The sequence below is a fragment of the Melanerpes formicivorus genome, unplaced genomic scaffold (genome assembly GCF_026170545.1).
Source record: "Melanerpes formicivorus ecotype bairdi unplaced genomic scaffold, bMelFor1.0.p_v2 SCAF_8, whole genome shotgun sequence".
Classification (NCBI taxonomy): Eukaryota; Metazoa; Chordata; class Aves; order Piciformes; family Picidae; genus Melanerpes; species Melanerpes formicivorus.
This window is the reverse complement of record NW_027142360.1, coordinates 12,515,748-12,659,926: the sequence shown is the minus strand read 5'-3', so window position 1 is coordinate 12,659,926 and position 144,179 is coordinate 12,515,748. Positions and strand designations below refer to the sequence as shown.

At 40.3% G+C, this 144,179-nt stretch overlaps 1 protein-coding gene and 1 long non-coding RNA gene across 4 annotated transcripts; one reads left to right on the top strand and one right to left on the bottom strand.

The window, feature by feature from the left end:
* Nucleotides 1-32,715: 32,715 nt before the first annotated feature.
* On the bottom strand, nt 32,716-126,557 carry CHRM2 (cholinergic receptor muscarinic 2). 3 transcript variants are annotated; one of them, XM_068142164.1, is made up of 3 exons: nt 55,060-55,107; nt 50,758-50,823; nt 32,716-41,414 (listed from the first exon to the last, which is right to left on the bottom strand). In XM_068142164.1, exon 3 carries the CDS (start codon nt 41,373-41,375, stop codon nt 39,975-39,977), a length of 1,401 nt encoding a protein of 466 aa, XP_067998265.1. In that variant the 5' UTR covers nt 41,376-41,414; nt 50,758-50,823; nt 55,060-55,107; the 3' UTR covers nt 32,716-39,974. The 3 variants fall into 3 exon arrangements, with proteins under 3 accessions (XP_067998265.1, XP_067998266.1, XP_067998264.1); XM_068142165.1 differs by lacking the exons at nt 50,758-50,823; nt 55,060-55,107 and adding an exon at nt 126,491-126,557; XM_068142163.1 differs by lacking the exons at nt 50,758-50,823; nt 55,060-55,107 and adding an exon at nt 55,343-55,405.
* Nucleotides 99,171-102,245, top strand: LOC137442722 (uncharacterized). Its single transcript, XR_010987754.1, has 3 exons — nt 99,171-99,348; nt 100,771-100,840; nt 101,677-102,245. It is a non-coding gene; the product is annotated as an uncharacterized lncRNA (long non-coding RNA).
* Nucleotides 126,558-144,179: the final 17,622 nt, after the last annotated feature.

The following is a 144,179-nucleotide window of genomic DNA, read 5'->3' as shown; positions in this document are numbered from 1 at the left end:
CATATGCTGTAATGGATGTGTGTACAAAACAGTTATTTGTGCCTTTTCCAAAGCTGTTCCATTGTCCTGTTTTCAGGCTGCTGGGCAATGTATGCAGCTTGGAGATGTGTGTTTTGAAAAAGAATCATTTGTCAAACAGCAAGTAAGTACTTTTAAAAAGCTCCCATTGAATGCTGCTGTTAATCTCTGTGGAGCTGAGGTCTGAAAAGAGTATATTTGACTTAATATAAAGCCATATGCATATAGAATTAGGAGACTTCTAGGTGAAACACACCCTTTTAAATATAATCACTTATTATAGACATGGATACATGATACTGAAGATACCATGTGTTGTGTGGCTAAACATAAGCAAGTATCTGTGATTTGGAAAGAGAGACTGGAAGTATGGTTGATATTCAGTTCTAGATTGAAGACACCTACATCAGGTATCTGAAAGAGCTAGCTCTGTGTGAGCTGGATGCATAAGCACCCATTGTAATCAGATGAAAATCAGTGTTTAATTCATCTAGTGTTTTACAAATATCTAACCAACAGAAATTCCTTTAAGCTACCTGAAGTATCATATTTTCTGTGGCAAACGGGACACAAGGGAATCCTGTGCTCTTCTGCACATAAATAAAAATTGGAAAAAATACCATAATATATCTAAAGAAGCCCTATGGACCTATGTGTAGATAAATTCATGAGCCCTAGAGCTCCAGTGAGCGTGTTAGCAGTTCAGACATCCAGACCACAATTGAGTATCTACAGGTAGTGATCCAGATTTCTGTATTTGAGTGGAATGATTAATCTAAGTGCATAGTCTTCACTGAAGCTTAGCAGAGTTACAAAGCCATTTTAAATATATGTCTAAAGATCCATTAACTATTTGTTCCTGCATTACTTATAGGTGAGGTTTTAATTAATAGCTGTAGTGATCCAAAATCTGAACTCACCATCCGGGCTAACAGCTGTGCAAAAGTAGCCCTTCTATGCAATGTCATATTTGGTGACTTCCTAGACTCTTCTGGCTTGTAGAGGAATAAACCTAAGTATTTCTAAGTATTCTTTGGTTTGGATAACTCATGGTATTCTCTTTGATGTTTCTTGTAAATGCTCTGAGTGTAGACTCCCTTTAGAGAGGCAAGCTCCTCAGATTCAATTATGTTCTACATGGATGTGGATAGAAAAGGTTCACTGCTTGTTTGCTGTTTCCCAGAGCACAATATCTCTAGGCAGTGTTGTTAAAAGTTTATTTTCCCAGACACTCTGACTGTAAGAAGATTCTTACATACTGACAGAGTTTTCACTTCCAACTGTGCAAGAGACTCATGAACCTAGAAAAACAATGAAATATCTGATTTTCTACCCCTGCACTGTGTTCTTTGGACTTAGGCCAGGCTCTTCAGGATAGCTATAATTTCTCCTATGCATGTCCTCTGCACAGCCCGTTTTTCTCCTCCCTAATTACTCCTTAGTGTATAAAACCAAATATCTTGTAAGCTGAACTTGTAGTGAATTGACTTCTGTGAGATGTCTTATCACATATTCCTAGCATTTTTAAAGGGGCTTCTGAAAGTGCTTCTTATCTGTTGGATCCCAAAGTAAATCAATCTGCAGTCAGAAGCAGTTACCCTAATCTTATTCCTATACAGTTTTGCAGAGGTCTGAACATCCTTGTCATTACCTCCTGAACTGTTCACCTTCTTTCTCACTTGGTGTGACTGTGACATTCCTGTGTTTGAATTCTTAGTCAACTGTCAGTTGTACTTAGAGTTAATGATTATGATAACACACACTGAGAAAGCATGCATGAGGCACCAGGTATAATTCAGCCTGATTCAGCCTGTCCCCTTTTCCTAATCTATATCTGTCCATTCAATAATACTGTGTTAAATCTCTGGTTTAGAGAAGCTTTCAGTTTTACACTTGATTCTGTCCAAGCAATAGCAGTTTACACTAGCTAAAGGCCTGGCTATGGCTGTATGTTTAAAAAACAGCCCAGCAGACAAGTGCAGTGAGTGTAAAGTCTTATCAAATAAGCCCTATTTGTGGTTCATTCTATTACCTATCTCACTGGTGTCCAAAATCCTTGTGTGGTTCACTTAGAGGGAATAAGTCATTTCAATTTTGGTTTCTTCATCCTACCTGCTGTGTTATGAGTTGTTTCCAGAAAATTACCTTGCAGCAGAACACCGTAGTATCTTGGGTGAAACAGTCAGCTGGCAGAAACCATAATCTGGGCATTTTCAAGGGGAGATCAAATTACACTGCTAGCTGTAGAAAGTTCAAACTGGTTGGTGCTTATCTATTTTTGCAAGTGCATCACTTTGGAAAGAAACTTGCTTAGCTAATCTATAGCTGTCATGGAAATGTAATTTTGCCTTCTTCCAAACCAATAACCGACACCTGGCAAGCTTGCTTGTGCACCCATGCATTCAAGTCTAGCAGTTTCCATGGAAACCCATCAAACTGTCACACCAGTTTTCTAACATGCTGTCACTTCACAAACACAGGACAAGCTGCTTTGCACAAAATTCCCATATAGTGTTTGTGGTATTTTCCTATCGGAAGACAATTCAGTAAGAGTAAATGTTTGCAAGACTGCAAGAATTGCTTCTTATTCCAAAGAAACCAACTCATTTATGTGAGAACATGCAGGCTAAGGCTTTCAGAACCTCATTGGAAAATAGAGTTTAGTCTACTGAACACGTTATCTTTAAATGATAAAACAGAAAAGTTCCTTTAAAAATACACTTACACTGTGGTTTCATTAATACACTACCTATGCCTTTGGTTCCTTTCTGGGAAGATATTTCAGTTCCAGACTCAAGATGTCAGACATAGCTATATCTTTTGAGACACTCCCATGCTAACTTTTAAGTTAGTTAGATAAATTTTGTCAAGTTTAAGAACATGATCTCTGTGAGAACAGAAGATGGGACTCAGAGATGAGAGAGGTTTTGTCCACTCTGGCTTAAAGCCCATCTGGTGACTGAAAACCACCCAGGCTTCTTGGATTATGAATAATTCATGTTTCAAGATATATGCTTGTATATACAACAAACAAGGTTTTAGAGGAGCTTCAGAATCCCAGAGCCACAGAGTCTGGACTATCAGGACTATCTAAACATGTAGATTTCAGATATGGGCCAACGCTTATATTCCTCTCAGGTTTTCCATTTGAATAAAACTCATGGCCTGTACTCGCCCCCCTCCCCGTGCAACTCAATATCTATTTATAATTCAGTTAGTAGCAAGGTTTTCCAATGAATACATATATATGACCAATGTTTTATTTACACAGTGCTAATTTTAACAAATTATACTTGACTCTAAGAACTTACAGCTCCTTGAATTGAGGAGTACATTATGGGATGGTTGTCTTTTTAACAATATCAAGCTTTTTTTCTGCATTTGTTTCTTCCCTTTGCTGTTTTATTGATACCAGTAGTTTGCCCTCTTTTATACTGGAGATGCATCAAACACTATGAATTCATCCTGTGGAAACCACAAAAAAATTGTTAACAGCATGTATGAGATGAAGCTCAAAGAAGAGTTGCAGAGAATAGGACAGTCATTTGGCAGGAGCCACAGAATTAAAGCAGAGCAGAATTTACAAGAATGTCTTATCCAGTGAGTATTTACAATGGGGATAGAATGGAGCTGGTCGCTAAAGACGCATAAATGAAATAAATGCCCATTAATTAAGAAGCATCTTTCAGCTGAGGAAACTTGAGACTAAATAGCACATGCTGTAAAAGACTGAATACACTTAATAGTGGTTTGCTTAATAGAAAAGTTTGTCTATGCTATTTAGAAGTAATTTAATGCTAATCTGCCCATTTAATAACAATTGATATTAAACAGTTTCCTATTTAATTTTAATTGGAAATCACTGGTGTCCTGTTCCAGTTAGTATTTAATGGTACTTGTTTTGGCAAGCAACAAAAAAATGCATCTTTATTTTGACCCCAAAACTCTACAGAAAGGCAAGAAGAACAGATCACTCAGTAGAGCTATAAAATTTAATTTAATTGTGCTATTGTTGAAAAAAAAAAAAAAGGCCATTAAAGCCCTAGAATTGTAATTAAATACTTCAAACCCACAAACCACGAGGGATACAGTGAGGGGACACTACAGTGGCTGTAAATTGAATAATTTTATTTTCCCCCTTACTTTACTTTTTTTTACTTGCTTTTTTAATTCTTTCTAGGTTCTGGTTGAGTGTGGGCAGAAAGTGGTGGTATCACAGTATCACAGTATCACAAAGGTTGGAAGAGACCTTGAGGATCATCGAGTCCAACCTCTCACCACAGACCTCATGACTAGACCATGGTACCAAGTGCCACGTCCAATCTCCTCTTGAACACCTCCAGGGTCAATGACTCCACCACCTCCCTGGGCAGCACATTCCAATGATGAATGACTCTCTCAGTGAAGAACTTTCTCCTCACCTTGAGCCTAAACTTCCCCTGGCGCAGCTTGAGACTGTGTCCCCTTGTTCTGGTGCTGGTTGCCTGGGAGAAGAGACCAACCCCCTCCTGGCTACAACCACCTTTCAGGTAGTTGTAGAGGGCAATGAGGTCACCCCTAAGCCTCCTCTTCTCCAGGCTAAACTATCCCAGATCACTCAGCCTCTCCTCATAGGGCTTGTGCTCAAGGCCTCTCACCAGCCTTGTTACCCTTCTCTGGTAGTTAGGAAAGGAATTCTTGTTTGATCACCATACTTCCCACATCAAAGTCAGTTTTTCCAGGGTATATGCCACTGGTCTGCCAACAAAAACTGATGGCATAACCTATTAATTTGTATTCCCTATTTGGCTACCTCTATGCATATATGCTCAAAATATACCTTGTGGTTTCCAGACTGTATGTGAACTATACAAAGATCCTCAGCACCTGAAAACTTCTCCTTATAGGTATCTATGATGCTTAGTACTCAGGTGCCTAAGCTTCTTTTCAGAGCCAGCATCTCTTTTTGGAAATTATATTCTATCTCCACAGCAGGTGTGTTGCTTGTATTACACAGACCATGTGTGCAGCCTACCCATAAATTATCTTTGTCCCTCCCCTCATGCATATACATGCACAAAGTAAAAAGCATATGTAACACCTGAGGGTAGCTTCAGCCTTGAGAAGAGAAGGCTTAGGGGAGACCTTATAGCCATGTACAAGTACATAAAAGAGTGGCTGTCATGATGAGAGACTCTTCCTTTTGACAAAGAGCCATGTGGTAAAGACAAGGGACAATAGGTACAAGTTGCTACTGGGGAGATTCGGACTGGATGCTAGAAAAAAAAAAAATCACCATTCTAACTATTAGACATTGGAATAAACTCCCAAGAGTGGTGGTAGATTTCCCCCCAGTTTCAAGGTCCAGCTTGACAGGGTGCTGGGCCAACTCATTTAAACTGCATTCTTACCCTGAAAAGTTGGACTAGATGACCCTTGATGGACTAGACGGTCCCTTCTACCTGATATTCTCTGAATCTATGAATCATGATTTGTAGGTGGTCTGCCAGCCTAGCTATCTAACCTGGTATTGAAGTTAGGGTCTCCTTACTGCCCTTAATATTTCCGTATTTCTTTGCTACTGTTTTGTTTCACAGGATTTGTGACTCCAGTTTGGCACAAGTTATCTATCATGGTTATGTTTTCTGTGCATGGTCTGACTGGTTTATTTTAAAAAGTACAAGCCAATTATACTATTGTCTGTTTTCCAAGCGCTGGGGAGAAGCTCTAATTGCTTTCTGTCAGTTGACTCAGGCTTTGCTACTTTCTAAGTCATTTCTTTTCAACAGCCATATAGTCTCCCACTCAGAATGCGCCCTCCTTATTGTGGAAACTTGAATTTTGGTGGGTCATAATTACTAACAGTTATGACATTAATCTTCACTGCATTTTATAACCTTTAAAGCAAAGCAAAGCATAATTTATAATGTTAAGCAATAAAAATATGGCCCACTCCTTCCCTGAGGGGAAGTAGGTTTTCTGCACAATTCCCAACTCTTTCCAGCAGTGAATACAGCCTGTAGCAGGCTTTTAAAGGAACAGCTAACTGTAGAGGAGTTGGAGGCAATGCAAATGGCATTACTTTACTGTTTGCCTCATTGCTTTAGCACACAGCAAGGGAAGGAGGAATTCAGGAATATGCTAATGGTAATGTGTCCATTTTGAACGGGAGCTTGACTCATCCATTGTGAGCACCACTGACGGGTCATCGTGTTTCTGATTCTGCTTTACACACAAACATTTGTATATCTGAATCAGTCTGAGGCACTGCACACATCAAACTGTTACTCTCCTGGTGCCTGCATTGAGAATTCATCTTTTGCAATAATATTTGACAAGCATACCATTTTGAAAAGGCCAAGTTTGGGGTCTCTTGAGATTATTTTTGACCTCAGCTTTGACAGAGAATGAAGGAAATCACTAGCTATATGCATTTTGTGAGTCCATTAAGCAGCTGAGGCCTGGCAAGTTGCTTTTATTGGTAGGATTAGTGACAGCAACCTTTCCTAGCTAATGAAAGCCATCATTGACATTAAAGGCTTAGCAAACTCAACAAGGATTACATCACTGCTGGGTCAGAATAAATAGATGCAGCCATCCTGTGTGGGTCAACAGGAGTATTCAAACTGGAAATTCTATCTTTTTGAAACCACAAGGCTATATTCTCATGGAGTCCCTGATCCTTGAAGTATTAGCATTTCAGGAGACTATAAATCTTACATAAGGTTTGGTGTATGTTCTTCTTCATTGTGACCTGAAATCTCTGAAAACTGCATTGCTGGTCTGATGACTGTGGTGTCTTATCCAGCTGGACAGGAAAGTAATGCCCACCTGAACATGACTTTGCACAGTCAAATTGGGAGATTCAAAGATATATTCCAGATCAACTTTTACTTGAAGAGTGCCATCTCTGAAGGCAATGATAGGAAGGGAGATACTGTTCCTAAAGGGAAATCTGTGGGCTAACCCAACCTGTATCTCTGCTGTTTGCAGAAGTGATGTAATGGCACCTTTTCTTAGGCCAACAGTTGTCTGCACTCCCATCTTTCTAATTTGATCTCTCTGTCACTCCAATTTCATTAAAAAAAGACAAATGATCCAAACATCTACAGTTTGCCATTTCTACCAGCAATAAATTACACCTGTGGTATTCTTATTTACACAAACAAGTAACTTACTCTGAGGGAAGCCAGTATTAGTGATTAAGTTCCTTCTGTAGTAAAGGTGTCAGAATTTAGTTATACACATGCACCAGAATAGGAAAGACCAGTAAATTGAAGCTTAGGAAAAGTATAAGAACTGTATGTTATGAAATAATTGTGTCTGGAAGAGTAACCATTCAGAAATTGCCAGTATAGATGTGTATTGGAGTCCCCTTTCCTAATTTTACCTTTTTGGTATCAACTTCTATGTGGCAGTTGCAGACAGAAAAGGAGGGATGAGTCTTATCAGGAATTCTGTGAACTTGGTATTAATGAAGAGATCTGTGCTCTCCCCTTTTGAGCGCAGTGAAAGTGCCTCCTTCTTTCCCCTATACATAACAGATGCTTTATGCTTTTGAATTCGTAGCTGCAAATGTAGATTTTGGCTGCATCAATGTAAACATTATTTGTTAAGACAGTCTCACAGAATATTATGTAGTGGCTTGGTTTGGTTTTATAAATCATATTGGTTTTACTAAGCCTTGCTTTTAGTGAATAGAACAGGGTTCACTTTCTCTAAGGTAACCTATTTCTTTCAGGGTTTGATTTATTCCATTTAGAAATGGAGAAAAACTTTTTGCAATGAAAAATAACATAATATGAGAAAAAAACAACAACTAAGCTGAAACCAAAACAGATGCAGGATCATAGGTTGCTCCACTTTATTGCCAGAAAGTCAGAAATTCTCTAGCCCCATTCCCATGCTGCCAGAAGTGTTTTTGTGCCCCAGATCTGCCCATTCACCTCATCAGTCAGCAGTGCTGGCTTCTGCCTATGTACCTGGCTCCAGTACAACACTTAAAATACAGGAAAATACCTCAGCTGCCTCTTGGCATTTGCTCTCTAGTACGACTTTGTATCACTGCCTGATAGCAAGGGATTTCCATGTTGTTGCACGACTAGGAAAACATTGGATGGGAAGAATCTAGTCAAATAAAACTGATTGTACTTCCAAAAGGGATGGAAAACAAAAAAAAAAAAAGAAGAGTGAATTGGTTTCTGTTAGAAAAAAATTCACCTCAAGGCAATTCAGAGAATTGCTGGAATTGCAGGCAATGTGGTCCTGTTTTGTTCCTCACTCAATTTCTGTTTTGGCTGTAGAGCATGTCAGTTTATTTTTTATTTATAATTATTTTTAAACTCACAGTCAGCTGAGCTGCATGAATTCATCCTTAGAAACAGGCTAGAATTCATCCTGAGTTGTTTTGTGTGTTGTGTAAGCTGTCACAGTCTTACACATTTGTGCCTGATAGCATTTTATGGCATACGTAGTGATAAACTTCTGTGCCTTAAAAGTTGTCCTAAAGTCTTCTAGGTTTAATCAGCCCTGTAGATGGCTTACAATTGGAAGAAAGGAATGAAGAAAGGAAGGCAGTAAAGGAGGACAGAGTTTAAGCTTCACAGTAGCAAGAGTCATGACACAAAGAAAATATCTCTTTTAGGGAAGAAAAAGAGACAACTAGATTTATGGAGAAACAACCAACCATCCCCAAACAACAAAACGAGCAATGAAGGAAGCAGTTTCTTAGGAGGTAAAATCAAACATTACTCAAGACTTGTGTTCTACAGCGCCTGTTTTATCTTTTGGAAGATTCCTTTGTTCAACTGTACAAGGAGCTTTAGCAGGTTAGCTAAAACAATGACTTGTGCTTGGAGATAACCATTTTCCCTCTTCTGTAAAGAAGAGTGCAGTGACTGCATCTTGTCTGTGGGCCTTATGCTGACATGGGCAAAGTTTTAGAGAAGCTTCAGCTGTCATTTTGCTCAAAGGAAGTGAATTGTTCTGGATCCCTCATGACACTGAACTTCTGCCCTCCCCAGGCAAAAATCTCAACACTCAGTTATATTTGAGTTAAAGACACTCTCACAGGATCTTCTGCCGAACCAGAGCTCAGCAACAACCAGTTAGTTCTCTTATCGCTTATCTCTTCGAAGTGAAGTGGTGTCAATGCCCTGCAGTTTGGATCACTGCAATATGGTCTATATTTTTAGTATTAGATGATGTTGGGAAAGATAAGTCTGTTCAGCGCCACTGTCTTGCAAAAGCTAAAGCTACTTAACATGGCTACAGCTGAAGCTATTTCTTTTATATTTAAAATATTTACAAAGCCTTTATTTTCCACATTATTTTCACGTTGAAAAAGACATTAATATTTTTTCGTAGTTGGTGTGTAAACAGGGCAAAACTTTCCATTAAAGGAACTTTAGAAGACAGACTTAAACAGGAAAAAGAACCACACATACACACACACAAACCCATCTTGCAATGGGAAATAAAAAAGTTAGATTTTCTCCATAGTGTGGTAAGTAAAATATGAAAACAAAACTTCTTTCTATATATTTCTTTTAATTTTATTTGAAATACATAAAGAATCATAGAATCATAGAATCAATAAGGTTGGAAAAGACCTCAGAGATCATCAAGTCAAACCTGCCACCCAGCACCTCATGGCTAACTAAACCATGGCTTCAAGTGTTCGAACACCTCCAGTGATGGTGACTCCACCACCTCCCTGGGCAGCACATCCCAATGGCAAATTACTCTTTCTGTGAAGAACTTTCTCCTCACCTTGAGCCTAAACTTCCCCTGGTGCAGCTTGAGATTGTGTCCTCTTGTTCTCTTGATGGTTGGAATGGAATGGAATGGAATGGAATGGAATGGAATGGAATGGAATGGAATGGAATAGAATAGAATAGAATAGAATAGAATAGGTTGGAAGAGACCTTCAAGATCATCGCGTCCAACCCATCATCCAACACCATCTAAGCAACTAGACCATGGCATCAAGCACCCCATCAAGTCTCCTTCTAAACACCTCCAGAGAATGCAGTAGTTGCCAATTCACATTTTTCAGTGAATAGAAAATTCCAGAGAAGGATTGTCATTGATTAAATTTGGCATACTCATTTGGCATACACATTTGGAATACTCATAGCAGAGGATGTCAGTGTATGATATGTAAATATCCCAGTTCCTTCTAAAACAGATTGATAGGGCTGATGTTATGTTGTTACATGAACTTATTACATGCAGAAGAAGTGCAAAATCATATGTCTGTGCCAGACAGTAGATTCAAGGGTCACATTAGAAATTGAAATCTCACCTTCTTTTTATTTATAAGTCATAAACCATTTTTTTTGTCACTAATTTTGTAGATATTTGCAGTTAAGTCTGATCTTGCCATCTCTGAACCCATCTCCTCTTTTGACTGCATTTGAGCTTCTAGTGAAAGAAAAATATGCTGAGCTTGTGACATCCTTAGCAACATATTATCTTGACATCAAATGCACAGTCAAACAAGGTTAGGTGCCTTATTGCAAGAAGAATAAGCTTTTACAGGAAGCCTGCCCATTGAGCTAAACATTCTCATCACTCCAGTTTCCTTCAGGAGTATTACCCAGTATATATATGTCCACGTGGTCAAAGACTAAAGGAAAAGCAAAGGCTTCAAATAGATTGAAGTTCAGGCAGATGTGTCAGCTTGAGAGTTATATTTTTCAGGCATTTAAGAAACAAAATGATAATTAAAGGTATTCTAGGAAAGCAATGAATTCTGCCCTGCAGAAAATTCATTTGGATTTTTTTTTTTCCTGAAATTGAAGCCATCAAGTTACCTGAACATTGCAAATTATATTCCAAAGAGACAATTGCTTATAACGTCAAGCACATTTTAAATCTTAGATATAGTTAATCCTGGAAGAATTTCTTCTGTATAGTGATTGATTCTGCATTCTGGAGAACTGCAATACTAAAAATGTCCCATGACCTGTGTTGTTAGGCCACACCTTGAGTACTGTGTCCAGTTCTGGGCCCTTCAGTTTAAGCAGGACATTGAGACACTTGAACATGTCCCGAGAAAGGCAACGAGGCTGGGGAGAGGCCTTGAGCACAAGCCCTATGAGGAGAGGCTGAGGGAGCTGGGATTGTTTAGCCTGGAGAAGAGGAGGCTCAGGGGAGACCTTATTGCTCTCTACAACTACCTGAAAGGTGGTTGTAGCCAGGAGGGGGTTGATCTCTTCTCCCAGGCAACCAGCACCATAACAAGAGGACACAGTCTCAGGCTGCACCAGGGGAAGTTGAGGCTCGAGGTGAGGAGAAAGTTCTTCACTGAGAGAGTCATTAGCCGTTAGAATGTGCTGCCCAGGGAGGTTGGTGGAGTCACCATCCCTGGAGGTGTTCAAGAGGGGATGGACATGGCACTTGGCGCCTTGGTGTAGTCATGAGGTGTTGGGTGACAGGTTGGACCTGAGGTCTCTTTGAGGTCTCTTCCAACCTTGGTGATTCTGTGATTCTGTGTTGTTGGCCACTTAAACTGTCACAGTGGTATGCTGGTATTATCGTATTATTTATAGGTGTATCTGTGAAGCAACACTTACTGAAGAATCAGTCACTTATTGTTGTTCATAGATTTTTCAGTGATTACTGCCTTTGTTTTACTTCCCCTCCACCCCCCTCCACCCAGTAATTGTACACTATAAAGAATTTATAACTACCAATCTGTGAGGGGAAAGTGGGAAAATATTTGTCTTTATTTCCTCATGCAGCTGTTTAGCTGCAAGCCAGAAGAATGGATGAGAGAGCCAGAGGGCTTTAGGCAAGGACTATCCCAGCCTATTAGGTCTATTGGGTGACGGATACCTCTTGAGGCTGGCTGTGCTAGAAGCCTTGGCAGCTCCCATTTGAACAAATCACAGGCACAGAAAACAGCAGTACACACATCTTATGTAAAGTATGAGGGAATACTTCTGCTGCTGTTTCACCTTTGAGGAAGTAGTTTGTTTCTCTGTTCTCCAGATAAAGTAACTGTTGAGGGAGATCAAGGGCTAGGGAGGAAAGTGCAGTGTTAAGTAGCTTCAAATTCTTTTCCTGACACCGGCAGTAGACTGAACTGCTGCAGCATCCACAATGCTGGTTCTGCTCCCACACCTGCTGAAGCTCACAAGAAAAAGGCCTTACCCTGCAACCAGCTTTTTCCTGCTTAGACTGCAGGCAAAGAGGCACGCAGCTCTTTTGTGGATACATGAATGCTTGTATAGACCGCAGAGAAATGTCTTGCTTTTAAAATTACTGCAAGATGCACCCAGGATGGTCTAACATTTGGCTTTTCATGATTGAGAGCTAATATAGATCCATGAAATCCTTCTGCACTTTCCTATACCTCAAAGTTTTACCTGGGCTAGCTCTCTTGAATGCTTGGAATATTTTTTGTTTGTGAAATGATCACAACGAAAGCACAACTTCTTCATTAGTGAATGCATAGGCTCTTATGGCTAGAGTAATCAAACTGTTGCTGTTAAAAGTGAATATACATGGCAGGAATTTATTTATGCATATTCAGAAAGAGCTTGAGGGTGAGGCCAGTGGAAAAATAACTACTGTCAGTGTTCTGAATTCTCAAAGTGAAAATACTATGACTAAACCAATGATGATGCTGCTTTATATAATGTCTCTTTCGGTGAAAAGAAAGCAGGACACATATTCACATTACATTGTTTTTGGCCTTTCTCAGGGAGCTGGAAAATTTACTGTTGCTAGAAATGATTGGTGGGTTTGTGTTTTGTTTTTATAATATTCAGCATTGTGGATATCTTCACTGTGAATATTTCCATCTCTGATGTGCTGCACCAGTAAATTAGTGGCCACATATATTAATTCTTTTTGTCTCACCCACTGCCAACTTTTTCCTCTCCCCTAAAAGATGAAGAACTTGAACAACCAAGAAATGTAAGAGAATATTTTGAAGATTTTGTTGAGCAAACACTTTTTTTTTTTTTCATTATTTGAACTGGATGTTAACTAAGACAAGAAAATGGAAGAGAAAAAGAGAGCAAAGCCTCTAGCTATCCATCATCTGTATCAGTTTAGCTTTTTAAATTAATACCTGCATTGACTCCAAATTTGTGATTTCATAGATTCTCTTACTTAGTCTTTGTGCAATTTTTGCAACCATATTTTGTGGTCTTTTACAAGTTGTTGTAGCATAGCATTACAACAAAAGTGCACTTAAAGTTACTGGGGGTTCTGCCACATCTTAAAAGATGTCTGTCTTTAGAAATCTACTTCCTGAAACAACTGGATTGTGAAATGTCATAGTAAGACAAGGATGTGTATTGAATGCCATCCTTCTTGTATCCTGATGGAGTGGTACCTGCTGATCTCTAGCTTCTGCATTGAGAAAATGAGGAAAGTGGCATAATTCAGAGGTGATGCAAAGAAACTGTGAAGTCAAAGATGAATTTGGGCACATTGTATGTTTTTTACCTGATAATATCCAAATAATTTCACCTCATTATTTTCTGCATCTCTCAAGAAAGTTGAAGTTCCCCGCAGCTCTAGCATTAGGCAGAGTGAACACAGATCATTTGTCAATGTGTCACTGACCTATTTCAGAATAATCTGTAGAGCAGCTACATGCTCCAGATTTATTTCTCTTGTGAAGCAGTGGAGGCAGTTTTATTGCAGATAAACTCACAGTAGAAACAAGATCTCCCTTTCCTTTGCAGCTTTTCTGGGGGCAGCAGTTTGCCTGCAAACATAAAACCCAGATAGGGCCATGGGGGAGCCTTTGAAGGGCTGCATATCACTGAAAGTTTTGGTACACAACAAATAAGCATATATAAACTATCAGATGCCACCAGATGTTCTGCTGGAAAAATAAGCCACAAAAAGATGCAGACTCACACACTTACACAGACACCAGCCTATGCCCACATTTATGCGTACAGACACTACATACAGACACTTATGCATGTGTCTCCAATTGCAATAAGATTGAGTTTTCTGCTCCACTGTAAACATAAATGTAAAAAGGCTTATTAACTCCTCACTTCAGAACTTAATATCCACACAGGGAAGAACAATTAGCCAAGTGTTTACCTTATGCATTTATCATGTCGGTATTAGGGGCAACTTATTAACCTTGACAGAGGATTAAAAAGGTGGCTATTGCATTGTATGGACTTGGCAATTCTCTAAAGAGAAGGAAAGTGAGGAGGTGCTTAGTAAGCCCTTTCCTGTTAGATTCCTGTAATTTATGATCTCCAGGAATGTAGAACAAAGGTGGGAATGAGTTGGGATGCTTGACCCTCTTTCTTTCCCCTGTGACACATGCCATTTCCAAGATAAGTGTAGCTGTAATTATCTCACTTGCTTGAGGACCAGGGCTGTTTATCAGGAAAAATCTATTTCCTATTCTTCCTGCATTTGAAGGAAATAAAACACTCCTACCACCTTCGTGACATGTAGTACATTCTATTTAGAAGAGATCGTTCAGTTTCTTTTCAAGTACCTTCTCTATTAGCCCATACTTCTGAGACTATTCACAGCATAACATCATGGTGATTGTTTTCTAGCATCTTGAAGTTTCATTAGATTTTGCTGAATCCATTAATAAGCAATGAACAGCTCTGTGAGACCCATGAGTATAAGTGCATCTATTTTGTTAAACTTTATTTTGCTCTCTTCTGTTGCCTAGGGCTAATATTTGTTTTGTTTTACACCTTGTGAATTTATTAGAAGGCCATGCCTACACACAGAAGAAAGTGACAGCAGCTAATTAGTGACTTGCCTTATGTAAAGAACAATATTCAATTTCTCCCTGAGATCACCAGTAAAGGAAAAAAGAAATGTAGGGAGGAGGTGATTGGTTTCAATCTTCCTCATTAAAACCTGCAAAGAAATAGTGAATTACCTCATCCTCAGTGCTGACACAGCAGATGAATCAAAGCATAAGTAGGCAGTCCAGCCCCTTGAGTGGTCTCTGGCTTGTTCCTAGGCAGCTGAAAATGGAAAGGGCTGAGCTGACCTGTGGAGCATAGACTGAGGAGCTTGCACCTGCATCATGCTTGGCTCACAATGCTTTCCCAATACCTGTGTGTGTTTCCAATGGAAAATAGTTCATACTTATAATCTCAGTTTCTCAATCTCCCTCTCACAGGTGTACAAAGAAAATGCAAGGTGAGGCAGAATTAAGCAAGTTCAAGTTTCTGTTCCTCTATGTTATAATTAAGTTCATTAGCTTGGAAAGATAGAGGTAGTTAATTTTCATCATAGTACCTTGTACTATGCTAAGTTTTCAATTTATGGTGAAAACAATGTTGAGAAGATAGGAATTAGTGTCAAGGCCTTTTCTGCTTCTCATGCTGCTCTGCCAGGGAGCAGAGTGGAGTGCACAACAAGTTAGGAAGAGGCACAACTGGTATAGGTGACAGCAATGGAGCAAAGGGATATGCCGTACCATATGATGTTGTGATCAACAGCAAAGGCTGGGGGAAGAAGAAAAGGGGACCAGTTGGAGTTATGATTGTCTTCTCAAGTAACTAGAGCCCTGGATGGAGCCTTACTTTCCTGGGGTGGATGAATATCTGCCTCCTGAAAGGAAGTATTGGATGAATTCCTTGTTTTGTTCTGCTTGTGCATTAAACTTTCACTTTAACAATTACAGTGTCTTTATCTCAACTCAGGAGTTTTCTTACTTTTACTCTGCTGGGGAGTGGCCAAGGATCTCTGCAGGGTTGGGCTGCCAACTATGGTCAACAGACAACAGGCATTTTTGATGCCCAACATTGGAAATGACCCAAACCAATGGGATTACTAATCCCATGCTCCCATGCCAGTAAAATCTGTCACTTTGGTTTTAAACGTTTTTGTCTTGAAGCAACATTTGTTTATAGCAGTTCAAAAGGACCCTGTTTGGACATAGCGGTAATTACAACTACCTAACATAGACTTAAGTGCAGGCTGAGTGTGAAACAGAAGAGAGTAACTCCTTTTATTTTCAGGGAAATGAGTCCTTGTTCTGTGTGCTTGGGGAAACCGAAACTTGGACCCTTCTCTGCCCTTGCACCAAATTAACTGGAGATATAGCCCATGACAATGTAAGGGCACATTCTCTTCAGAGGAATAACATGTACCATGGCAATTAGCTGTCAGTTCATTAATCAATAAAGAACTGACTAAGTTTTCATGATTGCATGATGGAAAGGACCAAAGAAAAGCCAGCCAAAGCCTGTTGACTATTTAGGATTCAAATATGCATAATTTTTTATTCACAATTAATGCAGCAGTGTACTCTGTGTGATGAGCTAAATCACAGGTTCTCCCTGAAATGATTTCTAAATGTCTTGGAGGCACACAGTTTTGTTCTCTGATTGTATCCTCATGACAATAAAAGCCCTGAGAGATCCTAGATGACACAGTCTCAAACTGTACCAGGGGAAGTTCAGGCTCAAGGTGAGGAGAAAGTTCTTCACAGAGAGAGTTGTTAGCCATTGGAATGTGCTGCCCAGGGAGGTGGTGGAGTCACCGTCAATGGAAGCGTTCAAGAGGGGATTGGACGTGGCACTTGCTGCTATGGTTTAGTAGTCATGAGGTGTTGGGTGACAGGTTGGACTTAATGATTGAGGTCTTTTCCAACCTTATTGATTCTATGTATTGGATCCTTTGTGCTAATTCGAAGTCCTAGCTGCTGGATTACAAGCATTCATTAAGTGAACAGTTTGTATTAATAAATTTGTACTATTTCTTTCTGTGGCCTTTTTTTTTTTTTTGTTTGCCTGTATGCTTTTGTGCTTACAAATTCAAAACCTCATTAGAGCAGAACAGAGACTGCTATTTTAATAATTTACAGATTTCTAGGAATGTTATTCAAGATGTTTCTTCCATGACAGAGATAACTTTATTTTATTATTTTTTTCCCCCAGAATGTTGTAGATTTGCTGAGATGACACATCAGACTGAATGGCCTTGTGGTTAAAGTGTACCTGTGCATTAGGAGACTGGGAAATTTCAGAGACGAAGGTTAGAAGAGCTCAATCTGATCACAAAGCAGCTGACAAACTATAAACTTATTGTATTAATTACTTGGATTAAGGTAAAGCAGTATAGTAATATTTTACCACCTTATATAAGGTATGAATGATAATATTACTTCAATATTTAAAATGAAAGAAAGACCACTATGGAGAAAAAGCTTTCCTTCTATTAAGCTTGGGCTCATGCAGAGGTTCTCATATATTGATACTTTAAAAATACCTCTGTGAATTTAGATAATGAATTAAGGTTCAATGGGTAAGATTTCCTGCCTTGTTAAATTACTTTTGGAATAAGCTTTACATTTGATTTCTGTAGGACTTCAGATCATATGTACTTTTCATTTTCTTTTACAGGTGTAATTAGTGGCTATGAAGCCACAGGAAGAAATGAAGCATGTCATGTTTGATCTGTCAAAAGTAGGGCACCCTCCCAGGGGCAATGCAGAACAGGTATCACAAAATATGTATGAAATTCTACTTACTTAGTCATTGCTTTGCAGTTTCAAACAGACAGTTGTTTTTATCCCTACTGTTACTTGGGGTCAGCTTCTTGAATTATCTTGGTTTTTTGTTAATGTCAAGATGTGAGAGAGGCAGAGTCTGTCTTGTTCACAGACTGTTAGGGGTTGGAAGTGACATCGAAAGATCATCCAGTCTAACCCCCCGCTGCCAGAGCAGGATCATCTAGAGTAGATCAAACAGAAATGCATCCAGGTGGGTTTTGAATATCTGCAGAGATGGAGACTCCACAATCCCCCTGGGCAATCTGTTTCAGTGTTCTGTCACCCTCACACTGAAAATTGTTTTCCTCATCATTACATGGAACTTCCTATGCCTCTACTTCCACCCATTGCTCCTAAATACCTACTAACCACATGGCATTGGCCCTTTTGGCCACAAGAGCACATTGCTGGCTCGTGGTCATCCTTCCATCCACTAGGACCCCCAGGTCTTTTTCCCCTTCACTGCTCTCCAACAAGTCAGTCCCCAACCTATACTAGCCCATGGGGTTGTTCCTTCCCAGGTGCAAGACTCTACAATTGCCCTAATTGAATTTCATTACATTTCTCCCTGCCACAGACATCATAACAATTGCAAACTGGTAGGTCTGTGTGACTTCTTCCACTGCTTTGTTGCCATCTTACCTTTCACAGGGTTGCCAGTATTTTACCCATATTTTCTATTCACCCTAACTCATGCACTTAATTTTCTGCAGCATCCTCAATACCAGTTTTGTGGTTGGTTTGTAAAGTGCTGTCCAATGAAGTGCAAAAGCTGTGCCTCAATGGAAAAAAATAATTAAGAAAGAACAAAACAAAAGAGCTTGTATTTAAGGCAAACACTTGGGGGGAACACACACTTTGCTTTCACCCATAATAGCCTTCATGCTACCCTCTGAAGATTTACTTCATTTGGGGATTGTCTTCCCCTCTTCCTCAACAGCACAGATCAGAGCTGTTTGCCCATGAAAGCTGCTTCTGGTTAACAGCAATTGTCCTCCCACACTCTTGGTAGCTGCTCCTGGTGAGGATGAGTGAATTAAAAAACTCAAAGCATTGGAAACATCAGAAATATGCTTTTCCTTGTGATATTTTAATGAGGCTGCAGCTTATGGTAATCAAGAAATTCCCCACTCTGGAAAAGAAAAGGGGTTTATGTTAATCTGCTGTGACATTGATTGTTTCCCTGGTGTGAAGTGATGCTGTGCCCATGTAATTGTGCAACAGCAGCCCATGCCACCTTGCTGCTGGGCCTGGAGGCTCAAAGGCATGTTCGGGAAGTGGGTGACAGGGAGCTACTCCTGTTTGACATGAGCTGTCTAGTTGTCTTACAGACATTGCATTAAAGGCCTTTCCTTTGACCACTCGGGGAAGGTCTGTGTTTCCTTTTTGCACATGCAGTGGTTTGTGAGACAGAACACCTTTAAAAACATGCAACTGCAGTTAGTGAGAATCTTCCTGTTGAAATATCATGTTATGGGTATGTTAGCTCTCTCCTTTAAACAATGATTTCAGAAAAGCTGTCTGTTTTCCCTGGGAATTTTATTGGCCTGTATTTAAAAGCTTTGAAAGTTGACATACTGGGCTTTCATTATAGTCAAAAAGTGAAAATATTGAGCAGTTTGGGACAGAAATTTTGTAACTGAGAAATTGTAGCACATTTTCTCAAAGATCATCACTTTGAAATTTGGGCTGTATAACTAATCTCATTGTATTTCAGTGAGAAGTGGAATTGTTTTACAAGTAGAACCTGGGAGAGCCTTGATTAACCTTTAGTTACAAGAGACATATATATTGAACATATTGGTTTGTTTTCCATACAGGGATATACTCTGCTCTATCAGACTGTGATCTCTGGGCCCTGAGAGTTCATTGGCTTTGTGGGGATGAATGAGAAGTAGAGAAGAAAAGAAAGTTTATTGCTAACTGAAAAAATAAATAAATGAATAAAGACAAGTGCCATGTAGGAGGCTGAATTTCCAAGAAAAAAATGTTTTGAGTGCCTAAAAATCACAAAAAGACAAAAAGTTATTGCCTTCTGAAATGGAGGGGCTAATTCAGGAGCCTCAGCAGTACACTAAGTGCTTCAGAGATTGCTCTCTTGGAAAGATGGAATTAGTTGTCTTGAGATAAAAGGCCAGGGTGAACAAATCCCTTGTGTTCATCCAGAGATAAACAGAAAGAGCAGACATTGATGAAAGGAGTTCATTCAAATGGAAGAATTACAATTTATCTACTATATGTGAGTATATTCAAAAGAAAAAATGCACTGGTAAATGCACATAAAATTGATCTAGTTCTACAGGATGTGTTCTTGCACATCTTTGAAAAGCTACACTTTAAAGAGGGAATTTGGAATAGAGTTTCCTAAAGATACAGGCCAAACAGGAAAGACTCATTTGTACACCTGTTTCCTAGGACAGAGATGGTCATGTCACTAGTTCCTACCATTCTTCTGGGAAAGTTGCTCTGCATTAGGAGACTGGAACAGGTACTAAAGTAAACATCACAAACTGGACAGCCATAAAAAATAATCCACATCTAACATTAAATGTCACCTTTTGCTTCTGAAAATCATAAGCCTTGCTGTCATATTTCTTGGGCATGCAACATTCATATAAACCTTTACCTGGAAGAGTTGTGCAGGACCTAGTTAAGTTGTGAAGCTGGATCCCTTTAGGCACATAATTCTCTCTCTCTGTGAATCGGGATCCTTTTAGGCACATAATTCTCTCTTCTCTTTTCCTGAGGCCCAGTAATTATATCTGTATTTGTGAAAAGACCCATACACAGATGTATAAAATCTATATGAACTGCTTTTTATTTCTTGTCACAGAGAGAAGGAGAATGGCATGGCTTGCTTTCAAAACTGCTTGTCTATATGAGGGACTGAATGGGGATAATGCCAATTTGCAGAGTGAGAGGGAAATCTAGAAGCTGGGGCATGCTCTGTGTTTCTCAGAAGCTTGGTTTTCCTGGATGGGAAAGATAGCTAGGAAGTGATTAAAAACCAGAAATCCTTTTGCTGCCGTTTTCAGAGTTGTCTTTACGCAAGTAAGGGCAAATCTCCCTAGCTTTTCTGTTTTTGTCCTTTTTTGTCCTGATCCCTTTCCCTTTGCTCAGTTCCCTCAGACACATCTGCTGTGGGAAACTTGTCTTCAGCTGGAAGGATGAGATGTATGGAAACTTTCCAAATCTGTATGTTGATGACAGCATAGGGGGTTCAGCTGAACAACAAACATCTTTTTTTCAATACAGCTAAATGCAAGGATTTTCCTCTAGGAATGAAAATTGTGGGCCACATTTGTGTAAGATGAAGGCCATATTTTAAAAAGCATGATTGAGATAAATGACTGAAGGATCAGAGTGGATAATCATTGATACATGAGTTCTGCAGATGACGGACTTAGAAGCAAGACAAGAATCTCTGCAGTCCTTGATTGCCTAAAAGTCAATCAGAAGCAGAGATGCTGTTGGCATCATATGTAGTGAGACTGCATTTAGCTTTTGTATTTACACAAGATTACCTGAAAACCAGGAATTCTGTTTTGCAGAGTGTTCTAAGGCATAGCCATTGTTTTTTCCCCTACAAACCAAAACTGGTTTCTGTTGTGTGAATGCTAGAGAGCACAAAGGAAGCCAAACTAGCCTGTGACAGTGGTACCACTCCCCTGGACTATCATGAACGTAAATTCATGTGGCTGGATTGAGAGCCTCACAGAGTGCCTTGAAGCCTAGATACATTTTGGTGCCTGGAACATCTGAGCTGTCTTGATGGTTCCCAGTGAGCAGCCATCTCTTTTCTTTGCCACCACAGAACTTCCATCCTTCAGGAGTGCTGCAGCAGGGCCTAGATATATTTAGCCTTTTAGACAATCCCTGAGAAGGACACCCAGGATGATCACCTACCAAGTCATGGCTTAAGCTTTGCAGGTGTCTGCTTTGTTGGGTTTGGATCAAGGATTTGAAACCAAGAATTTCATGTAAGGAGAAGTGCCAGAAGAGGTCATTGCAGCACATTATGAACTACTGGGTTGTTTTCAGTTTGGGTCCATTGAACTTTATTGAGTTTCAGAAACTACAATAACTCCAAATGGAGGAAATCGACATAGAACATAGCTGGCAGTGATTAGGTCAGTCCCTTGGATTATGGGAGTTAACAATTCAAGATCCCTACTGTGAACTGGATGACTTGAACATGTGTCAGCCACATCTCTGGAAAATATTTTCATTGTTGGTCTCATTCTGAGGCAGTTCAGAAATCTACTGTAAGTCAATATGGTTCTGTGGAAAGTTTTGTCTTTCCTTGAGAAAAAAACATATTTGCCTTTACTTGAGAAAAAAATGAAACAGTATTCACAATCAGCTCCATTTAATATTTTTAAAAGCATATTGGCAAACTTAAATGCTAAAAAAAGACTACAAGAAATATTGGTGTCCTGAGAAATCTTCTTTGCCTCAAAAACTCATGACATTCAGCCTTTTTAGTTTATCTTTAAAGGTAAATGGTGTCTGTTCACAGTAGATAAGTGTCTATAAGAGGAGCAGATTTTCTAGGAGACAACATTTTAACCTTCTGAAGGCATAAAAAAACTGCAAAAAGCCTCTCATGGCTGATTGCTGAAGCTACTCAAATTCAGAACAGAAATCTATAGCAAATATTTAAGATACAGATAATCAATCACTGAAGCATCTTTTACAGCAATGGATTTTACCTGCCAGCAATTGCTGTCATTAAACCAGGATTATTTTAAAGCTCTCAAGATTCAGCAGCAAGTTTTTCTGTAAAATAAGTTTCAATTCAAGTAGAATGTCTAAACTTGCTGTAAGAATCACTTAATGATATCCCATGGTCTGTCTTGTGGAGAAGGTCAGACTAGCTGATCATGCTGATCCTTTCTAGACAAAGTTTTGCAGTTTGTCTCTGTTACTGTGGAATATAATAATAGTAAAAAATACTAGTGCAAACAAAATTATTTCTTATTGGGCAATCTGCCAAAATCTATTTAAATGAAGCAATGGTTGATTTTTTCCATTACTTTCCCTAAATTTTCCACTTACTAAAATATAATCTTGTGTATTTTTCAAAATTCTTGATTTCTTTTGACATTTTCATGGGAAATGTTCTATTATTCATTCTCAAGCTTTGTCTTTCTTCTTCCCCAGATTTAATTTGAGAAGCTTTAGACAAATAGCTTTGCTTGACTTAAATTTGTATCTTTTCATTCCAGCACAGAAATGAGCTCAAATGACAGGATTTTGAGAAAAGAATCTGAACTCAGGCTGTGATACTTTTCCATGTACTGAAAGGTGCACAGGCCCTGGGCTTACATCCATGAAGGCCAGCTTTCTCCCTTGAAGATTTGCTACTAGACCTAGTTCTAGAGAGATTATGGAAAAAATGTGTGGATTCTTAATTATACAGATGTTCACTAATTATGCTTAATAAAGGGTAGCAAACTGCTGTGGTAAAGGCAGAGAAAAAATTGATGGAAGCAAATTAGCCTTAGGCCCCCTCACACTTGAATAGAGTTATAAGCTGCCCAGAACTGGACACAGTACTCAAAGTGTGGCCTAACCTGTGCTGAGTAAAGGGGCAGAATGACTTCCCTGCTCCTGCTGGCCACACTGTTCCTGATATAGGCCAGGATGCCATTGGCCTTCTTGGCCACCTGGTCATACTGTTGGCTCATGTTCAGCCTACTATCAACCAGCACCCCCAGGTCCCTCTCTGCCAGGCTGCTCTCCAGCCACTCTGACTCCAGCCCGTAGCACTGCATGGGGTTATTGTGGCCAATGTGTAGATATATATATGCATGAAACAAACAGCAATGTTGCCCCGGGTGGCGAGATGGACCACACTTGGGTTCATGATGGAGCTAACCAAGCTATAAACCTTAGAAATAACCTGGTAAATTTGTGTAAGTTACTCATGAACTGCCGAGCTGTCAACTACCAAAACCTTTGCTGAGTGAAGCAATGCTCTGAGTTTGTATTTGTAATCCAAAAGGCAGGATTAGTCCAAAAGGTAGTATCCAAAATTAGAGGAAGTGAGAGAGAGGGAGAGCATGCTGCTGTGGTGGAGATCTGTGACTCAAACACTATGCTGCTAGGACAAAAGAAGCTAATTGCCCTGAAGTCAAGAGCTCGAAGTAGGTGCTTGTCGCTGCCTCAAATCCCATGAACAAACAGGGTGGGGAGAAAGAGATAAGTGGGTGAGAGATGTGGGCTCTGAAATCATCCCCTATAAATTCCCTTTTTGAAAACCGGACAGCCCAATGGCACATTACCTATTCAAATCCTGCCAATGTATGTATGGCAAGCAAAACTGCACACGCCTTCTCAAATAGCCTGTAGTTGCCTCTCTGAAATGTGAGGCTCAGGGTCCATCTTCCATCCTTCCAGACAGCCTTAACAGTGCCTGCCTATTGGCTCCTTGACCTCAAACCTGGACCCTGAAATGGGGAGGGAGGAGAAAGGGCAGTGGCCAAAGAGGTTTAGCTGGCTCGTTAATGCCTCTTCCAGGACACTGGAAAACTGTAGTAATCACCTAATCTCATTCAGAAGCCACTTCCATTTGTTTTGGGTCCCCATTTCAGATAGTCCTAATGATGAACAAGAGTCTCATAAGCCCTGAAAGTTTTCAAGGAAGACTGATTGCCTATGAGTAAGTGAATTCGTGTTCATATGCAGCACCTTGTAGTGAGAGCGCCTCTACTGGCATCTCCACTACTCCAGAAGCCTGTGCCTCTCAGTACAAGGTGAAAGGTTGCCACCAGGTCTCCCTGAGGATAAAGATGGGGCCTAGGAGGAGAAGAAAGAGTGGCAGGGCTGGTAAGGATTGGGCAAAATCAAAAGTTTAATTTAAATTTTTCTGTGTGTCATTTTTATCAGCCTACTTTGTGCTTGTGGTTTGCTGGCAAATCAGGTTGCAGAGCTGCATATGAAATATTCCTCTTCTAGGTCTGGAGACAAGAAACTCTTCTGGATCCTGATTTGAAGATCTTTAAGCACTGGATAAGTGGCAGTGCACCCTGGGTCCCCAGCTGGGAGAGTCGCCCATGAAACCGCTCCACGGGAATGATTTATCATTGCAATGCATTTGCCTCTGATTAAACAGCAGGAAACAATCATCTTCAGCTGCAGACATTTGTAAGTATGAACATGTCATGAGGAATATGCTGCCTTCCCAAAGAAGAAAGTGCAACCTTTTTCTAGGCCACTGCTGTAGTTACTCTCTTGGGTTTGTATTGCTCCCAGTATATGTCATGGACCTTCTAGGATGTGTTTAGATGCAGATCTTCAAAGCATCCATTTACCTAACTAATAGACTCAGAGTCATGTAAGGACCTGGGCACTGCAAGGTATGCTTCCCTTCAGTGAGAGGTCCTGAAAAGATACTTTTGTAAGGAACTGGGTACCTTTGAGAGGAAGACTTGAAAGATGGCTGAAGACAGTGAGGAATAAAGGGGAGCTTAATAAAATTAAACACTTTCTTCTATTTTGTATTCCTAGTTGCAACTTTGCTCCAACGTGCTGTCTGTCATGTCTGAGAAGATTCAAGTGTCCATCTTGAAAGAGCAACTGATCCAACTAAAGCACTCCTGCTTATTGGGCTAACCACCAGATCTTGCAGTTAGAACACTGGCAAAAGAGGTGGAAAGTCAGTATTGAAAAGTCAGTGTGGTCTAATAACTAGCCCAGTTAATATCTATGCACCAATATGTGTCTGCAAATGAGTACCCTAACACCAGGAAGCCAGGAGATATGAAGGGACACTGCTGACAGTCCAGTGTTACTGCTGCTGTGGAGCATGGCTGGGAGACACTATCCTGCATCACTCCATGGGGAGCCCGGGGGCTGTCATGCTCTGCCCAAGATCTTATATCAAGTGTGGATATGCAGGGTATGTTTTGTTGTCTTCCTGTAGTATAATTCTATCTGAAACTTCTTGACTATTCATTTCTGATGCCAAAATTGTGGGCACGAGGAAAATGAATGTGTCTGGCATTGCTCACTTCTGCTGAAGGTGCTTGCTCACTTTTTCCCCTTGCTGTTGACTACTGACCTAAAATCAAGTACATTTCCTTTCTGTTTTTTTCCATTACAAGCTCAGTATGAGAAATGTGATAAAGACAGGATGGAATTTGCTTTACACCACAGAACATAGCTTGGACTACCTAAAATAACTTGTTTATCACTAAGAAAAACAGCCAGGAATGAAACTTTGTGTTGCTTTTCCCTCAACATAAAAGTGGTATCTATCTAGCTCTTTTGTCACATTAGCCTTAAAATCAGGTCAATTTTCTTTGTGTTGCAGTACCTTTGCCTTTTTCACATACACCAGCAGTAAGCTGCTAAATGAAGCCATGCAAACAGGGCACCACATGTTTCCTCATAACTCCCTTGGAAGGTGCAACAGTTTGGGGATTTTTGGCTAGCAAACAGGGTTTGCTCTTTACTGGAAGTTAGCTGTTAACAATTTCTGCACTTTTCAATGCTCCTTTCATCCTTTTTTTCTAGTTTTCTCTCTAACTCTTGAAGACCACACAGTACTCAATCCATATAATTAAACAAAGAAGGACCTGGGGAGAGGATGACTCTGCAACACTGCCACTCTGCACCAGACAATGTCCACAACCCACTTGAAAACTCCTGATTAAGACACAGCAGCATCTGATGTCTAATGGCTTTGTGTGGGAGTTTTCAGTGAAACATCCTGAGAGTATAATAACTTTTTGCAATTGATGGCACTTCTTAGAACCCTTCTTGTTATTTAATTGATTCCAGGCTGATGCTTACTAAGAAAAATGCTGTTTGTGGATGCTTGAGCTGTTTATTATCCATTAATAACCACGTGGGTGGACAGCTGTATTGTGCTGATCAATACAAAGAGCTGTGCTCCTGAAACAGAGGAGTGTGAAGAATTTGGCACTCAGGCTGCACAGAAAGAGGAGAGACCTTTTCTCACCTTACAGGGGTCCTTCTTGCCCTTTCTCAGATGGCATAAAAACTTACAGGGGTCCATTGCTCCCAGGTGTCTGGGGAGGCACGTTTGCACCAGGCACAAAGGGCAGACTATGTGTCAATGTTGAGCCACCACTTCCCAGCTGAGGAACAGAACAGAAACGGGAAGGTAAACATTTGTAATCTAGACTGGAGAAAAGCACTGCTTTGCAGTATTTCCCTGAAATTTAAAATAGCAGATTTCTTTATTTTTGGGCTGCTAAACCATACTCACTGCACAGTTATGTTGAATACAAATTTTATCAAATATTTGTGCTAAGGAGGTAGTTATTTATACTTCAGCTTCTGTGCCTGCTTTTGTATAATTTCCAGCATGTCAACATCCTGCTTTAAAGCTTTTTCTATGAGAATGAAAAATATATCCATGGAGGAGACGTGCAAACATTAGAGATGTTGAAATACAGCTTTCCATTTCATGGAAAAGTAAGAAATCATTGTTTTGTTTTGCTTAGGCTTGGAACAAAAAGCTGTTTCTACAATTTTCTGTGGAATGAGAAATCCTTTAAGAAGAAAAAAGTCTGTTTTGAAATTGCATGTCATAGGGTACATGGCTTCTACTGATTTGTCACAACATCACATGGAAATATATCGAAAAAGAATGCATAAATAACATTTTCACCTCTTACTGAATTTTTAATTTCTGCTTTTGAACTGTTTTTCCAATGTTTATATCACCACAGGTATGATACTTCAAAAAAGCAAACAAACAAAACCCAACCAAGCAGTTTCACCCTAACATAATTTCCTGATAAATAGATCAGTGGGATATATATTCACAAGTTGTTGCAGGGCTCATATTTGCTCTGAGTCGAAGGTTGACCTGATAGAAAACAGCAGAAATTAGGGATAAAGATCATATCCCTCCCCACCCAAATTCTGTATTTTCATCTGGGTTCTTTTAAATGCTTTGCTCTGGGGCAGCAGTAGCCACCACCATTAACATATTTTGTCATCAACAGATTGTGATCACTTTCAGCCACTGAGGAGCTAGAGATGATTTCAAGGCAGTGACCTAGAGATGAGAGGTACTTTATCTCATTAGAAGATAATCAGCAGTGTCTGGGCCCCTGCGGAATTACTGTTTCATAATTAGTCCCATAACCTAATGGAAAACAAGTGCCTTGGAGGAGGTAACTTTGAACAGCAGACAAAATGTAATAGAGCAGTAGATAGGCTGTGCAACTGGAAATAATTTAAACCAGAGACTTAGAGCTTCTGGCAAGTGAAAAACCAAGGGTAGATTTATTTCTATTTATTTTTTTAAATTCAGTATATTTATTGCTTATTCATCACAGTCACAACCTAAACAAATGTCCATCATAACAGGAAAAGCAGCAACTTGTGTGAAACTGAATCAAAATCTGATTTTTGTTGCCCTTTCTGCAGAAAATGCAAAGTAGGAAAGGAAGAGTGATATGGAAATGGAAATGGAAAAAATGCATGGAAACTACTGCCTGTCCCTTCTTCGCCCTTTGGGACTTTGTCACATAAAGACTTTGCAATCAGATTAGCAGTTTTCCTTGTATGGATCCTCTCATTTCAGGTTAGTATTCATATGTGGTAATGTTATTGCAAAGTGACTTTCCTAGCACCTTCTGTAAGATGCATGCTAATAGGGAGTGATGGAGGGGAGCTAATGTGATGGGGGTGTCAGACAGGGTTAGCAGAGCCATGCTGGTGTGCTCTTTGCAGCTTGTGCTGCACCAAGCCAGAGTTCTTTGCTATATTCCTTTGTTCACTTCACACAAGGTGCCTCTGTAAGGGAGGAGGAGAGCAGCTCCATGACTGTCATGACCACTGCAGTCACAGCAGGGAAAGAAGACTGTTCTCTTATCCCCCTGGGAAACTTATCTCAAAAGTGGTTTTGCTGCATTCAAGGACATGGCAAACTGGACATTATAACATCAGGAGTAGCCGTTAGAAGAATTTGATGTTCTTCCAGGGGGATGTAGGCTATAAACTCCTGGATGCAGAGCAAAGGCATAAAAACCAATGAATGCTGTTTTCTTCCTCCATGCAGTTTGCAACTTTGCATAATAGATTTCCCTCCTCCCATCTCTACTTTTTATATCTTCTTTTACACAACACATATTAGAAGTACATCTGAGGTTGTGACTCTGACTGTGAGCATAAACAAGTAATTAATCACTAAGCAGTATTTTTTTCCCCAGCATAATACTAGTTACTATAATTATTGTCACAGCTGCATCTATAAAGTGTACCAAAGACTGAAACCCTGTGGCTGTGCCCACCTGGGCTGGGAAGAATCTCGTTCAGCTGTAGGTGTTCAAAAGAAGGTCCTCTGAGCTAATCTCCCTGGCTCTCCCTATCATGTATAAGCAGGAACAACTCTATCCAGCGGCCGTCAAGTCACTTAAATAAGGATCCTTTTCCAGAGAAAATCATGTTTCTGCATTGCCCCTAGGAAGGTGCCCTCCTTTTGACATGTTTCATTTCTTCCTGTGGCTTCATAGCTCTTTGCTAACACCATTGACTTGAATTTCTCAACCTTTTCCACTCTGAACTCTGTCTGTCTAGGGATTAACACATATTTTAGCATTTATGTTTTACACTATATTTTTCTCCCTTTCATAAGTAATTCTCATTTGCACTCTGTGAAGTACTATGCAAATCTGCTTATGCTACTTTTAGTACGGTGCATCTCTTTGACATCCTCTGCTCAAGGCTATAGTCATACAGCCTCTCCCTGCCCTGTGCAAACTTACAATGAGGTGTTTGAGCAGCAGCTTTGTAACCAATACCAGCTTGTACCTGTGTGACATGTAGTTACTCCAGGGATTGCCTAAGCAGCAACCACTCTGTGCTTGGCCACCCAAAACATCCTCTCAGACAAGCTAGCAATATGGGAAAACACGGTTTGGAGAGGACTTTAGATCAATGCAAAGACAAATCTGTTGCAAGTACATACCTGAGAGGTATTTTCATTAGTAAATATCTTCCACACTGTGTACAAGCACTGTTATGCATTCAGTGGTGGCAGACCAGGGCCCTTGTGTGCACTGTGCAGGCGACAGTGGCAATGGGTTGTTGAACAAGAGAGAATTTTTTCCTGTTCCCTTCCAAAATCTTGTCAGACAGTCCAGCTCTGAAGATTTTCTTCTCTCCAAGTAAGACTGGATGATAATCAATATACATTTTTAAAAATGCCTTTTCATTTTTCATATTGAATGAAAAAGTGTAGCACCAAACAAACCAACCTTATTTTTAAAAGTGTTTCAATAGTCTCTTAAGAAAAGCATCAAATTTGCCTGTATCATTTCATAACCAGGAAATCCATTGAAATTTTCCCCTTCCCCTAAGAAAAAAAAAGCCTGAACAAAACCAAAACTGACCAACCTCCCCACCCCCCAAAAAAGAACAACAACAAAAAAAATCTAGTATTTTATGTCCATATTTTAAATGTCTCCTGTGTATTTTTCAAGAAAACATCCATTATTTTAAATACTAAACCTACAGACACCGGGTTCCACTCCAATCCAATTGGCTACTGGCCGGAAAGCTGAAGCCTAACCCTTCTGTTGTAACACATGCAATCACTGGCAGTAGCTAGCTTTTGTTACTCTTAATGACACCCTGGCCAGATGACACAGAAGTATCTTAATTCATGGCAAAGAATGTGACTTTTACAGAGGAAATTTTTTTCTCCTTTGGGCTACTGGCACTTCTTAGTTTTCCCATCTGTAAAGGGAGCTGAGCTGTATCTTCTGTGCTGGAGGGATTTAACAGCTTTGACCTTGCTCCCTATTCTTTTCTAGGCTGGAGCTTTAGCAGGAAGAATTTTACAATACCACAGTTCCCTTGTGCCCATACTCCCAGAAAATTATTTGGTGCAGCTGCCACCAGTAACACTTCCATTTGGGAATACTGCTCCTATGCCATGTGGATCCAATTAGCCCTTCTCCTGAGTGTTTTTCAACTGCAGGCAAAATCATAATAGCAGTTACAGTGGGAGTTAAGGAAAGCCTTTGGTCTCTATACTTAAAAGAATTAACTTAAGAGCTTTTTGAAGCATTCCTCCTTGCCTCCTACACTGCTTCACAGTTTTAAGCCAAAGGCTTTGCTTTCATAGTAATTTATTCAGCACCTTTAGTAAGCTGTAAATGAAAGAGTGAAACCTGGAAAGCTGGCTGAGACACTTCAGAGACAGGAAAGGAAGGGACAGGGGGAGGAAGGAAGGAGCAAGAGAGGGAAGGAGGTGGGAAAGATGGAACAGTGATTGAGGGTGGAAGAAAAAGGTTATTTTTGTCCCTCCATTCCTTTGGTATCATTCTCGGTGGTTTTATTATTCTCCCTGGTTCTGTGTGTTGGTAGAAATTAAAATGGCAAGCTCCATTAAGAAGAAGGTGGCAAAGTCAATATCCTAGCACTGCCAGGTAGGTTCCCATGTTTAGACAGGGTTGGCAAATGGCCAGAAACAGAGTTAATGGATTTACAAAACAGCAGTATTTCTCTGTATTGATTTTCTGAGGGTGTTTCCAGAATGCTGGGAGAAGGAGATAGCTATACTTTACAGTAGTTTTCTGCTAATAAAAGCCCTCAGAGGGAAGCCTCAGATCTGGAGGACATTGTCTAAAGATGCATCTCCAGAGGGGAGAGGATGAATGTTATTGTATATTACATTAACTGGTTGTATGTGGCAATATTTATTGTGCTTAAGAATGATTCTACTCTCTTAGAGAAAAATGTAACTGCAGCCTGGTGGTGAAACTAGTAGTCTGAGTGAACAGCTTAAGCACCATTTTGGCACCAGCTACATTTCTTCTCCCTGTGTGCAGTCAACTGGCAACACTTTTCAAAATATGTGTGGTCTTTGAAATGTGCCTAAATCTCCTCTGGAAAGACTGAAATGTTTAGTTTTAGTGCTCTGACTTTGCAGGTACCTTCAGTTGTAGGCTGCCTGTAATGCTAAGTGAACTTAAATATGTACAAATGAAAAAAGGTGTATGCTAGAAAAAGTTGGGGGTTTTGGACTCTGCAGAAACCTATTCCACTTGTTGAACAACATCTTGAAGCCCCCCTGAAGCCATGTTTTGGAAATTATAGGATGGCATAGCATCTGAGAGAGAATTATTTGGGCTGTAGCAGTATACTGACAATCTGCATTGCTTTACTGGGTTTTATTGTGGAAAGCTTATGAACAGGAAGGTGGTTGGATGGCTGAAGGTGAGCTTGAACTGAAGATACAACAGAGAAGATGGTAGTAGTAGGAAGTCTTAGAGGATCAAGATAGGTGTAAAGTCCTTAAAAGGCAGCAATAGTGAAAATCTTCAAATATTATCAAAGGGGAAATTTAGAAAGAAGAAGTCCATATAAACCACCTTATTAAAATTACATTGTTCCTTTCTGGAATGGCTAGGCTGAAGTGTCCTGCTCCTGGCATTGTTGATGTATCCACTGTGCCCAAGGGAGCCACTCTTCAATCACTTGCCAAATTGCTAGACTGACTGTGCATGAAAACCTGGGTTTACCTGGATGGGAATGGTCCCTATTCAAAATATCATTGGCCTCCTCTGCTCCATCTGAGCCCTGTCATCTCCTAAAGTGGGGGTGAGAGAGATGGTATCCTAAGACCCTGTGGAGCTGAAGTTATTCAACCTCTGCTCTTTATTCTTACTCCCAGATGCTTTCTAGACATACCACGAAGCTAAGTTTTCATTCATGAAGCAAAAGGAGCTCAAAATACGATTGGATGTTAGTGGTGCCATTTACCCCCATAGCTAATGAAAAACTTATTTTGTTTTGATATAATTGTATGGCTACAAAATAATCTTACCTATTTCCTTTTAACACTCAGATGACAGAAATATAGAGAAATGTCTTATTGGAGAGGCCCTCGTCAGATTGCTGAAGGGACATTGCAGTTAAAATATACTGAAGGAAGCAGAGTCACTGGAAGAGGTGAACTGAGGGAGGAATAGAGGCACAGACAAGACAAGGACAAGTAAAATGGCATCCAGATCTCTTTTGAACTTCACTCTTGACAAAAAGGCTGAGGGAAGAAAAAAATGTTAGTTTTTTTTTCTTTTCCTTATTTTCTACAGTCTTACAGCCCCTCGGCTACTGTAGGGAAACTATTGTTCTCCACTTATTATCCCAGTTTTACATTCCACAGTGTAGTTCATTCAGTAAAGTGGAAAAATAAACAGAGATGCCACATACAAAAACATTTTTATTGTTGTTATAATTGTCTGTTTAATGCAATGCTTTAGCTAGGAATACAACTCAACAGAAGTACATACACATATATTGCATGTAATTTAAGTTGTGTCATCAACATATTTCAAATTCTTATAATCTCAGTCCTTCAGAAGTTATTTTGGTGAAACACCTTCTTCCTTTAACCTCCATATCATATTTGAATGCTGTTGAATGACACAGACATTTTTCTTCCAGATGGAGCACAATATTACAGCCAAACTCCCAGTTAATATGACTTTATCAAACTTTGCTTTCACTGTATGAATGTTGTGTATAATATGTATATACCTATACAGCATATATAAATATATATCTATAATGTATACATAATCAAGTGGGTCAGCTTTACACAGCTAACCATAAACTTGTGCTTATCTTATTTATATGAGATCAAATGTACAGCATCAAGAATTTGACCAGCCCCCGGCTTGCGAGATCCTCAGTTCCCAGTTTTTAACATATGATGTTTGGATATCACATACATGTAATGCATTCCCTTCTTTCCTGCAGTAGTATTGTGTTTTGAAGGAAAGAATGCAGTTGGTTTTTAATATAAATGAATAACAGATTTTCCATACCTTTAAGTTAAAAAAAAAAGTCTCCAGAGGAGATGAGGTGCTACCTCATACATGGAGCTTGAAGAGTAATTGGACATTCATTGTAGATATATTTACATTATAAACTTGTCTGGATAGTATTACACTTAATGTATTTTTGTCAGGATTTTATTTTTTTCTACACAGTCAAGATATGGTGTTGGTCATGTTAAAACACACTATCTAAATGTATTTACAAATTACTAGTCTCTAACTTACCAACCACCTCTGCAAAGCTGGCACCAGAATTAAGGGATAAGATATAAGATCTGTTTGTTTGTGACTGTGGCACTCTCACCAGTGTTTTTATTGTTATTACTACCACTGCTACCATGATGTGCTTCAGCAAACGTCTGCCTTTGGGGTAAAGGTGTAGAGACAGAGCCGGTGGGGCAAAAATCCTCCTCATCCTCTCAGCCTACATAAGCCAGAGGGAATAGAAAAACAATGCAACTATGACTTGTCTGTCCCTCTGCAAGTTGGGGTATGTCATGCTTGTCCCCATGTGCTTTCTTCAGTGCTGTCAGGCAAATCAGTCCATATGTTAAACACAGCAAAATCCTTCCTTCCACAGGCCACTGTAACATGGACTGTGATTATACTGCCTCATGTACGCCCACAACCAGTTCTCTCAGAGTCAGAGCACTTTGGGGCATCACGAAGAAAACAGTTTCCATGTGATTCTTGGCAAGTGCAGCAAAAAAACCAAACCAAACCAAACCAAACCAAACCAAACCACAAGAAAACAACATAAAACTGAAACTCACTACAAAAGTTATGAAGAGCAGTTACCTCATGGCACTTTTGAGGTAATGTAGAACTTTGGAAGGTGAAAAGACACCAGAATTTGGTTCCCTTTATTTGTTTAATGCCAAAATAAAATACATAAAACAAATCTACCTAGTATGCTGAACTATGGCCTGGCAGGACTGACATGCTAGTGTAACCCACTAGTTCCACAATATAGCAAAAGAGGGCATAGCAAAAAGACAGAAATAGAAAAAGAAATAACTGTGTTGACTGTGGTAAATGATTCATATTCAACTCAGCCTTGCTATAGTTACATTCTTAGGTTTAGGTTGTCAGTGAATATAGTAAGCACATGAAATAAAAAGTATTTGAGAACATGAAATGAAAGGGACAGGGCAGCATGAAAGGACTTTCACTTTTTGCCCTTATTCACTGTTTCCTCTAATATGTAGATGACAAAACTGGGCAAGAGAAGAATTGGTTTGGCTCTGTTTCACATAAGAGTTATTCTTTTTTTTTACTTCCAGTTTAAAACCCATGTAGAAAAGATTTCTGGAACTTCTCATTCAACACAGTAGTCTGGGCTTCAGTGGAGACAGATTTGCATGCTAGGGAAGGTTGAATTTTGGTGCAATTAAAGATTTGGAATGCCAGCATTTATTTTTGCCTGAAAGGCAAGAGAAACTGCACACCTGTAGCTGTAATGCAGGTGTTAAAATGAAGAATAACCGAATGACAGAATGTTAGGGGTTGTTTTGGGTAACAGAAGTGTCAAGGACATGTGCTGCCAGCCAGGGTGAGAAATTCAGTGTGGCACCACAACACTACAGGAAAAACCAGGATCTGCATCCCCAGACAGCACTGGGGCAACCGGCACATCCATGGGAATAAAGAACATGGGTCAAAATTTGTCAAAACTGAGGAAGGGGCCAGTGAGTTCAGCAGCAAGCCCCACTGCAAAACTGACACAATGGACACATTTTAATTCTTTATGAGATTAAACATAAAAAACTGCCCATCACCTCCTGCCCCTTTCCCATCTGGGATGGCCAGGAGCAACTAGGCCATCATAAAGGTTTCCTCACTGTTTTGTGGGCTATTCTCACCGCAGCCACACTCATTAAATATGCTTCCTGTTGTCAGTATGTTTTCTTCCACCAGAAAAGTGTAAAACACTGAGCTGATAGATTTAGCCCTTGATTTTGTCTCCTTTATACTTTTTGTGGATGCCAAACAACAGATCCCTGGGGTCTGTTTCAGCACTTCCATCCCTAAGAACATTTGTGAGGCTAAAAAGAAAGAAAAAGCAGTCTGATCTATATAGATGTGCTTGTTGCCTTTAGACTATTTTTTCATCAAGCAATATTGAAACTATCTCTGAATGGATTTTCATGATTCCTAGTAAAACAAATCAAAATCCCAAACAGAAAGAAGGCTCACAGAATTTTTTCTTAGGTTTTGTTCACACTAGAAAAAAGATTTGTCAACCTCCCTTCAGTTTCTTTATTCCTTTCTTCCTTCCTCTCTTACTTGCTTTTTTTCTTGCTTGCTTGCTTTGCTTTGCTTTGTTTTCTTTTCTTGCCCACAGATGTTTTCAATACTCAGAAGAAGTGCCAGTTGGATTGACATATCCTCAAGTTGTTTTTCTCTCCCTGAACAGTGAAGGTAGGGATAGCCTATAACAGTACAAGTCGCTTTCCCATGGGCTGCTGAAATGACAGATTCTGCTGCAGCAGGTTTGCTGTCAGTGGTTGCATGGGACTTTTCAATTTGAATCTGTTTCTGGAAATAATTTGAAGGAAGAAAAGGAGAGTGCAAAAAGAGCTAGCAGCATTTTTTTCAGGGGTTGTGTCATTTTCTTTTTTTCTCTTGGGTCTCCTGCACTTTTTGCTCAATTTCTGTGTGAAGTGAAAGTGGCCAGTGCAGAACATGGTGTGAATGTACTGCTGGGGTCCTCTGGCCAAGCCCGAGATGAAGACACGGCAGCACCAAAAGCAGGACCACATGGGGCCTTGGGAACAGTGTGTCACATATGACAGCTGAAGAAGCTGGAGAAGGTACCCAGGGTGTGCTGCTCTTCAAGACTAACATACACATCTTGCAAAACTGTCACTCAGAAGGTAAGTGAAACCTGGTGAATGTGATTTGGAACACAAAGCAAAGACAGGGGAGCTCAAGAGATGTTCAAGAACAAATTGTTTTGTATCTCAGAAGGATTATTTCACTTTTTGTCTTGCTGAGGCACAACCAGCCGAAGACCTTAGAGGTTCTCAGGGCAAGCTCTGCCTCCTCTCTGCCTCCAGAAGAGGGTAGACAATGTTATGAATAAGTGTTGGCTCTGCCCCTCCCACCAGCTCCCAGTGAGCACAACATGGACAAAATCCCATGCAAAATCTTGAATGTTAGATGATTATTTTCCGTGTATAAAGCGTGCAGATGTCTGTTTGCACGCCTGTGTGTACCTGCGCTATGTCATCTATTGTTACACCGTTTCATTTTCTGCAAATGTGGAAGTACCATAGAATTATTATTTTTTAATTGAATTAGTACAAGGTGAAAAACACAAAATATCATGTGTTCTGCAAGCATAAAGAAAAACATATTCTACTTTAGGATCAAAACTGGGACTGGTGCTAGGGAGAATTGCTAGAAAACTTCAAACTGAGAGTTATTCTTTGTTTGTTTCATGAATGCCAGTCCCAAAATACCTTTTCTTTATTTTTTATTTCTGCATAGTATTCTGAGTGTCATCACATCAGATAAAAAAAAAAAGAATCATAATTGTAATCTATATCTTGCACTTCTTGATCTGTAAAATTCAGAACAAGAGGACACAGTCTCAAGCTGCGCCAGGGGAGGTTTAGGCTGGATGTTAGGAAGATGTTCTAGAAAGAGTGATTGGCCATTGGAATGTGCTGCCCAGGGAGGTGGTGGAGTCACCCTCACTGGAAGTGTTTAGGAAGAGACTGGATGGGGTGTTTGGTGCTATGGTTTAGTTGATTAGGTAGTGTTGGATGATAGGTTGGACTCGATGATCTCAAAGGTCTCTTCCAACCTGGTCTATTCTATTCTATTCTATTCTATTCTATTCTATTCTATTCTATTCTATTCTATTCTATTCTATTCTATTCTATTCTATTCCATTCCATTCCATTCCATTCCATTCCATTCCATTCCATTCCATTCCATTCCATTCCATCTCCTTAGTTCTCAGAGGAATTAATAATTTATGAACAAGCGACTGCTTCAAAGGTCAGAATAAAAGGTTTGCACATCTGATGGAAAAATGGGGTTAAAAGGTCAAATAAGATTATACAAACCATTATTTCCCAATTTGAGTACCTATGCTATTGATACCCACAGCACTTGCTGAAAGAATCAGGTGTGCTTCTTTTAGAAAAATTTTCTAAAGAAATATGATTTAGAAAATTAATATATTTCAGTTTATCTTTGGCTTTTGTCTGGATTCTTTAACACTGTAAGAAAATGAATGATCTAAAAATGATCATGTAAGTCTTTCCCCTGACCTGTCAAGATAAGCCTAGTGAGCATAGTTCTGAAAGACAAGCAGCACTCAGTTCTGCAAGCCTTATCATGGAGTAATTCTTCCTTACAAGCAGGAAGATAAAACAGTGTTAATAAATATGACTCAAGGCAAGTGAACATCACAAAAGTAGGTCCTTGGCTGCATGGAGACACTTAGATATATTAGGATGCAATCACTAGGGGTATAAAAATCAATGAATGCATATTACGACACATTAATCCTGAGTTTAATGTGGCTTTAAGTTACTGCATTTTAATCCTTCTCACTTTTCACTTTCTGCTAGGAACTTGTACTTCAAAACATGAAAATCGTCATACTGCCAAACAGCTTTGTCTCTGTGTTCCTATGAGCTTGTCAAACGTTAAAACTTAAGTCTGCAAGATTAATTTCCCTGTAATCTTGACAGCTGCTATGTTGAAGTGCCTTTTGGAAGACTCTAATATGGTAGCATGAAATAATAGAATAGTTTGGTAGGCGGCTTTCATTCCAGAAGGCAGTTTCTTAGGACATCTCCTATGAAGACAGGCAGAGAGAGTCAGGGTTGTTCAGTTTTGGAGAAGAGAAGGCTCCAAGGAGACCTAATTGTGACCTTCCAGTATTTGAAAGGGGCCTACAGGAAAGCTGGTGAGGGACTTTTTTAGGATGTCAGGTAGTGCTAGCACTAGGGGAAATGGATCCAAGCTAGAGAAGGGTAGATTTCAGTAATTCAATACACTTTATCCTATCCACACAATTCTCACCTGTGCTACAATAAATATCAATTGTTGAAGTAGTAAAGTCTTTGCCAGGCAGAAAGAATCTGAATTTGAACTGGTGTGGAGTAGCAGAAAAATATCTGAACACAATCCTTGCGAGCCCCCTATCTAGATCATTTCAGTATCTGGTTTTGTATAAGCTCCCTCTCTGCCTTTTTATTAGCATTATCCCTTGACTTACAATGAAAATATTGCTCCCAGCTGTTGCAAAAGACAATATAACCAATATCTTTTCCACTGAGTAAACAGTTTGTCCAGGATACACCTAGGAAGGACCTTGGTTTTATACTAAAGGCTTAGACAGAGATTGATCTATGTGGGCATGTCAGTCCATCTTACTCTTTCCCTCAATAAACGAGTGAGAATAATTTTTTGACTGGTCAAGAGCACGGTCATCTAATATTACCTCTTCATTCTGTGGAGCCTCAGCATACCTCTTCATCTGTACATCCAATCTAAAAATGATGTAACCTTCATTTTCCTTGTAATAAAATTGTTTCTATTCTTCAGCTGAGGCCCTTTGACCATCATGGTGGCTTACTGTGTGAGAGCTCTGAATTTAAAATTTCTTTTGATAGCCAACGCTGTGCCCGAAACAGGTAAGGTACAAAAAGGAAGAAACAGCTGATGGAGGTGACAAAGTGAACAAAATTGTCTCAAAAGCTTTGGTCTACATGGATGCTGAAATAGTCTTGGCATGTAGCGACCTGGAAAAGACCACCTTTTTTCACTTTTATCTAGACATGATGAAGGAATCACAGAACAAAAGCCCTGAGAAGGGGGCAAGTGGCAGACTTTGAATGATCTACAGCTGAGGCAATGGTTGTGTGCTGAACGTAAGTACACTTTCAGAGCTGATACAGTTTTGGAAATGGTAGTGTCATAAACAACATAAAATAACCTCACATTAAGTTTCTTACCTGACTAACAGAAAGCATTAGACAAACATTAGGAACCATCTATTGTAATTAATTTGGATTATGTAAGGATCTTCCTAACTCCTGTGCCTTTTCCACACAATTACTGTTGAAGTTTCCATTTTGTCGTTTTGTTTGGGTGTTGGGGTTTGGTTTTGTTTAGTTTTCCTAGATGATATATTAAACAGACACAGAAAACAAACAAACAAAAAAACCCAAACAAACCAAAATTAAAAAAAAAACCAAACAAACAAAAAAAAAGAGAAAAGAAAAAGGAAGGACACATATTTTACAGGCAATGACAAAAAAATCATAGACTCTAAAGCCCTTCTACAGAGTAGTCTCAGAAAGCAAGGAACTGTGCCTCCAGGCCATGTACTGGATAATTCCTCAAACATCCTCGTGGCCTCAAGATTCATTTTCAATAATTAAGAAAAAAAATGTTTTTGAAGTGTAGTTCTGAGGGTGGAGCTGGTGCCTCTTATCAGTATTTCCACTATCATCCTGGATTGCACATTCCATAGAAGAGCATAAAGTGCTATGGCATTGTTTGTGGGGATTTTGTGTGTGTGTGTTTGTTTGTTTTAATTTTGAACTTCTTCACCCTTTCCATTATTAATTCCATTATGAATATTATTCTCATTATTATTTTTACCTTGTAGCTCCTATATTCTTGTAATGACACATAAGAAGGTGTTTAAAAGTCTTCTTGAAAGTAGCATTGCAGAGCGCATAACAAGCAGGGTTGATGGTACTGTTGATGTAACAGAGCCAATAACCTATGGTCCATACAGTGCCAGGGATGCAGGATGTGCAGAAGCTGTTGATGAGCACCATGACGTTGTATGGGGTCCAGGTGATGATGAAGGCCAGGAGTATGGCCAAAATAGTCCTTGTCACCTTTCTTTCTCTAGAAGGAGGTGGTTTCTTTTTGGCTGGCTGCTTTGTCATCTTCACAATTTTCCGGGCTACGCTATTCTGCTTCTCCTCCCCGTTGGTGCCTACAATCTCTACAGTAGTGTTGGTGGGGGCACAGCAGTCACCTTTTTGTGACCTGGTGACTATCTTGATGCATGTCAGCTTGGAGTTCTCAACTTTGAGGTGGTCTTGGGAGTCAGAAGTTTGTCTGGCATCTTTGGTAGCTTCATCCTCTTTCACATTGGAAGCGACTACACTGACAGAGGTGGAATCATTGGAGCTCTCCTTCTCCTCCCCTGGAACACAATTTTCTGTCACAGTCTCGCTGGCGGTTTTTCCATTCTGAATTTTGCTGTGCTCCAACCCATCCCCACTGACTGGGATGTTATTATTATTTGGTTTCACTATTTTACCTTGGACAAGACTGGGGGAAACTGTGTCTTGGTTTTGGGCAGCTTCCTTTTTCCCTTTCTTTATCCGACTTTTACTGGCTCGAGAGATTTGCCAGTAAAGGACAGTCATGATGATAACAGGCAAATAGAAGGCTGCAATGGCAGTGCCAAAAGTGACAGCAGGGTTGGAAAAAAACTGGATGTAGCAATCTCCATCTGGGACAGTCCTTCCTCCCACAATGAACTGCCAGAAGAGAATTGCAGGGGCCCACAGGATGAAGGACAGCACCCATGCAGCTGCAATCATTATGCCTGCCATCTTTGTGGTCCTCTTTACAGGATAGGTCAGAGGCTTGGTGACACAAAAGTATCTGTCAAAGCTGATAATGAGGAGGTTCATTACAGAGGCATTGCTGACCACATAGTCCAGAGCCAGCCAGAGATCACAAACCACAGGCCCTAGGGGCCAGTAGCCTATCACAGTGTAGAGGGTGTATAGGTTCATTGAAAAGATGCCGATGATCAAGTCAGCACAGGCCAAGCTGAACAGGAAATAGTTGTTGACAGTCTGTAGGTGCCTGTTGACTTTGATTGACACCATCACCAGGATGTTCCCAATTATGGTGACTAGACTGAGAGACCCTGCTACCAGGACGATGAAGACCACCTCAACAGTTTTATAGGGACTCTCCAAAGCCATGACATTTTCAGCAGTAGAGTTTATGTATGTTGAATTATTCATTTCTGTTCTGCTAACAAGACACTCAATTATCACTTAAGCCTGCAGAGGAAAGAAAACAAAACAAATACCATGATGCAATTAGTCCCTTTGCCTTTAGGAAATGACTTCCTGGAAAGACTTGAAAGGTAGAAGATGTGTGCAGAAGGACCAGCTAACTTTGGTTAATGAAAACACTTTATAACATATAATAGCCTCTTATGAATTACATACCAATAGGATATCTCTAATATGTGACAAAGGCCCAGATTTTTAAGCTCTCAGATGCCTTTTTCTCTTTGTCCTCTTAAATATATTTTTTTTTAATTGAAAACAAATCTGCATAATTACTTCTTTCCTACCAGCAAAATAGTTCACTTTGCACATGTCAAATCCTTTTTTCAAACTAAAAAGCCCAGTCCTGAGGGTAAGCCATTCTTATAACAGGAAGTGAAGATGTGATTTACCAGGAGCCATGATGCTGACTTATGTTTCCATCTTTCCTTCATTTCCATCTGGGTACGTTTCTGTGAGGATTATGGAACAAGTCTGTGCCAGGTCTCCCTCTCAATTTCTTACACTGCAGTTACTTCTTTTGTCAACACTTGCAAATTTTTTTGACACTGCATTAAGCTAAAGCTATTAGTCTGCCAATAAACAACACCAAAAAAAAGAGAGTAGGTCTGTTGAAGGCAATGGAATTAGTAAACTCACTTCAGCTGAGCATCTGGCAATCTAATTAGGTGGGTACAATTTTGATTTATTTTTTTCCATTGTAGCAAGATTAAAGTGATTTTTTATATTCTTTTGACTATTTGTATCTTAAAAGGGAGTTGCTGTTTGTTTGGGGCCTTTTAACATGGTGAGGTTATCTCTTGATGCTTGGTTGCTCATACTTACAACATTAAAAAAAGAATAAAAATCACAGTATTTTTAATCTGTATCTTATAAAGCTATGACAAAAGGTCTGAAATGGATAGCAGGATAATGATGAAAAAGGAAACAGCTCTGTTTGTACACAACACACTTTTTGTGCTCCTCATAGCCCACCGGCAGTGCTCAATAAATAGTAATTAAACTACCAGCAATACGCATTTGATGGAAACCCAAGAAAACAGCACATGCCTTTACCTGCAGGGTATGTACTATCCTTTTGTGCATCCGTGGGAAGTCAATAGAATGCAATGGAATTGTCCAGCCAATCTCATTATTTATAAACTGTGCTCAAGCGATTACTGAGGCACAAAGGCCAGATGTTACAGAGAAGTTATGTTGTCTCTAATTGGAATATTCTCCTTTTATTCCCCACCCATAAAGCATTACTTCTTTAAGACAGAGCCTCTAAAAATTTTTGTGCAATCAAAGGAAGACAGAAATTCAGTTATCACCCAGAAACACAGAATGCTAGGGGCTGGAAGGGACCTCCAGAGATCAAGTCCAACCCCCATGCCAAAGCAGGATCACCTAGGGCATGCCACACAGGAACACATCCAGGCAGGTTTTGAAAGTCTCCAGAGTTATGTTTCTCTATTCTATACATCAGGGATTAAAGAATCCACCTCTAGCCCCTGCTACTAACCTACTGATGCACTGATGTATATAATCTATGTCACTGAAACAGAGCAATGTGTTTTCATTGCCATTGCAGCACTGCATTTTTCTTGCTCAGATGCAAAGGGAAGATGATGAAAAATGTCATCACAACAGCAAAAACCTTTCTGACCTCTAAGAAAAATAAGCAACTCTGTCTCTGTGGAAAAGTGAAAATGCTATGCCATGGTAAAGGTTTTCTGTCTGAGGCAATTTTGTAGTCTTGTAGTTTATACTTAAAGAAATATAATGAGCAGAAAGTGGGGCTCATGTGTTTGCTTTCCCTTTTAAAAAGAGCTATATTTTTTTTGCCCAAACAAAATCATTTTGTGATCAGGTTCAAGAGATTGATATTGTGAGGAGGAAAGCTTTAATTAAATATGCACTTTGTGCAGTAAGAATAGGCTGAGTAAATATAACAGAATTTATACTCTGTGACAAAAACAGGAAAATAGCCCAGATATCTTTAATATATAATACTGTCATTTCAGAAATTTGTTGTGTGCTCTTCACCCAAAGCCTAGCAACTGATTCAGTTAGATGTGTAAGATAGCAGTATTCGGGGACAAGTTAAGAGCTGCTTCCAAGCAGAGTTGTTTATGAACATTCTTAACAGAATGTACTTTTGATGGAAAGAGAAAATAATGCACAGCGATTTACTGATTTCAACCCAATTTCATCTGAGGAATGTTTGTGATCCAGAGCTCCACATCTGCCTGTGGTGACGGTGAGTGAGAAGGGAAGCAAATGGAAGAGAGTGAAAGAGGATCAGAACTGAAAAAAAAAAATGCTTTGTGATAAGAAAAGAAGTGTTTCTCTATAATTTCATGTTAACAACATTTTCAGAGGCTTTGTTTTCATCCCACAGAAGAACCAAAATTATTTTGAAAACATTGAATCTTGTGAAACAAAATGACCATCTCCTCCCAGCTAACTTCATTCCTAAATCTCTTTAGTTGAATTTTTCACCCCCTTCCAGTGGAAATATTGGTAATTCTGTATAAATTCTGCTGAAGTTATTCACTGAGACACGAGGACATGGATGAACACTAAAAGCTAACTTTACTTGTTAGGAGCTGGATTTCTCTTTGTTCTTTTGTATGGAAGAAAAGTAGATGAGTTTCTTTTCCAGTGATCTGTCTGCACACAAACTTCCTGCCATGTGGAGGCTGGTAATTTTGGACTGCAAATTAAATTGAGAGTTTTGGCTTTCTATGAAGAAATATACTTACTATCATTCAATCTAGTAAAATCTTCCTTTGCTTTTCATGATATGATTGTAAAGTGAACCAAGTTTTGCTCTGTGTGTTGATGAGAAGGTATAGTGCTGGGCACATATTATTGCTGCTGATAGCATTGCCATTATATGAGCAGAGACAGGGTGTGCATCCTTCCTATCCCAAGGCACCCTGAAATCTGCTGAACTTTTCCCTGCTGGATCCAGTAGAGTTTGAATTAGACCCATACTGAGGTTTCCATTTCTAATTGTGGCCACTTGCTCCTTTGGTACAGGACTGTGTGTGGACTGCTTATTGTTTTTGTCATGCCAGAAAGCCCATCTCTCATGCTGGAGTGGCAATTGTTATGGAACAGATGTTGTTCATCAGGCAGACCTACAAGGCAGAGGCATTTTAAGGTAATATGACCTCCCACTGTGAGAAGTACCAGATCTTATTCTTGCACAGAGCTCTCATCTGCAAACCCATGGGTGTTTCTGTGAGTTGCACAATAGGACACTGACTCCCAGGGGCTACCATAATTTATCTTTCTATACTAAGTGCATTCTTGGTAAACAGGATACCCAGAAAAGGCAAGAAATTTCTCTTGTGACCTAAACCCCAATCAAGTTCATTTTCTGAAATGTATTTTAAAATATGTATGATTTTGTGCAGTGAAAACACCATAATCACTGCATGGAAAATATCCAAAGCCAAGACATTCACATATAAAATAATTCATTGTTTGATACTTGATATGTAGCTTGGAAACATTTTCAGTATAGCAGTTTAACCCCTCTAAAGAACTTGTAGTGATGAAACCCCTCCAATTATTTTGACTAGATAAGTGTTTGGGGCAGAACTGGGGGATGTAGCACCTGCACTTTTAGCCTGGTGTTATGCCAGGTCTTTTTTCAGCGAGCAGTAGACAAGCAGAAGAAGGACATGAGTGGATTGACCTGGAGCTACATTATCATTCACAGAGAGAGACAGGCTGGCACAGCCCGGAATGAACTTTCACAGAGCATGCTGCTAGTCACAGTCTGCTTTGCTTGCCTTCATTTACCTCCCTAGCAGTTGCTTGGAACAGCAAACCAGAGGTCTAACAGATCAAGTCTGTAACATGGTCCATTATAAATGAATGTGACAAAGCAAAATAATGCCATTGAGAATATTCATCCTATTCTGTTGCAGACCTTGAGAAGGAGTCCTACTGAAGTGGAAAGGCAATTAGAATGGACAAGGGCTGCTTGTCACCCTTAGGATCATGGTCCTCAAACAGGAGGTACTTATTTTATTATATCCTGTTGACTATACTTTCCACTTACCCTGACAGGATCCCATCCTTTTGGTGCAGATGAATATTGTAGCAATCATAGTTTTGAATTGAGATTTTTATCTCCAGCATCTGTTGCAAAAGAGACTATAGCAATGTTGTGTATACTGGAAAAATGGCTGATATCCCATGCCTGTCAAAGCCTGTTAAACAAATCCTTCCTCTGTATTGTGCATATTGCCAAGTTAAATACCTAAGGATTTAATGGCTTCTTTGAATCCTCTGAAACCATTTAAAAGTCAACACATGAAAGAGGAAACAAATGATCTGTACCTGAAAGTTATATTTGTGATTTAGATGGGATTACTCAGGAACATATGTGCATTGCTACTCTGAGCACTTTTCAGCATTAAACTCTCAAACAAAAGTAAATTGCACTATTTTTTAAACTTCTCCTCTTTGATCCAATTCCTCTTTAGTCCAAACCTATGCAAAACAGATTTGGTTTTTGCTGTAGTAATAATAGAATATTTATTTTTTCCTTTCCTGAACTGATTGTGATCCTGAACTGCACTGATGTTGATACTAAATTTCTTCCTGGCACAATTTAAAGCTAGAGTATGTGGAGGGGGGGTAAGAAAAAAATAGGCAAACAAAACCTTTAAATCTGTAACAAATATACTAGGCACCTTAGTCATAATTTATTAGACCTTAAAATATGTGATAGATCTAATCTGGGCTTTTGGTAGAAACACATTTCAGAGAACTCCCAAATATCAGAAGACTTCACTACATGGGTTGCCTTCTGCAAGCCATTTGAAATTAGAAAATCTTGCAAAAAGTCTCTGCTTCAGTGTGGTCCATTCTTCTGATTTTCATACACTTTTGTTTTTCCTCAATAAAGACATGCCCTATGAACAAAAATATTCTGTGGACCTGTCTCAGTCTACTTTTCCCCATCTCATTGTGAAGAGTACCTAAGGGCAAAATAAACAATTTCTGCATGCATCTTGTAAGAAACAAGTAGATCTGAATCTTAGAGCATTAACAAAAGCAAATTAACGCTGTGCCACTAACAACAATTGAAATAAAGCAAAAATAAAAATGCTTCCCCCAAAGCAGCAGGGACCCGTACATGAATAAGTGGCAGTGCTGACATCAACATTGCTGCCTCAGTGCTATTGTTAGGTCTGAGGATTTGTGCAACTATTAATTGCAAATTACTCACTGCTGTTCTTCTGTTTCAAACGTGGTAAATATAGTGCCATGAACCCAAGTGGTTTGTACTCAAAATCACATAAGGAAAAAGTATAGAAAAAATATAAAAATACAATAATTGCTCTCATTTCAGGAAATAACAACAAATAATCACTTTTTCCTCAATGGTCTGGATAATGATGTAGTTCTACTATATTGGTACTGTTGTTGTTACTGTTACTACTGCACTGGTTAGGCCACACCTCGAGTACTGTGTCCAGTTCTAGGCTGCTCAGTTTAGGAAGGATGTTGTCTTGCTGGAACGAGTCCAGAGAAGGGCAACAAAGCTGGGGAGGGGTTTGGAACACAAGCCCTATGAGGAGAGAATGAGGGGGCTGGGGTTGCTTAGCCTGGAGAGGAGGAGACTCAGGGATGACTTTATTGTTCTCTACAACTGCCTGAGGGGAAGTTGTATCCAGGTGGATGTTGGTCTCTTCTCCCAGGCAGCCAGTACCAGAACAAGAGGACACAGTCTCAAGCTGCACCAGGGGAGGTTTAGGCTGGATGTTAGGAAGAAGTTCTATGCAGAGAGAGCGATTGCCCATTGGAATGGGCTGCCCGGGGAGGTGGTGGAGTCACCATCATTGGAGGTGTTCAGGAGGAGACTTGATGGGGTGCTTGGTGCCATGGGTTAGTTGTTTAGGTGGGTTGGATTGATTGATGGGTTGGACAAGATGATCTTGAAGGTCTCTTCCAATCTGTTTTTTTATTATTATTATTATTATTATTATTATTATTATTATTATTATTATTATTACTACTGCTATGCTGATAGTCACCCACTGATGATAGTGCACTTAATCCATTACTTTTCTGTACATATCATTTTGGCTGCAGATGTATCTGTATCCTCTTCAACATCCTTATTGATGATCTGGCTGAGGGGATTGAGCCCATCATCAGCAAGTTTGCAGATGACACCAAGCTAAGAGCAGCTGTTGATCTATTAGAGGGTAGGAGAGCTCTACAGAGGGACCTCGACAGGCTGGACAGATGGGCAGAGTCCAACGGCATGAGATTTAACACATCTAAGTGTTCACGATCTAAGACTTCATGATCTCAAAAGTCTTTTCCAACCTGGTTAATTCTGTATTTGTTTCTCAGGACCTGTGTAATCGAGATGATAGAATTTACATTCTGTCTTTGGGCAGCTGATGTATGCTCAAGTTAAAAGCGGTAAGTGACTGAATAAATACAATGGTCAACATTATATCTTCTGAGAATCCCACCTGTAATACTGCGCACCTAAACTTGTCAGGCATTAGGATAGGATAGGATAGGATAGGATAGGATAGGATAGGATAGGATAGGATAGGATAGGATAGGATAGGATAGGATAGGATAGGATAGGATAGAATAAACCAGGTTGGAAAAGACCTCTGAGATCATCCAGTCTAACCTATCACCAAACACCATCTTATCAACTAAACCATGGCACCAAGCGCCCCATCCAGTCTCTTCCTAAACACCTCCAGTGATGGTGACTCCACCACCAACCTTGGCAGCCCATTCTAATGGCCAATCACTCTTTCTATGAAGAACTTCTTCCTAACATCTAGCCTAAACCTCCCCTCACATGCTGGGGGGGCAACCAGAGAGACAGAGGTTTTCACCATGACATTTCAGGCAGTCAGGTCACTTGCCATGGAAAGAGAAACAAAAGAGTAATTTTTTTTTCCTCCTGTTTTCAGGTAAATTGTGAAGCGATGGGGGTCTGAAAATCCAGTTACTAAGATCAAAAGAAATTTCTAATTCAGAAATCAGAGAACAAAGTAATTTTTCATCTATGAAGTATAAAAATCAAAATGGAGCTCTTGAAGCATCTCATAGCTCTCTCTAAAGCATTTAGTTAAATGGACAGAGCCTCCCTCTAGAGGCAAAGAAAGGCATCTATCACACGAATGGCTTTAATGTGTTGATAATTTAGATATTTACTTCTCTCTCAGGTATAGGAGCCCCACATTTCATCACCATTTACTTTCTATTCTAATTAAGGAGCAGAGATATAATTTGATTAAATTCTGGCACCATTAAGGTAGATTTTCTTGTAGCAAACAGTGTGAATATTGAGGTATAATTAGACTGGGATAGCCACCTCATATAGACCCATACTGAAGCCTGAGCTTATCTACAAGAAGTATTTCTTAGTCATCAACTTGAGAATGACCCAGCTCAAAGTCTTGTTTCAGATTAGTTCATAAATGTATCAGAAGAGTGGCTGGATTCATCAAGAGGTGACAAAACTAGGACTAGCTCGTGCCACACATATTTCACCAGTGGACCTATGCTGATTTCCACTTGCAAAGGTTATAGGCTAGCTGGAAAAGGGAAATCAAACTGACACATTTCAGCAACCTACTTCTCTTTTCCTCCTTGCACTGCTGCACTGTTGTTGGAAATTGAATGAGGGTTCCCACACCAGTCAAACCCAGCAAACCAAATGTTATCTGACTAAAAACATTGTCTTCAAGCACTATTATAAAATACACCAGAACTGAGATGAAAAGTGAACCTATCCTCAGCCATGAGAAAGATTCCCTCAGTAGAAGAAATATTTAAGCTTCCATTAAGATTGAAGTTCATTAAATTCCTGGATATGTTCTTTGAAGGAACATTACCATGATAGGTAAAAACTCCCTCTGCAGGTTAGCACAAATTGGTGGCACAGTACTTCATTATCCTTGTACTGGCTATCATGCCTGTGCTATTAAATAGGAAAACATTATGTAAGCTACTCAAAGTCCCTGGGTGACAAGTGACAAAACTAGTGAAAGAGGGGAGGGTTCAGAAGGCTGATTGAAAGCAGATCACAACTTGGTTTGAATATGTGGAGCTAGTACGTAACAGCAATACATTTCCTACTTAAAACATGTACTGATTGATCTAAAATGAAAAGAATATAATAAAAAAACCCAAACCAAATCAACCCAACCAAACAAGCAAAAAATACAAACCTCCCCACCAAAACAAATAAAAAAGCCCAACCAACAAGTCAAACAAACAACCCCCCCCAAATCACACTATTCTCTTCAAATCACACTATTTCTGGGTTGTTTTTTTTGGTCAGTGTAAATAATATTTTTCTCCCAAAGGCAGATAGAATATTGGTGATGAAATAATAACTGAGAACTATAATATAGTACAAGGGCTTCTCTCAATTAATTGCTGATTAAATCCCTCAACCTGTCAGTGAGTTCAGCAAAGATGTTGTGATTTTCCAGTGAATCTCTGCAAATCCCTTCTAGTCATGGAGATCCGCTCTAAGCCATGGAGATTCTCACTGTTCTCCAGAGATTTTACAGCCTTCAATAGTATCTCTGACATGAATAATAACATACTGAGGACCCAAAAGTTATGAAGTTGAAGAAAATAATCTCTTTTCCCTAGGTTGGAAATGGTGTTAGTACATTTCTTTTATCAGTGATTTCCTTTTTCACTCACTTGTGATCTAGTACACTCATTCATGACACCTCTAGATGGTCCTTGAACTTGCTTTGGAAAGTAGCTAATATCTTTACTTGGCAAATGCTTTTAAAATTCCTGTTAGGTCCATCATGGTTATTCTTACACGAAGTTCTGAAGAGCTTGACAATCTAGTCTGTTCTGCTTCTATGCCCATTAATTTTGGGGATGATTACATTTCTTCCGTCTTACTTAACAGCTTGCTTAAGATTGGAAGCACTGAGAGGAAAGCTGACTCACCGTGGAAAAGTTTTGACTCAAATTCTTTGTAAGAATATACTGAACTCAAGTTCAAACTTGTTTCTGAGAGGCTAGCTGATTTTTTGTATTTTTTTATGCCTATATTTCTGCAGATCTCATTTAAGGCACTGATAGTGATGGAATGAAAGAACCTAATTATTTCTTTACCTTACCAGGAAGAAGCGGGTACCTAAATTTCCAGATCAGAATCCATGCTTCCAAGCCCATTCTGCAGTTTGGGAGAAGTTTGTGAAAGATGGAAAGATGATAACAATGTTTAAGGAAATGTTTGTAAAATGTTTTAATACCTGAAATTCCATAATTATGATGCAGATTACTCTTTCCCTTCCTTTTGCAGGCTTACCTGTTAGTGTTCACATGTTTGCCATCTGTTTCCTCATCTCAGATCACCCTTCCACAGAAAACATGTCTGAGGAAAAAAAGTGTGCTAAGTAATATATTTTCTTTCCAAAGGCTTGACTTTATCCTCATCCTCTGCAGGGTCACATCCACGGTCCAGTTCTCTTGATCTAATTTCAGGGGAGACCTTATTGCTCTCTACAACTACATGAAGGGAGGCTGTAGACAGGTGGGGGTTGGTCTCTTCTCCCAGGCAACCAGCACCAGAACAAGAGGACACAATCTCAAGCTGTGCAGGGGAGGTTTAGACTGGATGTTAGGAAGAAATTCTTCATAAAGAGAGAGATTGCCCAATGGAATGGGCTGCCCCGGGAGGTGGTGGTGGCGTTGCCATCACTGGAGGTCTTTAGGAGATTTGATGGGGTGCTTGGTGCCACGGTTTAGTTAATTAGATTGTGTTGGATGATGGGTTGGATGAGATGATCTCCAAGGTCTCTTCCAACCTGGTTTATTCTATTCTAATTCCATCTTTACTTAATTACTCTTTAAATTGAGACTTGGTGGTAAAGCAAATGTTTGTGGACTCTCCCCCATCAGATCTTTGCAGTGACTCTGCTTTAGAGGGAAGCAGGATCTGATCTGTAACCTGTGGTTCTGGGACAGACCCATATAACTATACTTGTTCATTCCCTGTTCTTTTTTCCTTGCTGCCTAGTGTAACATCTGGTTACCCTTCATCTTCTCTGATATTTCTCATCTTGTTCTCTACCCTTCTGATAATTAGATCAGTGTTTTGGCTGTCATTTTCTTTAAGCTGTGTTGTGTCGGTTTTCTCAGCTGGTCTAACAGTTACTTTGCTGGCAGTGCTCAGTTCACATTTCTCTGAGCACTTTAAAACTTCAGAAAAGCAAAAAAAAAGAAAGATTTATAGAGTGTCATAGAAACTTCATAGCAGGTCTAGCAGGAAGCAATGCTGTAATGAACCACTATGGTGGTGCCCTCCTCCTTAAGATGAATATTGTGTGAGGCTGATCAGTGGTTCTACCAGACAACTTGCAGAAATAATCCTAATCTTCATGAGCTTTACTCTAAAGTTGGTAGGAAACTGATACATCAGTACTGACTGTTCCAAGATCATGAGAGCCAGTTTTGCTCTGTGAGGAGGGTTACCCTTTATATAATATCCTTTATGTAAGGGAACCAATGAAATGCAGAAGACATGTGACTGGGGAGTCAGGGGGTATAACCAGTCAGGACTGAGGTCTTCCTTCAGTCTGTGTGTTTGATTACAAAATGAAACAGATCCATCTGAGAGGAATTTTTTTTAGTAAGTATGAAGGGTCATATATTGTGAAGGAAATTTGAAGGGACAACATCAGAGAAGCAGAAGGATATTTTTAAGAATGCAAAAGATTCCATTAGTAACAGAGCAATAGCAGTCCAGGGTAAAACACAAGCTGGTAATTATATTTAATTTATGAACATACAATAAACAATTATGGTATGTATAGAATGTATGTGCATGTTCAATTATTTCTTTACAAGAAAATTATGCCAACACAGTCACTACATACAGTAGTGGCAAGATCATCCAACTTGGAAGATATAATCAGGATGGAAGAAATTGTTTTCCCTTGCTGAAGTTTTAGGGTCTCTGCAGCACCCAGAGTTTGAGGCTGAAGAAAGCCTTGATAACACCATGCTGATTTGCAGATGTCATGCACCCCAGTAATATATGCATTGTGATACTCTTTGAAAAATCCATGGCTCAAGGGCACATTTCACAACTCCTTGCTCTCAGTCACTCACACTATAAGCCTCTGACTTCAAAGGGACAACTGAAAGGAAATGTTTGGAGGTTAAAAAAAAAAGCCGGGGGGGGGGGGGGGGGGGGGGGGAGGGGAATGTGTGCTTGTCCCTTTTTTTCCTCCTCATGATATAACAGGCTTAAGATATTTTGGTATAACTGCTTCTCCATAGGTTATTTTTTCCCTTATTTTACAAAGACCACAGAAAGAAATTAGCAGCGAGGAAGAAAACAGCTGTGTGATCCCAGTCCAGATGCTGTCATCTTAAAGTGGGCTTTTCAAAGAGCAAGCAAGCAAAGAACTTTCTATCTCTAAGTCAGATCTTTGGGTTGAGCTGATATAATGTCCAATATAGTGACTTTAAGACTTTCTCATATTAGGACTTACAGTAGTGGCATACTTAACAGCATATACTGCTCCATGCTGCAAATTCAGTTATAAAGTAAATAGAATAGAATAGAATAAACCAGGTTGGAAGAGACCTTCAAGATCATCGTGTCCAACCTATCAACTAATACAACCCATCTAATCAACATGGCACCAAGAACCCTATCAAGTCTCCTCCTGAACACCTTCAATGATGGTGACCCCACCACCTCCCCAGGCAGCCCATTCTAATAGGAAATCACCCTCTCTGTATAGAACTTCTTCCTAACATCCAGCCTAAATCTCCCCTGTCACAGCCTGAGACTGTGTCCTCTTGTTCTGGTGCTGGCTGCCTGGGAGAAGAGACCAACATCCACCTGGATACAACATCCTTTAAGGCAGTTCTAGAGAGCAATAAGGTCACCCCTGAGTCTCCTCTTCTCCAGGCTAAGCAACCCCAGCTCCCTCAGCCTCTCCTCATAGAGCTTGTGCTCCAAACCCCTCCCCAGCTTTGTTGCCCTTCTCTGGACACGTTCCAGCAAGTCAACCTCCTTCCTAAACTGAGCAGCCCAGAACTGGACATGGTACTCAAGGTGTGGCCTAACCAGTGCAGCGTACAGGGGAAGAATCACCTCCCTGCTCCTGCATAAAAACCTCTGAGGGCTGATAGTGCCATTTCAGGCTGTGGGTAGCATCACTTACAGTGACTCTTTCTCTTGTGTCTGATTGTAAATGAGGTTCAGCTCTAAATTCAGTCCTTTAAACATGTTATCTGCAACATTAATGTTCTTCAGATATATGAAGTCCTGAATGGTTTACATGAAGTTTTTGAAGTGTATCTTTTGTAGGGCTGTGTGTGTAACTATAAGTAAAGTTGATTTACATTTAATTACTTCTTTAATAACTTAATTTGGATTTATTTATGTCTGATCACATTGAATGCTTACTGCACTGAATGACACTGAATAGTTAAAATGCAGACATTTGTTTGTAGAAGGATATAATGGCGGGATTTACCGTCAGGTTAATGTTTAACCTCTTAATCTTTCTAATGTTATGGTTGGAAAATGCCCTTTAAATTTAATTACCTGCTTCTTTACATTTGCTACTTCACAAATGAGCATTTTAAAATGTCAGTCATTTCTTTTTACAGAGATCTATAATAATTTCGTAGGCACTCACAATCATGCTGGTGATCCTAAGCAAATGCCACCCAACCCACTGTGGCACTGACAGCATAATTTATTCTCCTCTTAACTGTCTGCGGTTTTCATACCTCAGATGGTGTAATTCAAGGGATGGTGTACTTTCTCCTTTACCCCACCATATATTAGAAGCCTGGCAAATCTTAATAGATTAAATTAAGACCCTTTTAGCAATGTAGATAGTAAAAAAATCTCAGTAACTAATTTGGAATGGGTGGCATTGTCCTGAGAAGTAACTTATTCCAGAAAAGAGTCTAAATTATTAATATAATTTGACAATTAGAAAAGAAATCTTAGGAAGTATCTTAGTAAGGATTCTACATAAGATGCAAACAATGTTAGTGCATTATCCATCCTTTGATATCAATTTCTCAAATGTTTAAAAGAGCAGGCAACAAGTTTTTGTTTTCACTGAGGGTACTGTGGGAGTCTGCTGGTTTTCCAAACTGTCCTTGTGCCAGTCAGGTGCCACAGAAAATTGAAAATAGTGGAGTTTTAACTATGTGATAATGATGGAGCCTGTAGAAACAGGTGGCATGGAAATATTTATCAACAGTGTCCAATTGCATCCAATGCTCTGCCTCATAATCTCAGCTACCACCATCTGGGCTCACCACTGTCTTCAGCTCGGTGGTCAATGGAGAACGACGGCACAATCAAGTAAATAAAAATAACTAACTGAATACCTTCCCACTTGGGGGATCAAGAACTCTACTGAGACAGAAAGGAAAGTGATGAGTTGCACAGCTTCATTTCCACCAGTGATATTGCTTATGTTTCTAATACACGACACAAGATATAACTCAATTATTCACACAGGCTGGAAACTGGCAAGGGACAAAATAAAGTGTGGAAGAACACAGGAAAATTCCTTACGTATATTTCACATGGAATATTAATTCTTGCTGTCATGCAAGAATTGCTTACCTTGCTCCAAGGTAGGTATTGCACCTGCATAATCCACTTAGATCAAAGGTAATACATTTGAATTGCATCATCTGTGCAAAGATGATCAAGCATCCAAAAGATGGCATTTCCAAACAACATAATTATCTCTGTAAATAAGACAAGTGTCTTTTCTAGCTACTCCTGCTGGGTCTTCTGGTTTACTTAATACATAGCCTATCCTTCTGCACAATTTGTTTATAACAACATAGTAACACACTTCATACTTATTTTCAACTACATACTAAAAGAGCTGAACTCTTACACTTTTTCGGGCAGAATCTCTTCTTACTGCCTTGTAGCCTTCATGGACAACGGTGGTTTGTTGCTTTACATCAATGGACTCGTTTAGCAATACAAATACTGAGAAACTGATGCAATTTACCTTGAACCAAACAGAGCCACTATGCCTTAAACTCATGTGCAAATACACATGGACTTCAAACACAAACAGAAATCTGAGTTTCAGGCATTCTAGAAAATTTGCCACGAACCTGCTGCATGTATTGATTAGGGAATAAGTGTGTTCATACCAGGCAAATCATAAAAGCATAACAAAGGTATATCAAGAGATGTCTTGTTCTCCACAAGAGCTGCAAGAATACTTTTTTTTTTTTTTCAAAGCAAAAGTAAGTTTAATCACAGCCGGAAAGCGTCCTTTACCTATATGTTGAGTACTTTCATTTGTACAGTTTCAGTTAATTATTACTAGTATTGGGTAACAGTTACTCTCCAAGATTTCCCTCACTTCTGATTTTCACTGCGGCAAACAGTGATCCATCTCAGTGTCAGGTATCTCTAGCATCTGATCTTTCACAGAGCAGGAAAATTCTCCTGTAAGTTGTATATCTGATCTTACTCAGGTCAGCTGATATCATCTTAATTCAGTATTGCTTTCTCCTGTTAAATGAAGGGAGTTGAACATTTTCCTTTATTCTTCCCTCTTACAGCCTGGATGCTGGTGCTTTATTTCTGTTGTAGTGTCTTGGTTGTTTTGTCCTATCTTCATTCAAGGACATGTTTTAGCAGCAGCAGCAACCGACAGCAACTCCAGAAAAGACAAAATGTGGTTAAGGCTCATTGCTATCCATGTAATTATTTTTTCCTGATTCCTTAAAAGGAATCTATTCTACAAGAGATAGAAAATCAAAATCCCATAATGCCTGAAAAGCATAATCTTTCTTTGTCTTTGTTTCTATGCACAGAGCACATATTTATGTCCTATTGTAATTTTGTTATTTCCCATCCTTTTTGTTCTTTACTGATATATTTCTTGATATAGTTGATTTGCATTACACATTTTCCTATTTATCTCTCTTCTTGTCATGGTGAACACAAGGGTTTTGAACAGAAGTGGGAACATTAGACAAAGAAATAACATAGGCTAGTCAACAAATGCACAGATAATATTTGCTTGTGTTGGCTTAGCTTCATGTGCTCTGCTAACGTGCTATTCTTGTGCAATTTTGTATTCTTAAGAATGAATGAAATATCAGCCTGCTCATGAAAACAGCAGCCACAGGGAGGATAATACAGAATTTTTATGAAGTGAGTTAAGAAGTTACACACATCAGCTTTGGCAGTAGAAGCTTGACTTGGAGAGCGCTGAGACCAGGAGTCTACAATATAGGCTACATTACTCATCCAAACTCCAATTTCAGAGTCTGAAATTCCATGGCAAATTGCTCTGAAAAAAATCAATAGCTCAAAAGCCCTGTGTATGCCAATGACAAAACTTCCATCACTTTTGGTAAACTCTAAAAATAACACAAACCCAAAACCAAAAAGACCAACAAAACAAATAAAAACCCCCAAACAAAACCAGCCAACCATCTAAAACCCAAAACAAAACCCAACCCAACCAACACCCCCCCCATAAAAAAAAAAAACACACCACACCCCCCAAAAAACCCAAACAAACAAACGACAAACCAAAACACCCAACAAAATACTCCCCCCATAAACCCCAAACAAACCCCCATACCAGAACTGGGGACTAGTCCCATTTCATTGTTTTATTAGATTCAGATTTATATTCCTCTGTTCCCTGCTGTAAACTGTCCTGGAATCATGCTTGCTATTCTTCTTTTAGGAAAGAAGACTGTCTTCAGTACCTGTTTATATACATTCAGACTGCCCGGAGAAGGAAAGAGACTGCTTTCTCTTTCCTCCCCTTAGCACAGGGTCGTGCAAAAGTACCTAGGGCTATAACTGTTGTCAAGCTGTTGGTGCACATTATTCTTTTGTGAAACAAATCTGCAAAGTACAACATTGGGTTCAGGACTGAAGTGTAATGGACTTCTAAGTATCACAGAACCATAGATTTAATTGTTTGCAGACTTCTTTTTCATTTGTGTTTACTGGACAGTGCTCTGCCCCTCCTCCGCCCACCTCCCCCCCCCCCCCCCTTTCAGACACCCACTGCATTTCACGCAACACATTTTGGTTATGACCAGATGAATCTCTACATATATAACCATCTACAGTTCACAAACTAATGTGGAATCCTTAACTGTTAAAAGCACTTTGCAAATGACAGAGACTAGTAATAGCATTGTAACACAGCACAGTAGTATTGCTCTGAACAGTAAGCAGTAAGTAGTAACAGTAAGTAGTATTGTTCTGAACAATAAGCAGCAGATTGAGTAATAAAATCCCATTTTTTGGCCATTCTTCTATTCTTTGGAGAAGATGTGGATAACAGACATTTCTTTATAAACTGGAAATTAGAAGTGGAAATAAATGCAGGGAGAAGAGCTTCAATGGTTCAATGAGATGGTGTGGGATGAGATGGGATGGGGGAAGTCCTGTTGAAGATGAGGTCTTTGTACTTAGAATCATAGAATTGTTTTGGTTGGAAAAGACATTTAAGACCATTAAGTCCGACTATTATGTAAGTACCAAGTCTGGTGCTAAACCACATTCAACATCTACATGTTTTTTAAACACCTCCAGGGATGGGGATTCAACCACCTCCATGGGGAGCCTATTTAAGTGTTTTAAGGACTTTCAGTGAAGATATTTCTTCTACTATCCAATCTAAGCCTCCCTTGGTGCACCTTGAGGCTATTTTCTCTCATCTTACCACTTGTTACTAAGGAGAAGAGACCAACAGCCACCTCACTTCATTTTTTCAGGTACTTCAAATGGAAGGATGGAAAATAAATTATATGACTGCCATGGACAAGGTTGTGTTGGTTTTTATTTTTTCTCTAAATAAAACAAAAGAGATCTAAATCATCACCATTTAAACTCAAGTCTTGTCATTGACTGAATAAGACAAAATAGTAAATAAATATCAGCAAACCAAATTGAATTCCCCTGCAGTGCACTCTCACCTCCTAAAAAATAAAAACTGTTCCCTGTAGTAGAAACATCAGCACTAGATTCAGACTTTTCTTTAGCTCCTCTATGCCACTCCTGTGGTGTAAGGTAATGGAAAAGATTCCAAGCTACTAAATATTTTTCCCCTGCTGGAAAATCTCTGGGTGGCTTAGACCCGACATTTAAAACCATTTCAAAATGCGAATAACTTCAAGATACCACAGGTGGCCCCATCTAATGGTTTAACACAAAAGGCACTAATTAAAGTGCTTTCCATGTGAAGGGAAAGGCAAAAGGCTATGCTATATATATGTTTCCCTCAACAAAAAGGATCAATGGAGACTACAGGAAACTTCTAAGAGAACAGTTGGATGGAAGATTGGTTCTTTCAGTTAAGTTGCTGAACTCATACAGAGTGACAGGCATGATTCACAATTGCCAGGGAAAAATGCACTCTGCCCGCAAGACTCAGACTAAGAATCACCCTTGAGAGAGAAGTAGTGTTTGCCTTCTGCCTTGATTCGCCACAGGACTCCACTATTACCACCGTGATTGTAGTGTCTGTCATCCAATGGGCAATGGTTTTGGTTATCTCATCACAACCACAACACTGTCTTCTCAAATGCATGCCTCAGCTCATATCAGTAAAAGGTCTTTAAAACACAGGTGAGTCAGGCCCCATGTTTGCTCTTCACCCTGATTTTTCTTGTCCTTCCACAAGGTCACACACATGTTGGAATTAAGAAAATGAGAAGATTCTTTACTCTTTACTGTCTTTCAAACAAGTGCTATCTTACACCAGCTAGAGAAATTACTGGGTTTGCAGTCCCTAGCAGACCCACAGAACACTAGGGAACAGGATCACACAGAGGTAAGCCTTTCCATCTCTATTACGTGTTGTGAATCTTTTCCCTCCCCTCTAAGTTTCTTTTGCCAGCAACAGACAGCTACCCATTTCTAGTCCAAAGCAAATAGGCCTTGAAGGAGCAGATGTTTCCTCTCTGAGTGTAGTAGTCTTGATGTGAATGTAGCCTACAATGATGATTTGGTTTAGATTAATTTTCCAGTGGTAAGGCTCAGCACAGAAACATCAAGATTAACCACATACAGTTCAACCACAAAGGCTTGCAGGAAAGTAACCAACCTCATTGTATTATCATTTCAGCTATTAACATGGTGGTGTTGATTTTTGCCCATCATTAAAGAGGATGAGGACATACAGATTCAGTCTATGTGAAGAATAGTCCAAAAATTGCATACCCATAATTAGTTCATCTCTAATTACAACACAGTCAGATTAACATTATCATGTTTGGCTGTCCTAATAACATCAGACATATACTTTACCAAATACTTCAAAATGAAAGAACTTGGTGGATGTGTCAAGGCAGGACCATTACAGTAGAAGTGATGGTGATACTGCATATAGTGACACATCACTTGGAAGAAATAAAGGTTTTGCTGTAATAAACAATCATTTATATTAAACTTGTCTGGAATCAGTGCCCATCTTTGAAAAATTATGGCACACATCCTTGACCTCAAAGGCACCTCAGGTACCCAAGTATTATGGGTTATAGCAGTCTGTTTCTTCATGTCAATCCTCTGTCTGTCCATTTTGTCTCTTTCCCCTGGTCCCAGTTTGTCTTACAACTCAGAGCTGAAAGATCCACAGGGCATGGGTGATCTCTTGTTCACATTTGAGCAATGCCAGGCACAACAGGTCTTCAAGGCAGAGCTAGTGTATAACTGACATACCACAGCTCAAGGTACAAGAGATACACACAGGTTTGTTCACTTCTTCGCTTGCTTGTTTGTTTTCAGGCGTGGCATGCAGTGAAATGGGCAAAGAGTGAGTTTATTTTTAGCTCTGTGCTTCTCTGTTTTTACACAGAGCCTGCACTTTCTGGGAAGTGGTGGGATTTTGGGGCACATCACTGTTGGCAGCATTTCCATGTACACACAGAGCTTTTGCTAAAGGAGAGCAAGAACAATACTTCAAGATAAAGGAGTAGGTAGAGTCTGAGAAAGGAGTAAGAGAAGATAAGAGGATTAGTTTAATGCAGAGTGAAAACCTGGATCAAAGCCTTGAAATGACACCATAAATTTTGTGTGAGCCTGGCAGAACTGGCCCAAGACTGATAATAACAGTAAGTGATTTGTGCTTATCATTCCCCTCGTCCTCCATCTTTATGTGCTGGAGGTAAGTTAGCCCTTATTCCATATTACTGTATTCAGTGAAATAGTAAATAATCAAGTGTTGAGCTCCAGCTGTAATAAAAAGAACTGGCAAGAACCTGACAGGTTTTCAGTATTTTCCCTAAAAACAGCAAGAAGTACTAGAACCCAAACACACTCAACTACCATCGCTTTCTTTATTAAACTACTCTGGAAACAGATAATCTCTTCAATCTTTATATATTATTGCCTCACTTGCCTTGAAATGGGAGCTATTGGCACTTTGATAAATGGACTGTAAAGCTGCTGTTATTCACTGTAGCTTCCTGTACACTCCTGTATCTTCAGCCAATATGCAGCTGTGTAACTGCAGCAATTTAATTCCCAGTGAACCATTGCAAGCAGAATTCAGCCTACTGCAGAGGGAGTCACTGGGAGGTGGTGTCTCTCCTCTTTTAGGGCAAAATTAGTCCAGTGGTGTTTGTGTCTAACACACTGGAGTGCTTGCTGCTAAATGCATTGTGTTGGGCACAAGGTGATCAATCTGCTGGAAGACAGAGACTTAGCAAGCCCTAATTTTAAGGATGAACTTCCATCATGTCCCAGAACCATAGTCTAACATCTCTTAGCTTTTCTATGTCTTAGGTTCTTGCCTGCTTTGGCATTTTTGTAAGTCCTTTTAAATTACTATCTATGTCTTGATTTGCATGAATAAGTTAATAATACTTGGCTTCAAGTGTGAAAATAATCCCAGTCAGCCCCATGGAATCTGTGTAAAGTATAGGATCTCTAAAAGCACAAGCTGGGAGTATTCTGGGACATTTTCACCTAGTCAAAAAGTAGTGGGGAATATTAGAGGAAAGATTCTATGGTGGGGGGAGTCCTCCTTTCCCTAACTGCATTCTGAGTGAGGAATATTGCCACATAAATGTTTCATTAACTGCAGTTTCTTTTTAGTGTCTTAATTCATATTTAAACTGTGGATCTAACACCCAATATTAGCATCTGCCTTTTTCTGAATAATGAGGAAAGATTACTTGTGTGTATTTGCAGACTTAGACTAGTTAATTATTAAAGTTTCATACTGAGGAGCTATTTGAATATTGTTGTAATGACAAAGAATGAAAAACCCAGGCAATGTTTTAATCCCTGTTGACAGCACATCTTAGGTGCTGTTTTAGGAGGTCAGGCCGTGAGTCATCCAGGAGATACTCTATCTCATTGCTTCCTGCAGTTTTCATGAGTGCTTCATAAGATATCTAAGGAGAACAAGGTTTTAAATATTTTCTGTGTTATTGTGTATTCACAGGTAATTCTGTATGGTATGTGGATGTTTTAAAACAGTTACTTAATGCTTTTACATTGTGTTTTCAGCCCTTGTCGAAATTGCTAACACAGTCTTACATTTTAGTGAAGAGTTTTGAGCAGCAAGGATCTGAGAATAGAACAGAGTGGAGAAGAGTAGAGTAGAGTAGAGTAGAGTAGAGTAGAGTAGAGTAGAGTAGAGTAGAGTGGAGTAGAGTAGAATAGAATAGAATAGAATAGAATAGAATAGAATAGAATAGAATAGAATAGAATAGAATAGAATAGAATAGAATAGACCAGACCAGGTTGGAAGAGACCTTTGAGATCATTGAGTCCAACCTATCATCCAGCACTATCTAATCAACTACACCATGGCACCAAGTGCCCCATCCAGACTCTTCCTAATCACCTCCAGTGATGGTGACTCCATCACCTCCCTGGGCAGCCCATTCCAATGGCCAATCACTCTTTCTATGAAGAACTTCTTCCTAACATCTAGCCTAAACCTCCCCTGACACAGCAAATGTTCACAGGAGGGGAGCACAGGTATGGTAAAGAGGTAAAGAGTAGTAATAGTAGGATGAAGATGAAAGAAAAGATGAGGAGAGATGTACTAGACAGTAAAATAACAAAAGTAGGAACCTCTCAGAAGATAAAGAAATAAAAGATTAAAAAAGCAGGAGGCCAAGGAAAACCAGAGCTGAAAGCTAGAAGAGGATTATAAGAAGCTTGGTAAGTAGCAGCTGCACAGGTGAACAAATTCTTAATTCCCTCTCTTTAAAAATTAAACAAAACAAAACACATTTATATCCCAAACTCTTACTTTGTGTTATTATTCTCAGGATGTAATGTCTACATAAAGCATGGCATCTTTTAAAACAGACACACAGATACTGGTTTATGCAAGTGTCCTATATATTTATGCTGAGAACCAGAGTAACCCTGGGAGGTCAAGACATAAGTGTGCAGAAACTGGTGTTGGGAGAGCATGTGGTACTCATGCAGCAAAGCTCTATCTTTATACCTAGGATGATGCTTGCAACACCTAAATTTTCATCACATTTGCTGTCCTTCAGGAAAGATATTGGAAATCATAATGCACAACGTTGAAGAATAAGATGAGAAACATTTCAAGGGATTACTACCTTTCTTGATCAACTATAATATGTTTTGACAGCACTGGTTTTTGTAGTCTTGAGCACGGACACCAGCTAGATTGTGCCATCTGTTTTGCTTTAAATGCTCTACCAGCGAATACAGTTCAAGAGAAGCTCCCATGAATGTCTCCCATTCTTAATCATTAATTCACCAGTTTCCATAACTGGACCTTGGATGCCATTTGAAATAAAACTGCGGAAAATATTCCAAACACACTTGCTTCCCTAAAGATTGTTTGATGCACGCTGCAGTGTGTTCCATCTTTTGTATCCACTTGAGCTGTGCACAGTGTCTCTCTCTCTCCTATCTTTTGTCATCCTCCCTGGAGATTAGTACAGATAAATTATTTAGGTTTTGATGACTCTACAGGGCTGCTTCAAAGCATTATGGGATTTTGTTTTGATTGTTTGTTTGGTTTAAATTTTATTTCATGGTCATTTTATTCTACTCAGACAAAGTATCTTTCCTCCTGGAAGAAACTTCTGAAATACATTTTGCCTGATATTTATTTTCGCTGGTAATCTTTAACTCTGATTTTGTCTTCAGAAAACCCAATGAGTGATAATACAGGTTCACTATTACTGTCAATGGCATGCTTTGGTTTATGAGAAATTTTCAGGATAAAACTGGGAATAGATTGATAATGGAAACATATCTAGTAGGGGAGCTGACTTTGAAAAACATCTGACAAGCATCTAAGACTTCTGAACCCTAGCTTGATCTGGTCAGCTTACCTAACTCTTCTGACTTCCTTTTTTATTTATCAGAACTGTGTACAAAGTCTTACAAACTGCAGTTAAAATTACTTTCCAACCTATTTAGAAATAAAAAGGAATGTAAAGGGCAGGATATTGCAAGTGATATGCTTGACAGACATCAGCTTAGAGGAGATTTCATGTCTTTTGGCAGGCAGGACTGAGCCTCCTCCTTCAAGCTTTAAAGTAAATTCTGTATTGATTGCAATGGTTATGATAATAACATTTACTGACATTTTCAGCCTTGTAAGTGGTGAGAAATGAGCAGCTCCCTTTTCTGAAGTTTTGTGAGCATACTCAGGGTTCTCCACTCCAAGATTATGCAAGTGAGTTGTAGGATGTGGAGAAAGAGAGTGAGAAAATGCAAAAGTGAAAGGGGTATAAATAAGAAAAAGTCCTTGTCCATGGTTAGGAATAAAATCCATGCAGGTGGGATTGTATCATGAGAAATGCATAACAGCCTCACTGTGCCAGTGTGCAGATCAATACCAGGCTGCTGGGAATGATGATTGGTTTACTGGTTAATTACTGTAGAGCAAAAGAAAGAGAGTTTTCATATCCATATCCATAGCTATTGATGCTTAATTGTGGTATCTAAATTAGCAGCCTTGTCTTCAGCTTTGCAATGAATGATCATAGATTCTTTCACAGTGATTTGGCTCTTCAGGACTCTGATTTAGCCTCCTGAAGACTCTTCCTCTATTCTCTCTTAAGCCTCTAACTCAAGCATCTCAGCTGGGTGCCTAGGGATGTAGAGCACAAATCCCTCTTATGCCAGAGAGTGACTTCAGAGCCATTCAGTTTCTGTTATCCACTTTAACATTAGGAAGTATTTCAATCTCTTTGTCTTGGTCTCCCTTCAAAACTTATTGTTGAACCTCATCTAGAGAAAAATGACAGTCATTCAAGTATGTTATGAACACCTTGAAATGAGTGGAGTAGACAGCATGGTAATAAAGCTGACCAGCCAGTCTCCCTTGCCAGATACTTTTTATTATATACAGCTGCAAGTGTCATTTCACTAATGCTGCCCATTCATCTTGTGCTAGGTTACAAGTCAAATCTGCATGCACTCATCCTCTCTTGGGACTGGAGATATCCATCAGTGGCCAGCTCATGGCAAATAAACTGGATCATAAAACTGCAAGGGTTCTCCCATAATTTTTTTCTCCTGCCTTTTTGTTTTATTGCTATGCAGTAGACAACTGCAAGTGGACATTCCTCAAATGCATTGTCTTGGTATGTCAGGTGGCTATGCATCATTTATTTGAGATGCCAGAGCAATAGCAGATGGATTCATGATGGGGAATAAAGGCTATGGTATAGTCTAAGCAGTATGCAGTGGTGACATAGTTGAAGGTAAATACAGCAAAACGAAGTTTATCTACCAGTAAACAGAGCATTGAGAATATTCAAGTACTCCACTAAGTGAGGTGACATTAATCAGGGAGGAAAAAGATACTTTGCCCCATCCCTCTCAAACAGGTATACTTCAGATAAATTTGGAACTCCACAGATATTGATCTAGTATAACAAGATGGTTGTTCAAAGAGTGTAGCTGCAGAGCTTACTGCCACAGCAGCACTTAGAAAGGACTCAAAGTGTGGGCTTACAAATGTTCATAATAGAACATCGCATGATGCAGGGGGAAATGACATGCTGGACTCCTAACTCATCTGTGTCTGAATTTTGGGCTAGGACAAATTCTAAGGCTGACTTATGCACAGGTTTGATTTTATATTTTTTTTGGTAACAGCTATTTATTCTGGCATTTGTTTAGGAGGTTCTGCAGTTCTGGGCCCCTCAGTTTAGGAAGGATGTTTTGTCACTGGAACATGTCCAGAGAAGGGGAACAAAGTTGGTGAGAGGTTTGGAGCACAAGCCCTATGAGGAGAGGCTGAGGGAACTGGGCTTGCTTAGCCTGGAGAAGAAGAGGCTCAGGGGAGACCTTATTGCTGTCTACAGCTACCTGAGGGGAGGTTGTAGCCAGGTGGGGGTTGGTCTCTTCTCCCAGGCAATCAGCACCAGAACAAGAAGACACAGTCTCAAGTTGTGCCAGGGGAGGTTTAGGCTGGATGTTAGGAAAAAGTTCTTCACAGAAAGTGTGACTGGCCATTTGAATGTGCTGCCCAGGGAGGTGGTGGAGTCACCATCCCTGGAGGTGTTTAGGAAGAGACTGGATGGGGCACTCAGTGCCATGATTTAGTTGATTAGATGGTGTTGGGTGATAGGGTGGACTTCATGATATCTAAGGTTTTTTTTCCAACCTGGTCTGGTCTATTCTATTCTATTCTATTCTATTCTATTCTATTCTATTCTATTCTATTCTATTCTGTTCTGTTCTGTTCTGTTCTGTTCTGTTCTGTTCTGTTCTGTGATAAGATTATTTGAAACACTATCTGGCAAAGAATTAGAAACTCAGTGGGCAAGTTCTGTGTTCCTGTGGTCCGACACTGATTGCATTAAGATTATCTCTGACCATGCACATCTTTCAGTGCTTGTTAAACAATTAGATTTCCCAAAGATGCTGTTTTCTTGGAAAAAAACACATCTCCTTCTCTGCGCACTTATGTGCTCTAGAGACCTGCTCTGAAAATGAGGCAGGAAGGCTTGGAGGGGATAGCATACTGTCTTTTGTTACTGAAGGTACTTGGACTGACACAAATGCAATAATTAATAGTGGTAAAAGGATGTACCCAATCTGTAATTTGAGGTAACGTCTGGCAGCTTGAGGAATATGAATCATTCATTATCTGAGTAATGCTTTTAATTAGTTTGAATTAATTTTAATATGTCCTCTGTTATTTTGTTGTGTAATTTAAGATCACCAACTTTCTACAAAAATTATTTTATAATTACATTGAAGCTTCAATGCAATTCCCATAAAGCACAAATATGTTATTTGCTCTTGTTAAAACTCTTTTTGTACTCAGGGAAAAGACTTTAGGAATAGTTGAGGGTCTGAAAGGCAAACTCTGTGGTATCTCCCTAGTTGTGTAAGTGCAATTTCTGGGCTACCAGGTCTTATAGCCATGCTGCTGAAACATCAGAGGTTGTAAAGAGAAGTTAATGGTACACCTGCTTATTTGATGTTTCAAATCCTCTTGGGCTGTAAGTAGGCTGAGGTGTATTGAAGCTGGCAGAGTCTTATCACATAAAAAAAACAAAGACAACATGGCTCTGAGCAGGGGTCCACCCAGCAGGTTTCCAGTGTGCCTATCACTCAAACACCACTGCATTCAAATTAATTACAGTTGGTTTTGGATACTCCAAGAAAAAAATCTCAAAGATTATATGACCACAGGATGTGGTCCCATTATACTGTGTCAGCCCAAAATGCAGGGACTTAGGCAGACATACCCATTTTTTCAGAGATGTAAGGAGGGCACCTTTTCCTGTACTGACATAGATTCCCTATTTTGTTGTAGTATATCCAAATCAATAACTGAGAAAATCCCTTCTCTTTGGCGCATCACAGTTGGCATTTTAGTTGTGCATGCTGTGTCTCTGGAGGCTGTCATCCCCACACTCCATCACCAGAGGAATGAAGACAAAATGCCAGCTTCCTGAAGGAGCATGAAGACATCTTCAACGGTATAATAATTGATATTTTTATGGAGTTCCAGATCATTTACTGATATTGAACACTTCACTAGCTTAATCCTCTCTCACACAACATGTAGACAAATAATAGCTTGATAGATTTCATAATTCATGAAAGGCAGACAGAGCAGGCAAGACAGCATGAAAATATTTTAATTATACTTTGTCAGAAGTGTATCACAGAAGATAAAAGTGTTCTTCCTTCACCAGTTTCATTTGGGAAATTTATCCAAGTCTAAATTTATTTGGTGCTAAAAATTGTATTAGAGTCCAAAGACTGGATTTCCAGAAGATAAGACAGAGAAACAAGACAAAATCAAGCATAAGAATGAAGAGTAGAACACCATAGACTTTTAGATCAATTTCTCAGTCCATGTCAGGCTTAGAATGAAAAAGCTTCCTAGAATACAGTAAGTATTATGAAAAAGAGGATAGCACAAATCTCATGTTTCATTAACTGTCTTTTATGAAAATTTATGAAAATGAGATGATACTATGTAGCACCACTGGACACATATCATCGGGGTTAACCCATTGCAGCAAAACTTCCCATCAGTAGATATTTTCCAGACTAGTATATGTTTTCCAAGCTTTTCTCCCTAGCTTCCTCCAACTCTATTTATAAAGTATAAGTATCTAGAAATACATGTGCACGGCATCTGGCATTAATGAAGAGCACAGAAAACTGCCTTTTTGATGAAATAAAAAGGCTATGTCATGAATTAAATTTATCTCTGGAGATGAATCCAAGCTTACTGAAATCAAAGAGATTTTCTCCACTCTGTTTCAATAGTTTTGGGACTGAGGTCTTGTGAAATTATGCAAGATAAAAGAGGGCATATTGCAAAATAGTGCTGTTAATCATTATACTGCTCAATTTCTGCTTCAGTGGGCATTAGCATTTTTGTACTGTATAAAACAGCCCTTGATAAGAGCTGTTAAAATTATTTTGTTTCCAGTACAAACCTTTTATGTGTGACTGTTGATTTGTTACTGGTGGCTTGTCTTCCAACAGTGTCACAGTGGGAGACGTGCCAGAGAATCAGCAGTAACAAACTGGGGTAAACCATATAAACAATTCTATTTTCTTTCTTGTCAGTGTTCTAGACTGCAGAGTCCTCATGCTGCTGAGGGGGATTGTACTGAAGGAATAGAAATGAGAAGTATTTGGTGTGTGTTAGAAAAGGTCAGTAGTTTGTCTGCCACCTGGGTTGCCGCTGAGTGTCGCAGAGTGGTACGAAGAAGAGGTTTCCACAAAGTGCTCAGAATTTTCTTTATCCTGTAATAATTTAAAGCCAATAACAAAGTACTCTAGACATTTCTACTGGTATGTTCATAGCAGGACAGAACTTGAAATTGTTCCTATCCTAAAAGCTCTACACATACTTTACTGATAATGGGATCAAGCCCCTGATTTCCAGCTGTGCAGCTTGTTCAGCAACAATGCATCTTCTGTAATCAGCCAGTTTCCAAAACATGAGAATGGATTAGGCTTGAGGTGAGGAGAAAGTTCTTCACTGAGAGAGTCATTAGCCATTGGAATGGGCTGCCCAGGGAGGTGGTGGAGTCACCAACCCTCGAGGTGTTCAAGAGGGGATTGGACGTGGCTCTTGGTGCCATGGTTTAGTCATGAGGTCTGTGGTGACAGGGTGGACTTGATGATCTTTGAGGTCTCTTCCAACCTTGGTGATTCTGTGATTATTCAGGTAAATCTTGCAAATCTTTCAGTGTCAGTAAAATTTTCCTGCTCCAATTTAATTAAATTGCATTTCTTTTCTCCTGTTCTGCATTTACTTCATAGTAATGCAACCTCTATTATTGAACTCAAGGCAAACAATAAAAATCTGTATTTGGCATTCTCTATGCAATTTGTTTGTTTTTATAACTTTGTCATGACAGGTATAGCTCTTTTCAGAGTAGACTCTCCCAGCCTCTTCTCTTCCTTCTTACACTGATGTGTTTTCTCAGTACCTTTACACCTTCCCAATTCTGTCTTTTCGTTCTGAAAGACAAAGCATCTAAAAGTAAAGAGGGCTGAAACCACTGCAGATGAGACACTTCATATCCTCCCTCTTTGGTGTTTTGTTTCTGTTTAATTATTGGTCCTTAACTGTTATTTTATTTCTGTAGAAATGTTACTTTGATTTTGTCATTTTCCCCCTTGCTTACATGTGTGGGTTCTGAGGAGAGCTGAAGAATGGAGGTCAAGAGCCTTTGCTTACACAGAACATAAACCAAATCTTAATAGGACAGGAGAATATTCAAGGACTTCAAAGCCTGCATGCTACAAAAACACACATTGGTCTGACTAGCTTTTCAGTCAGAAGAATGTGGAATATTAATTATTTTCCTGTAGGAAATATTAATAATTTGCTTTCAACCCAGACACTGATAAAATTTTGACATCTTAATGCTTTTTCACATAAAAGAGAGTGGAAAATAATCTCAATTTGGAAATATGGGACTGCAAAATGTTTATTCTCTTGATTAAAGAGAACATTATTAATCTTGAAAGGCTGATGCATTTGATATTCAAAGATTTCTACAGTACTTCTGACAAATGGAAATGTCAGTGTTGGGGGGTGTTTTAGATTAAAAAACAAGGATTCTTTAATGTTCTACTTGAAAATTCTGTAAGGCTGTTCTAGGAAAAGCACCTTTTTTATTTTCCTTTTCTTTATTTGCTGTTCTATAGCTCTAAGGAAAAGATTAAATTAGATTATTTTAGATTTCTTTCTTCTCTTGCACTCTCACTTGGTTCACTGAAGATGAGTAGAGTAGAGTAGAGTAGAGTAGAGTAGAGTAGAGTAGAGTAGAGTAGAGTAGAGTAGAGTAGAATAGAATAGACCAGACCAGGTTGGAAGAGACCTTCGAGATCATCACTTCCAACCCATCATCCAACACCATCTAATCAACTAACCCATGGCACCAAGCACCCCATCAAGTCTCCTATGCAGGCACATTCATACAAGAGCTCTTCCTGTAGTGTGCCAGGGAAGGGCTGTTTTGGTAAATGTGCATTTTAGAAAGATGTCACATCTTTCTGCATGAACTCAGAAATTCACTTGTTTTAACTTAAAAGTATTGGACTAGGGATTACTATTGACACCCTGATCAACATATTTTCTTTACTGTGCCTAGATTCCATTTTCTTTAAAGCACTTTGGATAAATTACAGCAGTGCTGTCTTTATTCACAGTTGTTAATTTAACACTGTGGGAAATAAAGGAAGGGAAAATCTTGTTTCAGTGTGGAAATGGAGCCTAATAGTCTGGTAATAGGAACTCAAATCTTGGGTTTGATTGCAGGTGAACATCTGTGGAACTGGAAATTCTTATTTTAGCAACAATGACAGAAAAGCTAAAATTGATGAAATTAAATGTTCCAGTTACTTGATTTATTTGAATCAGCTCAGTTTATTTGGATGAGAAAGTTCTGAAGCACAATAAATTCCACCTTTCAGATTTCAAGGAGGCTTCGTCTCACCTCTGCCACCGTGGGCAGGTAGCTCATGATGTGCTAACCCTCATTTCAGGCTACCTGGGGACGTGCAGCAAAGGTAAACGAAATTAGTTAATGGTGTGAATTAAAATGCATTAAAAATCCTGCGGGTGTTCTTTCAAGTGATAAGAGGCTGTGTGCCACTGCCGCTTAATCTTTCTCTGTGGAGGGCTTGTCCTCAGTGAAGCGTTAGCGTAATATGTAACGGCAGCACTGCTCCTGGCTGAACTCCTGCACGTACAGAGTGGTCACTAACTTGAATTAAACAATGATTTAGACACCTTTGCCGTGTTTTGCATTTGTGCTGGTGGATGAATTAAAGTGTTTGGGGTGTGGAGGCTTGCTAACATCTGGTGTGCATCCTGCGATACTGCAACAGATCTGATTAGCTGGTTTGTCTCAGGCCTAACCTGAAGGCTGAGTAATGTTTGTTTTCAAACCAGTGAGGGTGAATTGAACCTCTTGCTGCTAATCTCTGCATAGAGTGTACCACTATACAGCCTCTCCCTGTAGCTTCAGTGTTTGCAACTCAACCATGGCTTGCTCAAGGAAAGCTAGCTCCTGAGGCATCGAGCTAACTGTCAGGGTACATATACATAAGCAGAAGCAACTGAGTTACTGGGGCTTAAAGAATTACCACTAATCAGCTGGTGAGCTGCAACTTAATAAGACACTGAGATGTTTTTGGTTTCAATTGCATGTCTTCATCTTTTATAACCTGAGTGAACCCTGTACTAGTGACGTTCCCTGAGAAACTACTATTATATATGAGCAATAACAAGATAAATGGGAAAGAGGTGGAGTGGATTCATTATTCACACTTTCTGGCTTGTCTTTGTGGTCTTCTCTAGAGCTAAAGGAGAGAGGACCCTCTGCAAGATGGCTTTGAGCACATAAATTAGGCAATTCCTCAAAGTCTCTGAAGGCATTCCAGTATCTTAAGGAGATCTACAAGAAATCTGGTGAGGGACTTTTTAGGGTGTCAGGTAATGATAGGACTAGGGACAATGGGAAAAAAAATAGAAATGGATAGATTCAGATTGGATGCTAGACATTTTTCACCATGAGGGCGATGAGACACTGGAACAGGTTGCCCAGGAAGGTCATGGAAGCCCCATCCCTGGAGGTTTTTAAGGCCAGGTTGGATGTGGCTCTGGGCAACCTGATCTAGTGTGAGGTGTTCCTGCCCTCCATCAGAGCCTTCTGAGACAACATAAAGGAATTTCGCATTTTTCAGTGACAAAATATAAGGATGACAGTGAAGGAAACCAGATCAGATGTGACTGATGAATTTGACAAGAGTAAACTATAATTAGCATTTTGGGTTTTATTTCCCCCAGCTGCAGGCTACAGCTATTGTACTTTCAGACGTATTAAACTACACATTGAAATAACATCAAGAAGCGCTTTTAGTTTTTAAATTAGCACTGACCTTTCATTAACCCTCCCATCCCCCTGGGTTACCCAACCCCATTGGAACACAAGCCCTATGAGGAGAGGCTGAGGGAGCTGGGGCTGCTTAGCCTGGAGAGGAGGAGACTCAGGGGTGACCTTATTGCTCTCTACAACTACCTGAAGGGGGGTTGTAAACAGGCAGAGGTTGGTCTCTTCTCCCAGGCAGCCAGCACCAGAACAAGAGAACACAGTCTCAGGCTGCGCCAGGGGAAGTTCAGGCTGGAGGTCAGGAGGAAGTTTTACACAGAGAGAGTGATTGCCCATTGGAATGGACTGCCCGGGGAGGTGGTGGAATTGCCATCACTGGAGGTGTTCAGGAGGAGACTTGACAGGGTGCTTGGTTACATGGGTTAGTTGATTAGGTGGTGTTGGGTGATAGGTTGGATGCGATGATCTTGAAGGTCTCTTCCAACCTGGTCTGGTCTGGTCTGGTCTGGTCTGGTCTGGTCTATTCTATTCTATTCTATTCTATTCTATTCTATTCTATTCTAAAAGTGGTTGCCTGCCTTGTTTGTATCTCCCTTCATTGTTTGTGTGATTGGAATGAGCGAGTAGAACTGTATTTTCATGGTTTGGATTTAGTTGCTCTTACTGGCAACTGTGTAGAATATTGCAGTTATTGCAGAATATTACACTTTAGAAAGTATACAATGACCATTCACAAATATCAATTCTGAAAGCTCTTCTGTAACTACATGAAGGAGATAGGTTTAAATTCGCACATTTTGCAGCTAAGTTAATGGAACTGGTGAAGGTTATGGTAACCAGGAGCGGATAAGAGGAATTTTAACAACGGCAGCATGAGCGGTTCTTGGCAAAGCTCTACTCACACAGCATGCTTTTGATTTTATGCTTCATAACATATTCAAAGCCTGGTTCGTTCTTACCATCTCTCATACCTTGTTTTTGCAAATATGGAGCCTTTTTGAGATAAATTTGAATTCTGAGTAAAGGTTGGGTGAGATATAAGGTTCTGTTTTGATGTTATGGGACATTCGTTGCTTGCACTCAAAATAAATGTAATAGTAAAGAGAAATGGAGAAGTCTATCATAGTTAACAAGTGGGAAAACTCATATGCTCTCACAATTCAAGTTATGGTTCAAACTATGCTCTCACAATTCAAGTTATGGTTCAAACTCAAGCTGAATTGTCCTCCTTGGGAATTTGCTTGAGGAAAAACATTGTAAACTGACCATATGTTGGATTACACAAACACTTCATTCAAGATCCCAGGCCCCCCTACTCCTTCCTTCCTTCATACTCAAATCCCTGTGGTTTCACGCAGCACATTTCAAAGGCTAAAAAAGCAACACTGAAATTTCTTTACCCCCCCAAACTCAACAGTGTTCTCTGAAGGGGTGAATGTCTCTAGTCCTAATTCCTGTCCACACTTGTTTTTCCTCTTCTTCCATACTGGGACTAGATGCTGATGTTCATTGTTTCTTTCAACAGGTTATCTTTGCTCTACTTTTAAAACCTCTTGTCCTTTTCAGCAGATGTAAAAACCTTAGGTTCACTTGCCCACTGAGCCTCAGAGAAATCCTGATTATACAGAACTAGATATTATGTGTCAACTACAGGCATTGTAGTATAGAGCTGTACTTTCAACAATGATCTGCTAAACCTGTGAAGAATTCTAATTGAATTGCTATAATCCTGCAAGGGAGGGCTGGTCAATGCAACACAGTTCCCCCCAAGGCTGTTTTTCCACTCTTAGAGCTCTTATTTTTAAAACCTGTTTTCATTTTCCTGGCAGCAATTCTATTCTCTACTATTGCAGTTTCTCTTCTGCAGCTATTTGGGTTAAGGACTTCGATTAAAATTCTCTTCCACTAAACTCTGTAGTTTTCAGCTGTGTAAATTGTAGGGGATGTTGAGGGAAGGGAAAAGTCCTGTAGCCCCCAAGGAACAGCTTCCTTGCTCCAACTTGCTGATACAGAGAGCAATGCAGAATCCTTTTCCTGACCAACAGACTTTGACACCTGAATTATCTTTGGTCAGAGATGATAAGGAAAATTCATGTCTGATGCTCCCATGGTCTACAGCCTATGACTACGGTATTGCAGCATTAAGTTAGTGGTAAGAAGCAGAGCCTCTTCGCACTATTCTTTTGCTATGTGTTGCGAGTGCCTGTCAATGCCATGATTGTTCTCAGAAGAATCATGATACTGAATTCCTAGAAGAAACCTAGGACCAATAGAAAGATATTTGGACTCCAAAAGTGAACAGTACTACCACTGCGGCCTTCCCCGTACTGTGTATATAGATTTACCTAGATCCTTTAATCTACTTTTATATTGGTATGCCTACATGAAAATATATTATATTACACCAGCATAACACAAGAAAAGCAGTGATGAGTCAGGCTTCATAACTCATAACTCAATTCACTCACACCTGCCAATTATGTCTGTATGCACATATTTATGCATCTATACATGTATATAGTGCATGTTTGTGCATATGACTCTGCCTATAAACAATTATATGTTTTTCTAATTTGAATACTTTATCAGGAAAAAGTATACTGAAGTTAAAGGTAAGACAGCCTCATTACAAAATAGAAATATTTTGATTCTTCTATGTGTCCACTTGTTTAAGTGGGCCCATAATCCTTTCGCCTCCTTTTCCTCTGTCTTAAGATGAGAGGCATTTTGCTCATATATGACAGTTTGAAGGAACTCTTAAAACAAGAACTAAATAACAGTAGTAGTGGCTGTCAGGTGCAATAAAATTTATAGACACAAACTCCAGAAAATGTTTAACAGCATAGTTCAGGTAGATGTCATCTACATTATCCTCTGCAAATCATTGTTTCTCTGCAAATGCATTGTAATGAAGAATTCTTGCATGCTTGCTGATAATGCTTTGACTGCTGAAATATTTCTGCTTCTATGTTTCAATTAGTCACTGTTGATAGTTCTCTAACGGTGGAAAGGTGCACTGTCACAACTGGTCCTATTGTTCAAGAGAACTCAGACACATCTGCATGGAAATGAATGGAGCTAAATCTGGCTGGCATTCAGTCACTAGTGGTGTCCTCCAGGGGCCAGTGCTGGGGCCTCTTCTTTAATATCTTTCCAAATGATCTAGATGAGGGTTTTGAGTACACCCTCAGTAAGTTTGCAGATGACACCAAGCTCTGTGGCTGTGTCAATCTGCTTGAGGGTAGTGAAGCTTTACAAAGGGATCTGGACAGGTTAGACAGATGGGCCAAGGCTAATTGTATGAAGTTCAACAAGGCCAAGCATCAGATACTCCATGTGGGTCACAACAGTCCCATGGTAAGCTACAGACTTGGACATGTGTGGTTGGAAAGCTGTGGCTGGGAGAGAGACCTGGGGGTGTTGGTTGACAGTTGAGTAAATATGAGTCAGCAGTGTGCACAGGTGGTCAAGGAAGGCAATGGCATCCTGGCTTGTATGGTTTAGTGATGACCTTTCAGTTCTTCATTGAGAGTTGGACTGGACGATGTTTGAGGTCTCTTCCAATCAGATGTATTCTGTGATGTAGTGAATCACTGTAAATACTTTCAGGGCTATCTCTATGCTATTGCCACAAGCAGGAATGAGAATAGGGTAGGATGTGCTATTCTAATTTATATCTGTGGAGAAGAGCACTTAATATCTACATTCATTGCTCTGTTTGCCTATATCACAACAGTGAAGATTTTTTATATTCCACTTCAATGACATCCACTGCACTTTGTTTCGTGCCTGCTGAGACCCATCTAAGACACCTTTTGTCTATAGAGCCTGGGTTTTGAGATATGCAAAGACAAAGCAGTTGAAGAGTTTAAACTGTCAATAACTCCCAACTCAAGATGCAGGCATGGAATATTTAAGCCTATTCTGAGGGATATCATGAGCACAAGTCTTCAACAACCATTTCTGTGTTTGGGACATTTCCTCGGCTCTACTGGTGAATACAGCTGGACTCAAACTCACAGGGAGCCTAAATGACTAGTTGGCTTTTGCTCATACTTGAAAAGCATTTGTGATGTGTAGTTAGGAAGAGAGGTTTCTGGACCCAGAAATACCAGGGCTGTAGCCAAAAATGATTGAAAAGAGGAGACAGAAGTGTGTTGAAACACTTATTCCCTATTCATTATAGTTTTGGTCTCTGAAGTCCTTCTGAATTACCAATGACTGCCAAATACTGCCAGGGCTGGGATGGCAGCCCACACACTGCTTGTATAGCTGCATTATCTGGAAAGGCTGTTGGGAGAAGGGTGGCAGTAGAGCTTTCAAAACGTACATACTAACTTAACCTTCAAAATCACAAGACACATTGTATCACCAGTGAACATGCCACATAGATGGATTACAGTCTCTTTAATTTTCAGTGCCAATATCAGAATAAAAAATAGAAAATACTGTACTTTTTAAAAACATCAGGGTGATCTTAGGATACTAGAATCAAAAAGAATAATCACAGAATGGTTGAGGTTGTAAGAGACTTGTGGAGGTAATCTTGTCTACCCTTCCACTGAAATAAGATAACACAGAATGGGTGATCTATTTGACCTTTTCATCAACTTCATTTTCTTTCTTTCTTTCTTCCCCCCCCCCTCCCCCCTTTTGAGTTGAATTTGCAGTAGGTAACCTTTAAAGTGCTTAAGTGAATTTAGATAAGCATCCAAGAACTCAGAATTTTACCTGAAGAGAAATTGACTTTCTCTGAACCTTGCTAAACAAATCCTATTGAAAATCTCATGAACATCACTTATTTTGTCACAACAAATCAAAATACAGTAGAAATTATTTTCCTGCATAGTTCTCCACTTTCTTTACCAGAATTTGAAACATTGATGGCCTCATTTCTTGAAATTTTAATCACTTCTTTCCCTGGTGTTTCTAGGAGTTCTTGTTTCTTTTTCTCCGAACTAAATTGATGAGAACATTCTTTATTTTTCTCTGTTGGCATAATAATAACAAAAGGACAAATGTACACATGAACCACGTCTTTTCATAATTGAAAATGGATTTATTTTGAGTTGTAGGTTAATATTAAGGTCATTTCTCATTTTAGATAAACCATTTACTTCCACTAATCAAACACCAGTCTTAACTTGAAGCCAAAACCTAATCTGAATGTGAGCTTTTCCCTCAACAAGAACTACTTTTCTGGGAGCTTATGGATGGAGAAGGAGCTGGAGTTCATTAGCATTCTCATGTATTCACAACCACAGCTTTCTCCAAGTTTCAATTACTTTTGGGTAACACAGTTCATGGCCAAACAGTGATCGTAATAGAGAGATTAATCTAAGTCTCCAATGTATATAGACAGTGCACTTGCTCTAAAAGTAAAGCTGAGTAAGGCAAAGACATAGGAACTGACACTGTCTAGTAACTGCATGATTGTCTTGACAGTGTTATTAACTTCTCAGAATCTAATAGAAATCAACAAGGTGAGGAGGTGCAGGGTGAATGCAGAAGATAATATTAAACATATCAAAGGCCTGGAAGGTAAAGATTTTCAATGTGCTGCTTCTCAGAACTGATGCCATTAGTCATGTCTGTTTCAGTGCAGAACAGATTTCTTCCTCACTTTGGGATCACAGACTTTGCAGGGATAAGCCAAATTTTCAAGGCAAAACCCACTAGCTCAGATAAATCAACATAACTCCATTGTGGCTTTAATTCAATTATGTCAGTGCCTGAACATCTTGCCCTTTAATATTTGGGGAAGGAAACTCTTCCTTCTCAATGAGCTTATCAACTATATTGCTAAGACGGAAGAAAAGAAACCTTACTGTTTGTGATAAAACTTTCTTATTACAGGCAAATAATTAAGGGACAAAGTCATAGAGAGCTACATTTTCATCTTCGCCAAGAATTTTCTGCAGCAGATCTGGGGAAGACATCAGGAACACAGCACACTAATTCACATGGCCAGTCATAGATATCTTTGATATCTTAGAATATGAACTTTACATGTCTGGAAGTATGATATAAAAGAGTCTTCTTGTCTGTGGTTCCTCCTTGAAGTGAAGAAGGCAAGTGACATGTGCAGACTCCAGTTACAATTAATGTGCTCTGAGAAACTCCCTCTATGGGTCTGATCATCAAGGACACCAATCTTTTTCATAGACAGTGTGAATTAAGGTTAGTGCTCTGAATATTTTTCAAGAAAAAAACTCAGGAAATCAACGACAGAGTATGGTTTGGAACCCAGTTTTGATACTAAGAAAGATTGAGAAGAACAGCACATCATCTCCTACAAGAAGTTTGCATTTCAAGGTGCCCTAAGACATATCTTTACATGTAAGAGTCTTTGTAGAACCAAACTAAAAGGTGCTTTGTTAGTCAAATGTCTCTCTACTATGTACTGATCTTTACAGGTACAGAAAGCAGAGGTAGCCTTCTAGACTGTTTTCTTGAAGCCAATCTGACATCACAATTTATGGCTAGGGAAAATATGATTAATACCAGTGAAAAATCCTTGAATTGTAAATTCCAGTGCAATTCCAGACACTGCAGCTGGTCTAAAAGGAAAACACATTGTTTAGATTCTTGACAGTGTTAGAAAAAAGAAAGTTTCACAAAGACCATGTTAATCCCACTGTTTACAGCAATTGTCAAATTCAGTTCTGCTTTATGGAGGTTTAAGTGTTTGTAATTAATTAAGCAACTGTAACTAGTTAAAATGCATTTGGCAGACTATCTTGTCTTCAGGAAAATGAATTTTACTATTCACATTTCTGCATAAGTAATATTCATATTAGAATAACTGTTATCTTGCAATAAATGTCTGCCTTCAAAATATTCATTGAACTTGAGCAACCAAGGAAGAGAAGAATGTAAGGAGGGACAAAGACTTTGCATATTGCTATGAGAGGATTACCTTAAGCATTTAGAAAATATTTCAAAGTAACTTTAGGTTAGGAGTTGCTGAAGAGTTTAGGTTTATATAAGAATTTACAGGATTGTAGCGTACATTCCTTGTTTAAAAGGGTAAAAAATATTTTTTTGTTGTTTAAAAAAAAAATAATTGCTTTGTTTGAAAAAATAAATAATTTGATCATACAAAACAAAACTTTGGAGGAAAACTCCCCACTGAATTTGATGTATAGTGAAACCCCTTCTATTGCTGGTGCTGTTTAAATCTTCAACAATCTGCAGAATTTAGGATTTTGAGAATGCAGATGATGGTGTTTGTTTATTATGTTAGACCAAAGCATCCAAAGTCCCCTTCCAGACAATATCTGGATAATAGTGAATTGTGAGAAAATATCATGTTCCCTGTGGAATTTGTTTTTCCCACAGAAATAACTGCCAACTATCACATCTTAAATACACATGCGGTGGTCAGCCAGGAAGAAATTACAAGGAAGCACTTGAGACTGATTCATTCTTTCAGTCTTTTGCTACAGAGGGTGATAAAGCATAGATGAATCTGGGGATGTTTAACAGTCAAGGATCCTTGGCTATATAACATACAGAATGAGTCACATCTGAACCTTACTCAGTTTGCTTTTAATAGTGGAGGGCTGGTCCCATACACGTCAGTTTTGTCATTTCTCTTGGGTACTAAATTGTCCCTTAAATTATGGTGGGTGGTATGGTTGGCATACATCAAAGGAAGTTTCTTCTTGCACTTTCTAGCATAATTTGGACTTTTTCATTCTCATTGAGTTATGGAGAGGGGCATCATCCAGACCACAAAACCTTTCTACCTACATATGTGAGGCTGAAGGCCATCACTATCCAAAGCCCTAGGACTCAGAGAATTTGTACATCAGGGATCATAGTTTACATAAAGCTAAGGAATTGGTCTTAAGAAGATAATGCTTCATTATAAGCAAAAAATCAATTCCTTTGTCCCTTTATGTCTTTCCAAAAGTCATCAAAGGAAAAGTAGCTGCAATGAACACTAGCTCTACAGAAGGTTAAAAATGTTCTTTTCAATGAGCAGTGATGTCTGGAAGAGGCAGCCCTTAGCCCTGACATAAGAGGTGTGTGGTACTGCATCATAACTGAGGTTAGCCTTCCTAGTCTCAGACCCCTTTCTCAGGAAATCTGTGTGATTAAAGATCTAATTATATTGTTTTCTCTATACTTAGTCTGCATGGCCTGACCTGACATTAGAAGTCTAATTTATTTAATCAAATGAAAGATGTCTGTTCCGGCTAATTTATATTTGGAAACACTGCTGCAGAAAGTTTTAAGAGAAAACATCACTTCTCTCCTATTGCCAGAGGCAGGTAAATGTCATGTAAGTGACAACTGGATTGCTGGTTCTAGTTTAAGTCTGAGGTGGGTGATTCCTACTATGGAAGCACAGGGGACAAAACCTTATCCGTAACAAGCATGTTGCAAACTCTCTGCAGCATCAATGCCAATGTTTCAAGGCTACCTGAAATTCAAGGGAAAAGGTCACTATGAAGAGTCAGTTGTGGACTTTGAATGGTCTTTTTTCTGACCAGCTGAATCTCATTAAAAATAAGTTTATGTTTTTATCTGTGAGATTGTGAGTGAAATTAAATCAGATCATATAGCTGGCCATTTTCCTCCTCCCTTCTAACATTAAAATTCTGTTCAATGTCATTATGATTTCCTTCTAGTTGTGTCAACCTGACTCTTTGCCAAATCCCCTTTTGGCAAAATTCCACTACACAACTGGAGAAATCCATTGGTTATGTGATCAGAAAGATTGGCTCATAATCCCCAGGTGTAAACAAATATAATTGCAATTTCCAAGGTGTGCCCAACATGAGGGAGCTTATCAAAGTGCAGGACTAGAACTAATGCTGCCTTTCTAGATAGGAGTTTTAGTATCATTTGTCCATTCAAACATAATGGGAATAAAAAAGTATGGATAAGTAAATGTTTGAAAGCAAGGGCAAAACAAAACAACCAACCAAAACCCCCACCAAACAATCCTTTTAATGCACAAGACAATTCACAAGGACACTTTTCTGGAGGGAGAAGGAGGAAAATGTTAACTGTTGTTCATAGAATTAGACATTACCTCTCTTAAGAACAAAAATGCAACTTGCACAACCTTTTTCAGTCTTAAACATCAGTAAGCAATATGTTAAGCATCTGTAATTCTGAGGAGACAACAAAAAGCAAAATATGTTCCAGGTTCTTCTACTGTCCTTTTAATCTTTAATGTTGTCTGAAATGAGAGCTGTGGGAATGACAGTTTGCTTTTTTACTGTGTGTGCAAATCAAGGTTTTGTTGTATGGGGCTCTCAACTTCTATGCAAAGTTGCCTTGAAAGCTCCAGCAGCAGGACTACAATGGTCTACTTGTGTCACTAGATGGCACAGCAATTTGCACCACTCTGATGACTCCCAGTAAAAACATACTTGGAGAGACCATATATTTTTATTCTCCAGTTAAAAAAAAAACAAACAAATGACAACAAGAAGAGAAAAAAAACAACTGTGACAGGGGTTAGGCTGTGCCTTTAAGAAAAGGACAGCTGCAGAATTCTCTAGCTGAATGTTTAGGTGTAAAAAGGAAAACAAAGATTAATTCTAAACTAATTTCATTGGTCAGATGTGAGATCTACCATAGCAAATATTGCTAACATTCTTTCTCTCGTGCACTTCAGTTTCAGTCTGTTCTGACTTTCGTTCTTGGCCAGACTGCATGCATGTTGACCCTGAACTGCAAACTGATAAGATAAGAATAACTAACTTTATTAACAACTGCTTTGAGCTAGTGGATTTCCCTTAATATTCTTTTTTCTCTTTCTCCTTTTTCACCCTTTTTCCTTTTTCACCTAATTAACCACTAGGGGAAAGGGGAGAAGGGAGAGAGAGGTTTGGGGGGAACCCGAGGGAGGAATTCTCCTCGGGAGGATCTGTGTTTGTGTCCTTTCCTGTAAATTCTTGTATAATATTGCAAATACTGTATATTTTGTATTTATTCACTGCATTGCATTATTGCTTGTAAAATACATCTTTCCATTCACTTCTCCGACTGGGTTAGCTGTGCTTTTATTGTTGGTGCATGTGGGCTAAAGCATCATACCACTACAAAACCAAAAACAAACAAACAAACATGTTGTGTAAACAGTTGTCTATTATCATCCATCTTACAGGTTAGCATATGGATGTAAATGTCAAGACAATACAATATTAGGGAAGAAATAAAAACATCACAGAAGAATGAAAGGAAAATGATTCCATAGACCATCAAACTCTGGTTTGTTTCTTTTATTTGTACTAAGAGTGGTGGTGTGGTAAAATGCCTGTAGGTTTAGAAAGGTGTACTGAAATACTAAAATCAAGAGATTGACCAGTGAAGGTAAATGAGAGTTTAGGATTCCAGCATTGGAAATGAGAGAAAGTTGCAAATGAGAAGGAAGAAGCTGAAGCCAGATGAATGTCTATGTTTTGTGTAGTATCTGTGCCACTGTTATCTGAACACTTCACAACCTCACCACAAGATAAATTAGTTAAATTTTGACATTTAAAGTGTATGCACTGAATAAACAGCGGGATGAGGAGGACAAGTTGGGGCAAGTTGTGATTTATTTACACTTGATATTTTCTATTGGCCTGTATTTTACTGAATTCAGTCTTCTGTGGGGGCAGCATCAGAGAATTTGCCTCCTCTGCTTCCCAAATTTCTCTTCAAACTCTCTTTCATTTAGTTAGCTTCATCTCGTTATTTCTTAGAGCATGTCTTCATCTTGTAAAGGCAGTATGGAAGCATCCCTGTCTCTAATGAAAGCATGTGAGGACTCAGTGTCCTGGTCTTTCCTCCTGAGACCCATGATATGGGCAACATCCTCATGTTCCACGCTCATGCTCGATCCTATGATATCTTGATTGCATAGATAAACAACAACCAGGCAGGAGACTAGGGAGTCTACTTCTAGTCAGGTAGGGAGAAAGCTCAGTAAAAAGGAGATTCCCAGAAATAATTTAGATACCTCCTGTCTCACTTCACACTCACTTCTGAAATCTCTTAAGACTAAATTGTAAGCTGGGTTATCTACTCTGATGGTCATACCCTGCCTAATGGCTATATGGAGATCATGGACTGAAGCACATGCAGCAGCATAGCAGTGTTTTCTTGCAGTGTTTTCAGAAGAACTGAAAGACCTAATATCATCAACTTTTAGGATTGTCCCTGGATGAGGATTTGAACTCTGATGGTCATACAGTGCTGCTAAATATGCAACATTTTGTCGGACTGACAGTACCTATGCTGTTAGGCAGAGGACTTTGGTTCTCAGAGTCATCAGTTTAATAACTTTCATCAGCACTGAGCAACCTTGAAGGAGATGTGTCATTTGTTCAGTTTTTAAACAAAAGATTGTCACCTTAAGACTGTTAGAAGTCAGTCAGTGTCTGCCTATTGTAATCATCTTTTACAGGAGAAATGACATGTCCCAGTCAGACATCCTTGGGGGACATGACCTCTTTTATCAAAATGCTTATTAGAGTGAACCAGTGGTCCTAGAGGCTACCTAATGAATACAAATCTCCTTGCAATGTAAAAACATTCCTTTTGAAAGCCTTCTGCAGCCTCTGGTGCACTTGAAGACCGTTTTGCTCTCCTGTGATAAGTAGAATTTAATTCTGCTGTTATATCTCTGGAAGTTTCTGGCTATATTGATTAACAAAACCTCTCAGCAATTTCCTGTGGTCACTGGTTGCACCCTGCTGTGTCCCCACTCAGATGCAGGCACTGAAGTCACTAGCAATTTCTGGGGTCTCAGAAACTGAACTGCAATGTGCAGCCCCCCCAGTCTTAGGTGAATACTGGAATCAGAGACTTTCCTTTATGGCATGATGAATATCTCTGCCTGCTGTAAGAGCATCTGAAGGCTTCATATGAAAAAGTGAAGGCAAGGGGAAGTATATAATGATAAAGGAGTGAAAAGAGGGAGGGAGGAAGGAAGATCAAGGAATAAAAGGAAAAAAAATGGGGGGGATAAAAGGCATGAATATGGGCAGAGAAAAAATGAAAACAAGGAAGAAAGAAAAATGAGATGTTCTAAAGCTTTTACAGACACGGTATAGGTTTTTCCTTTCAGGTTTTGTCCAGTAGTTGTAGTGGGTGAATTATTCCCTGTTTAAAGCTTCAAAATTTACATTGGGTTATTGGACATGCAATAGCTGGAGCAGCCTAAGATTAGTGAAGATGCTTGCTTGCTTTTTCTAGGTATAGGAAGAAAGGCTCAAGCCTGTTGACAGAGGAAGATTGGTGTGCTTTTTCCCTTTGCCATTTTTTCAAGCTAACGAGAATTAAAGACAAAAATTGCTGTTGCAAGCACATCATTAAATAACAGAATTCAGTCACACTCTCTACTTTTATCAGATCACTATAGATTATACCTTAGACAAGATGACTTTTGAGGGTTGCTTCCAACCCAATGCAATCTGTGAATCTGTGAAAGGTATACAGTAAATCTTGATAGAGGATATTGATGGAAGAATGAAATATCATTAAAAACCTGCTTTCTCACTGTGCTTCAGGATATTTCTGCTCATCCTGATGCTTTTAAGTACAATTTAGTGTAGTACCATAATAATGTCAGACAGGAACTCTAAGCGGAGGCTGCATCTTTCCCCCAGAGCACTTAGTGGTATTGTGCTTTCTATCTGTAAGTGATATGAGCCACTATATGACATGAGAACACTGCATTATACCATGCCACTGTGACAATGTGTTGCACCAACACCACATGGAGATGCAGCCCCATAGTGTTACCCTGTTGTTGAGCTCAGTCCTGATTACAAACTCTCTAAAGGTTACAATTATAAATAGACCTGGTACACTGTCTTATCACCTCCACAGCCACAGCTGAAGGGTAGCATTTTGTGCTCACAATAAAATGAGACTGATTGCATGTTCCCAGCCTGCTAGAGCACATCAGAGCAGTGCCACTGGTGCTCTGACAGCTGGTTGTTTCATGTGCTGGAATCTGTGATAGACCCTGTCTGTACTAGAGAGCAGTATTGTTTTAACCAGCTCTGTTAGGCATGGATCTCGTAATGGGCAGAACCACCTACGGTGTGCAGTACAACATAACCAGAGCAGTAACACAGATCATGACTACCTGACTGCTTTGCAAATGCCGCAACTCTGGAAATCACTGTTTGCTGCTGCTGCTGAAGAGTAGAAAGCACCTAAAGGCAGATACTGCTGCAGTGATGGCACCTCACAGTGTCCATAACTGCTAACCATATCCCCAAGGCTTTCACACTCTGGATCCTTCTCCTAGTTACATCTTTTTTCTTTTCTTGGTCCTGGTCTCTGTGCGAAAGGAAGCAAGTTTTGGTCTTCATTGTGAAGCTGTAAGTCAGCTCTGAACTAAGTGCATCAATCCAACACGGTTTCACTGAAAGTACATGGTGTGTTTCATGAGTACCAGAACCCTTAGTTCAATATCTATAAGTACTAAAAGAAAAATGAGGAATGGATTTTTCACTTTGCATTCATACCATATGCCCTATCTGTGTATTAATTTTGCACATAATGCTCTGGGAGACAGAGTATCAAATAGTTTTCCAAAATGAAAATATATTATATTAAAATAGCTACTGTAGATTTCCATGAAATGTTGCTCGCCTCAGAAACCCCACCTGATTTAAATTGGAACACAACTGCCCATGAACTAAGGAAAACCAAAAGACTGAAAATAAAGATGACTGCAAATAAAGATAACTGCTCTGTGATATTTCTCATCTGGGGAGTGATATCCTCTAATCTGGCTACTGAGAGAGCTGTTTGGTTTACTTTTATTTAACATATTCATTTATGCAAGAACATACACAGCTTAGAAATGAAGTAATGTGAGCATATTTTGAGAAAATAAACAGAAAAAAATAATGCAAATTGACTTGAGCTTTGATTAGAGAAAACATTTAAGCAGTTACTTATTCAGGAAAATGCTTAAAATTACACCTCAAATTTTAGGAATATATCTCTAGAGCTGGCAGTGGCCTGGATATTGATTGAATATATGGCATGATGATGCCTCTTTTTGTTGTATGAGAGTGAACTTTGGCACAGGAATGAGAGGAGGAGAGAAGATACTTTCCCCCTTAGCTGTAAAATCTGATGCTACAATTATGACTTAAAACTCAGGATTAGTACTAAACATCTTTTAAACTGTTTTCTTCAAGGAGATATTTTCATTAATTGGGTTCTCAAAAGATTTGGAACCAGGGGAAGAAGAAAAGTTCTATCAGTTGTCAAGTTTGTAGTATAATAGCCAGAATACACATATGTAATGAAACAAGAAAAACATATATACTGATAGGCCTGAGCAAGAGGAAATGTTACTGAGATGATAGCATATTGCACTGCAGTATAGATGCCAAGGCACAGTGTGATTTACCACTTTCCTTGGAAAAGTCATTTACCAAGTGAAAAGCAACAGTGGAGACAAACTAAAAAGGGCTCCACAAAGATGACAAACACTCTTCCCTAAAATTCTGGGCACATTAATGAGAACTGATCACTCATAAACTTTGCCAATGTGACTATGCAAATAAGAATGACAATCACCTAGCATAAGAATCAGAATTTCAGCTTATCCAGTACACTGTTGGGGGAGGGGAATAAAATAAAAGCAAAAATGAAGTCTTACATAAAGTACTTGAAAAATTAGGTGAGCAAACACAGCATGGAGAATGAAGTGCTTGTAGAGAAAATATGGCTATGGATATTGCTAGCTAAGATGCAATGTCACTATGAAAGGATAAATTTGATTACAGAATACACAAATCTGCAAGTTGAGGGAAATAATTATTACAGTACCTTGTAGTAAAGAGTACTTGGTTGCAATACTGCATTTTATTTAGTACATCACTTGATGGAACACTGGTAATAGGCTGTCCAGGGGAATTGTGAAGTCTCCCTCTCAGGAGATATTTAAAACTCACCTGGGTGTGTTCCTGGATGGTATAGGTGATCCTGCTCTGGCAAGGGGGGTGGGACTAGGTGATCTTTCAAGGTTCCTTCCAGCCTATAACATTCTGTGATACTATGTGATCACTTTCTGAAATACACTGGTGGTGTATTATCAGGCATCCAGGACAGTAGAATTAAACTGATCAGAGGTCAAGAAATCACACAATAGAGGGAAAGTGGGGAGAACTGCATTTTTTAATTCTAGAGAAGTTTGAATTTCAAAAGACTGTTTGAAAGGGTGAGAAACTTTTCTCTAGATCATAAGTAATAGTACAAAAAATTAATTACTTTGACCTGCAGCAAAAGAGTTTTTGCTTCCTAACCAGGAAAATGTTCTAAGAAAAAGAAGAATTAAGCACTAGATCAGTGTACTAAGAGTTCTGTAGCACCTCCATCCATGGAGATATTTAATACTAGGCTGTACAAACATCCATCAAGGGTAAACAAGATATCCTTGATACTGCTTCCAGGGAGAAAGAAAACCCTGAAAGAGAAGAGGCATATATCGGTGAGTGCCTGAATGTCAATTTTCCATTTTCACTCACAGTGATTTTCAGTTTTACCTTATTGAGTTTGTCTGCAATTATTAAGGACAACTAGCAAATTTATACATGATTTTAGCATAATGTAGGGTCTATAAGTGCACAAAGCAACAACACGGTCCTACATCAGGGTGGTCGAAAGGATATGAAATATGGTAATTCTTCTATATGAAGAAGGGGATTCTCTCACATAACTTGAACATGGGAAGAAGCAAAGAGACCTTTCTCACAATGTCAGTGCAGCTATGTAACACCATCTGCATGCACCTCTCTTCCTAGAAAATCTTGGAATGAGCTCAGGAAAGATAAAATTGAGCAATCGGGGGTAGAAGACCTATAGATGTGGTGATGATGGCAGGAAAAGTGAGGAGAACACAACCAAGAAAAAATATTTCTGATAGAAGTATGATCAAGTTTCTTATTCATATTGACTTAACTTGAGGAATGTATTTGTATGCATCTTCTATAAGGTAACTTAAATGACTTGCAGTCATTGGAAGAAGAATTCTCTGCACAGGGCTCCCTGAGCTGCTGGAAATATTATAGGATAGTTTCCTGGCTACAGCAAATTGTCCTAATGGCTGTAATGGAGCTGTATCATGTAGCAATTGCTGAGAGTAACATTAGGACTGCATAAAGATACAATCCCTTCTGACTTAATGTGATTTTGACTCGAAGCCATTTATCTTTAGATGCCATCTAAAAATACAAGTATTTATCTATTTCTGTTTTCTAAATCAGTCACATTGTACTTCCACTGAGGTCCTTTAATACTTTTGCCAAGATTGAATAAAGAATTAAATGGGTCAAGGATTAAAAGTAAATAATGTAAAACTTCCTGCACAGCTCTTTGGTATCTGAAACCTAATGCCAGTTCTAATAATCATACAGTGTGACAGGGCATGACAAAAAATGGGAGTGACCTCAGAGTGAAACAAGACCCCCTAGTACATTCAGTTGTTAGCTGACATAACAGCTAAAAACTTACTCAGTTGGGCATTACATGCAAACATATATCAAGTTTGGAAAGGCTATCAGAAGAATTAGGACTTGAAGGCAGGAGAAAAACTGTACACTCCAGAAACTGTCAGTATGCATAAAGATACTGCAAGGAACTTAACTATACTGTACATTTGAATCTGTCTGACTCTGTAACATGCAACTCATCTATTGTGGAGGATACAGAATAAGGTATTTTTCAGGTTTTAGTAATTCTTCAGTAATTTATATTAAAGCAATTTAATTTGGGGATAAACTAGTTCTGGGTCCCTCAGTTTAAGAAGGATGTTGACATGCTGGAAAGAGTCCAGAGAAGGGCAACAAAGCTGGGGAGGGGTTTGGAACACAAGCCCTATGAGGAGAGGCTGAGGGAGTTGGGGTTGCTTAGCCTGGAGAAGAGGAGGCTCAGGGGTGACCTTATTGCTGTCTACAACTACCTGAAGGGAAGTTGTAGACAGGCAGATGTTGGTCTCTTCTCCCAGGCAGCCAGCACCAGAACAAGAAGACAGTCTCAGGCTGCACCAGGGGAGGTTTAGGTTGGATGTTAGGAAGAAGTTCTATACAGAGAGGATGAATGCCCATTGGAATGGGCTGCCTGGAGAGGTGGTGGAGTCACCATCATTGGAGGTGTTCAGGAGACTTGACAGGGTGCTTGGTGCCATGGTTTAGTTGTTTAGGTGGGTTGGATTGGTTGATGAGTTGGACACGATGATCTTGAAGGTGTCTTCCAACCTGGTTTATTCTATTCTGTTCTAAAACCACATGGACAAAAAGCAGCCTGAGGCACTGAGGCAGACTTTAGCTAATTCAAGAGAGAGTACAGATAGAAATGGAACTGCACAGACTGCTGGTCCAATTCAAAGTCATTTTTTTGAGAAGTGTATGTTACAAAAAAGTGAAAATTACTCACTAATTTTGTACCTGACACGAAAAATTAAGTTAGAAATACAAACATCTTTGCCCCAATTCTTGCCTGGATGGTTTTAGTGTATAATTAATATGCAACCAAACTACAATTCTCATATGACATTTTGTAATTTGAAACCTTGTTTCTGTGCTGGAAAAATAAATCCTTTGACACATCAATGAGATTTACATATAGGTAAATACAAGTGTAATTGATAAACAGGGCAAATCTAACCACAGCATGTCTTAGTTTTATAAAATTAGGAATAAAAAGTGAAAAAAAAACAACCATTAAACATCTCAGAGACACAGAGAACACTGTTAGACAAAGGGACTAAGATCATTAACAGCAGTATCTTAGTGCGACATTGGTTATCTGTTTAGTTTATGAAAATATTTGTGGAGCTGTCAGGATCTTAGCTGGAACCAACTGTTAATCCAGAGTCTAGTACAAGGGACATTAATTAAACAGGAATTGGGTTTGGCAATTTGGGGCATAGCTTTAATTTTTAGTGAAAACCTGTAATAGAGAAATAGTTTGTTCCATATCTCACATCTAAATTATGCTGAGGGTTAGGATATGCTCCAGCCTCAGGGTTCCAGAACATTTTCATTTTCAAAAGCCAAGGCTACTGAAATTCTTGACACAGTACAAATGCATAACAAGTTCTTCACAGGCACACTTTGCTCTGTCAGTAAAACTCCTGTGGAAATAAATGATTCAGCTCCCAATAACTTTCACAGAACAATCTAAAGTTTCAACAAGCCATGTGGCAAGGGAGAACAAACAACCTCTTCTTTCAAATACCAAGAGAAAGATGCACATCCTGTACACTGCCACAACATATCTGTCTCCTTGACAATATCCTATGGGAGCATTCAAATCTATTTGAAGATAGAGTAGCTTCAGCTAACCATCCTCAGCTTCTGCCTACCCAGTTCCTGCTCAGCATCTAAGCAATTAGAAAAGACAAGACTTCCTCAGGCATCACACTTGCCATCTAAAAGGATATGCCTTCATGTTAATACCCAGACAAAAATAATTCCTCACAGCTGCTTGTGAAGAGCACCCTTATAATCCATATTTCAGTCCTAGCAAAGCAGTTTGCTATGTCCTTTGAGTAGGCAAGTTGTAATTTCTCAGTGCACAAGTAGAAAGACAATCTGAGTGTCTACAAACCCTGCAAACCCAGACTTATGTCTAAAATCTCCTATAATAAGAGTGCAGTGACTAAGACATAGCTGACAATTTTGCTGATCCTACATATATTGAAACAGGACAGAGTTCATTCTTTCAGATTGTAATAGCTCTGCATTGCTAACAACAGAGAGCCTTAGTTTGGTCAGTAAATCTGTATTAAAAGTGTGGACTTGTGTTCTGCTATTTTTTTCATGGCATTGGTAACAGTATGGCTCCACCACACTGCACCATAAGTGTCTACTGAGGAGTGCCAACAATGAAGATCCTTGATGCAGAGGAGCATGAAAGCTCCTCCTGTACATCTTCAGGAAGGTAGCAAGAAATACAAGCATGAGTTGCCTGATATTAACCTAGGCTACAAATTTAATGCCAGATCTTTCCTGCCACTTAGCCCTCAAAGAAGCAATCTTCATCACAGATGGTGCAATAAGGATGAGGAAGGAACATACACAATGCCCATTTTCTAATCTGAGTAGAAAACACAGCAATGAGATGGCTACATCCCTCATGCAACTGCAGAAAGAAAGGGTGAGCAATAATCCAACTTATGAATAGATTCTGTTCCTATTTAAAACTGTCTTTCATCTTCATGCAGTCCTTCAAAAGAGTGTTAATTTCCTTATCCAATAAAGTAATATTGAACAACAAACAGAATTTTAATCTCAGCAGCTCCAGCTGGGGGAAGTCGTTGCTGAGAACTCATCTTTATTTATGTGTTTGGTTGTTTGGTGTGGTTTTGTTCTGTTGTTACTTTTTTTTCTTAAAAGGAGGATAATAACCCAGTAGGGGGAAAAAAAAAATCTCTACAGATCAGATGCAAAATCTAGTACTACCAGATCCTGTAATTTTACCATGAGTCATATGTTTGTTCTTTTTGCTGCTGTTGTTCTATCCCCCGCCCTGTCCTTAACATCCCAGTTCTATGAATCAGGTAATGACAGCATCTAATATGTTGAAAGAAAGTGAGTTTCCACTCCTCATTCTGCTCTATCAAAGCATTCCTACATCTGCAAGGAATCAAGAACAACCAAAAAATTTTCTTTTGAAAAAGATATTTGGTGAGGGACTATCTACAGCAAGGCTGATCTGGGGATGGGTGTTAGGCTGGATGTTAGGAAGAAGTTCTTCATAGAAAGAGTTACTGGCAATTGGAATGGAATTCCCAGGGAGGTGGTGGAATCACCATCCCTGGAGGTGTTTAGGAGGAGACTTGATGGGGTGCTTGGTGCCATGGTTTAGTTGATTAGATGGTGTTGGATGATAGGTTGGACGTGATGATCTCGAAGGTCTCTTCCAACCTGGTTAATTCTATCCTATCCTATCCTATCCTATCCTATCCTATCCTATCCTATCCTATCCTATCCTATCCTATCCTATCCTATCCTATCCTATCCTATCCTATCCTATCCTATCCTATCCTATCCTATCATATCCTATCCTATCCTAATTCCCAAGGCTTGTATAGTTAAGAGGATATGTGATTCTCTATATATGACTCCTGGGGCTCAGGTGAGGCTGAGTCCAAATTGGATGTTTGCAGAAAGGTATCACAAAGGAGCCATCTAACGCTAGCTGAAACCTTAACACTGTGCAAAGTTTCTGTGTTGCTGTCTAGTATCTTATATACTAAGTGGTTTGTGCTTCCAGTGAGGAAAACCAGCAACCCTTACCGTGGTGATGAAGGCATAACTTAAAACCTATACTCTATTACCTTACATGTTAGAGTGTGAGAATTCCTTCACTTGTCTCTACTCCTTCTCCTTTCATATGTGTGTGATAAAAGGAGGGAAGGGGAAAAGCAAATCCCCCTTGCTGTAATAAACCAGATTAGTCTGATGGATCAGTTTTGCAGTCAGTTGTACTCAGTTTTATATACACCAGTTTCAAACAGCTGCAACAGTGTTTATCCAGCCATACCAGAATAGAACAGTAGGATTTATAACCCTTTTAAAATTAGCAGGTTGAAACAGGCAACTTGATTAACCAGTCTGCAGTAAGCCTTACACTTTGCAAAATAAACACACCAACTGGAACTATTCAGCCTGCTAACAAATATCCATACACCATAACATTTCATAAACAAGGAAAACGGTCATTTTTTTTTCTCCTTTGGCTCAAAAAGTAATCCACTTTTAAAGTGTGTTTACATTTTGAAGAGGTTCTTACAATGAGGCAGAGAGTGACTGGAGTTAAAGCTATAGCTAGAATGTGAATAATCAGCTGTCAATGATGTATTGTAATTCAGCACTAATCACAGCCTAAAACAAACAAACAAACAAACAAGCCATAAATAAGAGTAAACATTTCTAATACCATAAAAATTAGTGTAGGAATACATTTTCTTCTTCAGAAGTCAAGGGGAAAACAGGGACAATGATTACATCCTGCTCTTTCGAGGCATGTCTAGACAGATGGGCACAGAGATCTGAACTCCCTGCCCCTGCAAAGTCCCACTCTGTTCCAGGAGTCGTTAATGAAAGACTCACAGCTTGAGTGAACATTAGTTTTAGAAATGTTAGGGATATGCTTGAGCACAAGCCACTCACACATCCACAATTTAACACATTACACCACAAAGCTCTTTTGAATAACGTGGAACATTCATTTGTTCCTGATTATAAATACTTTTGCTTAGTAACAATGATTTGATGACTTCTGGCTGCTTTGGAATACAAAAAGTTTATTTTATGATGCTAGATCACCAGCAAAAAATATTAAAATAAATAAACGTGGCATCCTGTGTGCTTTCTTGCTCTCTGTCTGCTGGCAAGTGGCTCTACTGCAGATTGCTTTGGAGGGGGTTGTTACCTCTGTGTCAGCTCAGCAGTACTCTAACAGATCACTTGAAAGTCGGTGATACACAGTGTCCACCCATCCCGGGTTATCAACTCCCCTTTCTTCCCAGATTTAAGGGCTTGGGCAAAAGAAAAATGGTCACTTAGCTAGGGGCCCAATGTCAGTTCATAACACATAGAATGGCCCTAGTGAAACAGAGAGTAAAGAACCTTGTAATTCCTTGTATGTACCTCACAGCTATGTCACAATCAATACTGTATAATACAGATTCATTGTTCATCTCCAAAATTCATTTTGTCCCCCAAAGAATTATTTCATTCTCTTCATCTTTTTATCTTTTTTTTTTTTTCTTTAACTTTTTTTTTTTTTTCCTGACCTAAAGAACAAATAGAAGCCTTATGAAAAGCAAAAGAGGTCTATGAAAATTCCATCGCTTTTAAATTGCTCATCAGTGGCAGCCTGGATATATTTAAATTACAGTTCAGTGCATCAGGAATAAGGATACATAGTGTTTGTAGAGTTCTTGATCATGTCTATTCTCTTCCAACCTCCTACTCAATCTTCAAATAGAAATCCTGTATAGTAAATACAAACTGTATGAAAATCCAGTAAACAATGGCTTAAGCTTTACTACTGGTGATTCCCAAGAGCAAAATTGATTTGAAATATTTCATTTTCACCATGCTTAAAGCGCCTTAGCGCTCTCAGGAGCAACAAGTGATTGATCCGACATCACCAAGGTCTTTGGCCAGAGCAGCTGTCTTCTGCTCTGAAATGATTCCCTCTTCCCATTATGACAAGAGTGCCTTTACCCAAATGAACAACAGAGGACTCAATATGGAATTACACCAAAGATATATTTACTATTATGCAGACAACATGATCCTGCAGAGGTATGTCTACACTTGGAGATGAAAAGAAGGCTCAGAAGTGTGTGTAGGGCTTTCATTCTCCATGACCTCATAGCTCTCCATCCACACTAATATTTAGAGCTCAAATATCCACACTATACATAGAAAAAGCCATACTTCGCATATCCACTGATGCTGTTGGAGCATACCATGTTTTGCCCCACCACAGCCTTTCACTTAAACAAGTGTTTGGGTTTACACAGAGGCTGAGACTGAGCTCAGGCTCTCCTCTCTCAGAAAAAAAATCAGAGAATAACCTAAAATCAGAGCTGCTAACACCCCTGCAGGTAATCACTGTGGATGAAAGGAAGGTTTGAGAATGGCCTCATCCCCATAAATTTTTGATAGTGTAGGCATACCCTTTCAGAACATGTCTGATTTCTTTGCTTTAGATAGCTATCCACTTGGTATTTAAAGTGTTTCACAGAAGGTATAATTTTCCCATTCAGCCTCTCCCTTTGACAATGAATGGAAATCTATAGCATTCACAGAAAGGTTTAAGAAAATCCACTGCAGAGGTAGGTATACACAAGTGCACACACTTAGTAACAACCTGGAAATCTCCTTAGCTATATAACAGTAGTTCTTGTGCTTTAGTTCCCAAAGGAGAGATGATTTTCTCTTCAGTTGTGGAAGGTTTTTGGTTTTCTCCATGGGTAACTTCCTCCAAAGTGAGTGCAAACAATGCAGTCAGAAGAGCTCCAGAGGCAGACAGGGAAAATAACCTGGTAGCTGAGAAGAGTTTATTGGCTTCCGCTGCTTATGAACAGCTCAACAGCATGGAGTCCTCCAGGTTGGTGTATCTCTATAATCTTGACCCACCTGGAGATCCATGGTGTCGAACCATGAACTTATGAAGACAACATTGCCTCCAGTGGGTAGGGGAGCTCCTCTTCATCCTTATAGCGTTGAACAGTCCAGGAACTTCTGAATCTTTTACCCTTTCTTCTATGTCAGACAAGTGTACTTGTTTCTACCCCTTTTCCACCATTGTACAGGTTAATACACAAGGATGAGAAGTGACGCACACCTTTCATATCAGCATTTGATAGGTGGCAGTCACTCTATACCTTCCATGCTCAGTAGCTTCTGCATTGATTAGAATATTAAGGTGGAGAGTCTCAGCAGGAACTGCAAAGTTTCTGATTCCTTTCTTGTCCTAACCATGATTGAATGAGTTTGTTGGGCAACTGCTCTGTTTTGCAGGGATGGTGAAGGAAGAAATTATTACAACAGGCAGTTTTGGTAGGCCAAGAAAGTTTTATAAAATCAGATTTCCCAGTATTTCTCAAAAATGGACAGATTCTGGACTGTGTTTCCACATGGTAAACAATTCTCTCCAAGCCCAAGCTTAATACTTATGCCTAAGGAAGATTAGCTGCTATAGCAGAATGATGATGATATTCTGGTATCATTTCCTACCATTGCAAGTACAATGCCATGAACTGTTCTTTGTTTCCTTTTACTCTATACTTCACTTTTAGGCCTCTAATGAAATGTCTCTTACAACCTATGGCTATTATTTTCAAGCTTTCTGGCTCATCCATTTCTCTCCTATGGTTTGGTTTTGATGTATAAATAATAAATGGTCAGCATGAAGGATATAGGAGCTTTATGAAAAAAGATGTTTTAGGAAACCTTCTTCCTGTGAAGGTTTAGATAAATTGATTTAACTTAAAGAACAAATTTCAGCCGACTGCTTGACATTAATTAGTTCAGCTTTACAAAATGCCTGGAAGCTATTATATAAATTTTACAACAAAGTGTGCATTTTACAGCTGGGTGTGCTGAGGTCCATAGAAAGACTAAATGTCACATTACTATTTTATGCAAACACCTGACCAGTGTAATGACTAAGTTGTGTGGTGATACATCTTTTGCAAGAGCCTTTATCTTGCTCCACTGGGGAGTGATAGCAGGATACTTCGGACAAATAGGCATTTATTTTGGAACTCCTCTTCCCTACTGATTTGCAGCCTAGGTTTCTTAATTTTTCAGCAGCTCTTGCTTGCTTGTTGTTTCATTTTTAATTTATTTGTTTTGTTTTTAATAAGAGGAAGTAATGCACAAACAAAGCAACCCACAAAAACACAGTACCCCAAGGGATGATTGCTGGAGACTTCATGCCTTATAGCTATCTTTTGACATTATGGATACATGGGTGGAGAGGCAAACCTTGAGAGGTAGATTTAGGATAAATTGTGCAGCTGTACACAAACAAGTCAACTACACATAGAAAAGTAGTCTGTAGAAAGTCTTGCTGCCTGTAAGTTGGCAGGTAGGTTGGTCACTCATTTTTATGTGGCCCAAATAATCTTTTGAATTTTGGGGTTTTGTTGTTGTTGTTGTTGTTTTGTTTTGTTTATTGTGGGAAGAAAGCAGTAGTTATTCAATACTGATATATAATGACAATGCATGACAGCATTTCCTGGTGGGCAGGGACAAGATGGTGTTGGGTGATAGGTTGGACTCGATGATCTCGAAGGTCTTTTCCAACCTGGTTAATTCTGTATTCTGTACAAAATTCCTCATGCATGCCCTACCAAGCTGTCACAGGGAAGAAGCCACACTGCTTCAGCTCACTCTAATTTCAAGAAAAAAAGAAAATAAAAAGGAAAAGAAAAAGGAAAAAGGATCTGATAGATTTACTAAATTACAAAACCTTGTGTATCTGAAAGCTTCTTACAAGCCATCAGCAGCCCTTTGATTACTTTATTGTGTAATAGCACTGCAGATTCATTTTCTGCTTCAATTCCAAGCATGAATCTCAACAAAATGTTGCTAATGTCATAGGTATGAGAAGCTCTTCAAAGAATGAGGATAGGTAGCTACCATAAAGTACTAAGGAAAGTGAAAGACAGATCAAGAGTAAATGTTTTATCTCATCCTCCTGTGCTCTTTTCATTTTCCCTTAACTCTTCTGCCACTTTCATTGCTCTTGTAGGATGGTAAACCTATGCATCAAATATGCTGCAGTGCTGATTGACAGCAAGATACCAGAGTTCTGTGGAAAGGTAATTGATGTCGCATTTAGTTACTGTCCCTCATTATATTATCACTACAATAAAAAATTCCAGTGCACCACAAGGGATTGTTTCTTAAGAACTTCCTGACTGTCAGCCACAGAGCAGACTGATAAATGTATCAATAAAAATCTTGAAGTGTTCTTTCTTGAGAATGGAATACAGAAAATATTTAGACTTTGTTTGTTTGTATCAAACATTGGGACTGGGGATCTGCTCCAAGTTTTCTTTTGCATGCTTAATTATACATAGTTACTGCTGTCTGACTGAGTACTGTCCACTGTTAAGCAGAATTTGCTGCTATGGAGAAGGGTACAAAGATCTTTTGCAGATCTCAAATGGTAATCTAGTCTCTGCACTGTTCTCTCTCTTCATAAGGCAAAGAGAAATTTTAAGAGTCTAGTCCTTCCAAACCCTATGAATTCTGTTAGTGGTTTTTGGCTGAGAGAATTCAGATTTACTGTTATAATGATGCAAATTATTATTGCCTTCAAAGTATTAGACCTCAGCTGTATGTTACTGCAACCTATTTCATCGATTGGTTTGAAGTTACATGAAAGACTTTCCTCAAAGTAGATGTTCTTTTACTCCTCAGTTGTTCCTTTAAATGGCTCTGATTTGGGGTTTTTGTCTTTTAACATTACAATGTCTGGCTAAATCCGCCTCCAGAGACCACTGGTATCACCAACAGTTAATTACCAGTAATTGTGCTTGACTCAGGAGCCTCTTCTCTCAAATGCTAATGAGCTGGATTAAAGGAGATAGCGGACTGCTACACTCATATGACTTGGGTAATTAAATTCCAATATTTAAAATTCTACCTGGCATTGCAATGAATACCATACTCTAGTTTCTATCCATTGATAACATGTAACTCTGCTAAATACTCTGAACCAGATGGCATGTTTCAGCCCAGGAGCGTACTGGGCGCAGTGGAGTGGGGAGTGTTCAGTGCACCAAAGTTGATTCAATTGGTGATATATTTTATTACTCCCTTAATATGATAAATAATATGAAGATTTAAACCATTTCTAGTAGCAGTAGTAGCATATGACTAAACATAATGGAGAATCTAAGATGGTTTTTGCAAGTGTTGAGCCTTTACAGATCCAACTGAACGATATAAAATCTCAGAAAACCAGCCTCAAAGGCTTCCCCAAAATGCTACTGAAGACTCTTCTGTAATTATTACTAGTAACAGGAGGGAATTCAGCACAGACAAGATGAAAGTTCTGGTTAGGTGGCAATTTGTATAATCACTGTAAAAGTGAAAGTTCCTGGGTGGAAGTTATGCATATAAGATGAAAATCCTGCCCAGACAAGGCTTTCCTGCCTACAGAAAGTTACTAGTTAAAGGAACACGCCAGAGAAACTCATTAGTATTTGTTTAAAATTTTTATCAAGGTTGAACCTTAGCTTAAAGAACTTGAGTAAAAAATTTGCACTCATTTCTACGTAGCACTTGATCAGCTTGACAAAGGCTTGTTTTGTAGATCCAGCCTTCACACAAGACTAAAAAATTCCCTTGTCTCTAAGGAGCTCTGGAGATGTGACTCTGCTGGTTTGTTTTAATTTGGAGCAAGATGTTGTCTAATACTACCTGTCCACAAAGGCATAAGATAAAGGTTGCGACAACCAGAGGTGAAAGTGGATCTGCTCTGACCTCTGTGGAAACAAGATTTCACCCATGACAGCTGCTTGTGACTTGAGATTCCCACCTAAAGGGTAAAGCTAGGCAGAATTTATTTGATGTGAACTGTGTACTGTATACTATTGAACTAATGAATAGCTGCTGATGGATATTGTATCTAGAGGGCATTGCACTATGCTGAGTCATATAGTTTTTTGCAGTATGTCAAAAATGAAATGATTCTTCTAAGGGCCAGAAATTTCTGAGGACAAATAAAGACCAACATGCAGCTAAAATCTTTCTAAGGGACAGCACAATCCATCAATTCTTACATGATTTTGACATTATCCAATATCTTTGCAACTGACCATGCAAACTGCCTGTCCCCAAATATTGCCAAGCACCCTTTTCCATCAAACAGTTATAACCCATACTGAAATGATGAATGGTTTTCTGCAATTGCTTTAATTGTCTTATGAAACCAAGCAGCTATGTGGCAACATTGTGACAGAAACCAAGAGAAAAGAGAGGTCTGAAATAATTCGGTCCACACTGGGATGTGTAGTTGAAGACATCATCATCATGAAACAAAGCTGCATTAGACATATCCATGAAACGAGACAAGAGAATTTAGATCCTGAAAAGTTTTACACAGGACAGTATTCTAAAGCATTACTACCCTGATAGTTATCCACAGAAAATTCAAAGGATTCAGCCATTAGAGGAATATGTTTGCAAAATAGGAGACTACCTGCTTGTGCCTAAGAGACAATCCTACCCCAGCCCATGAGCAGTCAGTTCCTTTAAGGACATAAATCAGTCAACTCTTTGAAAAGAGCTCCTACCACAGGTATCATTATGTATTGAAAACAAAACCCTGCTGGAGGTCAGGTATAAAAACTGGCCTCTTTGATGACTTTACCTTTTTCTGTGAGACATGTGGGATGTTTAAACCTGGTCAAGTGGGACAAGGAACACCCTGCTGTCCCTTGCATTTTCAAGAAATTATCTTTCACATTAAGATTTTTAACTCCTTGTCAGCTCACTCCTCAGTGTTAGTAGTTTGCTTAATGCCAGAGAAGCAACCATATACGTAGGGGAAAATGTCCAGCAGAGTACAAGCCATTTTTTGCACTAAAAGGCTGAACTTCAGATTCCAGGTAGTCACATGATATTTTGACAAACTGTGTTCTATCCTCTACACTATCTAAAGCTGGTAGAATCATAACTGTGTTTTAGGTAGGGCATTGTTCTTCGCATGTAGAGGACACATTTTCAAAGGAACGTTAGAGTGGTCCCAGAACATCCAGGGTTTTCACAAGGGTCCTGACCTATTAAGACTCTATTTATAATCTTGTATTGTCTGTTAAGACTCTTTTGTAGAACAATATGATCTTGCCTGAAGAGCAATAGCTTAAACAGGAGGGTTTTGATTAATGGCTTTGAAGTTTTGTTTCTTATGCCACTTTTAATGTTAGTTTTTTTTGCTCCTTTTTTTTTGTTTTGTTTTGTTTTAGTTTGGTTTTGCTTATTTGTTTAACTAGGCACACAGTCATGATGGCAGAAAGAAACAAGTAATGGAAGAAGGTAAGCGAACACATACCACTCTCTTATCTCACAGCCTTGTGATTCTGCTGTAATGCAAAGTTCAGGAAACTAGGTTGATTTTCAGGGAGGTGTGCTGCTTTCCTAGTGTATGAAGTTTCCCATTTTCTCTAAGTCTGGTACACATAAGCAACAATCCCAGAAAGACCAATCCAAGGGGCAGCAGCCCTACCCAGTAAAAGCCATATGCTGCTTACTGCAGAATGCATTGAGTTAAAAATGGATGCGTAGAGTACAATGATCTTTTTTTCTCATTAATGTTTTTCTTTTGTTTTTCTTCATTCATAACAATTTTGTCTAAAAGGAAAAGACAGACAGCTAGACAAATGTCATAGTTAAAAGATAAACTGATTAAAATAGAAAAGATGGATAAAACAATTACATTTAAGGGCTGTGATGTGTTACAGGACAAAAGAAAAAAAAATACAATAGAATGAAATCTTGGAAGATGAGTTGTTTATTACTTTCTTCTTTCAGTAAGTAATGATTGTTCTTCCTACCAGATGAAACATTGTTTTCAAAGAACTGATTTTTACCAGTTAAATGGGTGGAAATCTGATTTCTTCTCTTAACAATGAAGCTCCCAAGAAATACTGCTTTGGAACGGGCAGCTGTGCATATCGGAGGAAACTGAGTAGAACAGCCTGGTAGAATACAGGATAACACCATGACATTCAGAATGCAACTTAGCTCAGTCTGTACCAGCATAGAAAACAGAGCAGATGTTCATTGCTTCTGCCACTGTCATGTTAATTCCTAGAAGAACTGCATTGCAGAGTTAGTTAATCAGTACTATGAAATATTTTGTGTTTTGTCAGAAAGCATCTTGGACAGCATGTGATCTCATGGTAATATCCTGCAACACGAGACTCCTTAAAGGTATTTTGATCAGCCTGGCTCTTGTGGGACTTTTTCTATCCCAGGCTTTGAGTAATTTTCTAGATTTATTTTTTTCTTTTCTAAAAAGCAGGATAACATGTTACACAGAAGTGCCATTTACCAGCTGCCAGGCACTTTCCCAGCATACTAAAACATCATTCTCCTTGGTAGAGAGCTCTCTGTAAATCTATGTAGGTATTTATATTGCCTGCAGACTTCAATTATCTTGTGAACTATTTTCCTTCTCCAATCAAGAGACCAAACTAATTCCTCAGTAGTTTCTGGCAAACTGGAAGACGTGTTTCAACTGTTCTTGGATGAAACGATTCTAGCTGCAAGCAGCCATGGGTGACACAAAGATTTTTATTCAAACATTACCATTAACAAGGAAAATTCTCCTTCTGAAGAACACCACTGAGTGAACAGCAAGCAGTGCATTAAGATTTATCTTATTACTTCCAAGTCTTCCAGGAGCTTCTTACTGAAGAACTTGAAGAGAATTCATACACATATGAAGAATAAAAATGAGAATAGAAAAGAATGAAACATGGGTTTCATGGTGTATTTTTTTTCCTTTGTTTTGCTTTTAAATCTGCTTATAAATACATAGGAAAAAAAATCTTTTGATGTAGAGAACCTTAAGATTACAACAGATAACAATGTAAAGAATATAAGCTGTGTTCTATTTTATTTCCAGTGAATCCTGAGTTTTGAGAATTTTTTTCTCCCTTTTGTGCATCTGTAAGATGCTTCTGTTCATCCTCAGGGGACCATGACTGGGGAGAAATCACCCAATGCCAGCTCTACTGCAGCACAGTCTGAGCAGTCAAGTCATTGATCTAAAGAGGTTAACACAGAAACACTCACAGTGACAACATCAGGTAAATATAATACATCTGTGCAGTCCAGAGAAATACCACAGACCCAAAAAGCTCTTCTGTAGTGGCTTAAATGAAACAGACACATGTATGCTCCCACTTCTGCTCTCAGCACTGGCTGCTCTTCAGGTTTCATGTTGAAGTGCTTATTATATGAGAACTTTGAAATCCCTCTGGCCTGCAAATGCCAGTTTGTCTAATTTAGTGTTCATTATAGTATTGCAATTGTGGCTACTGCTGGTAGGTTCTTCTCCTAGGCGTAAGGGTGCTGGGAGCAGACAGGAAAAGGTTGTCTGTCTGGCATCTGGTGCCCCTGAAATAATTGCTGTTGCAGGTAGATGACAATGTGACAGAGACAGATTGTTTTTATTTTCTTCTTACATCCAGATATTTCTGAGAGAAATACAAGTGCAAGTACTTGGACAGAAGCTGCAACAGCAGCACAACTTCTATTGTACAAACAGTGGAATGAGTCTGCTCCAAGTACTGTGGAGGTTAGTAATGTCAATGGTTTTGAGGCTGGATTCTCTTTAGCATTGTCAGCCTGTGGGTATGACATAAAGGCATGGTACAAAATGTACAGAGCTAGTGCAGCTTTGCCGGAAACAAAGATATAGATCATCCTGGGAAAGGTCTGTTTCAGTCACCCTGTGTGACAGGAGTTGGATTACTGAAACTCTCAGTGCTGGTAGAAAAATGGGAGAGCCAGAAAATGAAAATGAAGTTTCTATTGTACTTTCAGGAACATACACTAAAAGTAAAATAAACAACAAGTCCTAGATTTGTATAACAAATTCTTGCTACTTCACTTGGTTGTAGGATTCCCTCTGACACTCACTGCAAAGAATCAGAGGACAGAAATATGCCACTTCATTCACTCTGCAAAATCACTACAGATGAATGTACATTTATAGGCAAGCTCTGGTAAATTTCTTGAAGAAGCAGATTTGATTGTGTTAGGGTTTCTCCCCTCCATCTCCCTCTTACCTAATATTCCAGAGCCAGTGAGACAGCAGAAACCCTAAACCAGTAACATTATGGGGATGGCTGTGGTTTTCATGCAGCCAAAAAAAAGTGTTGTCTCAACATTATTCTCTCCACCTCTGTTGCCTATCCTGTCTTTTGCAATGGACTGGATAATATTTCTAATATCTGCTAATATTTCTTGTAAGCCAGCATTTTGTTTCATGATGTCTTATTTCTCACTGACCAAATGAAAAATCCCCCCAGACATTTCAATCCCATTATCTCCTGAGGTATCTATGTCCTTATTATCTTATTTTTGCCTCCAGTAATTTGGTTTGGCATTGTATTTGGTTTCTTCACATATACCTTGCTCATACACCTGCTGAGCTGGCATTGTCCTCTCTCAAAACAATATTAAACTTCAATGAATTGGCCAAAAATGCATTGTTGTGAATTTCTAATGAAGCAATTAGTTGCAGTTTTGTTTCACAGTATCACAGTATCACCAAGTTTGGAAGGGACCTCAAAGATCATCAAGTCCAACCCATCACCACAGACCTCATGACTGGTTTGGTTTGTTTTTCCCAATCCAGGCAGATATATTCTGATAGAATTTTCAGCTAATAGGAAATAAAATATTTTACTGAAGGGAAATCTTTAATAAGTATATTAAAGTAATAACTTTTTTTGAGCTCCTGTATTTCTTTGGCATTCACTTTTTGAAATACAAATAAATGGCACTTTGAGCTGTTTAATTTTTATCTTCCTCTCCTATTAGGAGTGTTTTAGTGCTTACACATTGCAAATTACTATATCTGAAAAGCAGTGTAGCCCCACTGCTCTAAAATACTTCCTTTCATTAGCGACAGCAATAATTCTGTAACACACATACTAATAAGGAAGTTCAATGCATAAAGAAACATAATGAAAAATGAAAGAAGCAAACTGTTTAAAAAAAGGCTGAGTCTGAAATGGAAAGTTCCACTGTGGTGCCAGCTCTGTCTTAAAAATTATTTAGGAGGTATCAACAGAAAGGGTTAAAAGGTTACTTAAAATGGTAATATTCAGTCCTAAATCTGAACATTCAGTAGGGGTAAACAGAGATGAAACATTATTCTTTCATTCCATGTAGAAAGTGAAAACATATCTTGGGTGAGAAACAGGTAAATGAAACAAATTTGATTAGTTTTTGGTTTTTTTTACTCCCATTGTTGCCATGAGCTTCCAATTTAGCCTGGTCCAGCACAATCAGTGACTTTTTAGCCTAGAACAACACCGTGGCATTTCATTATACTAGGAAAATAAGATTATTTTGGTCTCCAACAGCCTTTTGTAAAACAAAGTGAACGTTTCATCTCCCAAGACTAGCTATGCACTAAAACTGTTATGATTAATGGGACCAGTAGTGATGCAGTGACACCAATGCCTAACTAAAACTAACCAGTTTGTTCACTACCAGCTTTTACAGTGAGCCAATATTGGATACTAGTACATTTTCTTAAACTTTGCTTGTATATGTACACTTAGGTTATGCATATTCTAAAAATACTAATTCCTGTGCCATGCCATTAGTAGCTGTCCTCTGCAGAGTTACAACACAGGTAGGAAGTCAGAGATGGATCACTCCCTCACTGTTTGGTGACAGTCACTATTCATGCAAAGAAAGCTGCTCCTTCCCAGTTAAAGAATCCAATTCTGCAGTACTCAGTTAAACAAACCACTGTTAGTCATGCAGATCTCCTACCCAGGGACCGCTTGTCAGAGTGACGGTTCCAAAACTCTGTCAACAGGAGAAAAACACCCACTCTACCTCAGGCTAAGGACACTGAGGCTGCTTTAAAGACTGCAGGACTCAAAAAGAATAACCTGAAGCACTTTGCTATTTCCAGAGCACAGGGAGAATAAGTCTTCCCACTACTTCGTGAGTTATCTTGCAAATATTGCTACAGTTACCACCAATTGCAACTTCCAAAGAACATGCCCAGGTATACCATACTGGCTCTATAGATAGTAGGTCTAACAATTACAGCTATTGTTAATATAAAGATCAGGTATTATTTTATACAAAGAGATTTTTTTTCCCCCCAGAGCAAAAATTAGTATGCTGCTCCCAGTGAAGGCTCTTACCAGAAAAAGAGACAGCATTCAGGCATCACTCCCCTTTACCAATTTTTGGTCCAGGTATTTTTCTACAACTCTCTTGAAATCTGAAACTCCCAACAACATGGTGTTGAAACCCTTTCGTTCTTAAAAACTTGATATTATGGAATTCCTGGGAAGAAATCTGCATGGGCTTGGGTTTGTTTGTTTCTTTGTTTTCTAAACTGCTGAGTGAATTCCTTAAAGGTATCTTTAAACATTCAGTGCTGGAGTATTTTGACCAGTTATGTGATTTATTGTTGATGTTTGAACCTGACACATATCAAGGAAGCAGTTTACATTGAGAGTGCACCCCATGGAAGTCCCACCAGTCTGCCTTTTGACATGGTAGAGTTAATTCCCTCTCAGTCGCAGCTCAGCGTGGACCAGTAAGAGCTCCTGTGTAGCCCTCAACCTCTTTCCTGCTGCTTTACAATAAAGATATCACAAGTACAAAATTATATTTCACTTGAAAAATGTGAAGACCTGTAAACATTAAATGTGAGTACAGTGAGGAGATTTACAAAGTAAGTGGATAGATGGCATTTATTTCAGATAAAGCTCTGCATCAGTCAGGAGCTGGAAAATAAAACCAGCTTGTGACAGGCAATAACCTGTTCCGATGGTACAATGGCCCTCACAGTGAAGCTGCAATCACTCTTCTGATCTCCTGTGGTCTTGTTTCTTTCTTTTTCCTTCTTGAAGAACTGGCACTTCCAATCTATTCTAATTTTCCTGATTCTAGGCTTTGATTTATACTGCTCTGGCTATTGTGCACCCTGTCAGAGGAAGGAGAAGTTCAGGTTTCGAGGTGGAGGGAGAGGTGGCACTGACATGAGAGTGAGTAAGAACAGAGAACAATACCAGGAATTAAATGATTCTGATGGATGTTTTAGCCAGTCTCACTCTGTAATTGCACACAGTATTTCCATTCAGTCCTGGCTGATGTGAACAAATACCCTACCTTCTCCAAAATAAATAAAAATTAAAATAAAAAAAAAGCTCCATGTGAAAATGGTGCTGAACTCAGAGTCAGGACATCTGGACTCCGGTCCCACTGGCATTAAGATGATACTAGACAGAAACCACTTACACTTTCTTCTGCCTTTGTTTACTCTGATGCAGAGAAATGGATTTTTATAAGCTCTGCTTTGCTAACAAAGTGTGCCCGATGAAGAATAGACACTTTAAATGTCAAATCTCAAAGAGGTTTTCTCTAGCTGTGTTAGTTAAGAAACTTCTGTGTCCATTTACAGGTCCCTGGTGTCCTTCACATATTCCATAGTCTTTTTCATCATTGCTTTTTGTGTCTGTGACATTTTCATAATGTAGGACATCACTGATACCACTACCTAAGAGTACAGTAATCATACATGCTGACATACAGTAACCATTGATATTTCATTCTTCATGGGAAAATCATACACTTCGATCATCAATCAACAACCTTTCTTAAATGAAGGATACTTCTTAGAACTCTGACTTGGTAATCAGCATAAAACCAATCAAATAAGAACTAATACCACTAATAATTTTAATTGTAGGTGGCATAACTATTAGTTCACCTGGAGGTGGTGCTTATGTCCAAGTGTCTGACCAATACTTCTTAAAAACGCATTGATCAGACACATTGATTAGCTCAGTAACTGTCCAGAGTCTGCCGCCTAATAGCATGAAAATCACGGAGTAAAATATCACTTCCAAACAGAACAAGAGGACACAGCCTCAAGCTGCACCAGGGGAGGTTTAGGCTGGATGTTAGGAAGAAGTTTTTCATAGAAAAAGTGATTGGCCATTGGAATGGGCTGCCCAGGGAGGTGGTGGAGTCACCATCACTGGAGGTGTTTAGGAAGAGACTGGATGGGGTGCTTAGTGCCATGGTTTAGTTGACTAGATAGTGTTGGATGATGGGTTGGACACGATGATCTTGAAGGTCTCTTTCAACCTGGTCTGGTCTGGTCTATTCTATTCTATTCTATCTTAAATGTGCTGTCCCTCTATTTTCAGCATGCATGAGGAAGTTGCAAGTGTGGAAGAAGAGATGCTAGGAAATGTGAATGAGACATTATGCAAGATTTTGCAGTCTTTACTCAGACTAGATACTGTATAATTCTATTAGTATTTTGTGCCAGACCTGGGGACTGTCACTAACAGTATGTGGCATTTTATATGACAAATATTTGGGGGGCATTTCAACAGTGATGTATTACTCAAAGTGGACTGCAGAGCAGTAGCATCTGTCCTATAGTGAACAAGAGACAAGAAGTGGTATAAAAAAAGGCAGTATTAAACCAATAAAAGTCACTTAATTCTGGAACATCTTAGCTTGCTTTGTAGGTCCAAAGAATCCAAGAAAGATGATGATGTTAAAGTGAAGGAAATTACAAGACAAAAATTAACTTTCCAGGGAAGCCAGACCTGTCTTGGGATCATAGAGTTTCCCATGGGAAACACACAGGCTTATAGTTTTTCAGTGGATTGAACTCTGTGATGCTGCCAGGTGGAGGAAACGCAATGCAATTTCTATCCCACGTGGCAGCAGTCCTAGTGTAAGCAATGTAAATGTCCCAAAGGTACTTTCTAGTACTGACCACCATTGTCCCAAGGATAGCTACACCATGTACCCACACTTGGCCTTGATGCTTCTTTAAAGGTACTTGCCTTTCCCTTTAAAAAGACAAGTGAACGATGCAAAATAATGTCTGGTCTAGTCTTAAACTGTAACATAGCAGCATTATGTTCAGAGGTATTGAACCAAAAGATCCTGCTGCAATCCATCACTGAGAACTAGCTGAGGCATGGAGTCAGCCACCAGAGATTCACAATAGTTGTCTGATGTGGGAAAAGGGGCAATAAATACAGCCCCTGCTGAATGGCCCACCCCTCTGGTATTGTCTTTTCTGCAATATCTTTCTGGTTTGGCATCTGTCCCCTTAGCTATGCTGTTCTTAGCCCTTCTTAAAGCAAAAATGAATGGCTGCTGGCTAGTCTGTCCCACCATCTAGAGCACCTTCAGCTTTTCCTTACAAGCATCAGATCATTAAATTAAAGGTAGAAAGCTATGTCACACGACTTAAGTAAAAAGTCACATGCAAAAATACCCCACAAATTCTCAATGCGGAACAGGAAAACCTTAGAAGAATCTTTTGGCCTTGACATGATCACTGAAACTATTAATCAAGCTGCTAAGCTTAGCCAGCACACTTGCAGACAGACAATTCAAAATACAGGGGGAAAATATCCAGTGGACAAATTAATGACAATTTGCAGATTGTTCAGCGTAGGTCATTTTATGTTCAGTGCTTATGAAAGCAAAAGAGAGCATCAGCTGTTTCACAAGACCAGTGTCCAGTCCCTCAGGACTAAGGGAATGTCTGTTCTCAGAAAAAAACCCATCTTCACACAACTTTCTTTATGGCTATTGGAACGCCAAAAAATTGTATCATGTTTCAGGTTAATGACAGTCTGTCATTTACAGCCATTTTCCTGCATTGAAGCCTACAATTACATCCCTATAATAACCGTTTGCATTGGCATTTCTCTCCAGCACACCAGCCGGATCAGATGGCTTGCTTGCAAACAAATGTGTTCACCATTAGCCTGGGGAATGGCAGGAGCATGTCACAAACACATGAGCAAGGCTGAGCAGGGAGGGCAGCTGTCCAGAGTGTAAGAGAATTGTGAGGGTTTGTCCCACATCTATTCTTTAACTATAGCTTGACAACTTTTTGTGCCTTGTGGTCAGAGATAACACCCACAAAAGAAAAAGACTGCAAGCTGTTCAGAACAGTAATGCTGTCCAGCAGTGGCTTTTCAATACCTATCAAAACAGTAGCTCTGTGTGTGACTGGGACTTCTTAGGTCATCATGTAACCCATTCACTCAGAGACTTAAATAGCAGATGTTGCCATTTGATCACTGGTCTGTCACTTTTGAAGAATGATGAGAAGTGTGTGGTAGAAGAGAGAGCTGTATGAAAGAGATAGTAGTAAGAAAGAAACTGTATGGGAGGGTCCTCTGTTTTCAGTGTGCTGGATGTAGACTGAAGAGGGAAATTTTCCTCTATTCTCTTCCCATCTCTTACTCACTGTCTCCTATCAGCTCTGGTTACCAGACTGCCATTTTCAATAAAACAGTAAATCTTATACTTGTTTTCAGAAAAAAATATTGGTCCCTTCAGGCAACCAGCACCAGAAGAGGACACAGTCTCAAGCTGCACCAGGGGAGGTTCAGGCTGGATGTTAGGAAGAAATTCTTCATAGAGAGAGTGATTGCCCATTGGAATGGGCTGCCTGGGTAGGTGGTGGAGTAGCCATCACTGGAGGTGTTTAGGAAGAGACTGGATGGGGTGCTTGGTGCCGTAGTTTAGTTGATTAGATGGTGTTGGATGATGGGTTGGACTTGATGATCTTGAAGGTCTCTTCCAACCTGGTCTCTCCTATCCTATCCTATCCTATCCTATCCTATCCTATCCTATCCTATCCTATCCTATCCTATCCTATCCTATCCTACCCTACCCTATCCTATCCTACCCTACCCTATCCTACCCTATCCTACTCTATTCTAGATGTTTAATTACAGTATCTATAGCCTATATATTTCTTCTTTCAAATGTGGAGCACTATTGGTAAAATCTACTCTTTTCAAAGAAACACCAAGAAAATAATTATTTGATTTTCACTTTCTTTTTCCAATGAAGGCCTTCATTCCTTACTGTCTGGCAGATAGCATAATCATCCTAAGGGCATTTGTAAGACATGATCTGCTCTGTTGCAGAAAATGTGAAGATTTTAAGGGCAATAGACACTAATACAGCAAGCAGTATAGGAACAAAAATATATGCGTAAATATGGGTATTTTATCAAATCCCTACTATTTATGAGCTGAGCTAGCTAGCTACAGAGGGTCTGATCCTGCACTGTTCAGCATGCAGAACTTCAGGACTGAGCCTGAGATGGCATAATTTCCTATAGGAATGCAAAAAGCTAGGTCATTATTTTGTAAATTTGCTTGGAGAATGCTTATCTAAGCAAAGACCAGCTCTCATTTTCCTTGCTGTGCAATTCACAAGAGACTTCAAGGAAGAGTGGGAGAGCAAACAGCATGCAGCCTTTCTCCCTTTTTGCCATTGGCACATACCCATCAGTTTAAAGCAAAAGCAGTGACTTTCCAGCTAAGCAATTCTCCCCCAAAATGGGGCCAACAGTCAGGTTAAGACCCTAGGAGCAGCAGTACTGAGTGGTGACTAGAAAAATGTCTTTGCTACTAGCAGAGAAAATAAATGCATCTAGATTGTTTGTAGGATGTTATTTCATTTTAACACCTCTCTCCCTCCCTTCATGCATCTCTCCTAAACTCCTATCAAGCCCCAGCTTGCCAAGCCCTGGTATCAGTAGAAACTCACTGCCAGCTGACAAGGACTGGATTAGGCTCCTTCTGAGACTGTACTTTAGGCACCCAGAGGCATTTACTCTAGAGCAGCAAGAGGTCTGGCACTCAGGATACATATTAATCCCCTCAGATCACGGTAGAGAGGCTCGGGCTAACCAAGAGATAACTAAAATCCCTGTGCCTGTACACACAAGATGAGACCATGTGCTCTTTTAGTATCTGGGATGCAGTGTAATCACTATGGGGTGTGCACAGCCTGTATGCCCCCACCCACACATACCCTCATGGTTGATTATTGCAGCAGTGTAGTGTGGGTTAAACCAGGAGAGAGGAGAGAGTTGGCATGACGACTGCACAACTCTTCTACGTGACCTGTGCAATAAATAATCATCACACAGTAAAGGGTAATAATTACTTTGTAATGTTGTAGAGTAGGAGCTGACTTCATGGCAGAGCACAGAAGGCTTAAGAGATGGGGTGCCTGGCAGTGCAGAATAAATAAATAAATTGGTGTGATTCCCATCAAAGAGGTCTCCATAGACCTTCAAAACAAGTAAATGATTGCTTTTTGTTTAGTTATTATCTTTCTCTATATATATTGCTCAGCCACAAAAAGTTTCTTCTCTCCTGGCTGTTGCACTTTTAAATTTCTTCCTGGGTTTATGAACACATAAGGGTATAACAAATTAAATATTGGTACAGAACTTTTCCTGTAAATTAAATAAGCTTTATAAAAACAAAATGAAACAACCAAAACCAGACCAAAGCACAAAAAACCCCACCCCAAACCCAACAAAAAACCAAACCAACAAAACCAACCAATGCCCCCAAACCAAACCAAAAAAAATTAAAACAACAACCCCCTGACCAAGACAGAAAAGAGAACACTCCTGGGCTTTTCTCCTTGATTTCACTGCTGTGTTGCATTAACAATACTGTCACAAGGTTAAGAAACAAGCTCAACCACAGCCTCCTCCTGCCTTGAAGTAAAGGGCTGAAGACCTTTCTTGTCTCATCTATTCTTTCTGGAATAAAAGTTAAATTGAGAGGTTTTCACTTGCTAAGACACACAATATGGAGTCTCTGCTACTCCCTCTTGAGTTAAACACAACATAGAATCTACAGTCTATCAGCAAATGAAATGCAGAGGATGCATTTCTTCTTTGCTATTGTGCTGCAGGTGTTGGTTACATTGTCATCCTCAGCACAGAAACACCGTATAGTCAGTAAGTCTTGTCTGCTGTTCTGCAGTGGGGAAACTTCATGGTTCAACTATTGCTTAAACAGGTGAAAAAGAAGGTGAGGAGAAGGAGCTGGTTTTCATTCAAGTCATCAGCAGGAAGATCCCCTTTGAGAGTGGAAGTGGCCAGCTAGCCTATGCCCCAGACCATGCAAGGCAAGGTGATTCAGTCTCCTGTGGGAGACTCCTGGGAGTCTTTGGAAACTTAATCTTTTATCCTACGCGGTCAGAGGCAATGCCTCTTGCTGAACAGAGGCATATTTGACTTCTAGCCTGCAACTATGTCATGCTGTCAAATCTTTCCAAACTTGGAAAATAGGTCTGTTGGTGATTGTGTGGCTAAGGGCCTTTTCTCTGCAACTTGCAGCCTGCTTTACCCTCACAGCTCTGTATCCTTCCATCCAGGCTGCTGGAGAAAGGTTTTCAGATCCCTAGGAGCACTATTTTCCCCTCACTCATTCCACCTTTTAGTTCTTATGCTGCAACCCTTATAGCTTTTCATCAGCACACTGCAACAGTCTTTTTGTATTTCTGTGGTGAATTTTCATGGACATTGATTGCAACCAGTGAGAGAATCAGTCCATTTTTCTGTATTTTCACTAAGTTTTGGTTATCATTGTTGGTTTATACAAGGGACACAATAATGTTCATGTGCACACAAGCAATTGGCCAGGTAGCCACTGCCCCACTCAATGCATGCTCCAACCAATGCTAACAGTAAGCAGTGACAACCAGCTGAGGGGTTGAGCAAGTCCTGGTGGAAATTAGAGTTACTGTGACAAGGTATTGTGGGGGGAACCAGCTGCTGCAACAGCAAAGGATGCCCAGGAGAGGTCTGGAAACCCTGGTTGCTTATCTTTCCTGCTGAATGCCACAAAGAGAGCTTTTCTTTTTTGCTTCTGACTGTCTTCTTGTATTTTTCCCTGGCTTACTTGTCCCCCACTTTTTCACAGTGCGAGACAATGCAGGCCATCAAAGATGGATTCCACTAATAAATCTTTATGCATGTGAACCTGTCCCAATAATGCCTGTGCAGATATGGCATAGGTGGGAGGGAATGCCTATTACACTAGCGTATACAACTTATATAATATATTGGTTTATGTTGCTGATTTGGTTTGCATATGTGCCACCAAATGTGGAGAAAATCACCAAATTACTGACATGGGTTGAGAAATGTAAGAAAAAACAAAACAAGACAACAAACCACAGATCAGATCTGTTAATAGATCATGGGAACTGATAACTTACAGGTGAAGGGCAGTGCTAAGCTTCTAAGCAGCCTAGCCAAGAGCAAGGAAATGTATTCCCAGAGTTGGTTTCTTTCCTTTGTCCTCTTCTCAGAATAAATTGGAGAATTCCATTGACAGATTTGTCAAGAGAAAAACTCTGGTTCACTGGGACCTGCCATAACATTATATCACCTACCTGCAAAATTGCCCACTAGTTTCTAAACTCCACAAACACTGCCTCCAGAAAAAACAATGTATTGCTAATTTGTGTGCTATGGACCTGGCTTTCCTGTGCCTCTGGTATCTTGCAGTCATCTCTATATATATAAAATAGCTTTGAAGTGTAGCCCAATCAGAGCTACAGCTTTTTACAGCCTTGTGGGTAGCAAGAAAGGAAATTAGGTTCAAGATAGAATAAAACTAAGCCCACACTTTCCTTGAGAATTATTTTGCTTTGCTTATTAAAGATTTTGGCTTACAGCTCACCATATTGTACCTAAACTTGGATTTCTAAAGTCACAGTCAAGAACACACACTAACAGCTTGATTTTTAAGCAAACAAAACATCCAGAAATCATTTTAACAGTTATTCAGTAGACAATGTGGGAGCCTCAGCTATTATGAGCTTGGAAATGTAATTTTAACACTGCTGTTTTGTGGGTTTCTTAATAAACAGAAAGCTTGGCCTCAGCTTGTTTCAATGCTTTACAAGTCACCCCTAAGTTCATGCTTTTAAATTGGCATGTAGTTGCAGTACAGGGCAAACCTACTTAAGTGAAAGGATGATGCAGTGATTCCATAGTCATAACAGGAAAACTCTGGACCTGGAGAATTTCATATGAAACCATGTCCCACCACTTACAGACATAATACACACCATCAAAACAGTGATCAGCTTTAGGAAGTATCTCCATTGTAAGTTCCACTTTAGTTTTCTATTCTGTAAAGTTGTGGGACTTTTTCACTAGGACTCACTCATTAAACATGCTGTTGTCCAAATTATGATACAGCACACAAAATGATACAGAACTTTAAGGCGGCTGTGATTTTGGAACGTTCAGGTGAAAAAAAGAAAGAAGGAATTACCTCTTTTCTGGCATTTGAGAGGGGCAGGCCTGCTCTCATGAGGTAAGAAATCATATATACATGCAACTTCAGAGGAAGGGTTTCTACTGTCACAGTTGCAGGGATGTAAAGGTCTCTCAATGTCTGTGACACCCTTCCTCACTTTTGCTTTCATAGGACATTTGTTCCCATTTACTTGTTGGAAGTAGTAGACAGGATGAGAATAGAGGCTAAAGACAGAGCTGTGAACACATTTTCCCTCTCTCAACTCACTGTTTCCCTGTAACAGGAGCACCTACAAGAGCATTAAGTTAAGAGAAATGTGTCTGCAAAGAGGTTACGTATCAGAGTCACAGACAGTTGGGTAGGAAAGCACACTCTGTGGCTGACATGGAGATCTGCCTGGAAACCATGTTTATATTCAAATTCTTTAACTATTACAATATACAAATTTATTTTTATATATATATATATATATTAATTTATTTGTATGAGATTTTTCTGGGGAGTCAGAGGTTAATTAAGCAGCTTCCTAAAATGTCTTATGGCTGTTTTGATAAGCATCTAGCTAAGAAGGACAACAAACTTCTGGTGAGCCAGACAAGTAAAACAGACTGAGCATTGTCTAAAGAAGATGGCTACCCTGATGACTCCAAGTGAGTCTGTGAGTGCAAAAGCAACTCTCCTTAAGCCAGTTCGCTCATTGCCATCTCTCAAGAGTGGCTGATAGCAAAGAGCAAGCAAAGTGAACCAGGTAGCAGTGATACTACCCAGCATACACTTCATAGGTTGAAGATGTCAACAGTGTGAGGATTTCCTTGTGACTTTATTTGTATCACAAAGATTTGGTGAGGTTGTTTTTTTTTGCAGTATTCTGTTAGTTTGATAAACTTTTGCACATTTATATCTATATATCAAATGGCACTATGTGCCACAACTCAGGCATGCAGTGATTTTTTTAAGTTTATGCCTGTTAATATCCATGTGATATATCTGGGTCTGATGTTGTGAAGAAATAAAAAAGTAAAAATAAATGAAATGGCCTTCTGCTGACCTTCTCCCTCTCTTTAAGTCTGCTTAGACCTAAATGTACTCATCACAAGGTGTATCATTCCTGGGATGATGAGTCCTAATCTATTGAACATCTGATTTCTGGAAAGCAGGTAATTCTCACCATCTTTGTCACCTTCTTGAGTTTCTTTCCCAGTTCCTCTGTACCCTTGCAGCATTAGGATGGGCAGAACTGCTCTCAAGGTTTAGAGATCTATCACAGACCCACTTGAGATAGAGGCTACTGAGAATTACAGAAGTATCCCATTTATAGCTGACTGTAACAGCAACACCCAAGGGTGAATGGAAAGCTTGTTATTCTCTAAAGATGAGAAAGATCAGATCCAGTTATCCCTATGTAATGAAAGCAACCACATCATCATTTTTTTCCTATGGATGCCCAATTTTTGGTAAGGTTCCTCTGTGCAAACTCTTACAGAAGTGCTGCCAAAAATCTAATGAGGAAGGACAGACAAAGCATGTGAGAGTGCAAGTGCTACTTAATACGACTTCCCTCTTATAAGCTGAGGTACAGGAAGTTGCTAAGTTTGACCTAGATCACATTGGCAGCCTGTGGTGAAACTAGGAATTCAGCCCCTTTTATTATTTTCCAGAAAATGTAATAAGAAAATTGATCTTCATCTTTTTTAGTCATGTGTCATTTCCACGTCTCACTCTGATTTTTAAGAAGCATTAAATGTGAAATATTGTCAAATTTGTCATTCAAAAGAATGGAAACACCAAACCCAAGTATTTTATGTTCCTCTGTGCTTCAAAGTAGAAGATATAGTCTCAGTCTTTGCTAAAGAAAGGGAGATAGTTACAAGCATTTGGGAGATAAAACAAACCAAGTGGTTTTCTTCATGTTTTTCCCTTTTTCCTTCTTTACTTTTTTGCAGTTGTATACTTTCTGAGATTTTTTCCCTTTACTGATTCATATCACAAAAAGATTAATAACAGTGGAATATTTCTCACTGGGAACTGTTTCAGATGTTAAAAAATTCCAGTATGGATTCCTACAGTTACTCCTAGTGGATAAGATTGTGGAAAAAGAAAGACTTGAAAATATCAAGCAAACATTTTTAATGAAAATTTAATGGTGACCCCTTTATGTATGCTTTCCTTCCAGTGGCCAATAAGTGTGCTGGCTACCACAAATTTCAAAAGCAGAAGGGTAACTTGCATTACCTTCTCTTTTCCCTGCTTTTCCTTCTATTTAAGAGCCTTCTGTGTTTGGCTAAAGCAAGAAACTTTACAAACAAAATGCCCCAATTATATTCTCACTGATAGGGCTCAAGGTCAGACCTGAGAAGGCATGACATTGCCAGGCTAAATATAGCACTTTGTCTGGTGATGGCCTCTCCTTTCATGCCACTCATGTTCTGACAGATTTTGTCAGCTGAGAATACACTGCTAGAAAAGTGCAATTAGTGAGGGTGAAAGATGCCAGCTTAACCTAAGCATGGAAAAGCAATATTAGTGAAGACATCTCCCTGGCTAGTCCCATTCCCCAAAAAGCCAGTTTCCCCCCCACCCACACTGAGCAATAGTTCTGAAGTTCAGGGAGGAGCAAATCATATGCTTCATACCAAGCCCCTCCCCAAGGTTCCCACCACCAGTCATCATCTGACTTCATTTCCCATCTATACATTAACAAAATGTCATTCAATATGACATAGAAAATGGAGCAAACTGAATTTCCCACCATGGCACAATGCTTCTGGACATATTGGAATGTAAATCCCAGACAACTATTTTTAGTACATCACCTGAGCTTGGTATTAAGTGTAAACCACTACACTTAATCTACCACAGTAATGATAATGCAAGTCTTTGTGGATCCTAGGTAATGGTGGAGGAGAGAAGTGTACCACCTCTGTCCACACATGGACATTGCTCCACCCATGTGACTTACTCCCAGAGTCCACCCTGTTTTACAGCAGAAATTAATGCTGAGGCAGGGCAAAGGAGGACCAGCAGGTACTTAAATTTTTTTGTGAACAGCTCTGACACAGGATACGATCTGAGTAAGGGTGTGGCATTGCAAATGCTCTTTTGGCAATGTTGCCCCTACTTAACATGGGCTAAGCATAAAAGACAGAGCACTAAGTCCCAGACCTAGATTCAGTCACTAAACCTTACAGTTAATTTATTTCTCTCTTCTTTCATTCTTTTAAATAAAACCAGGTTATATGATCTTCAATCCCAAACTGGCCTCCTCAATATTAATTTTTTTTTTGACTCCTCACCAAGATCTGTAGCAGTTAGGAGCTTTGGCATCTTTTTGTTCAAGGAACGCCAAACATTTTAGATTAACCTCTGCTCTGAACAGAAACTTTCTTGATGATTAGCTTCTAAAGGCTCAATTTTACAATACACCAGTGCAAAGAAGAATCCATCCACAGGGATTTATCTCCTCCTGTTTTCACATGGCAGCACCACAGCTGAACTTCAATACCTGACAAAATGCATCAAGTGAATCCTCACAACACTGTCATGAGACTAGGAGCAGTTACCCTTGCCATCTCAGGATGCTGAGCCAAAGCCTACCCGAAGTTAACAAGTTTGTCTCTGACCTCAGCAGGCTTTGTGTCAGGCCATAGGAATGTGTCAGATACCAGAGAGGATGTTGGTGGCATGGTAGGAACTTATCTGTGCTCTCAGTCCATCATGTTATGCATAAAAATATCCTTCTCTAATTAAATCCTGATGCTTGTATAAAGCATTAACAGGCTTAGTCCAGGAAATGTCCGGGATATTTAATGGGTTATAAGGGAAGAGATCAAAGAGAAACATAAATCTAATAAATAGTAATCATGGGTGACTTCAACCACCTGGTCAACTAGTGTAAATGGATTAAACCCCTCAGTTTCTAGGTGATTTCTAGAATAACTGAGGAACATAATAGCATGTGTTCTTAACTTAAGTATCTGAATAAATTATACAGTCAAGCCACTCAATACTAATGAATTTACTACTAAATTAAAGGAGGTTAAAACTGATAACAATTAGTGAACTGCTTTAAAAAAAATACTGGAAATAGGAAGAAAATCAGAAAGAATTAGGGAAAAAAAAAAAGAATTAAGTAAAAGAAATAAAGTAGATTCAAAATGACAGATATATTACCAGATAGTTTCTCATTCGGTGAAGTCATGCAGAAAGCAAACTAAAAGGCAATATAGGGAAAAATAACAACCAAATAAACAAACAAAAAAGACCCTGAAACACAGTGGTATTGTGAAACATTAAGGTCCAAGAGGTTGCTTGAGCTGAGCAGCCAGCTTTCAGAACATGACACTTAGCTCTGGTGAAGTCTGTGGTTGAGAGAGGGAAATGATAATAAAACATAAACAAAATGTCAGCCGTAAATGAAGGAGGCCAAGGAAGCCAAGGATGCTTTAACTGACAAGAGCTTGGGCAGAGGAGGGGAATGGTGCAGAGGAGGAAACTGCAGGACATTTCTGAAAGGTCTAAAACTGACCCAGTTTAGGAGGGAAAAAATGTGATCTCCTGCACATCCAGGGAGATAATGGGAATAACCAAGGAAAAAAGGCACTTTACAGAGGTTCTGAATGACTCATTTGGACAAATTCTCCCTGCAAATAGTGTTGTGCCATGGACCACACTAAACCTATTCTTTTTAAAGGCTGTCAAAATGTGAAGTGTTGAAAGGGGGGGGGGGACACTGGAACAAACTGATAAAGTAAATAGCACCTCACAAGAACCTCATGGTTATATATGCAAGGGTTTGGAAAGCGTTTAAAAATGAAGTGGCTGTGCTGATAGCAAAAATACACAGAGGTTGCTGAAGTCAGATACACTACAGAAGGACTGCAGCGTAGAAGCTAGCATACCTATTTTTGGGAATAGCACTGGATTGACCAAGGGTATTACATACTGAAAAGTCTTATTTCACTTCCAGGCAAATTGCCTGAAACAAAACCAAGAATTAATATAGGAGAAAAAAGAATTGTCATGTTTTCTTTCAAAGAAATGTTGTCTCTTTTATATTTAGTCTTTGAAGTATCAAGCTAATAGGCCAAGAAAAACGACTCTATGGGTGTATATATGTATGTATCTTTATATATCTATAAAGATATATATATAAAGATATTATATATATATATAAGATATATATATATATAAATTTGTTTCACCAATTTCCTTTGAAGAATCCAAGTCTTCATAGAAAAGTAGCTTATGATTACAATTTGGAAACTGTTTTAAGAGAGAAAAAGCAAGAACCACACATGAATGATCATTTTTCACCATTGCAGTTGGGTTGACCATGATTCTGTACCATGTATAACTTCTTTACTGAAATAACTGCTGCTAGAAGAAGAGAATAAGGATTGAAGCATTTCAAAGTAATTATGCTAGGTGAACCTAGTATTCAGATTGCAAAGTGTTAGCTGATGTAAAACAATCACAGAAGGAATGAAATACTGAGAAACCTTCCTGGATTCTAAACCAGATGTGATCACTCAGGGCAGGATATCACTATGGACAGCCAGTTGTGTATTCTTCTTAGTTAAAGCAGGTGGACAAAAAAATAACCCAAAGCCAGCAAACAAAACTAATTTTTCATGAGTGTGTAACAGTAAAAGGTGATGTATAAGCCAATAGTACTCATCTGGAAAACAGTGTCCACACTGATCAATCCATCACCAATAAAAATAAGATAGAAGAATTAGTAGTTTTTAAGACATGTGAAGTGATTCGTAGAACTATGACTGTCTGAGGGAAGAAATGAACAAGAGGGCACCTATGCAATAAACTGAGTACTCCTGTTGGCTTTTACATAATACACAGAGAGGCAGGGATCACACTAAAAAACAATGAATTTAAATAGATCAGTGACTGCTCTGAATGTGTTTTTAACATGAAAATATTTAATTAACTTACTGAACTCACTGTCACATGCTATCACAAAGGTAGAGAACTTACTAGGATCCAAAATTGGATTAGCTGCTTATCAGGCCAGTGAGTATATCTGCAGTTTGTCTAGAATCACTAGAGGTTTCCTTTTTGGTGAGGAAGGCACATATCTGGTTTTGTTTGGAAATGGTCTCTGGGCAGCAAGCAAACATAATCTGGTGGGCATTAAAGCATTTTACTTCAGGTCTATATATATACCTAGGGAAGCACTCCCTGCACCTGCCTCTGAAGCAATAGGCAAGGGATATCAATAGAGACACTACACTGGAGAAGATGAAACACCTGCCTGATCCAATGTTGCAATCATTATGTTCTAATGTTCTTTAACTGGATGACTGATGCTTTTCTGAATAGGAAAATAAGGCGTAACGATAACAAATAACACAATTTCCATTAATTATTCATGCTAGCATTCATGAAACTTTTGAGATGTATGAATATTTTCATGAATAAATCATCGTTCACTGGCTTGCACTAGAAGACCTCAGAAATCACAGTGAAATGAGCTTGTTGTCATTACTCACGACCAAATTTGTGAATACTCTTCAATACATGACCACTCTGCTTTCTAATTGACTAAATATGAGATAGGTGAATATACAATAGACATCATTAATTCATTGCAACATTGTAAAGCCAGAAGACATTTTCTCAGAGATCTGTGAAAATGCTATGAGCTGCATCAGAAAGTTATCATTTCCCATGGACAGGTTTTGCTAATTTTTATTTCTCACATGCTAGAATTAATTGTAAAAACAGAGGTCATACTCTCATCCTCTCTTCACTGAAATCAAGAGAGCTCAATATGTTCAGATTGCTTGAAATTACAGAGAAATTACAAGGCATTATTTTATAGCACAAGATTTATTTTATCTCCTTGGAGTCCAATACCAATTTTCACAATGATTCAGAAGAAAGATCTATGAAGATAATTTTTTGTCTTGCTCCACCTCTTTCTCAAGAAAAAAAGAAAAATTAAAAAGAAAAGCCCTGCACCTTCCACAGTTTACTCAGAACATTTCTAAGGGCTTGGAGAGGTTGGTTTACAGAATTTCTCACCTATTTGTGTTGTGGCCACTCATGGAGATCTTTATTGTCATCCCTGTCAGAGGTGCCCCATACTATTCCCAGTGCCCATTATCACATTGCATTTCCCTTTCAGCAAAGCCTCACAAAATATAACTGTTTCATGAACAGTTGTCAAAACACTGATACACTCTAATTGCAACACTTACTGTGATTCTGAGAAGATCAGATTCAGAGTTCAATTGCAGTAGAATAAACCGGAAGTAATTAAGTCAGTAGAGTCACCTCTGATTTGAACCGATGTAATTAAGATCAGAATCTAGCCCACAGAGTCAAAAGAGATACCAGAGAGACAGGAATAAGAAGATCATCTCATCAAAAAGAAAACACACAGAAGGCCCTCAGCAAAGCAGCTGGCCTTAAATGATAGTCTGTTTCTTCTTATCATATTCTTAAATATTTATCCCTGAAACATATCTTAGTCTCACTGGTGAGCATTCTTTAGGAAGTGTTTGATGGAAATGAGTTGAAACTCACTTCGCCCTGTCCCATCCTCATGGGACTTAGAATTATGTTATACATGAGATGTCTCTGGAACACCTGCTGATAAGTATGTCTCTCTACAGGGAACAGAAAGTGTTAGATATAAGTAATGATATAGCTTTAAAGGTAGATCAGACCATCCAAAATGCCAAGCATCTCCATAGCTTAGAACATTTTTACACATAAACGTGCCCAGGTCTCATGTGAAAGGGAATGCAGCCTTTTAATACAGTTCCAGAAGTGGCCTCATCTATAAATTCTGCCTTATTGTGTCAGGGAGAGGTATGAAGACAATGGGATAAGTCACCAAGAGATCCCTACTCGACACAGAGGACTAGGGAATGCAGTCTGCTTGGCACAAGCAGTTGGTGTTCAGCTGGTGGAATGAGAAAAAGTAAGTAGGTAGCTCTGACCCAGAAAAAAACAAACAACAAAACCCATAAAAAACCTGAAAGTTATCTTTGCCAAAATATAGAAACTACAAGAGATGGGTAGAGTGGCTTGTGAGGAGTGTGCCAATTTTCTCATTTAGCTATAGCAGTTCTTAGTGTTTGTTCCTTTGTGCAGTCTGGTTCTTAGGGATGGGAATTCAAGCTCAGATTTAACAGAGCTTGAAATGCTACCCTACAATTTAAGCTTTTAAAGATTTAAGGCTACAAGTATTTGTGGGGGGAAAAAATATCCCTGTCATTTGTCTGAGCTGGATCTAAGTCCCTTCAGTTTTCTTTAGCCTGATTGCAATTGTTCGCCCAACCACCCAAAAAGCCCATGGAAGATCAGGGCAGTACTTTCACAAGTGAGTAATCCTCTTCCATGCCTTCACACCTCTGAGAATTCACTGCAAGTTGCTGCAAGCTGAGCAGCTCAAAGCTAGAGTGATCCAAAAGTAGTGAATAAAGGGTGAGACACAAACTGAGCTGTCCATCTGTAATGTCTTCCTACCTATTTATTGTAGTTTAACCCAACTCACAGGACCTGCAGTGCTAACCTCTGGGTGACCAAATCAGGATCAGCTAAAGTGTTTTAGCAGTTTAGGCTTTAGGGGAGGGAAGAGCTAGCTGGAAACAGACACAGGGAGGAATATCCTTATGTCATATCTGTTTTTTCTCTCTCTTCGCTGTAATTCACTATCAAGGCTTGCATCACTTGCACCAGAGAATGCTCTCCCTCACCTGCCTTTGGCACTAGAGGGCGTGGGGATCTGGGTTTTGGGTTGGAAATCCAACTCTGCAGATCCCTACTTTCCCTCAAATTGAACTCAACTTTCAAAGAAGTCTTCATTTCACAGAAAGAGAAACTGCTTCATTATTACCATTTTGTCTGCATTCCCCATGCTGCATTGCTATGGAAACAAGACCAGCAAATAAGACTTTTGCATGTAGGTCATGATATTAGTGGAGAAGAGACTGGGTAAATGGGTGAGTGGGTTACAGGAGTGAAGTGGGGCAGAGTAACTGCCCAATACTGTATCAACAACAGTAGGAGATTTCATAGAAGATGTCCTCAGAAGACTATTGAATTAGACACCCAATAGGCTTAAAGATACAAACGCTTTGAGCAACTAAGACCCATGAAACACACAAAAGGACTCAACCCAGAGGCAAAAGCCAAAATTGCAGCAGGATACAGGACTGAACTTGGGGGGGGGGGGGGGGGGAGGGAGGAGTTTTTTTTCCCACATGTGCTTTTTTTCACTGATGGCTCTTTTCTGTGTCTTGGTCTCCTTCCTAGGCATGGTATGGCACAGCATGGCTTCTGTCCTTTCCACCTCCTCATGACACTCCTGACCACAGATGGTTCAGATTTCCCCAAACTCTACCCACATACAGAGTTACAACCTTTTAGACAGTGGTTAAAATCTTGGATTTGGATTGCAGAAGAGTATGACCTCTTCTTCCTATTGTTTTGCCCTCCATCCAAAGCAACTTGGGGACACCCTACACCCCCTTTCTTATGTACAGAGCCCCTTGCCTGAGCAACTGCAGTGCAGAAATCACAGAGTGCTGTGGGTAGGGACAGAGACTGTAAGGCAAGCAAGTGCTTGCCAAGTCAACAAGCCCATTGTACTTCCCATTTTCCTGACACAAAAGCCAACAGGGCTGTTCTTTTAGTCGAAGGGTCCTGCAGAGGGGAAGTTTGATCAAAGTTATAACCAAAGAACCTAAAAGAGAGAGGGAGAACGCTCTGTGTATCTTAAAGTGGTTTACAGATGAGTCATCGAGAGCAGTTGGTGTTATAAAGCATACAATCAAGGCTGGTGTGTATTTAGACAGGAGCTGTGATTGCAGGCAATGCAATACCATAAAAGCAGACAGTGTATATACTTCTGATCTCCCATGCTAACCTTCCTTGTTTTGGGTTTTGTTTGTGGTTTTTTCCCTCCAAAAATGCACAATCAGTCTGTCAGGCAGAGGCTACCTCCCACCCCCTTTTTTTCCCCCCTTGCCTCATTTTCTCCACAAAGGGAAGATCTTTAAAGAATAGAAATGAACCAATGTGTGCAAACACACTGTTTGACACATGAAAATGGAGAGAGATGTTATTCTGGCTAGATTTTCAGCAAGAATTACCCCATCCTCTCTCTTCTCCTCTAGTTAGTTGGAAAACAAAGGTATCTCTCCGTGCCCTAAAGGAAGTTTGTCACATGAAAATAGTAGGAAAACGAGACAGTTTTATGATGGAGAAAGGAATAGTGCCTTGTCCTATCCCCAGCGAAGGTGTACAGAATCACTCCTAGGCTCGCGGGAGGGAGTTGCAGCTCTGGCATCTTCCCCTCGGAGACGGCTGCCGGTCGCGCTGTGGAGGCTAAGCCGCCCTCCGGGAGCTGCTTGGCGGCTGGGACAGGGCTCTCTGGCTCAGATGCCTTGCGGGGAGAGGAGTGGAAGGGAGAACCCTACCTCGCCGCTTCTAGTCTGCCTGCTACCCCAGCCGGACATCGCCAGAGCACTTGGGCAGCTGCGGGCGAGAGTGCGGAGCGGTGGGAAGGCGCAAAGCAAAGAATGGTCCTATCCGGAGGGGTGACCGGGATCCACTTTTCCCTGAAAAGTGGCCTGGGAAGTAGCGGCCGCTCTAGAGCCTCTGGAATGGCTAGACTCTGTGAGGGTGCTGGGACCTCGGTGTCCCAGAGCTGTTTCCGGGAGGCAGTTTTCCTCCCACAGCTTGACCTGAGCTCCCTCTCAAGGCACCAGCTCTCTCCTTCTGGCCACCAGCACCCGGTGGCGCCGGCATGGATGAAAGAAAAAGCAGCCCGAAAGCACGGCCGGGACCGGCTCGGCCATACCAGGGAGTGGGTCAGGTCGGGGGAGCGGCGTGAGTCCGACTTGGTCCTTGAACGCCTCCTCCCTACCGCACCTGGCTCTTTGGATGCACGGGGACTGGATCTTAGGTGCATAGAGCCAAGGAAGCAAGTTCGGAAATGACCGGGAAAACTCCACACCCTCTCCGCCTCTGGCGGCGCCCCCAGCCCACGATGACCCGCCTGGGACAAGACCCGAGACCTGAGGCAGCGGAGACAGGCACCGACCCCCGGCAGGCGGACGCTTCCCAGGAGGGGTGTTGGGGAGCGAGGGACCACACTAACATTGTGAAAGCCTCCTCCCTTCGCACCCAGCATCTCTCCGTGGTCTCCGGTAGGGCAGAGATGTCCCCTCGCACCGTCTCTGCCCTCCCGCCCGCCAGAGAGCTCTGCGAGCAAGCTCAGCTCCCCGGAGACGGCTCCATTCCCGGCTCCTGGTGACATTTTACAACAGTCCTCAACGTGTCACAGCGGGATTTGGGAAGGGTAGTCCGTGAGATGTCTCTGTGTAGGAATGCAGCATTTATATAAAGACCTGTAGATAGCGCTTGGAAAATGAGTGAGGCTGCTGCGTCTCCTTTCCCTGTACACCATGTTAGATTCGATCCTGGGATTAGTATCATAACTGTAACTCAGCAGAGAAGGGCTCTGTACTCGGGGCAATTGCTTTGCCTTCCCCCTCTCTGCCTTTCCCCAGTGACCCACACCGCTATGGACCGTTTCCGCAAAAGTTTCCTTGCTTTGTTCTGTTCCCTCTGCCAGGAAGCAAAACGCAAGCTCATTTCTTGGACATTATTTTCTTGGCGGGAGCTTTCCTATGACAGCAGTAGATTAAATCCTAGGTGCAGCAAGGAAGGGGCGGAGGGTAGAAGACGAGAAAGAAAAGAGGGGTGGGGGAAGAAGACAAAATAGAAGGAAAGAAAAAGGAAATAAGGAGGGGGGGAATGGATAAAAAAAATGAAGAGTCAGTAAAGCCCAAAGCTTTCCTACCTGTGATCCAATTACCAGAAGTTGCATCCCATCCCGCTGCAAACGGCTCGTTGTGAGCGACGGCTGAAGAGTCGCCCCGGCTCTGGCGACAGAGGCATGCGGGCTGCGCGCAGTCAGAGCCCGCAGGCACCTGCTTTATCTTTCTCTTCCATATCTTCAAGGGGGGGTGGGGTTGGGGGGAAAGACAGATTACTTGGTACCGTGATAATGGGGGGAAAGAATAACAGTTTGGAAGCTTTAAAGAGGTGGCATTGTCCGGGGTGGTGGAGTTTTTCTCTCAGCCTCGCTGGCTTTCTCCCTCCCACATGCACAGATACACACATATACTCGCACACCCTCAGTGACTAGCCCTTGGGAGTCTCTGCTTCAGATCAGCCAAGCTGAGCTTTAAAAAATATATATAAAAAAAACAAAGTAGAGAAACAGCACTAGCAAACCTGGCATAATAGTTTAGACAAAACTGGAGAAATTAAAAATAGCAGAAGCTGGGACTCATAGGTGAGCTGGTTAGGCTTCATACTTCCCCCAGTGCTTCTGAGGAAATGAGGGCAACCTTTGTGGTGGTGGTGGCGAGGGAGGGAAACGGGTAGCCTAGGTGAGCATCTCAGGTGAATGCCCTTGCTGGGATGCTGCAGCTGTGGGTCTGCTTGCTGCCCGTCTGCGGGGGTGTGTAGGGGTGTGATGTGTGGTATAATGTGAGTGCGAAGTGGGCTCGATTAGCTGCAATGGGCAGGCAATTTCTGCAGAGAACATTTACAATTTTCTTTCAGTATGACAGGATTAGTTGCTGTTGAAGGCTCTCCTCCAATAGGATCAGCACTGCTCTCTGATTTGGTGGCTTTGCTGAATAGAAATTACTGGTTCTTGTTATCTCTCAACACGCTCTCCTCTCTCTTCAGACACTCCCCTCTTCCTCATAAAAAGTCTTTATCTACAATTTTCTTTTCCAGTTTACCTCTTCCTATCTTTCCCTGCAAAGCACTCCTCTTTATTTCTTGTTACTTTTATTTTTTGTTTATTTCCCCTCCCCCCCTTCCTTGATAGGTGCAAGTCTAAAATGATGGACAAGAGGAGAAAGAGGTCTTGCTTCTAGATTGCTGTCACTAAATCTAATTTAGTTTTGAAAACTGATTATGGTGCTGAAATAATGAAAAGCTGCTTCCCTGCATGAATTAACTGAAACATACATTTTGTAATCAAGAGTTAATTCTCCTTAGGTGTAAATCATTCCACATAATTAAGAGTCTGTAGGCTGAAAAATATTTACTTTGCTTAAAGGAACTTAACCGTTCAGTGGAAATAATCTAGATATTTGCACTTTTAGATTTGGGGTTTCTTTGCCTCTCTCCTGGACTGGAACTGATTTGTAGTCTGGGGTGATGCTTTTCCCCTTCGGATAGAAGCTATTGGGGTGGAAAGCAGGAGAGAGGAATCCATCTCATCTGTTGACCAAAGAAGAATAGAGGGGAATTGAGAAGGAGAGAGAGAATTTCCACTTATGAAGGTGACCCTGGATTCTGGCTGCTGCCTGCCATCTCTCCCATGCTCCATCTCCCTTCTTGAAAGGTCAATGAAGCCACAGCCCAACCACTCCCATCCTCTCCATTCCAAATCTCCCTTCACTTAATAGAAAGTATTTTTTTTGCCTGGACTTGCCTCAAGCAGAGATGCCTACACTACCCACATGTGTTTGTCTATTGCTCCTGGAAGGACCTCAGACATGGATTTAGCCCCAAGTGGATGATGTGCCTTCAGGGTAACAGGACACTGGAAATACTGCTCCTCCCTGGAATGGGTATTCTCCCTTTTATGGGTGGTAGGGCTAACCTGGAGATGGGATTATGGAGGTACTCATGCCTCACTGCTAGACAAGACTATGTTTCTCTACCTGAAAGTGCTCTAACAGACTTAAGGGCTGGATCTCCTGTAGATCTTTGGGATCATCAAGGAAGCTGGAACCTGATGTCTGCCCCTTGGTTACTTAGCCCTTACATAAATTTTTTCATGGACTTCACTACAGAGTTAGGAGACAGTTGTCTGAGTAACTCAGATGAGATTGGGCACCATGAGGTCAGAAGAAACCCCGGATCAGGATGTGGCCCCGGGAGGTTGCTCCGCTGCAGGCGCAGACGCGCCGGGGCAGGGGACAGCAACTCCTTGGCGAGACGAAGCCCAAGCCTGAGCCCCGGCCACACCTGCACCTCCCACGGACTGTCTCCGAGACCTTGGCGTTTAACATACTTTAGCATTAATTAATAAGATGATCAGCAACCTCGAAGGGGACAATTCGTGTGTCCTCTTCCTCTTTTCTTTCTTTTTTTTTTTTTTCCACTCCAAGCGGAGTCGCGAGTGTTTGATTGTGTACGTTGATTTCCTGAGATTTAATTAGAGTTCAATCACCGCAAGCACGAGTCAGCGCTTCCCAAAGCTAGAAGCAAGGAAAGTGTGGCAAGGAAAAGAAGACTCTGGGCAGGACTAGCTGCTTCCCAGGATGGGAGGGAAGGCAGGAAAACTCCTCCGGGCTGGGGCTTGGCGCAGCTCTGCCTAGCTGCAGGGGGCTCCCCAGTGCCGCGCTGTGTGGCCGTGTGGCTTCACGGCTGCAGAGCTCAGACTGCTGGAGGAGTGGACAGCCTCTGCCGTGCAAACCTAACCCAAGCCGCGGACCTCCTTTCGTTGCATACGTGTCCCCGTCGTCCCGTTTCCGCCCCCCCCCCCCCCGCCTTGCGTGATCTTGCATGGAAATAAAAGGTCGGTGCTGGCAACCCTGCAATGTGACCCTCACCTTCGCTTTGCCTTGTCTACAGTTTTCCCGAAGAGAGTGGAAACCACCGAAACGCATCCTGAGCCTGTGGAGCCCTGTTCTTCACCAGTCTCGGCAGATACATCAGGATGGCACCCTGTGATTCCCTCGTAAGCAGCATCTTTTAAGTTTGTCAGAACATCTGTTACTACCGGCTCCTCTCTTCAGAGCGCTACGTGCTAGACACACCTCCTGAGGAAAAAAAATAAAAAATACTGCTCCTGAGCTTAAAACATTTAAAAATGTATCCTCCCGCTGTCCTCCCACCCCACACTCACACAAGAAGAGGGAGGACGGGGAAGCCAAGTCATTTGCAGTGTGGGAAACAGCTATAGAGATAAATCTGTCATAAAACTGCAGAACAAAGCGCTTGCCCTTCGCTTGCGTTAATAAAGGGGAGTGTTTAAGGGAGCGAGTAAAACATTTCCTAAGGATGATCTTCCCCTCCCCCAGAGGGACTGAGAGGCTCTCCTGGGGCAGGGAGGCAAAGATAGCAACTTTCAGTGAGGAGATTTCCAAAAGAAATCTGTATCCAGTGATGTTAAGTGATCTCTAGTGACACTTTGCTGCAGCCCGTGTCCCTGCCTTCAGCTAGATGTCTCCCAAATGGCTCCTTGCTCCAGGCTGCAGAGCTGCTTCGTTGGGATGTACTCCAGCAGAACATGGGGTTTATATCCTGCATGGCTGAGGGGTTCAGAAGGAGGAGTCCTCGAGGACCACTTCCAATATAATTTCTTTTTGTTGTTGCACTCAGCGTTGCAACTCATATCAGATTCATCTCTCACTTGTACCTGGGACCAAAGAGGTATGTGTACATACTCATGATCCCCTGAAGAATGAGGGAGGCTATAGAGGAGCTGGGCATATAGTGCTCTGAGTGGGTCATTTCTGTGCTCCCACATTGCCTGCTTCACCCTCTTGCAATAGGGTTCACGTTAGAGGGGGTATGAGAGAAGGGCAGACCCCAGGCAGAATTACTGGCTTCCCTCTCACTCCCAGAGATGCCTGCATCATTCAGAGCCAGGGCAGATCACAGAATGGCTTAAGGTGGAAGGAACCTTAGAGGTCATCTTCTAAATTATCTAGGTCCAACCCCACCCTGTCATGGGCAGAGATAGCTTCCACTAGACCAGGATGCTCAAAGCTCATCCAGTTAGATGAGACCTTATCATAGAATCATCTGGGTTGGAAGGGACCTCAAAAGGTCTTCTAGTCCAACCCACTCTGCAGCCAGCAGGGGCATCCTCAAACTAGATCAGGTTGCCCAGAACCCTGCTGAGCCTCACCTTGAGTATCTCCAGGGATGGGGCCTCAAGCACCTCTCTGGACAATCATCCTTAAGTGTGTACTGCTTTAATATAACAATGATACAGGAATCTATTGGAGCCATAATCATTCTATTTATTCCTTGTGATGAAAGCAGCTTCCAGGTCACAAGCCCTGGTCCTCATGGGTGATTTCAACCACCCGGACATCTGCTGGAGGGACAACACAGCAAGGCACCAGCAATCCAGGATGTTCCTGGACTGCATAGAAGACAACTTCCTCCTCCAAATGGTGGAGGAACCAACAAGAAATGGTGCTATGCTGGACCTTGTTCTCACCAACAGGGAAGGGCTGGTAAGCAATGTGAGGCTCATAGACGGCCTTGGCTGCAGTGACCATGAAGCAGTTGAATTTAACATCCTCAGGGCAATCAGGAGGAAGTATTCCAAGCTCATGACCCTAGACTTTAGGCATGCAGATTTTGATCGCTTCAGGGATCTGCTAGCCAAAGTGTCGTGGGACAAAGCCCTGGAGGGAAGAGGGACCCAGGACAGCTGGTCAGTATTCAAGGACCACCTCCTCTGTGTCCAGGAGCTCTGTGTACCAACAAAGAGAAAAGCAGGTAAGAATGCTAGGAGGCCTGCCTGGATGGGCAAGGAGCTACTGGACACACTATTACTTAAAAGGAAACTCTACAGGAAGTGGAGGGAAGGACAGGTAGAACAGGGGGAATACAAGGAAGCTGCCCGAGCAGCAAGAGTCCTGGTCAGGAAAGCCAAAGCAGAGTTTGAGTTGAATCTAGCCAGGGAGATTAAAGGGAATACTAAGAACTTTTACAGGTATATTAATGGGAAGAAGAAGACTAGGGAAGGTGTGGGCCCCCTCAGAAAGGAAAATGGTGACATGGTCACCTGTGATGAGGAAAAGGCTGAGGTACTTAATAACTTCTTTACCTCAGTCTTCACTGCAAGGGCCTCTAGCCACACTCCTGATGTTATGGAAGTCAAAGCCAGGGACAGGGAGGAAGAACTGCCCATTGTAAGTGCAGATCAGGTTCGTGATCATCTGAAGAACCTGAAAGTGTTCAAGTCCATGGGACCCGACGGGTTACACCCACGGGTACTGAGAGAACTGGCAGATGAGGTTGCTAAACCCCTCTCTATTATATTTCAAAAGTCCTGGCAGTCTGGTGAAGTCCCCACAGACTGGAAAAGGGGAAACATTGCCCCCATCTTCAAAAAGGGCAAGAAGGAGGAACCAGGGAACTACAGGCCAGTCAGTCTCACCTCTGTGCCTGGAAAGATCATGGAACAGATCCTCCTGGAGTCACTGCTCGCTCAAAAGAATAGTGAAGAGGTGATTGGGAACAGTCAGCATGGCTTTGCCAAGGGCAAATCCTGCCTGACCAACCTGGTGGCCTTCTATGAGCAGGTGACAAAATTAATAGATGAGGGGCGAGCAACTGATGTCATTTACCTGGACCTGAGCAAAGCCTTCGACACTGTCCCGCACCACATCCTGGTCTCCAAACTGGTGACACATGGGTTTGATTGGTGGACCACTAGATGGATAAGGAACTGGCTTGATGGCCGCACCCAAAGAGTGGCTGTCAATGGCTCCATGTCCCAGTGGAGGCCAGTGACAAGCGGAGTCCCTCAGGGATCAGTCCTGGGACCTGTCTTATTCAACATCTTTGTGGGGGACATGGACAGTGGCATTGAGTGCACCCTCAGCAAGTTTGCTGATGACACCAAGCTGTGTGGTGCAGCAGACACGCTGGAGGGAAGGGAGGCCATCCAGAGGGACCTTGACAGGCTGGAGAGGTGGGCACAAGCAAACCTCATGAAGTTCAATAAGAGCAAGTGCAGGGTCCTGCATCTGGGTCGAGGCAATCCCAGGCACAAATACAGGCTAGGCAGTGACTGGCTGGAGGATAGCCCTGAGGAGAGAGACTTGGGGGTGCTGGTGGACAAAAAGCTCAACATGAGCTCTCAGTGTGCACTTGCAGCCCGCAAAGCCAATCAGATCCTGGGCTGCATCAGGAGAAGTGTGGCTAGCAGGTCGAGGGAGGTGATCCTCCCCCTCTACTCAGCCCTGGTGAGACCCCACCTGGAGTACTGTGTCCAGTTCTGGAGCCCCTATTACAAGAGGGATGTGGAGGTGCTGGAACGTGTCCAGAGAAGGGCCACGAGGATGATCAGAGGGCTGGAGCACCTCTCCTATGAGGACAGACTGAAGGAGTTGGGGCTGTACAGTCTGCAGAAGAGAAGGCTCCGAGGTGACCTAATTGTGGCCTTCCAGTATCTGAAGGGGGCCTACAGGAAGGCAGGGGAAGGACTTCTCAGGATATCAGGTAGTGATAGGACTAGGGGGAATGGAATGAAGCTGGAGGTGGGGAGATTCAGGCTAGATGTGAGGAGGAGGTTCTTCACCATGAGAGTGGTGAAACCCTGGAATGGGTTGTCCAGGGAGGTGGTCGAGGCCCCGTCCCTGGGGGTGTTTAAGAGCAGGCTGGATGAGGCTCTGTCCAGCCTGATCTAGTGTGGGGTGTCCCTGCCCATGGCAGGGGGGTTGGAACTAGATGATCCTTGTGGTCCCTTCCAACCCTGAATGAAACTATGAAACTATGAAACTATGAAATGTCCACAGCAGCTCCTGCTTCTCCCCCACCACCAGCCTTCATCTTCCTAAAGCAGATCCTGCTCCCACCCCCCCAGCCTTCATCTTCCCAAAGCAGGTCTTGCTCCCCCACAACCAGCAGCCTTCATCTTCCCAAACTAGCTCCACACTCCCCCGACCCCCCCATCATCCTCTACCCTGCCTAAACAGGTCCTGCTCTACCACCACTATTATTTCACCCATCCCAGAGCTTGGAGCAAGACTCTCAACCAGCCAAGATACCACACAGAGGAACTCAGCCCCAGTAAGAAGACCCAGCCAGCACCCACGGGGGATATTGGAGTAGCCATCAAACCTCTTCCTACCTAACCGGGGGGCCACCAGGCCCCCCGGCCTTTGTTGTCACCACCACCTGGTGTGCACCATGGGGACTCACCAGTGATGAGAAGAAGATCCTCCAGCCCAGATGGGCTCAGCTTGGGGCTTCTGCCTTCCTGGGGGGGGATTAAAAAGGGGAGGGAGCAAGGAGGGAAAGTGGCCACACCTGGGATGGGAGGAGACTTCAACAGAGCCCAGGTGCTATGGGATTTGGGGGGAAAATGAGCTGGGTAGGGTGGAAATGGCCATGTTTTTTCAGCTGCAGTTCACCAGCATTTCTGTATCACTGAGAAACTGTCCCCTCTCCCTTTGCCCTGCCACCCTACTCAGGCCAGATCTGCTAAATCAAACTCATACTGGCTGAAAACAAATAACTATTAACATAGGAGAGAAGAGACACCAGACAGGCTGCCTGCACTGAAATGCAGATCATGCTGCCACAGCATTCTCCAGCCTTGCTTCTTCTCCCTCTGCAATCTCCTTCTAGTCTCTCATTTTCCATACAGGACCCAGCCTTTTGCTTTACACCTTGACTTTCCTGCTGGTGCTTAAGAAATTGTCCTTCTTAGGCCCTTTTCTCATTTCCATTTGTTTATTCATCATCTTACATTCTCCTGGGGCTACATTTCAGTGACTCTGTTTGTCCTTTCAACCGTTCTCCTTCAAGTCTTTCTTTTTCCATTTTTTTGTCACCAATCCATACTGGATTTTTGACTTTATTGTCAGAATTGATGGAAGCCTCCTTACAGACAGAGTTGTTCAGTAAGCTGCATTGTCCAAACCTCTGCTAAAAAAGTTGGTCCTGTCCAAACCTCTTTGAGGAAGAGGCCAGACTTCTCAGTGTGGGAAGCCACCACCTTGTGCCTCACTGTGCTCTGCTGCAGCATGTTGTTGCCATCATGAGTTCTAAGGCAGGGGCTGTGTGCAGGGGACAGAAACGCCAAGACACCTTTGCAAAAGTGGGTCAGCACTTTGGTTCTTTCATGTGGCCTTGCAGAATTAGATGAAGGATTGCAAGAAGAACCTTGTTCTAAATCCAAAGGAGTGCAGAAAGGAAGGTCTGCCTATCAGTTGTGCTTGTATCCTGTCTACTGTGGTCACTGAGGCACCCTGACTTGTTTAAAATGTCCAAAGAGACAATGGAGGCTGTCTCACAGTCCAGTAGAAACCTCTGAGTAGACATTCCTTTGGTATTCCACTGTTTCTCCAGTATTGCCCTGTCCTTGGGGAGGCTGAAATTCATGGAAGGAAGAGGCTTCCCAGACCTTCCTCTGCCATTGCTCTGCCCTGCTTAGTGCTCTCTGATCTAAGCACATAAACAAGTTCCTCCAGACTACCTGCACATGTTTGGTTCTTTTCTCCACTTTCCTCTCCTGTTCATTACAGAATCATTTAAGTTGCAAAAGACCTTTTAAGATCATCAAATCCATCCGTCAACCCAGCATTGCCAAGTCCACCAAGAAACCATAACCCTCAGCACCATATCTACCTTCTCTCCTTTTAGCCTCTTTCTATGCCCAGAGAGAAAATAATGGTTAAGTAGAGCAGCTCCCCTCTCGTTTCCAACTTTCCAAGATTCTTATGGGGAGGGAAATAGGGAGGGTGCACATTTAGGCATGCAGATGCCCGTCACAAAGGATCTTGATGACTTGACTATATCTGAGTACATTTGTCATAGCTTAGGTGACTGAATTCCCAGCCAGCAAATGGATTTCTCAGAGGACTGAGATGGTAAGCAGACAGGTCTGCAAATCAAAACACTTGATTTTCTTTTGGAGGTCTGACCACCTTCCCTGTCCATGCTGGTGGACAACACATTGCCTCTCAGGGAAAAGAAGTAGCTTGGAATGCCAGGTTTATTTGGAGCACCTCTTCCCTTGGAGGTTTTTGCTACCAGTGTTAGTCCACTGGGACTGAAGGAGCACAGAGAAGCCCTAATCTTTCAGGGGACTTGTCACAAGCAGTACTAGGCTGTTAAAAAGTTGCGAAGCAAGAAAAGGAGGCAGATGGATTTCCCAAGCTGGATACCTTGCTCTCCAGTAGGGACCAGCATAGGCCTTCATTGAGGGCTGAGCTTACCACCACCCATCACTCTGATCTACTGCTACTTAGGCCTCCCTGGGACTTCTACTCTTGTTTACCTCCAGCAATCCAGTGGGCAGCTAATTTTAATGGCTTTGTGCATGAGGAAGGCAGGCATTGAACAAAAAAAAGCAAAATGCTGGTGAGAGTGGGGCAACAGAACAGTAAATCGTACTGACGGCACAGACCACAAGAAGGAAGGAAGGAACAAATCCAAATTGAGGCACCAGCAAGCTGGACTCTATGCCAATAGGCACTCACCAGCTGAATTAAATTAGTTAAATGAACTTACAGTCAAACCTTTAGCAGAGAAGAGCATGTAATCACTTAGCTATGTCCACAGCAGGGCTTCTATAGGAGTTTTATAAAGCACACTTAGATATTCGAGGGGAAGGCACTGACAAATGGACACATCGCAGCTTGGATCTCTAGCATCCTAGTGCTAGGGAACAAAGAACATCTTCTTACCTGTTGAACCCTTTAAGTCCTTCAACACAGCTAGCAAGGAGGTGGCTTTCACCCACCAGCAACATGAAGGACTGCCTTACTAACAGAAAATCCCTGAGCTTTTCTTTCCTTTCTCCCTTGCATGGCTACAATGTTTTTATAGATCTTTTGCTTATCAAAGCCTGACATGCTAGGAATAATTCAAAGCAGACTGCACTGATGAAATGTAAATTCCTACCAGGTTTAGACAGGGCTCAGAGTCTAATTTCCAAAGCCAAACTGATCCCCTCTCTTGTGGAGCAGCTAGGTGGTGAACTGGAAACCCAAATCTACTGTTTTATTGAGGATAAACACAGTATCTGGAAGACCACCCTGCTAGACACAGCAAAGTGGAGAAGACAGTTTGTAATGTGAATGTACAAGTAGTTTGTCTATCAGTTAAGTCCTACAAATTGCAGATCTGTACTTGTTTTCTTTTCTTGTTTTTTACTTTGTGTATAAAAAATTGCTCTTCATAAATGATGTGACATCCCAGGAAAGGAAGTACACAGGTGGGCAGCTCTGACAACAATTCCAGAACAATCTGCAAAATACATTTGCTGAGAACCGGTGTCACCTTGGCACAGGCTTGGAATAAAGCTACTGAAAATGACAGTATAGAATGCCTTCAAGGTACAGAAGGGAACAGAAAGAAAAGTGACTTCCAGGAGAAATAAAACAAGAAGGAAGTGTACAACCTCAATTTATGTGATATCTGAATAAAACCCTCTCACAACATTGACAAGTATAGAGGGAGTAGTTGTACAATTGTGTTTATAAGAGAATGAGTTTTATAGCTGTGGCAGAAGGCTCTTTAAAGGCCAAGAATTAAATTAAATCCTCTGTAAATTGTGTGCCTGAGTGTTGAGTGGGATATCTACTGCATAAAAGTTTTACTTGACCTTGACCATAGAAGCACAGACTCCTCTTGACCTGCAACTGAGTTTTATAGCCTGAAGTGTCTCTCGTCGGGAGAAAATAAGAAAATCCTGCACCGAGCAGAGATGCGGCAGCTGTCGGAGACCGCAGAGCCGCCTCCTGCAGCACCCTGGAGAGCGGCCATGCCACTGAGGAGCTTGCGTCCCTGCGTCCGAGTGTCCGTCCGTGTGTCTGAGTGTTCACACACGCACACTTCTGTGCACACAACGCGTGCTCCTATGTGTGTTTCTCGCTGTTCAGGCAAAGACGAGCCAATAATCAGCTGCACATCTGGTGTGATGTTCTTCGAGGTCCCATCTGTTGTTTTGAATGCTGTGTTCCTTGGAAGATGACTCCCTGCAGCAAGATGAAGGAGGTTGCTTCTGTGCATTGCATGTACTTATTAGCTGGAGTCTGCGGCTAGAAATGAGGAAGATTTCATCGTGTCCTTTAAACATGTCAGAGAAGATCTAACATGCATTGAAGGACACAGTAACCTGAAGCTCAAGACTGCACAGGCTGCAAGTAAATTGTGTTCTTGAAAAAGTGGTGGTGGAACTTTGATGCAGAGAGTCTCAGTCACTAGAAACCTGTAGATTTCACTTGCATTATATACAGGGATGGTGTGTGGACATAGAAAATCAGATGTCAGGCAAGCCATGCACTTTTAATTTTAGTTAGCTGAGGAAAGACCAAGAGATATTTCAAATACAACATTTTCTCAGGGCATCTAGACCCTTCACTGCTTTATGTGTGTTTAAAACCATTAACCTTTGTCCTATTGCTACACACCTTTGCAAACAATTTCTCCCCAGCTTTCTTGTAGGTCCCCTTTAGATATTGAAATGATGCTACAAGGTCTCACTGGAACCTTCTCTCCTCCAGGCTGAACAACCTTAATTCTCTCAACTAGTGCTCAATCCCTTTGCTCATCTTTGTGGCCCTTCTCTGGACCTAGTTCAGCAGGTCCATATCCTTCCTGTGTTGAGGATTCTGGAACTGGACACAGTACTCCAAGTTAGGTGTCATCAAAGCAGAGAGGCAGATTCAACTCTCTGGATGTGCTAGAGTGATTCCTTTGATGCAGCCTAGGATACAATTTGCCTACTGAGCTGAAAGTGCACATTTCTAATTGCTGGCTCATGTCCAGCTTCTCATCCACCAGTATCCTCCAGTACCCCCAGTACTCTTTTTGCAGGACTACTCTCAATCTCATCAAGTCCTAGCCTGTATTGGTACTGAGGATGGGATTCACCTGAGCCCACTTCTACAGACTGCCTAGGTCCCTCTGGACGACATCTCATTCCTCAATCATGTCAGCTTCACCAACTTGGTATCATCAGCAAACCTGCTGAGGGTGCACTCAGTCTTGGGGCAGGAAATTCCCATTTTGGAATTATTCATTAGATCTTATGTTGTTTTTTTTCCTTTAACCTCTGTTCAGCCAAGGGTCTGTCTTTCTTTTCACGCCTCATGGCAATCCTTCTTTCCCTTTCTTATCTCCCTCTGCAGCATATTTCTTGAGACAAGGGCATTCTATAGCAAGTACTTTTCAAGATGAAATCATATAACTTAGATAGGTGCTCTGTATAATATTTTAATATGATTGCCTAATTTTATTTTATAAATTAATGTAAACCTCTCTGCTTAAGATCTTTCTGCAATATTTACCTAGCTGAACTCTGAACTCATCTTTGTTAATCTCTCTGGAATTAAACCCACATAAGAAAAAACCAACCAAAAATCAGCAGATATTTTTTCTCTTTTTCAGCATCTACTACTTTGTATTTATGAACACAGATCTCCATTCACTGTGCTGTTGTTGTTCAGCCACCAGACTTGCTGTATCTTTTCAACTTTCTTAACATTTTTTATTGCTTCCAGTGTAGCACAAAACTCCTCAATTCATTATACTCTTCTGAACTGCTACTGGAGCCCCTTTGTAGACCCTTTTATTACTAATAGGTGAGTACTAAATTCTAACTCTTACTTCCTTTCTTATATCATTCCTCTCATCTGCTTATTATTTGAAAGAAAAGAAAAAAGATAAATCCACCAAATGGAGCTGTTTAGACTTTCCCTCCTTCCTCTTTCTAGCAATGACAGTGAAATTGTACTGACATACCATCTATATAGCTACAGCTTCTCCACCTTCATTCTGCAAATCAAGATAAAACAGTTGATAATAAGTTACTATCACCTTTTTTTTTGATTGTTCTTTACTCTTAAACACTCAGGTGTGGGTTTGGTTGTTACTTTTTTGTTTTGGTTTTTTCCTGTGTAGTTTTGATCTATAGTCAGTAATATCTTTCCATAAATGTTAAAAATCTTGCCATGTTTTTTTCCTTCCTCATCTTCATCATTATCACAGAAAGAATTCCTAAGCATCCTGGAGAATTTGTTTGTGTCATCTGCTGAAAACTATGCATTTCCCCCCACCTAGAAAGAGTGAACTCTACCCATGAAATGTAACAGTAAGAAGGCATTATTTGCTTCCTTTTATTATTATGTTTCCTCTCACTAGGATATATTTAATAATACCAATAAAAACTAGAATACAATTTTCTGATGTGATTTGACTCAACAAACATAGAATGTATGGACCCTTTGGCAGTATGTACACCTTTACCAATTTTCACATTCCTTTTCAGTAGCACATTGCTTAAACTATTTTGCATGGATTCTCTTGAGGGGACGTGCCAATGTTTTGTAGCTCAAGCTGGTATTAAATCAAGCATAAGCAGCCTTTCTAATAAGCCTTTAAAATAGAAAGAGAAAGGTCTCAGATGAAGTTCTATATCCCTGCCATGATTATTAAGAACAATAAATCATGTGTGGTCAAGCTCAGACAGTAGACCAAATGAGCTTTGGAACAGTTTAGAAATGTGTCTTGCAGGCACACTTTTAATATTGTTTGGCGATCCAGAAAGACTACAGGTCACAGCATGTGCTAAGCTTATATAGAAATGGAGATCTGGATGCACTGGGGTCTGATTTTTATGCGAACCTTTAAAATGAGAAGTTGCTAAAATCTAATCCTTTTCATATCTTCTTCCACTTTCCAAACTATCACCATGGATTCCTGCTAGGTCAAAATGGTCTCTTTTTGTCAAACCAAATGACTATAATTTGTACTTTTCCACACTGTACCACACACATTTCAACAGCTTAATCGTCTCTGCTAAAAGTAATTTCTTCTTGCATAACTTGTAGAGCCAGCAGATGCAGTGTGACTTTGTATAAGCCCTCTATAAAGAAGAAAGTTGTTTGTTGTTTTTTTTTCCCCCCTCCAACATAGATAGACAGACCTTTTTTGACACTGCTGACAAACATGTTCAAATAAATCTAGCTGCATTTAATTATGAACCACTTGGAATAATCACTTCAAAGTGGTTTAGAATCTTTAAAAAAAGTCAGTCACTGCTGCAAACTCAATAAAATACTGGGACTAATAATATTCTACTCCTGATTAATCTCTTAGGGAAACATGTATAGCTGACTGTCTGAATTGCTGGGCCCAGTGTATTATATTCTGAAATATTATAGACACCATTAAAGCTAAACTCGTGCACAACAATTGACCCAAGTAAGAAGGCTACTTTTGTAAACCATGAGGGAGAGTTTTTTCATTCCTGTTTCCATGTGATAGCAGTGGCTGGAGAGCTGCCAAGCAGAAAGGGACCTGGGGGTGCTAGTTGACAGCTGGCGAAACTTGAGCCAGCAATGTGCCCACATGGCCAAGAAGGCCAATGGCATCCTGGCATGCATCAAGAATAGTGTGGCCAGCAGGAGCAGGGAAGTCATTGTGCCCCTGTACTCAGCACTGGTTAGGCCACACCTTGAGTTCTGTGTCCAGTTCTGGGCCCCTCAATTTAAGAAGGACATTGAGACACTTGAACTTGTCCAGAGAAGGGCAACGAGGCTGGGGAGAGGCCTCAAGGACAAGCCCTATGAGAAGAGGCTGAGGGAGCTGGGATTGTTTAGCCTGGAGAAGAGGAGGCTCAGGGGAGACCTTATTGCTGTCTACAACTACCTGAAGGGTAGTTGTAGCCAGGAGGGCGTTGATCTCTTCTCCCAGGCAACCAGCACCAGAATGAGAGGACACGGTTTCAAACTGTGCCAGGGGAAGTTTAGGCTCGAGGTGAGAAGAAAGTTCTTCACTGAGAGAGTTGTTAGGCATTGGAATGGGCTGCCCAGGGATGTGGTGGAGTCACCATCCCTGAAGGTGTTCAAGAGGGGATTGGATGTGGCACTTGGTGCCATGGTTTAGTCATGAGGTCTTGGGTGACAGGTTGGACTTGATGATCTTTGAGGTCTCTTGCAACCTTGGTGATTCTGTGATTCTGTGACTTTTGTAACACCTGGGAATGTTTTATGAAGTTCCAGTAGTGGAATCAGAATATTAGTTCAGGAAAATACCAAAGTGCTTGCTCAATGTTCGACATGAAAATATTGGTTTAAAGGTTAATGGAGCCTTAGTTGCTTTCCTGAATAAGGATGTTATGCTCTCAACTGGACCCCAGGGACTAGACAAGAAATTCAGGACTCAGGATTATTGCTTTAATGAATCACTTAAGTGCCAGTTTTCAAAACAATTTCTTCAAGTATAGATATACAGCACTTGTGTTCCAAACACAAGGTTGCTCTGGCTGAACTGTTGAATGTTTGATGCATGTAGGGCTGTTGTGCAGAGGAGCTATCCCTGAGAAACTGCTTTTGTGTTTCAAGTTAGCTGATAGCAAACTGAAGCACTTAACAAAAACACAGGCTACAATCTGTCTTGGCCTCCTTCTCTAATCTGCAAAATCACTCAAAGGAGTGTTATGAGATGCTAATACTTGAAGTCTTTCAAATAACACACGGAAAGGTATATGTAGAAAAGTTTCTGGAGCACAAATTAATGAGAATAACAATCAGGCATATCAGTTTCACTTAATGGATGGGTGGTTTGTTCCTCCTACTCATGTCTCTGATTCAGCAAAGTTGGAATTGATGTAACTAAATACTTCTGAAATAGCATTAGACTCAAGCACATGATTCATATTGCATTTCTCTCTGCTTCACTGAACTAGGGCCCACCTACTGTACTGGTAATCAGAAACTTAGATAATGTGTTTGGGATTTTTCTTTAAAATCAAAGAAAAAATGCATCAGAATTTTTCCATATTTCTTTAATTTGTAAACTCTGGTGGTTTGAGGTTTTTGTTTGTTTGTTCCCTCCCCACCATCCCCCCTCAGTAGGTTTTCTGTTGTTATTGTTGTTATGTTTGTTTGTTTTCTTCACAGAATCTTCCCTATATTAATGCATTGGTGAACATTAGCACATTTTATAGACTCCATGTTAGTCTCTGATTCTCCTTTCTGACAGATATTTCCACTTTTGATCTACATTGAGCATGATTTTCTGAAAAGAAAATAGCAATACCTAGTAAAATACCTGGAAAAATCCCATTTGTTTTGTACAAGCTGCTGTCTGAACTGACCCTAAACAAAGACAAAAATCTCTTCAATTCCAGGAAAAAATAACATGCAGAGAAACATATACAGTACAGAAACTCTTTTTTCATCATCCCAAGCCATCCTCTGGGCCTTTGAAGGATAAGCAGGTAGATGGCATGCATCAAGAATAGTGTAGCCAGCAGGAGCAGGGAAGTCATTGTGCCCCTGTAACTCTGCACTGGTTAGGCCACACCTTGAGTCCTGCATCTAGTTCTGGACCTCAGTTTAGGAAGGACATCGAGACACTTGAACGTGTCCAGAGAAGGGCAATGAGGCTGGGGAGAGGCATCGAGCACAAGCCCTATGAGGAGAGGCTGAAGGAGCTGGGTTTGTTTAGCCTGGAGAAGAGGAGGCTCAGGGGAGACCTTATTGCTGTCTACAACTACCTGAAAGGTGGTTGTAGCCAGGAGGGAGTTGGTCTCTTCTCCCAGGCAACCAGCACGAGAATGAGAGGACACGGTTTCAAACTGTGCCAGGGGAAGTTTAGGCTCGAGGTGAGAAGAAAGTTCTTCACTGAGAGAGTCGTTAGTCATTGGAATGTGCTGCCCAGGGAGGTGGTGGAGCCACCGTCCCTGAGGTGTTCAAGAGGGGATTGGACGTGGCACTTGGTGCCATGGTCTAGTAGGCATGAGGTCTTGGGTGACAGGTTGGACTTGATGATCTTTGAGGTCTTTTCCAACCTTGTTGATTCTATGATTTAGCCTTGCTAAATTAACTAATCTGCACCACATTAATTTGTAGACTTCATGGCCCTGAACCAGCAGAAGTTTGTGACCTGAAAATCATAAAAGATAGTTGTGTGAATTGACTGATAAGAATCCAGATGAAGAGTGACCCTGTAGCTCAGCCTTTCAGGCAATCTGTGTACCACTAGGTTAATTTTCTTCTTCTGTGTCCATGGATAAGGAGATTTGGTGTATTTTGCCAGTTTCTGTCCACATTATTGGCAGCTAGCTGTATTGGTGTTTGCTAGGATACAGTCAATTTTCTTCATAGTAGCTTGTATGATGCTTTGTTTAGGATTTGTGATAATGGTGGTGTTGATAACCTACCAATGTTTTAGATACTGCTGAGCAGTGCTTATGAAGCATAGAGGTCTTTTCTGCTTTTCACTGTGTCCCACCAGTGAGTAGGCTGGGATGAGTCAGATGCTAGAAGAGGATACAGCTGGGACAGTTGATCCCAACTGATCTAAGGGGTATTTCATGCCATCTGAAATACAGCATATGTATACATACACACATATATATCCATATATATTCTATACAGTAATAAATACAAGGGCAGGGGAAGTCGGCCAGGGCTGCTGTTACCTGAGGGCTGGGCTGAATGTATTTTTTGTTCTGTTTTGTTTGTTTGTTTTTAAAACTTATTAAACTATGTTTATCTTAACCCTCAGTTTTTATCACTTTTACCTTTCTGGCTAGGATGTATGATTATTTTTTTTTTTTAGGCTAGAAATGACCATGAGCAGGATTCATTAATTTCTGTTTGCTTACTGTTGGTTTTAGTAGAACTTGCAAAACTCAGGTTATCATGCTGTGCTGCTTGTCCATGATCTCTGATTGGAAAAATAGTATGCTGGCTATTTTTTTATTGGACACTCTTTGAAAGTAAATATCACTGAAACCATCTGAGAAC

Bases quoted from the DNA above. Each gene is read 5' to 3' on its own strand.
- CHRM2 (XM_068142165.1), bottom strand. From the start codon at position 41,375: ATGAATAATTCAACATACATAAACTCTACTGCTGAAAATGTCATGGCT.